Here is a 144,179-nt window from a genome sequence, read left to right as displayed (position 1 = left end):
TGGGGTACACCACTAATAACCTTAGACCATTCAGAGTATGAATTATTTATTACAACTCCCTGGATGCGCAGTTATCTATCCATTTACAGATTGACTTTTCTAAACCTATCGACCCTAACTTGCATATTAACCGTCTGTGGGGTACAGTGTCAAATGCTTTTGCAATGTCCAAGTAAACTATAAAAAATGCTACTCCACTGTCTACCTGTTAACTTTCTTCCTCATAAAAAGAGTAAATTTGTTTGACAACTTCAATCTTTCCTGAATCCATTCTAACTATCATTTAATATAATATTTTCTAGCAGAAACTCCTCTATGTGGTTCTTTATCAAACTCTCTAGGACCTTTCCAACCATGGAAGGTAAACTTACCGGTCTGTAGTTACTTGGTAATGACTTTGCTCCCTTTTTGAAGATAGAAACCTCATTGGCCTTACACCAAGCCATTGGTACCATGGCTTTTTAATGGCTTTGAAATAACTGAGCTCAGCTCACATGGATGTAATCCATCAGGTCCTGGTGCTTTGTCAACCTTGATTTTGTCTAACTGCTTCTCAATCTTATAAATTTTGAGCCGTTGTGGCTCATGTAAAGCAGTGGCATTGCTATTAGCAACTTGGACCTCTTTGTGTACACAGAGCTAAAAAAAAAGCATTTAATAAATCTGGCTTTACCAATTACCAACTGGAGACATCCTTTGTTTTTTTTAATTTTGCACATTTTATCACTTTTTATCTTCTTTATAGTTTTCAAATCCTTCATTTTTATATTTTTGGGATTCCCTTTTTTTACTCTTTATGGCTTTTCTAACATTAGCTGTGAGCCACATAGGATTTAATTTTAGCCTCCTAAACTTATTACCCATTGGAATATATTTTTTGGCATGTTTGTGTAAAACAGATTTGAAACATTCAAATTTCTGCTCTGTGTTCTTTGAGGAAAATGTTCTCTCCCAGTCCAAGTCACAGAGAGCCACCCTAATAATGGTAAGTCTGCTCTCCTAAAATTGAATTCCTGTTTACAGCTTACATGAAATTAAATCATAATATGATCACTGCTACCCAGATTCTCTTGTATATGCACATTTGTTATAAGCTCTGCAATTTTAGAAAAAACTAGGTCGAACAGAGTATCATTTCTAGTTGGGGCTTCTATAAACTGTACCATAAAATTATTTTGTATTAAATTTATAAATTTCCTCCCTTTTGATTTATCTGTAGTGCCATTACTCCAGTCAATGTCAGGATAGGTAAAATCTCCCATTACCTCAACATTTTCAGATATTGCAGCCTTTTCTATATGTGCTAGAAGTTGATTCTCCATTTCTTCCTTAGCACTGGGGGGCCTGGAGCAGACTCCAATAATTACTGTGTATTAGGCATCCCATGTTCCACTCCACCCATAATGTCTCAACCTCATCACTTGCTCCATCAACATTTTCTTCTTTCACGTTCACTTTCAGATCACCTGTCACATACAAACCGATACCACCACCTTTTCATTTGACTTCTGTCCTTGCGAAAGAGAGTATAACCAGGAATGTTGGCAGCCCTGTCACGTGAAGGACAAAGCCAGGATTGAGCAATACTAACTATCATAATAGTCATATTTCTTTTCATTCATTAAGGCTTTCAACACCCCTGTTTTGTTTGCCATATTTCTAGCATTGGTGAACAGACACTTTAAACCATTGCTGTATGTACCAGCACTGTTTGCCAAATCATTTTGTTTTGCAGTACAGTTAGTACTGCACAGTCCAATGTCTGTGTGTAACATATATTTATCCATACCCTCCTCCCAACTATCCCCAATCCACCCTCCACTAGTGACTTACCCCGTCTGACCTTACTGACACCTTAATTAACTGTCCCACCCCCTCTGTCCTAATGTAAATATCCCTCCACCATTCCCCTAAATCTTTCCCCCAACCTAGCAGACCCCTTTCCATTTAGGTTCAAAACATCTCTGGCATAAAGGTTGTTCCCCAATGAAAATTCAGCCCACTGCACTAAGAACCCAAATTTTTCCGTTTTACAACAGGACTTAAGTCATGCGTTTAGCTGTCTAAGGTCCCGCTGCCTTTGCTGTGTGCGCATGGTACAGGCATTATTCCAGAGAACATAACCTTGGAAGTCCTTACCTTCAACTTGAAAACTAGTTCTTTAAACTGATTTTTAATGATCCTCCATATTCTATATATCATGGCATTGGTTTCAACATAGACCAAGACAGCTGGGTCGTGCCCAGCCCCTCCCAGTAATTTGTCTACTCGGTCCACCACATGCCGAACCCTGGCACCAGGGAGACAGCAAACCATTCGGTTGAATGAATCCGGGCGACAAACTATTCTACCAGTCCTCCTAATCATAGAATCACCTATGACACCCAATTGTCTATGCCTTCCTGCATTGTCTTCCCCACCCTTACTAGATGTGCTGCTCTCGCAGCTGTTACGGGTAAAAGTAACAACTAGGGCTGCCACCGCTGGGTCTGCCACCTGCGCATCTTCACATAACTGCAAATTTGTTAGGGTGCTCAAACTCAGGGCTGGCCTTCCTTTTCTGGGTGCCCCTACCATTCCCTCTAACTACAGTTACCCAGCTCCATACATTTTCATCCTGATTAACCTCTCCACACCCATGCCATTAACTACCTGCTCAGTGAGCAGGACATCCCTCTCAAGGTGGTCAGAAAGGAAGGGGGAAAAAAAGTTATTTAAAGGCTAGTATCTAGAGGCTAATAGAGACAGAGATTATTAAACGCAAGATTACCAGTCACCCAACAGTCAAATATCTAAAAAACAAAACTTCCAAAAACACAACTGTGTTTTCTAACTCCTCTTTTAACCAGCCACTGGTTTCACCAGCCAAATGTTCTCATGCAACCCTCCATTTTTGCAAACAGTGGCCCCTTCTTTTTGCTGTGCATATTTTCTCCTTTAGCTCCCCGTCTCTTTTTTTGTTTTGGTCCATTTAGCTGCTGTTATTTCTTTCCAAAAATCAGAAAAAAACTCTACAAATTTTCCCGATTGACTTTGTGTTCAGAATCCTGATCAAAGCAGAAGAGCCCTTGAACTCATGAAAAATACAGCACCAGGTATCAAACTATATCCACCTACAGTAGGTCTGCAGGACTGTACAATACTTTGTCAGCTAAATAAGTGGTGAATAAATAGCAAATATCTTCAAAATGTGTAGCAAAAAGTAAGATAAATATGCCCTTTTTTCTGTTGTAATTGACAGAAAACTGCAGGAATCAACAAATGCTAGACTCTTTAGATCTTCCCTACTTATAATATTCTGAATCATTGTCCTGCCGTAGGTGCACTCATCAATTGTTAAAATATTTGTAGGAAAACACTTTTATTGTCTAAAAGGAAAAGTGCAAAGACACCTTACGTAATACTTTTTTTTCAAGTGGAGTTTACTTTATTACTGGACATACTGTATTTATAACTCCCACAAAAATAAGTACATTGGTGACTACGTTTATCAGGTATTTGACAGCATTTGGTTTATATTAGTTTTAATCTCACAAGTCTGCAGAGAGGGAGAAAGTTGACATCTAAAATACTGAAAGAAAAAACTTGAAATATCCCATGTCACGTGTGATGAATGTGTGCAGCAATTGGTGTTCATGATCGGGTCCTAAAGATCACCATAAGAATCAATAATGAATTATGGTAAAATCAATGGTTCACTGTTTAAAATGGCAAATGTTTAAAATTGATGATTGGTGCCTATGAATGTAACAGTGTCCCTGTTATAAATACAGTAGTTTTTTTATTGTAGAAAAGGGAATCCATAGGTTGGACAATTGATCTGAAAACATTGGAAATGTGCAATATACAAATTCTATAAGCAATGCAAAACTGATACTTTCATAGATTATTCATTTGCTTATCAAATGACTTGCATGTGGAACAAAATGCAGAAAAAGTAGGAAAGATAAAAATGTTGATTTTATTTTTAGAGTAAACTAATTGGCATTGTGGAGGAGCACAGAGAAGAACCATAAAAATAAATGGCTGAATTGGGTAGGGTAGGTCACATGAAATAGGCAAAAACATCTAGTCACTCGCACAATTCGATACAGTCCAATCATAAAACTGTTCTGAAGAGTCATTTATATAATATTATAGGAATTTCTTTGCTAAGATCTGTCACTAAATGTTGATGGAGTATTTTGTAATCAAAAACATTTGGCTTGATAAAGTTGATATTTGTAGTAGGGAAAAACAAAACATATCAAATCAAGTTCAGAATGGAAGTACTATACATAATACCCTTTTGGAAATGGTTTTAATGTAGAACAAAAAAGCTATTAGATCTGGTTAATTCAAATAAACTTAACATTTAAAGCAGAACTAAACCAGCAATACTCACCTGTTCCCATTCTGACGCAAGGTGCTGCCATCTTCGTTTTTCCTATTTCTGAAACGAACATATTGATTGGCCAGGCTTGGGATTGCCTGATTGCCATTTTTGTAGAGTGGGACTTTAGTAAACTTTATTATAAAGTGAAGGTGGAGAACAATTGTAAAGTTGAAGCTTTACATTATGAACGGCATATTAAACCTACTAATGGGGCTCAACGCTTGACTGGATATATATTAGGGTAACATTATATGATGTTAATACCTCTTATATTTTAATATTGGGTTATACAGAAAGCATTGGGTTTTTAGTAAGGTTTTTTAGTGGGTTATAGTAAGGTAGGTCCCCATCCTGCATATTATTCCATTTAAAATGACACCACACTGGTTTATTTATTTTTTAGAAAGCTTTGAGATTTATGTTGAAAGCAAGCCATTGGGGAGGTATTATGAAAAAAAGTGACCTATGGTGTTGTATCAGTAGATTGTAAACCTTCCTTTTAGTAGTAATCCTCTACATTGGTGGAACACAGTATAAGGTGACCCACAAACTTGCAATATCTGCTGTAAAACTTGTCATTTTCATGCCTCAGGTGTGCAAAGATTAAATGTTTTGCCTGCAGGAATGAAAAATTGGCACAAATATCAAACCAACCCTCCTCTACAACACTTTCTCAAGCCCCCACTAATCTTCCCTGTTTTATGTGAAAGCTTCCAGAGGAATTTAAATGATAAAGCAGCCTTTACATCTATTGTAGAATGTCTTGTATAGCTGGGGGCATTTTATCAGTTGCAATTAACATTTATTTATAAGGAACTGACATTTTCTACAACACGTCGGAGGTATGATATATAACAAAAAACATGCTTGGTAATGGCATGGATTTTGGGCAGTAAAACAACAAAGTTATTACATGAATAATGGTGATCCTTTGCCTATGTAATGGCTAAAATGCAGTTTTAAGGCACGCCAGGTTCATTAAATGTCCTCCAGGATGCTTTTCAACATACCATAAAAAACATTGATGGATAGCTTTGTCTTTAGTGTTCGTTTACCAAGAATTAAAGATTTTTTTTTATTATTTAAAATATTTATTACATTTTAATAATTTTGGATTTTATTCCAGATGTTTTATTTATTATATTGTTTGTCTTTTATTGGTATACCTTTTCATACAGTATATTAAAATGATTTTATAATTTAGCTATTTATCTCCTATTTTGCAGATAAATAATAAATACCAAATGATTCCCAGGGTACTATGGGTTAGCTAAAGTGAATGCACTTCCGTCACTGTCTACATACTTTACTTTGAGGCTTGATTTGACTATTTCAAAGTTTGGATAAGGATGATCAATGCTGATGAGTTATCTAATTCTGTATGTCAACATCAGCTAGAGCTATTGAACCTGTAAACCAAAGGCCTTTTTTTCAACAGACCTTAATCAGATAAAGATACATGTGTGAAATGTGAAGGACTCACAACATATAAATGCCCATTAATGAGTGGCGAGTTTATATATTTAGACCTCAATACCTTGTATGTTTTTTGTTAGAGCAAGTCAAAAAATGGATCTTAAAATGCATGCCAGCCCTCCTTTAAAAAAATGTATAGGCAACATGAAAAAGGCAGGTGTACAGAAATTGTGAATCCACAACTGCATGCCCTCTTCTTTTAATAATTTACACATATCATAAAAATATATGAATATATTATATAAAATTATAATATTATTTATTATATGACTGTAAACAAGCAAAGGGTTACCTAAGTGTATGTGTAGTATGTGGTATCTGATATATAATGGATAATTGCAAACCTAATTTGTTGTCCGGCAGAAAAATTAAGCCCCCCCCCCCACATATTTCACAAAGGCAGTTCCCATTTCTTCTTGTACAGATATGTAATGTTATGGTTTACCTTATTTTTACTGCAAGTTTAAATAAAAATGAAACTTCAGCAGTTAACAAGCAGCCCTGAACAACGCTTTGTATGCGTAATACACCTCAACTCTTGTATCGCAGCAAATAGATTTATTGACCCAACGTTTCTGCATGAGCACCTATCTTCATCAGGCCTGCATGCACCCACTGAGAATCAATAAATCCCTTGCTTGAATTCATTACTTTGATGCGTCTGTTTCTCAATGTACATCATGTATGCTTTGTGCTCAATAAACAAAGAGTTTGGGGTTTGCTCTTTTCTTGTCTCACCCCATTTCAGTTATAGATGATGAATGTTATATAAAGCATACTTACAGTATATAAGTATGTGTATATGTAGCAGATGTGGGCTTCTAATGCAGCTCTGTCTGTAAGGAGAGTGATGCATTTGGTAATCATGCTGTTAGAAGCAAAGAACACTGGGGTGATCCCTGTGTCGTCTCTTCTAGTATCTGTATTTGTGTGTGCCATAGGCAAAAAAATCAGGCTAAGCTCCATAGAGATGACACGCTGTGCAAATTCTTTACTTGTCAAAGAATACACACTATTTTATTGTGCACTGTTTTTCTGTTCCTGAGTAATTTATTGTAATGACTTATCTTCTGCATTGAAATCTATACAGATACATAATCACAGCCTCATAGAATCTTAAAGTTTAGAAAATTTGCAAAGCCTAAAAATTAACCTTTACTAATTACACCCCTTTAATATATGGTATATACCAAAGCAAACTTCTGCATGCATTGAAGTACACTGGACAATGGCATAGATGGACTCAGAAGATAAAAATCCAAATTATAGATGATCTCTAGGGCTGGGTTTATATTAGTGGTATTTTACCACGTTTTCACTACCCCTAGGAATCTATTCTCAAGTATTAGGCACTGAAGAGAGAAACTGATTTTGCTGCTTCCTATACCAGCCTTGCTATACAGAAATGTAAAATTATATCAGGTGTTTCCCTAGGGGTCAGCTTTAAGGCTCGTTCCATGAGTAAAGTATATTAACACAAGCATTTCGCATACACATGCAGCAATGCACTTCATTAACTGGCACCCCGAATACAACTGTTCACCACACTACAGAGTAACATCTGTGTGTGATTTGCTGCATTGGGCAGTGCCAATTTAAATCCACTAGCTGCCAAACACATGGCATAGCATTTGGTTTGATCTAGCAAAATATACCCCAAACCTTTGGTTTCAAAAAGCCCTAAAGAGTGTATCTGCACTTTCTATAATGTAACCTGCCAGATTCCTTTTACATCTTAAATGCATTTTTCACATGTGGAAATGTTGAATTGCAGTCAGAAACAGGTTCAAAATAATTTCCACGCATTGGCTTTTTTCTTGGGGGAGGAAACACGAATCCAGGACACACTTAGTATATCCTCACTGCTTTAATGACTGATCTAAATTGGAACTTGGAGATAAAAAGAAGTTCTTTAGTGATGCCTCAGTGGCTGTTGATTGCTACGAGCAATTTTGAAGCTATTCATGAGAAAGAATAGCTAGAAGAAGCTGTAGAAAGGGCAGCAGGGGTGGTAAGAGTGGTACAGGATTATGAGAGACACCACCTGAGATAATAGCAGAAAGGAGCATGCTACCTATGACAGTCATAATAAAGGCTCAGGCAACAGGGGAGAAAATCTCAATACCCAGGAATGAGTTGACTTGCAAATGAGATGTGGATTATTTTAAGAGTAACTGTTTAAGTCTGTGGGAGGCAGCATTTCCATTGAACTCAGTGCTTGCTGACCAGTGCAGATTAACCTCTTTTGCTGGCAGAAGAATCCTATCAGTGGAAAGTGACACAGCGTTGCTGCTCTGCCTGTAAATCATTCTACTTCTGCCAGTGTTGAATTGATCAGTTTTACTTTGACTTACGTAAGCTAGTTTGTTCACGAGCCTGATGTTTGTAAATCGATTTATGTCTTATACAAACATATTAAAAAATACATAAAAAAATAATATATATATATATATATATATATATATATATATATATATAATGTTTTTTTGTGTAGTGAAACATTTATATAATCTATGGAGGCTGACCATGATTCAAACAGTGCCAAACAAATGTGATATAATGAACAAAAGACACAACAAAGTGATGTTGTGTATATATTCTCATAATCTAAATGAACACAAATGCAGATTTTTCATTTTATAAAATAAGTACACTCCTACATTTACCACCACTTTAAATTCTGATTAAGTGCCAATAATATTAGCCTTTCCCATTAGGAATGCTGGTGGAACCTGTTTTACACAAACCTTGGATATCAAGGATGTTTTTTGTTATTTATGTCTGTAGGGTCATCTGGCCAAAATCAGAAGAGCTCTCAAAAGGCAACAAATTTGAAGGTTGTGGATGCCTATATCTAGCTAAAGATGAATTGAGGGGAGGTATGATAGGAAAAAGCCCTGGGTGTCAAAAATGAGCATTAGAACAATAATACTGTATGCCATGGAACATCTATGCAAAGACCAGGCCTTTTGGAACAATGCCCTTTGGTCTGATCCATATAGAGCTGTCCATCCAGGGTAACAGTAGATATATAAGGGTCAAATCAAAGACTGCGTTTCAGGAGAAGAACCGACAACCAAATATGAAACCAGGTTCTTTTTTCCTTGCTTCTATAGGGTCTTGCAGTCATAGAGTAATTCAAGAAATGTGCATTATATCAAAGTGTGCTTGATGTAAATGTAAAGCCATCTGTTCAAAAGTTAAAATTTAAACAAACTTTATCTTGTAGCACAATATTGACCCAAAAAACACTAGCAAAAAATAACAAAGAATGTTTCAGATAGAAGAAATTGAGCATTATGAACTGGCCTAGTTGAAGCCCTGAGTGGACTTACAATGAAATGTTGTAGAGGATTGAAATTAGCAGTTCATGGAAGGAAGCCCATTAACATAATATAACTGAAGAACTTTGTGCAAGGTGGCCACGCCAGCTTACAGGGTCCATGTTAATCCTATTCATTCCAGAGTGAATTTATTCACTCCAGAGTTCATTCTGCCTTGCATTATGCCATGTACAGCTTTGAAGTGGGGAAAATAGAGAACCATGCCCTGGTGTCTTTGGAGATTCATATTGTTAGCTGGGAAATGGATCTTTTTAGACTAGCCTGCTGCAAAAAACATTTGGGTTCTGCTACTTTTGAATAATTCAACCCCTTCATGCTCTGAAAGCCATAGTATGTAGCCAAACCTATTCATGCCTGGGACTCCGATGTCTCACAAGCCAAAAATATTTATTTTTTCATTTTTTTCAACAACTTCTATAAATAGAAAAAGGAAGGATACCAGCTATCATGTAACAAAATGGGTATAACTATTTCCCTGTATGGTTCCGCCATTTTGCTTCCAGGTTTATGTGCAGGGAAGAGAGTAGAAAATATAATTCTTATACGGCAGTTCTGCAGGAGCCCTGCAGTGTTTAATGATAGTCATATGCCGAGGACTCTGTGGTCGGCAGGTGACTGTCATTATACACTACAAGACTGTCACATAACAGCTGCCGTTTATTGATCATGTCCTATTCTACCCATGTTTGCACACTTGGTTGTCCTGAAGAATATTCTTCTTTTGTGGTTTGCATCTGAAAACATAGATTGGTGATTCAAAATAATCAGATGCATTTTGACACGGTCTATGGGTTATCAACAAGAAAACGGTATTTAGATAAATTACTTTATTGAGGAAATTACTTTATTTCATGTTAAATAATAATAAACTTAACAAATTGTTTGTTATAAATAACGTCATATTGTTGTAGGAGCTGAAGGACAGTTGGACCTGAACATAAATGCATCAATAAATGTACTTTTTAAATGCAAGTGCTGTGCATAAGCATATGGGGGGGGGGGGCACTAACCAAGTCAGTTGTGCTACATTGCTAACAAGGACATGCTGAAGAAAGAACAGAATGAGTGAGCGATGAGCTCATAATTTTGCTTCTTCTCCTTGCTACTGACCATTCATTGCCTGAGAGATGGGCAACACCTATAGGTGTAAATTCATTTTAGCAGCAAAAAATCTGGTTTCCTGTCCTGCCAGGGAGGGTTGTACTGTGTAAAGCACAGAAATGATTGACAAAACTACAAATCCGTTGGCAGTTAACAATTCCTATACATGTGTATAAATTCTGTACTTAGCTTTAAAGAAGAATGTTGTGGCAACAGTGATGTGGGAACAAGGATTGCAGAGGCTGCAATTGCAACCGAGCCCTATGTTTAGGAAAGCCCAAAAGGACACTTCTCGTGGCCCATCAGTGAGTCATCTGTCCCAGACCGTTCCATCTAAACCAGCGGTCACCAACCAGTGGCCCACGATTTTGGTGGTCCGCGGCTCTGGCCGGTGCTTCCCCAGCAGAATGAGGAGAAGGACCCCACTGTGGGTGCACCGGCTGGAGCCGCGGATTATGTCCCCCGTATAGACACAACCCAACCACTCTTCCATCACAGGCTCAGGGCAGTGGGTGGGTTGTGTCTCTCCCATCTCAGGTCTGAGCCTGCGATAGGAAAGTGGGCAGGTTCCGGCATCATGACGTCACTCTGGGGGAAGTTTCTTCACCTTTTGAGTGACACATGGCTCCCTGAAGTGCGTGGATTTAGTGGTCCGTGAGGTCAAAAAGGTTGACGACCACTGATCTAAACTAACCCACCACCCATAATCCTGACCTTCTTTACACACACACAATCTATTTGTCCCAAATTGGGAGGGGAGGACAGAACCATTACATTTTAAATGGGAGCCTAATGTCTTGAATGAGAAAGGGTGCACAGTTTCTAAATGGGGGTACACATCTTTAATTTTCCAAAATGGTGAAATAATTTAGAGAGCACAAAGCCTTAATGTACCAAATGAGGGAAACACACAACCCTAATGTCCTTAATAGGGGCCATACAGACTTAAAGGGAGGGAGGACACATCCTTATATTTTAGGTGGGAAAAAAAAACATACAGTGTTTCTTTACAGTTTTAAAATATCTACAAAATAGGTTTTGGTGAAATATTTTCACAGCTGTCATAATATTGCAGCAATAGAGGAAATTTTGTCAAGAGCAAGTTTATAAATAGACAAAACTGTGAGAATCAATATTTTCTCATAAAAGCACGTGGAAATATCAGTTTCAGCCTTTTATAAATAGTCCCCTATGGAATAACATAATATGTGTACTAAAGGTTTTAGGTTATCCAAAACATCATTTTCTGCAATCTGGGTTTGGAAATATTTTTTTTTCTGATTGGTTGATATCAGCACTGTTTCTGTTGTACATTTTATATGCATTGGCCCCTAAAGGCTCATTAAAGCTACAACAAGTTTCATGCATTTTAATGCATTGAAGTGCATTACCACAGACTGTGTTAGGAAGCCCGTTTAAAATATATGAACATACTGCAGATTTAACTTGATGCAATGTTTGCAATGCACATTGTATATTGTAGTGTGCTGTGTTGTGTTTTGCTGTGGATACACAGTAAAAGTGCATTGTGGTATTATTTAAAATAAATAGCACTGCAATGCACCAACACAGGTATGCGTTTTTACAGCCTAATGTGAACAAGCCATGTATGTCATATGTATTATTTCTTGCAATAATGTGTATTGTATAAGAACAGTCCCATTATTAAAAAAAGCAAAAAAAAAAAAAAACATAAATAGATTAGGACAGAGTGGGGTCTAAAGCAAAGGAAGCTTTACTCCCTACCTCTTGGATTGCCTTTAATAAAGGAGAACACCTATATTTTTTACATTTATTTTGCAACTTTTTACAGGAAAAAAGAAACAAAAGGCCAATCACAGGAAAATATAGGGTTCTCTGTCTCTCTATAGTGTTGTCAAACTCCACCCCATAAATAACGTTAAACATGTAAATGATCAAGAAAGACAAGGGTTTGAGGCTCAATATGTTTAAAACTTAATTATGTATTGATAAGATAATTCATACATAATTACATGCAATTATCTCATATATCACCTATCACATTGTTTAATCACGGAATTGGAATATTAACGCTATACATTGGATATCTAACACATTTGTAAACTATGACAGTTGCAGTCCAGTTTCCTACGTGTTTCGCCTGACAAGGCTTTCTCAGGGGCTTGCTGGGATTTGTACGGTTTTTATGTAGGTTAGGTTGGTTGTAGATTCAGACCATGAAAGCTTATCTCTACATGTGCAGAATAAATATAGGGTCTGAAATAATACTAGGAGGTTCCCAGGGGGCGTTTTAAGCTGTCCGATATACTTTTGGTGTAGTACTCCACCATAGAAAATGTAGAAGCAGAGATATATATTGGATATCCAGGAATGGTAGTCTATATCCAGGAATAATGTTCCAATCTGCATTAATTGCTCCAATCTGCATTAATAATAATTTTACTCATTCCTAAATGTGAGATATGTAGAGAGAGTATGCTATTCATGAGAAGAAGGCATCTTAATGCTTTCCATTGACATAAGATCTGAAACAAACAAGTCTTCTTGAGTGTAGGGGAAAAATTCAAGAATATCCTACATCTAAACTTGGGCCCCATGTCATATCAGCTGTTATGGCCAATGTCCTCCCACTAGCACTATTATTATTTAAAAAGAGTTAACATAAAAACTTGAAATCAAAATAAGTTAGTATTTTAGAACAGATGGAAGAGATGTATAAAAGTGAATTTTGAAACCTATTTATAACACCTCTAAAGAAATTTGGCAATTTGCCACACACCTAAAATATTTGTACATGAACCTTCTAATCTTTGAACCTTGGAATATTTAAAACAACTTTATAGAAATATTAGGAATTTTTAAACAACATTTTTTTAATTCTTGTATAGAGCAGGGAATGAGGTAAAACCCCTAAAAACTTGTATCCCACCTACAACCTAAAATATTAGGTTTCCCCCAACCTTCTGTCTTATAATGTGATAATGGTCATCTGGACAAAACAAGCAGATGAATCTTCTCAGGTCACGATAAGAACGTCACATAAAGTCTTACCCCTCCACTAATATATTTTTTTCACCTTTCAATACACTTTGTACATCCCTATTGGCCATAATAAATATAGGGGTATATTAACCATGTGATAATCTGTGTGCACATGATAGTGTCACTCATGATGTGACATTATACTCATACTAAGCTTTGTCAGTGTCACACCATCCATTTTAAACATATTCATGCACTTAAGTGTTCTATTTTTATATTCAATCTTTCTGGTGATCAATTCATCTTTATGTGTCATAGTGGTATGCTCCCAACACGTGTTTATTACAGGCAGCATTAGTCACCCTGTAAATGCTGTAGTTTATTTTTCTGTGGATGTAAAAATGTTTTTGTGACAAGCGGGCAGATAAAAGCAGGAAATGTACAAGGAGAAGAGAGATACCTGTTATTGGCTAAATAAAGCAATAATTGGAACTGCAAACTTTCAAGACAACTTAAGTCCCCTTGGCACGAAAGATAAATTGGCCTAAGCTGTTCTAAACTCTTGTAAATCCAATATCATCAGGTAGCCAATAAATGAATCACATCAGCTCTACTTTTTCTGCTTGTGATTTATTGATTTTGAGATAGATAGATAGATAGATAGATAGATAGATAGATATATATATATATATATATATATATATATATATATATATAACCAATTTATGCTATCAATGTAATCAACAAATCTGTTTTTTTACTTGTTTTTTCACTTGCAAATATGTACATTGATACAGACTCATAGAAAATTATCTAGTCCAGCACTTCCAGGCTTCTCAGCTCATTGACGCCTTTATTTAGTCATGGTTTTCTATTTTAAATATGGTATAGAATAATAAATATTACAGTGAATAATAAATTATGACATGTAACTGATAAATGTATGATTTCAAACATTTTCTAAAAAAAGCAATTTGATTTTTTTTGTACCACTTCCATTGCTATGGGTAAGGGAAGAATGTTCTTGGTGTCCAACAAAGTTTGAGTTGAGTAGGTACATTAAGTACAGGAAGTGAATAGATATAGAATGTTTTCTAATTTTGATGACGTGGTTAGGATGGAAAGTCACAGACACACAGACAATGCTCAGTATGATATTAAGTAAGGACTTTACCAACAATCTGCTCATAGAAACAATGCTAGGCTTCTTTCACTGATGGCTGACCAATAAATCCTGGGTAACACTATCTTACCTCAATCCTCACTTGATCTTTCATCATTTATTGACTATCTATTGACTTTTAATCACCCACCCATCGAACGCTTCAATATTAACCCAACCCTTATTATATACTTGAGTTTTAATTTTAAAACAGGAAATGTAACATTCCCCCAAACATTTTTTAGCAGTAATCAATAAATGCCATTGAAACACAAGAACCTAGAAGATTCCATAAATTATGTATATGTATATAGATGTATATAAATTATGTATTATGTATATAGTTCTCTTGTATTCTATAGCATATTACATTTTTGTCTTTGGGTTTCAATATACTTTAACCTTACCCTATATCCAGTATTAGAGAAAACATTTTGGCTGTAATACCTTTTCATCCCAAGTTCCCAACTGTGTGAAGATTTATACCGTAAATGGCTGTAAGGCCTAGACTTCAGGAATACTTTATCCTTCATGAATTTATGGTCATGGTATTATTCAATAAGCTTATGCAATTTCACATCATATATTTCCATCCAGAGCTGCATTTGTTTTTCAGCAAGATCTTATATTGATGATGGGAGAGTCAGACCACTGAGTAAAGTATTCCCCAGGACATTCCAAAGATTCTCATTGAAGTTTGGGTAGAGACTCTGTGGAGTCCCATCCCTATGTAAAAATGATGTCCCATTCCCCCTGAACCACTCTTTCACAATTTGAGTGGATGAATCCTGGCATTGCCATCTTGGAATATGCCTGTGCCACACACTGTCCCATACAAACAAAAGAAATTAATTTTTTAATTAATTTGAATATATTTTCTATTTAATTACACATTTTTCATTTAAATTTGAAGTTGATATGAATGTTTATACACACTTCAATTATTTAATTCGGCAACAAAGAGAAGTAATTAAATCCATTATCAATTAACTTTCATTGTCCTGACCACACTAAACTATAGGAAAGGTGAATGATGATTAGTGCCTATTGTTTAGCAGACAAGGTTAGCCATTACTGCTTTGTGTATTTTTATAAAATAACAATAAAGATGAACACAAAAAGATTGCAAGAATGTCAACTGCATGCTGACAAAAGGGATTCTGCTATTCAATTATTCTTCGTGAACGGGGTAATGACAAGCCCTGGAACTAAGAAATAATTATATTATATTTACTAATCATTAAATTCAAGAAAACAAAAAATAAAAACATAGTAGTGCAGGAGCTTGATTATCGAATTACCCTTCTAATCTATATTGAATTGGGAGTAATGTTTTGTGGGAAAAAGTTACAATCATTTTTTGTTTGAATAATTTCTTCTTTTTGTCCCCACATTTTAACAAATGTAAAAAAAAAATTAAAAAATAAATAATGTCAAGATATTTCCTTATGTTGGAAGGGGTAGGCTAGAACCCCAGTCAGATCTTATTGCTATGAGTGTGGCTGTTGGGGGGGTAAGAGGGCAGAATGTGGTGGGAGATATGAATGTGTGTGGGTATACAAGAAGTTGAGCAGAAATATCCTAATGGCGGCAACTGTTTTGGAAATCTAACAGGAGCTTTTCCCTCCTTGTGCAACTTTTGAGCCAAGGATAGGAACTATGAATATTTTTTAATAACTCCCCAACAGAACAAAGACAGCAATAAAACCTGAAAGGAGGTTTTATTATTCCCTACCCAATAATTGAAGTGACCCGTTCATGCTTTAGCATTTTTTATAGAATAAAAGTCTTTGATTTCTACCTGTCTTACTTCTCGTGCTGCTGATCTTTTCTGTACTTATAAGACATGGCTAAAGATCTTGGACATCCAACGCTTCCAGAAGTGTCAGATGTCTGTTTTTTCTTTGTGCACTTTGTCTTCTTACTTCTGAATTCTTTGCCATTACAGGACACTTAGTAATGATCTAGGAACCAGAAGAAGAAACCAACGTGAACAGAGGTCTGGAAGTGTCAAGGCTCCATTTACTCAAAGTGAAAGTTTTACGGAACAAGTTCCTTTCAGACATCAGCTGCATTTTTTGCTACTTGACAATAAATTGTGGATTCACAAATTATTTTGACTTATTGACAACTTCTTGTTTGAACAAACACCAAACAATGAGAGTATGACATATCTCGATCACATGTCAAGTTGCTGAACATCCAGTACTTGCTGCTCTTCTACATCGCTAACAGATGTACTCCATGTTGATTGGGTCACATGAACAGCCAAAACTGACTCATTCATTGATTTGCTAACAATTGGAAATGTCTCTGTAGGTGGTAACCAGCAATTGAGATGATTTAGCATATGTATTATTACTCTCTAGGGAAGACCTACATCCCCCAATTTCTTAACAACTTTCCAACATCTCATCTTTCATGATGCTTGACTCATGATGTATTGCCAGTAGATGTATTGCCAGTATTGATGTATTGCTCAGGCATATTCAGTCTATAGAAGATTTAGGGTTACTTCCCCAAGTGTTATAAAGCTTCTTTACAATTGACCTTTCTTTCACTCCTGATCTCTTTGTTTCTTCTATCCAAATAACAACAGAAGGTATGTATTGATCAAACTCTGAAGAGCACTAGTTTCTTTATACATCAAACAGTAAAACCATTTTCTGAGCTTTTGTTAGTGGTGCTACCAATTCAAGATACCATTTCGATATATTATTTCAATGTAAAGCCAATAGAATTTGTAATCCCATATCCAGGCAAATATTAAAAATTTAGTTTTTGATAAAAAGTGTAAGAATTAGAAAACCCTATAGTACACTGGAGAAATTCACCCCCATTGTTGTTCTTTCAAGCAGAAAGCAAAGGGAATTTCAAATGTATATGCAATCACAGGAAGAGGGAATATTTTTTTTAAAAAAGATCCGTTCTGGTAACAACTTTTTATGAAGATATAGACCTTGATCTGAGACAAGAGGCCTTGTTCCTGTATTTCTGGGACAGGTAGAAAGTACATTTTCCTTATAGGACAGAGACTGCCAAAATATCTGGTAAGGGTTGAACTTTAACTTTACCTTCAGTCTTCCACAGTCGTACAGGGATTTCTCTTGTACTGAGAATGCTTAGTTTGGTTTCACTGTACACTGTGACCCTCTTACAATATGCATTAGAGGTTGCAGCAATTCAGATAAAGACTTCCTGACTCATTGACATCCAACATCATCTAACCTTACAGTTCCTGACCCACTTATTTTCCTTTTTTAGTTTTCACACATGGGGGCTCAGCATTACATAGGACTTTACCAAAGCTTCCTGTTTTTAAGAAACTTTGCACAGAACCCTTCTAGCCCCAAACAGCTTAGATCTGCCTGCACTGAACAAAGACCCAATGATCATGTCACATGGCCATATTACTAATATCTATAAAGTATGAAAGAAGGATAAAAAAAAGAAGTCCTATCTCTTGTATGAAATAACATGTTTAAAAAAAAACACTTATTTCAATTATTCTTTAACTTTATGCAGTTTTTAAGAAATACATCTCTGATCATATTATCAATAATCTTTTAGCATTGCCATAAAGCATTAAATCAAATAACCTCACATAACCAAAGTTAACAGAAAATTCTGCCAAGCTGGTTGGTCTTTCTAATTCAATTTGCTCTTTTTGCTGTAGCATTGTGGAATTTATTCTTAGATATTGAAGCCTAACCAGTCATGCATGGCTATACTGATGTGCTGCGTTTGCACATGGTCCTAATAGGGTCACAAATGGTACATTGGAAGGAAAAGAACCACAGAAAGGTACATTTCCTATAGCTGAGTATTCAGTAATAGGCTCATTTCTACTTTCACAATAAATGTACTAATGCAATAATATATACCAATGTTTCCAAATAAATGCCATTGACCGCTTCAAGTTAATCGACTTAGAAATGTCTGGTTCGGACTGCGCATGGATTATAAGGGGACCCATTACCACTGCAGAACACACCAAAAATTGTTTTTACAAACCAAATCTGTATGATTTTCAAGTTTATTTTCATGAATCAGGGAAAAAGACAGAATTATGAAAAGAAAAACATGTTGTCACTTTAAGAAAAAATATCTACAGAAATATAGTAATTAAGACTTTTGTCCCTAATCTTCATTTCTTTTATTTCTTCCTGTGCCATCACTCTAAGTGTTTAGATGATATACACAGTGGCCCCATGCTGTTTTATAATTGCTGGTTTATAATATACCATTTCTTGATAATCATATTGGTGTCTTTGCTAGTTGGATACTGATTGGTGTATAGTACTAAAACAATAAAACACAAAAAGTACTTATAGCACATTAAATCAGATGGTGGGAAATCTTTGATGGATCCCTTATTACATTCAGGTAAATACATAAAAATGATGGTGCTACGGTGGCAACAGACTTTTTTAAAAAAAATGATAGATACAGATACAGTTAATGTGTGCATGAATATTTTGTGATTTTTCACAATCATTTAGTTGTTGTGCTGTGAATGTTTGTATTTGCTGCATGATATATGTAATACAATAAAACTAGGAGACAGAAAGTGTGCCAGACTAAAGCTGCATACACACTTCCAATAATCATCGTTGGAAACGAACGACCAATCGGCCGAAAATCATTCTCAAAAAAGGTGACCGACGACGCCGACGAACGAGGATTGTCGTTGGAAATGAACGACCGCCACAGCAGATCTGATTAGCTGACGATCGTTCACTATCTATCGCGTGTACAATCGTTCAGTGATCGCGCATGTTTCTGCAATACACTTTCTCCTTTACATGTCACTCCCTGCATCGTTCATATGATTGTATCTAGCGTGTGTACACTATTGGTGGATTATATTTGAATGATCGTATTGTTAAAGCATGTACAGAATTGTGCACAATACGATCGTTCAAGTATATTCATGCATAATCGTTGATCGGTCGTAATCGTTTTCTAAGATAATTATTGGAAGTGTGTACCTAGCTTTAGGTGATGCCCTGAGATGAGAAGAAATGCCTCTTTTTGCAGTGCAAACAAACTAGAAGACTGTATTGACAGCAAAAACAAAATGATTTGTTTCCCATGGTTATAGCACTACCTGACCCAGGAACCCACATTTTTGGGGTTAAATTGTCCCCAGTTCCAAGCACTGTTATTTTTAGGTTTGTTGCAACACATTTTTGCAACTGTATCATGGTAAGGTAAATGTTTCTACATTGGGAAGGTAATGCTAGTTTATAAAATAAATTTTTACACCCAATTACGTATAAAGGCAATTAATAAAGATTTTTCATGTACATGATTAGGTTTTTAAATGGAATATGTATTTACTGTGCTAAAATTTGCTATCCTAAGTAAAAAAATTGCTACTACTTTATTAAATGAACCCTATTCAATGATAGTTCTGTGGCACAAAACGGCTAAAGTTGACTTTGCTTCTCCTAAGTACATAAAACGTGAAATACATCTTTGGTTGGGCTGAGATAGGGAAGTTTTACATATTTATTTGTAAATGTTGCCAGTTGCACTCTCCTATAAAATAACTTGTATTTTTGGTTTTAGGGCCCTTTAATGTACAATGTAAAAACCCGCAGTAAAGGAGCTGGATTAATGGGCACTGACATTTTAAATGCCTGCAGCTGAGCATCACCCGCACAGATTGAATGATACTTATAAAGGTTTCTATAACCCCAATGTATTCCAACACCTATGTCCTCTTTCTGCCACAGGAGGAGGTAGATAAGGTTGTGCGGTTCAATCAGACTCTGCCTATCTAGGTATCTATCTCTAGAAGAGACCAGAAAAAAAAATGAAATTCTCCTTCATCTGCCATAAAAAGCCAAAAGCAGATTATCTCGCCTGCAGTGGGAAATTTAATGTAGCTAAAACACTAGGATATAGTCAATAAAAAGTGAATTTCCCATTAAATGTGTTCTTGTGTAATTTGTTGAAGGAGGCACAGCTTTATAGTGAGAAGAAAGTGATGTACTCAGCAAAAAATATATAAACAAAAAGATAAAAGATGTAAGAGGAAATTACTAGGTCATCAAAAAGATAATGAAGTTGGGAAGAAATGGGAAATATACGATGCAGCACACAGGCTGCTGGTCTTCAGTGAAGCAAGGGGAAGGATGGCTTGCAATGGATTGTGGCATAGTAAGAAAGGAGAATTGCAGTGTTCAATGGCACATAGCTGGCTAAATTGCTTGTGTGACAACATAACAGATGATCCTTCAGTATGTTCAGCAAAGGCTCTGAGATTATATATAAACAAAGTGCAAGGGAGCACATGTCCATTAACCTATTGCTACCAAACAGATGTCTTCTTTGTTTCACTTGTATTGAGCAGATCAAAGCACACATACATCGCAATGGGATAATGGACAATTAAACTATCCACGCTTGGTGGCCTCTGATTTTTTATGAATGGATCCATGAAGGATCCTCTTGGTATTTGACATGCAAATGTACTGTTTAGAGCATACCATCAACAATTCAGAAACAGTAAAATTACACTTGAACAGTGATTCAGCAATATTAATTGTGTAAATACAAGAAGGTGGTGTATTTTTAGGGTCAACCTAGAATGAAACCTGGGGCATTCAGTGAAAATGATTATAGATCAATCTAAGACTTTTATTTTTGATGTGCCAGATCAAACCTAGTGATTAGTGATTTGGTGCTTCTGTTGAGTGCCAATTCAGTGGCCTTGCCTGCATGGACTAGAAGTTTGGAATTTTACAATCAATTCTTTTGACAGTAGGGTTTAATCTGACCCTGGGTATACCCTGGGTCTAGAATTCCAAGGGTTCCTAAAGGCCCAACAGAATATGATTTCAAGTCTAAAAGAAATCATTGAAAGCACAACACTGCTGTTATCATGCAAACATATTGGGTCAAGTCCTGCTGATGGTAATGCTCCTTGGGTATAACACCCTGCCCCTGATCAGGGATATAGCTTTAGCTCTCTTCTCTGGGCATCATGGCCCATCAGGGGACCACTTTCCTGATTGATCCTAGCACTGGGCTGCTTAGCATTGAGCCCCCTGCAGCTTCAGTCTGCAATGCCTCCTGTGACCCCATCTGTTCCACCATCTTTGGTGTTTCCTTACACTCAAAGTATGGACACTCAAACATTTTTTTGTCAAGCTTGCTCCGCAAACCCTCCCAGAACTCCTGCTCTTTTTTTCATTCGAGTTTGGAAGACTGGGAGATTTCAAAGTTACTGCTACAAGGGAAGTAAGTTAAGAAGGGGGATAAAATGCAGCAGATGACATAAGAACGAGGTTATCTTTGTGCTGATTCTCTTTTTACTATCCATTCACAGGCTGGGTCAAGTGCCAGACAGCCTGGTCTTATAGCAAGCAGGGTAAATGTTGAAGGAAAAACACGGCACCACTAGCAGTCCTGAGGGATGGGGGCAAAACCAAGGATCCAATGCTTTGTAAAAGTACAGCTCCATGCCATGATAATAGGGATATTGCCAATGAACATTTACCATAAACAAAAGCAATAACAACATAGCCATAATGGCAGTTGCAAATACTAAGAAGAAATATTCATAATACTAATATTTCAAGTAATATTATTATTATAACATTATTTTTATATAATAAATATTTGGGGACCAATATACAATCCAGAAATATTATAAAAAGGTTGAGTTAAAGAGTTTTGGCTCCTCTATTCCAACTCTTATACTGCTCAGATCTAGTTTTAGCTGGGGTTGCGCTTTAAAGGCCAGGCTAAAAATTGAGATATAGACTAACTTCTTCTAGGTTTGGCTGTCTTGTAGATATCACTCTGATAAACTAGTAATGCTTAGTAAACAAGTAATGTATTCATTAACATTGCAAGGAAGAATATTAGGATTAATGTACAGGACTAAATAGAACTAAAACATTCCAATGTTTAAGATGACTTTATTTATGCAGCTCCCTATGAGTCTATTTGGTAGTAAGACCCATGTGTTTGCCTTGATAAAATTGAAAATCCAACATTTCATTTTTTTTATAAAAATGCTTGATTCAACAATGCCTTATCTATGGTTTTCATGCTCTGCATTTCCTTTTCTGTCATACTTTATTCATAGGTAATCGTTTTTAATATACCATTTGATAGCAGGGAGAATGTTATAATATTCACAAAATGGGTGACCTAATGGCCCAGCAGTACAAGCGTCCCTGGTTACTTGTCACTAAATAAATTAAGTTGTAGATATAAAGCTTTTTAGCTGTTCTGCACCAGATTTGGGTATCAGATCAAATACCAACATAACAGGAGACTAGCAAAAATATATATTTTTAGAGTCCTGGACGGTCGTGATAAAACTGCTAGACTATCTCCATGTTGCATATAAAAAGCTGATTATGTTTTGTCCACATAATCAGCATTCACCTTTTGTCCTGCTACATTGAGGAATACTTTAAAGCAAATGTGTGGTGTGATTGAGCACTAAAAATATGACAGCTAGACTTTATAACACTTGCATGCAGGTACCTACATAATAAGTTCTCTTTGTGGCTGCCAAAATCTCAGGTGCTCTACATGCAAATGGTGACTTTGTACTAGAAAGCTGATTGCTTGGCATGCTCCCTCCCACCTTCTGTCCCTCTGATGTGGGCAACCAGCTCATTATATGCATAATAAAACCCCCAGTGTGCCAAAACCGGTGCCCAAAGCAGCAAGTTTAGTAGTTAACACAAAGCCTTAAAGTGAAACTCCAGCCAAAAATAAAAATGGCTCTGTACATAGTTCGGAGCAATTAAAAACCATTCATGTTATGCAAATGTTTTAGGTCATTTGCTAATACTTTGCACATACTTGCTAATCCTGCCAGTTCTCAGTTCAGCAAATTAGTTCCAGTGTGTGGCTGCTGATGCTATCATGCCGCCATTAAATTAAGAATGCCTAAATGTTGTCAAAGGCCCACCAGCTTTCTCTTCTCATTCATTCATTCAATTATTATGATACATTATGCTCTCAGAAAGCCCTTTCCACTGCTCACTAATAAAAGGACAGAGTGGAGAACAAAAAGATTCCTCCATGGCGTCGAGTCATACCCTCTGGAAGTCACTGCCCAATGCTCACAAGGACCACTCATAAAACCTGAAAAATTTAGGTATTTAATATTTTTTTTCAGTTTCATAAGAATTATGCCAAAACATTTCTTTAAATGCCACAAAACAATTAATTGTATTGTGCTTGGGATGTTGAGATGAAAAAAGAAGGCCAACTATAGTTCATAAAACATAAGATTAGTTCTCCTTTTTTTGAGGGATCAGACAGTTAAACTTATCTGTCAAAAGAAAGTATGACATCATTTCTATAAAATTTAAACTAAAAAAAAAGTTAAACTAAGTTATGTGTTTCTCAGTCTGTACTAACCGTGCCATCTGAAATTTGGCACCAATTCATTCTACTTACAGCTAATATATAAAAACAACTGCTGCACCTTCACACGATGGGCAAATACCCAAATATCCAATATTATATGAGCTTCTTTACATAAAAAATTTTGAAAGTATTCACCTATTTTTTTTAAATAACAAATTTGGTATGGTCGTTTTTTTTAGAGCAGACACACATTTTCTATTTATAAATATTGAGAACCTCTCTACTCTGCTCCATTCATAACTTCTCTGGATCTGTTTTATATTCTTCAGTGAAAAAAATGTGTGATTAAAAAGTAGATCTTGATGGATCCATGGAGGGTGTCTTCTGTAGGGCTTACTAGAGTTTTGAATAGCAGCTCGCCAGATGGACGTCTATTGAGGTTGCTTACCCTGGGGATTTTGGAACGCAAAGGAACGATCAATAGATGCCCAAATACAGTGGGTATAGAAAAGAATCACTCCCTTCAACTGGCCTAGCCAGGATGATGTAACTGCAACGCAAGCACATGGGAGTTCATTCGGCATTCAGGCCAGGATGTGCTGAGTATGCAACATGCAACTTTTACAACATAGGACTACAAAGGGGCAAGTAAGAATAGCCTTTGCAGAAGGGCCATTGCCTGTCCCTTTCTACAATAAAGCCCTGCCCTATCACAATTTTTAAAAATATTTTTTCCAGCTGTATTTGCTCAATATAACATGCAAGAAGAAGATGTACTAGCAGCAGTTCAGAAAATAAAAAAAAAACATTACTATTGAGATGGATAAAGGATCACCCCCCTTTGTGTGGGTACTTTGTGGAACCACCATTTGCTTTAATTACAGCCTTGAGTCTGCTGGAATACTTCTCTACCAATTTTGCATATCTACACTGTGCAATATTAAACACGTTAAATGAAATTCTATTCAAGACCTCATAATAAAATTGTTAGATATAAAGGACTTTATTGGAGATAGAATAGATGTTCCTATAATTAAGTAAATACAAAGGGAACAATCTAGAAAGCAGATTTATATTTATATAGATAATTTTGAAGAAATGAGAAACAAATAGAAGAAGACAGATACAGAGCACCAGCATTCGAAAAGAATTAGCACTTAGCTAGGAATGCAAATGCAACCAGCAATACGGAACCTAATATATTGATTTTGCAATTGATTTAGTGTGAGTGATGGATGTCTTTTCTGTTTTCCAATGAATGACATATATACAGAAGTCTTTAATGCCTGGCACTACACTACTCAAGGTACCAAATGCTCCTGATTTGATTAAATGTTTTGTAGGCTGAGGAAAACCTGTAGATGGATTACATTTATTCTTAACATTAAAAAAGACTTAATAGCAATTCATGATATGCAGGGGTGACAAAAAGTTAAATTTAAAAGACTTTTAAAACTTGCATTTTAGTTACAAGTTCTTCATAAGGAACATCTGAGCCATTTCCCATATTTTCAAACCAAACAACAATTATAAACACTTAAAACCTAATACTTCAGCTTTGGACAGATGCCAGTCGGTTGCATTCTCTCAGGTGGCTCTCAGTAGCAGTTGAGTCTTTATTCCTCCTCCCTAATAATAATAAGACTTAAGAGTCCTTTGTTTTCATGCTTACGTTCTGCTGGCATACGATAGTATAAAATATATAATATCTTATATAAATTTTAAGTAAAATATATTAGTATAAAATATATAATATAAAATCTAATATAATATATTATAAAATAAATAATATATAGCAGGGGCACATGTCAGACATATTTTAATTATGTGTTCATTACAGGCTCAGTCGTTCCTAAGGCTGGTCCCTATTGATGGTGGTCCTCAAACAATCAAACCAGATAAGTAGGGATCAGATATAGAAATGAGCAAAGAAGTGCAAACAGTGCAGTCCTGGGAATGGCCACACAGTGAACAGGAAATTATTTCAAGCCAGTCTTAAGGCTCCTGAGTTACCTTCTACCCTACACTCTTCCACATAGCACTGCCATCCATCATGCAGAGAGTAGTGCTGACTTGATGACATTCGTGTTACTCTTTCCTCCATTACACTGTGGGTGCAGGGCATGGTATTGGTGCCCCCATTAGTGATTGGGTCCATAAAGACTTGGTTCCTAAAAGACTGAGGACATCAAGTAATGAAAAAAGAATTGGGGGAGGCAGCATAAGAAAGAAGCTGAGTATTGTAGCCAAAAATGCTGTGGGACTATAAACATAAAAAAAAAAAACAAATGAGTTGGGTTTAATCTGTGTGGTTCATACTATGGAAGAACGTTTAAGAAGAAGTACAGTAAATGTGAAGATATCTTTTAACCTGTAGAGCCAGTAGGTGTTTCCAGATAAGATATACAAACAAAAAAACACACTACCACTAAAATTATGACTGTTCTTATTTTCCTGTCCCTAGCCAAGAGGAAGGAAGAAGACACAAATCAATTACAAAATGTTTCATTAATTTCTTCTATACAATATTTTATAAATAATACTAATATTATTAATAAGAATAAAAAAAATATAAAAAAAGGGCAATGCTTTAAGATTAACTTTAGCAAACAGCTAAACAATACACAAGACGCATTATTGTCTGATGTCGTAAATAACAAAAAGATTTATATACAACTGCAACTGGCTTTATGATCCAAACATCCCTACCACACAGCATATGCATACAGGTGGTTGAGAACATGCCCACAACCTAGATAACAGAGACTGTTGATCCAGGGAAGATCCGATTGACTCATGCAATCTTTTCCCCTGTTGGAGCAAATTGTAACAAGGTTTTTTTTTTTGCCTTAATCTGGATTAACTATATATAGGGTTCTTATTACCTGGGATATGTTTATTTCCCTAGTGTTTGAACTTGATGGACCTATGTTTGTTTTCAACCTAACTATGTAACTATATAACCTTCTGATTGGACAATAAAGCAGTGGAAACACTCCTTTTGCTGGACATATAGAGGAAAAGGACAAAAGAAAGAGGTTTCAGCTCCAGATTATTAGTAAAAAAATTAATTATGTATTAGTACATTATTGGTTTCATACATACTTATGGTACATAGATCATTACACATATATCCAGTCTGGTTCAATATTCACCAGACTGGAGTATATTTACTAGACACGGTAGTTCTAGCCATTTCAAACAAGTAACCGTAGGACTCTTTATGCAACCCCAACGCATTTCGCCTCACTAGGCTTCCTCACGGCACAGCAGAACCCTGTCTGAACACGCGGCTAAAAATTCCTATCAAAATCCACATGCAAGCATTATACAACACGCTCATCTGAAAGAGACACAGGTGCTTTTAGCATTCAAAATATTCACCACCACAGTTTCTCCACTAAAAGGATTTTATCCCTACCAATAACGCACAAAGATTAAGTGGTGCTCTCTTTTTTTCTATGTGTCAATATTCATAAAAAAAACATCTACTGGCATCTCATCATTGCGGTGATTTACTTCATCTACACCTAAAACATAGGTGACCATTCATTTGTACAACCAACCATATGAATATAGTACAGTCCTTAAGCCCATACTCCCCTGAGGAAGCCTAGTGAGGCGAAACACGTCGGGGTCGCATAAAGACTCATACGGTTACTTTTCAAATAGCTAGAACTACCGTGTCTAGTAAATATACTCCAGTCTGGTAAATATTGAACTAGACTGGATATATGTGTAATGATCTATGTACCATAAATATGTATAAAATTAATATTGTACTAATACATAATTCATTTTTTTACTAATAATCTGGAGCTGAAACCTCTTTTTTTTGTCTTTTGCTCTATATTTCGAATATTTAAAGCGCTAGCTCTGACCCACAACTGAAGGTAAAATAACTTTTTAATCCAACATTTATCCTTTTGCTGGTTCTTCACTTATAATGTGCTGTATATGCTAATCTGCACAGGATTACACATGGTTGATTTCACAATAGATTCTGCTGCTCACTATGAAACTAGTAGGCTGTTTATTTAGTATTAATATTTTAGTTAATATACTGTATACATTTGTGTTGTCTTTATATTTGCCTGTAGTTCTTCCTTAAGACATTCTAAATGGTTAGCTGTCTCTACTATGTGTTCCCCATCCTACAAAACAACATGTAGCTCACTTATACTTCTGTTGCGGAACAAACATTCGTAAATATCTGTGTAGGGAATATTGACTTCTCTCCGTCTCTGTCATTTGATCACTGATTAAATCCGTGTCACAGCAGCAGCATCTGTCAAAGAACTGTCTGCCTTATAAACAGTCTTCTAGCTGATTACATATGGATGTAAATGAACATTCCAATGGAGGAGTTAACCTGGTGGATAGAACTTTGAATTTTCAAAGTTTCATTTTTGAACTAAGCAATATTTTAATGCTTTAAAAAAAATATTCTCACTTCCAGCACAGAATGTCAGTACTTTATATAAGAAGAAAAAGTATTAAATCAACTATGACAGGCAGGTAGTATTGTTTTTCATCAACACCAAAAACAAAAATACAACCAGTCTATCTTTTACCCAAAGAAAAAGCAATGAAGTCCTCTATTCAGGACACAATGGAATTCTTGAACTGACTGACATTTTTATTTGTGAACTATTGATGACAACATTTCCTAAACCCTGATATTACATGCAGCATTGAAGTCACCCATGAAGTCATTGCATTATCTTACACCCCATTTTACTATCAAGAGTTCTCTATTAAATTGCAACTTAGTGCTGTTTTTCTACAGAATGAAAATTGTGATTTATCACCAGCTAAATGTTCTATAAAATGTTGGATTCCCCAACTCATGTCTGGGATTAAAATTAGGTCGTCTTCAATCATTTTACAACATTTTTATTTAGAAATCTGTATTTTGAACTACAACAATGTATAATTAGTTTATTTTGTTTATATTTGTGCTTTAGTTTTTCACTGTATTGCACCAATATTTGTTTTTGCACTATTTATAATTCTTTTTTTTTTTTTGAGGATGTCACCTTTGGCCCCCTGTAAATCCCCAAGACAACATCAAATAAATGCTCATTTTGCTTTTAAATCATTTTTTCCTTCGTGTGTTTGATATTGCCCTAAATATCTGTTCCACTATCTTGATTGGTGGCACAAGCCACTTCATCGCTTGTTTAGCACAGTCCCAGACTCTTTGCAAAGTGTCTCCTGCATACTGGAGCTAATGTCAATTCCACTTAAGTGCCATGTTGACATTCATCGAGTAAAAATTGGGGGTTAGGGCCATATAATATGTCTGGACTTCTTGAATACTTAGATATTACACCACTTCTCTATGGTGGCATTTAACCTTCCGTGTACAGTATATTTCTCTTGCTTTTTCTATGAACTACAGTACAAGGATTTAGTTTAAATCCCTCTTATACTCAAGGTACATGGGCACTCCGGAGTATATATGGTGTTATGAGTGAAACTGCCCAAGATTGGTGTAGGGTGGGTGTTTTGAATTACTAATAGGATCTTTAAAACCTAAACTTGGCATCAAACTTTACTGAAGTCTATGAAAAACAAATCTTGTAGTAAGTTTGGGCTATTTTAGCTATTGCTGTAAAAAAAATACATAAGAGGAATACATATACCAAAAAAAAGAATATAGTGGAAGATGATATTTTCATGAGGTTTAGAGGGAGCTAGTTGATGTTCTGAAGCTGTATGTGTTTTATTCCCATTGATTTACTAAAATAAAATCATAGGGGTCTTCCTTAAGCTTCAGGCAGGACCTCAGAAAAGCTTGTGTTAGAACAAGTTTACACTGACATCACAGTGATGACAGACACTAAAAAGAAGTTGAAACCTAATACAGTTACCAGTTGAACAGCCAAACAAAATGATTGTAACGCCTTCTTTGGAATCCTCAGCTGGTATTCTTCTGAGTGGGCTGGCATTGATTTCTGCCTCTCAGTTCTAAGCAGTTTTGCAGGGTTAAAAAGCTATAAATTGATGTCTTAAGGTCAAGCCACATTTTTTTAATCTTCCTTTTGGATTGAAGTGTGGGATGGTTGGAAGTCTTCTCAGGTTTTATTGCAGTCTGGGGCTTTGTTGGAGAGATGTCCTCATGCCTTCAGTCCTGCTAATGTGTTTTTTAGATAGGAAGTGAGGGGTGCTGTCCAACAACACAGGTGGAAGTGAAAACTTTGATTTAATAGTTGTTTCAAATATCATGTGTTATTGATGTTAATTATTGTGATGTTTATCATGAGTTTTTTTTTAATTATATCTTTATTCCTTATTTTTTATGTAGTTTATATGTTCTGTGTGTTTGTCATATGTATTGTTTGCTAGTTACAATGTTCTTTTTTCATCTTTTCATTGTTTTGTATTTTTTTTTAAACCACCTTCTTGAAGTGTATTGCAGACAGTATGCATTTTAAGTGCTACCCTTTATTGGCTAACTGGAGTTTTTAAAAATGCAAGCATTCAGGATTTGCCAAGATCTTGTATTCAGGCTTTACATCTTCTGAAATTGTTCTGAAAATCCACATATTAAAATATAGAGTAAAAAAGGAGGAGCCATGAAATATGTGGGTTTTCAGAACCATTTCTCTCACTTTCTCTTTGGTGAAATAATTGCCAATGCAAAAGGAAGTTAGATTTCTGATTGACTTTGCCAATTGTAAATCCCTTTTTTGAACGTGTTACCAAAACACATAGATTTAAAGTGTAGCAGCAAATACATAGGAATAGCTAGCTTCCATTTTTTTTTCCAAACACAAAAGTAATTTGGTATAATTTAAACGCAGTTCTCAAAATGTGAAGACAATTTGAATTCAGTTGCAAACTTATAGCAAATTGACATGTAGTTGTGTGTCAAAACATCAGATAAACTATCTGTAATGTGCTTAAATGACATTCTTCTAACATATTCATGTTATTTTCCTAACCAACAACTGCCAATGTTTAACAGCTGGAGGAAAGGGAAAAAATGTGTGGTTTAAAGAGTCGTGTAATCACTAATCAAATTCATTTTGCCTTTTATTTAGTAACAGTGCAAAGAACTGCAACATGCAGTAGGTTTTTGTATTTTACATTTTTGTTATTTGTATAAGGTAGCCACAGTAAACTGAGTAAATAAAAATACCTCTAAGTGATATCTGACTTTTGTACACATGTTTATGAATATGAAGAATATTGGTAAAAGCCATTATCATTTGTAAAATGTATTTTATTGATGGACCATTATTGGCAAGTCCTTTTAAATTATTATATCAGTTCTAATTTTCCAACATGTTCTTTATTTCCTTTTTAGACTGAAGTAGTAGGACTCCATTTGCCCGCACTGTTTCTGAGCTTCTCTGTAGGTTCTTATGACATTTATCACTAGAGAAAAAACACCAGCATTTCCTCTGGTACCTGGTGGGATAGAGTGGTGGGATTGGAAAGAGTCTAAAACAGATATTAGATGTTAAAGAACCTCAATAGATGTGATTGGTGGGTTTGGGGCAACTTTTCTATGCGGGGAAGATGTTGAAAAAGAAATAGAGAAGCCTGTGATCTGCATGGAATATAGATATGTGAGAAAGAGAAATCCAATATATGTTAAGCTGGAGGACTATATGTAGTGACTAAATGTAATCAACTGTGTGTTTCAAATAGATTAAATACATGACAAGAAAGAAAACCAGGTAATGCCCTTCAAGTTATAAAAACACATGGAGTGATGGATAGTGTGGTCAGTACTTGAGATATGGTTGCAGCCTTTACTATAGCTCTTGTTTAGCAGGTATTGAAGATATTTTGCATATTGATAACTAGTGTTGGTCGAATATCTCACTATTCAATTCAACAGCTATTTGATTGAATAGTGAGATATTGTTCGGGTGATCTAATTTACTGTTGTATGTTAGAAAAAAATACAAATGTGTGTGGATCCCAGTTCATGAGGACTAAAGACACCCCTGAAAAAGCAACCGAGCAACGTATGATGGTTGGAAAGACGTCAAGCTTTGCAAACACCTGATGCTAATAGGTGGGCTAATTTTGTTCTCTGAAAATACTTTTATAATCCATTACTGATATTTGTAAAATAAAATAAAAAAGATATTTTGCCACAAGTACAATGGTGATAGTGAAATGATGCAGTAGACATTTAGAGGTGAATAAAAATACAGATCTTGATTGCTTTGAAGTGCCGACTATAAGTTCTCCGTCATCATCACCTACTATTTCTGATTGTACTAGAAAATTGCAAACTAGACACTGCTATTACCATCAACTATCACTGACAGGATCACTAACGGAGGGTAAAAATACATAACAACATATACAATTTCTGAAGTTTGAACATTTCAACTGTCTAAAAAAGGACTTTTATAGTTTTTTTACTATTTCTTACTGTTCTTTTCATACCTGCAATAAAGTGGTGAGATCATCATATATAACATAAGGTATTATACACCTGAAAAATTAATTAGTAAATTTTGCCATAGGTATTTAGAGCAAGAACACATGATGGCAAATAGTTTGGGTTGGGCGCTGGCATGGGTTTGATGCAAAACCAGTACATTTATAGTTCAGGGGACATGCCAAATGTATGTGATTATTCTTTAGGTTAGACTACTATCTAGCCCAAAACTTAGGTCAACAGGTTCAAAAAGACTTAAAATGGGGGTTTAATTGTCCATCAGCTCACTCAATATATAAAGCTGGATTTCCAGCAGTTTTCACCCAATATTTACCCAACATTTATACAAAATTGATATATTTTACATTAGATTCAACTAAAATTGTGTAAATCTATTTATAATTCTGTTGTTTAATGCCTCTTACCAAAAAAAGGTTGGGGTGAGGGATTATGACCCCAACCTATAATGCAACACTTCTATCCAAGAAATTTCCATGGCATAAGACAGCTTTTCAATTAAGGGGGGAAGACAAACTTATTTTTCACAGGTAACACTCGCTATCTGTCTTTATTTCATATGCATACTTGTGAATAAAAGAAAATAAGCTTGTACAGTATAGGTCCACTTTAATGATTCAGAGACATATTTCTTTTGTATTCATTTGTAGCTGCTAAGGTAATTTGTAACAAGCAATCCAGACTATTTTTTCCACTGTATGCGCTGTAAATCATTCCGATGTTATCTATGCATTGTTTATTGAAGTATGAAAAGATTCAAACTATTGTTGTTCTTGTATTGGCTGAGTACTACCTTGAAACTTTTTTCTGCTTTACAGAAATGTTCTTGACATGAAATGAATTTTTTTAAATGCTCTTTTTTGTTACGTTACAATGTCTCATTTTGGTCTCATTTTTTAATTCTAACATTTATGGTTACAGTAAGTACACCTTTATAACAGGTAAATACTTTTACCACCATGGGATTATCTTACATCCAGGATCGGTGTCTCTGTCCCACCAGCCTTGACTGGGTGACTACAAACTTAAGTACACAAACACAGCCCATGACCTAGAAGTGAGCACCAGGGGATGTAATTTAAATAGATACAATGCAGCAGCAATTTTCAGTTCCAGTTCTCAGCTCCAGTTGATGGACTTTTTTTTCAATGAATGACTCATTGATTGCAATGCTGGAATAAGGTAAGCTAATAGTAGAGAGTGTCCCATTTGTATTAAAATGCTGGTTGTAAGGGAAACATTCCCAGTGTACCACCCAAACAACTATCAGCCAATGGTTACAATGTCCCCTATTTACAATAAAAATTTGGCTCCTCTTCCTCTGGTACTGCATTCTCATTAGACAAAGGTTGTTTGAGTGATACCATCCAAGCTGACTGTCTAGACAGACTGTCTAGGACTTGCCCATGCGGTTTGGTTGTCAGGCTGTGGGTCAAGAAGATGTTGAATGCAGCATGGCCATCGAACACTACATGCAACGTCTGCTTGACCCATTATTTTAGTATTTTACTAACATTCACTAACCATTTTTCTGGCATAGCAAATTTAAGAAAAATGTCTGGTTTTAGTGTTTATGTGACCCTAGCTTAAATGAGAACTTTACCTAAACAGACACAATCAACATGTAAGTTTTAGGGCAAAGTGACAGTGTGTTCATGGAGTGGTTAGGGGTAGACTTTGGAGTCACCATTCTAGCGCTTTCCTGGAGCTTCTTACTTCAATAGAACCACCACCAACCTACCTGTCATCAGCTAGCTTCAGAGTTCAGAAGTAGCAAGGATGTCAATGCACCCTAAAATCCAGGAAATTTCCCTAGTTTTTTAACCCCTATCACCCTGCAGGCTGTTTATATCACTCTGAATTCCTCTTTTTCATCCAAGGCCTGACTTGGCTCTCTTTCCTGCATAGTTGTCTGGTGTACCATATTTTGCAAGGCAGTGCTGATATACCTTCTAGTTAGTTTTTGTATGAGCATTGCTCAGTAGCACTTGTACTGTATGCTGAATGTAACCCATTGGGCTTGACTTGACTTAATAACGTTCTCCAAGACTGGAGAAGGTAGACTAGGAGAACCTACGTGATCCAGCCAACCTGGAATGGATTTCTACACTAAACACTTTTTTACCAAAGGAAAATGGCAGAGCTAAAGACCACATTCCTAATAGCAATGTCACTGCCTTAAATTAGCCACAATGGCTCAAAATTGATATGAATGAGAAACAGTTGGGCAAAATTAAGGTTGACAAAGCACCATGACTTGATAGATTACATCCACGTTGCCACACTTACCTCCTCCCCACTAAAGCGCAGACGCCTCTTTCCTGTGCATGCAGGCAGTTCTGGCTCTGAGTGTGCCTATGCTACAAAGCCTTATCAGTTTCGCACAACCCATTGGCCAGTCAGAATATAGCCTCTTAATCATCCCTATTTAGCTATTTAGCTAGCTCATATACAGCACTCAGCGTTCATGCAATGTGTCTCCACTAAGACCGAGCCCCCAGCTTTGCTAGCAAGTTCCTGTATACCTGTTGGTCAATTCAGTGTTTCCTCTGTCCTGCTCCTGCGTTAACCCCTTATTGCCTAGTTTGTTGTTTCCAAACAATTCTCTTGTGCTGTACCAGTGTTCCTCTCTGTATGTGAATTCCTGTGTCACGTGTTCCTCCTGTTGCTTCTAGTGTCTCCTGTGTTCCCTGTGTCTGCAGTGGCCCCTGTGTCACTGGTATCTGTTTCCTGGATCCCTGGTATTTGACTCCTGGCTTGTGACCTGACTTCTTTTGCTTGCTGTCATCCTTGACCCAAGCCTTCCTTGACTATTCTTCTGCCTAGTGATTTGGTACCGTGTATCTTCCTGCCCACCCTGGTGTGCCTAAGGACCGTAACCTGGCAGTAACCAGCAGCGCACATCCTCACTAGAGGATCTGAAGTAGACCTGGTCACTGCTTAGACTCTGCGCCTTGGCCCTTCTCTGTCTCCCCAAGCATGACAGTTTGCACGAACCATGAATACACCCTCCTAGAGCTCAGCAAACCCAACCAAGTCCAGGTGCTCTGCCAGCTTCTTTCTCTCACTGCTCGCCTGGATCAGCTGCTGGCCTCCTCCAGTGCACCTGCTGGCCTCCTCCAGTGCACCTGCTGAATCACCAGCCAACACTATCCCGGTGGCCTCTGCACCCCACCTGCCACACCCACAGCGGTTTTCAGGGAACCCCAAGACCTGCCGTGGCTTCATTAACCAGTGCGGTATCCATTATGAGCTTCAACCACAAAGATTCCTCACTGACCAGGCCAAAGTGGTTTATTTAATCTCCCTACTAATTGGAGAAGCCCTGACTTGGGGGGACCCCCACTCTGGGAAAGAAAGGATCCGGTTACGGGTAATATTGAAACTTTCATAAACCTCTTTAGGAGGGTTTTTGATGAACCTGCTTGCACCTCATCAGTGGCCAGCACGCTTTTACATCTCTGTCAAGGGTCACTTACTGTGGGTCAATTCGCAGTTAGGTTTCGTACTTTGGCAGCCAAGCTCACCTGGAACAATGAGGCACTCCGTGCTACCTTCTGACAAAGCCTCTCTGACCGCATCAAAGATTAGTTGGCTGGTCGGGAGATTCCCCCCTCTCTGGATGGCCTGTTCTCTTTGGCCATCCAGATGGACATTAGCTTTCAAGAGCGTTTCCAGGAGAAGTCTCGTTCACGCAAACTCTTTGTACCACAACTAGCACCATCCTTTCAGCGACCTCTGGAAAAGCTGGCCTCTACTGTTCCTCCAGTCTCAGAAGAACCTATGCAGCTGAGCCATTCACAGCTATCTCCAGAGGAAAGGGCCTGGCGCCTGTCTAAGGACTCTACCTTTACTGCAAACAGAAAGGATACTTTATTAAATCTTGCCCAACGAGGTTGGGAAACTTCAGTGCCTAGTATGCTCTGAGGAGAGCCCCTTCACTCAACGTCCCTCCATAACCATCCAGGTTCGCCACAACAACTCCCTGCTTTCCCTTGGGGCCTTCATCAACTCTGGAGTGGCTGGAAATTTCTTCTCAGTTTCCCTTGTCAAGCAATGTACTTTGCCTATGGAGCCTTTTTCTCAACCTTTGTGCATCTATGCAGTTGATGGTACTCTTCTGTCATGTGGACTTATCTGCTTCCAGACTAGACCTATTGAAAAATCGTTGGTGTGCTACATCACAAAATCATGGCTTCAACTACACTCCTCAATGCTGGACTGGTCTACTCCCGAGGTATTGGCTTGGGGTCCCTTGTGTCATTCCAAATGCCTGACCAAGCTCACACCTATCAGGCCTCTTGCTCTCTCTACTTCTGAGGTTGCACCATCTATTCCCAGTCAATATATGGATTTCAAGGATGTCTTTTCTAAGCGCAAAGCTGAAAAACTACCTCCCCACCGGTCCTATGACTGCACAATAGACCTCACTCCTAACTCTACACCTCCAAGAGGTTGAGTATACCCCCTCGGTCTCCTCAGGCAATGAGTGAGTATAACTAAAAAAAATCTGCAGAGGAGATTTATACGTAAGGCCTCTACCCCTGCTGAGGCAGGGTTTTTCTTTGTGAAAAAAATATGGGACTCTGGCTTTGTATTGACTACAGCGGTCTAAATGCCATCACCATAAAGAACCGCTACCCTCTGCCGCTCATTCCTGAGCTCTTTGACCGTCTCCGTGGTGCACAGATCTTTACCCAGCTAGACCTCCGAGGTACATACAATCTAATTCAGATCAAAGAGGGGGATGAATGGAAAACAGCATTTAACACCAGAGATGGGCATTCTGAATACTTTGTGATGCCCTTCAGTCTCTGTAATGCCTAGCTGTTTTCCAACACTTTGTTAATGAGGTTTTTCGAGATCTATTATATAGCTACGTTGTTGTCTATTTGGACGACATTCTGATTTTTTTCTCTAGACTTGCCTATTCACAGACAACATGTTTGTTTGGTCCTACAATGGTTGAGAGACAATGGTCTCTACACAAAGGCTGAGAAGTGCCTGTTCGTACTCCCTCAGGTTCCCTTCCTGGGTTACATAGGTTCTAAAGAAGGCCTCTTCATGGATCCTGAAAAGGTTGCTGCTATCTCCAACTGCTCTGCGGTCTTAAGGCTACTCAGTGCTTTCTGGGATTTACAAACTATTGCCAACAGTTTATCAGGAATTACTCCACGCTGGTCGCTCCCATGACGGCACTGACCCAGAAGGATGCTGACGCTAAGAACTGGCCCTCTGAGACTATTGAAGCTTTTCATATCCTAAAACAGGCCATTCTTTGTGACCCAGCACTGGGTAGCTCTAATGTCACTAAGCCCTTCTCTATTGAGGTTTACGCCTCCTCCGTCGGAGTGGGAGCTATCTTTCTCCAGACCCCCACAGGAGCTTGACACCCCTGTGCATATTTCTCATGGAAATTCTTGCCATCAGAAAGGAATTACTCAATTGGGAACAGAAAGCTCACAAGGTACCTCTTGGAGGGTTTGCCTCACAAGGTTACTATTTTTACTGACCATAAGAACCTCCAGTACCTACAATCTGCTCGCCGCCCTCGGCAGGCCCATTGGTCTTTATTCTTTTCTCTGTTTGACTTTATCGTTACCTTCAAACCTGGTTCCACTAACTCCCAAGCTGATGCTCTTTCTCGCTGCTTTGACCTACAGGATTCTGAGACTGCTGCAGAACCAGGGTTTATCATCCCTCCACCCCGCATCCTAGTCTTGACCTCAATCCAGGAATCTGCTATTCTACCAGGTAAAACCTTAGTGCTACCTACCTTAGTGCTACCTCAACTTCGCACCAGAATGTTACGATGGGCACATGATTCCAAACTTTCTAGTCATCCAGGACCATTCACATTTCTCTCCCATCAGTACTGGTGGCCGAACCTTTAGAAGCATGTGTTGGACTTGCAAGGCCTGTGCTGTCTGCACTCAGACAAAGTCATCTACCTGTGCCCAAGCGGGTCTGCTCCTTTCTTTGCCCATTCCCAAGGTGCCTTGGTGTCACCTTTCTATTGATTTCATTACAGATCTTTCACCTTATGATGGCTGTACTGTTATTTGGGTGGTTGTGGATCGCTTTTCCAGGTGGCCCACTTTGTACCCATTCGAGCTTTCCCATTGGCAGCTGCACTGGTGCCAATCTTTATCCCACACACATTGTATCTGACCGTAGGGTTCAGTTTACCTCCTGCTTTTGGAAAGGCTTCTGTAAATCCTTGGACATTTCTGCTGAGCCTCTTTTCTCTTCAGCCCTTTGACCCACAGACTAATGGGCAGATGGAAAGAGTCAACCAGGCCTTGTATCTTGTATCTGCCCACTATGACGACTGGGTAACTCTGCTACCATGGGTGGATTTTATCCGCAATAACCATGTCAGCACCAGAACTCAAGAGTCCTCTTTCTTCATTGTCTACGGCAAACACAATCATCTCCCGTCCCCTATACCCTGCTCTGCGAAAGTACCTGCACTCAGTGCCCTGCAAAGGAACTTTAATAGTATCTAGTCTTTTATCTGTGAGCATTAGAAAACACACAGCTCTCAGAGATACGAAGTTTGCGGATCAGCATTGCCGTAAGGTACTTCCTCTCTTACCTGTGGTCCTTATGTTATTTCTGCTCAGGTCAACCCAGTCTGTTATAAACTATGCCTGCCTCCACATCTCAAGTTACACAACTCTTTTCATGTGTCTCTGCTTAAGCCAGTGCTGAATCACTTTTCTCGTCCCTCTCTGCTGGCTACTCCTGCACCTGATTCTTCTCAGGAATATGAAGTCAATCAAATTTTGGATTTTCTAGATTTCCTGCAAGAAACCAATGTACTTGATTGACTGGAAAGGTTTCCTGAGGAGAGATTGTGGGTTCCAGCTACAGATGTGTCTGCACCTCTTCTTGCCAAATAGTTTCACTTTGCTTCCACCTGAAACCTGGACCTCAGCGGGTGGGGAGGCCCCGTGAAAAAGGGGGGGTAATGTCACACTAACCTCTTCCTCACTAAAGCGCTAATGCCTCACTCCTGTGCATGCGGGCAGTTCTGACTCTTGTCCTGCCTTGCTGCAAAGCTTTATCAGTTTCGCTGGCCAATCAGAAAATAGCCTCTAATCATTCCTGGCTATTCAGCTAGCTCGGACACAGCACTCAGCCCTCCTGCATTGACCCCTTGTTGCCTAGTCTGTTGTTTCCAGCTCATTCCCTTGTGCTGTACCAGTGTTCCTCTCAGTATATGGATATTCCTGTGTCACCTGTTTCTCCTGTTGCTTTCAGTGTCTTCTGTGTCTGCAGTGGCCCCTGTGTCACTGGTATCTGTTTCCTGGATCCCTGGTAATTGACTCCTGGCTTGTGACCTGACCTCTCTTACTTGCTGCCTGCCTTGACCACGGCCTTCCTTGACAATTCTTCTGCTTAGTGATTTGGTACCGTGTATCTTCCAGCCCATCCTGGTGTGCCTAAGGACCACAACCTGGCAGAAACCACCAGTGCACCTCCTGGCTCTGGAGAAAACCTGGTTACTGCTTAGACTCTGCGCCTTGGCACTTCTCAGGGCTCAAAACCATTCCGTGCAAGCCATAGCGCCCCCTTGTGACCCTGTCTCCCCAAGCGTGACACACGTGTCCTCAACGAGCTGAGCTCAGTTTTTTCAAAGCCATTGTTTCTAATTTTGACTCTTTAATCACTGGCTTGGTACCAATGGATTAGCATAAAGCCAGTGTGGTTTCTACCAGTGTGGTATAGCAAGTTTAACATCCATAGTTGGAAAGGTCCTAGAGACCTTGATCAAAAAGCACAGGGAGTAGTTTCTGCTAGAAAATATTCTTATAAGTAATAGTCAGCATGGATTCAAGAAAGTTGTCAAACAAATTCACTCACAGTACCCCACAGACGGTTAACCTCCTTGGCGGTTCATTTCTGTCTGGATTTATATGTCTAAAAGCGGTACATTGCCTTTCATGAAAATTTATTTTACAGTATAATATAATAGTATGAGTATAATAAAGTTTGAAATCAACACAAAATCATGTCAAAATAATAAATAAATATTTAAAAACAAATTGATAAAAAATGTATTAATAAACTTTGACATGATTTTGTGTTTTAAACTTTGTTATACTCATACTATTATATATAATACTGTAAAAGAATTTTTCATGAAAGACAATGTACTGCTTTTAGTCATATAAATTCAATGTATTGCATTCAATACAGTTATTTAGTTTTGAATGCAATACAAAATATTTTAAAATTCCCGCTAAACCCCCAGCGACGGCTGTATGCAGCAACGTCACCGTAACTTCCGGGGGACAGATTGAGGAAGAGGACGTGGCCAGAGGATGGCAGGACGCTGGAGGACGCGATGGTACCAGGTAAGTGTTTATTTTTTACTTTTTTAACTACCCTGAGTGTGGCTTGGGCTTACCGCTTTCAGCAGGATTTTTTTACTCACACTCAGGATTACCGCTGGGGAGGTTAGTATGTAAGTTAGGGTCATCAGGCTTAGAAAAGCCAATCTGTAAAGGGATAGAGGGCTATTTAAAGACCACATTCAGAGAGTTGTAATTATTGATTCATACTCTGAATGGTCTAAGGTTATTAGTGGTGTACCCCAGGGTTCAGTGTTGGGACCATTACTGTTTAACATCTTTATAAATGATATAGAGTTTGGGATTTAAAGTACCATTTCTATGTTTGCAGATGACATCAAACTATGTAATGGAATTAAGTCCATAAAGGATGTTTATAATCTACAAGCAGACTTGGATGTACTGTTTGATTGGGCAGCCAAGTGGCAAATAATATTTATTATAAATAAATGTAAAGTTATGCACTTGGGGGCTAACAACATGGAAAAGGATCTGGGGTTCTGGTAGATCATAGACTTAATAACAGCATACAATGCCAAGCTGCAATATCTAAAGCTAGTAAAGTACTTTCTTGTTGAGACATAATCCTGCCCCTGTACAAACCATTGGTCAGACCACATCTGGAATATGCTGTCCAGTTTTGTGCACCAGTTCACAAAAAAGACATTGTGAAATTGGGGAGAGTGCAGAGAAGGGCAACTAAACTAATAAAAGGAATGGGGAAGTTCAGCTATGAGGGGAGATTAGCTGAACTGAATCTATTCTCCCTTGGGAAGAGACATTGAAGGGGGGATATGATCACTCTGTATAAATATATAAATGGTCCATATAGAGAACTCTCTTCCCAAATATTGACTTTGGGATCATTACAAAGAACAAGAGAGCACTCTGTGCATCTAGAGGAAAAGAAGTTTAAACTCGGGATAAGGAAAGGATTCTTCACTGTAAGGTTTCAGCAACTACTATAGATTGCTTTAAGAAAATGCTGGATGTTTTTCTAGAAGCACAGAATATAACTGGGTATTAAGGATTTAAAGTATGGGTATTTAGTAAGTAAAGAAAACTGAGATTGTTGATCCAGGGAACATCTGATTGCCTCATGGAATCAGGAAGGATTTTTTTCCCCTGTTGAAGCAAATTGTACCGGGATTTTCTTTTACCTTCCCCTGGACCAACTATGTCCATGAGGTTTTATATCTGGGATATGTTTTTCCCTAGTGGTTGAATTTGATGGTCTTTTTTCAACCTGGCTTACTATGTCAAATATCTACAATGTGAGTAAGATTTCCCACACCTATTTCCCAAGCATAACAACTAATGCAGTTTTACAAACATCTGCATCCACTGTCTGCTGTTAATAAACCTATTCATAGTTCACTGCATGACTATCACATTAAAAAATCCCATTCTGTGCAACCATTTGCACTACCTGTGCACACAATTACACTATTCCCCATGGTAAAATTTATACTGTTGGGGGTCGTTTTATAAAGCAGTGAATCTGACATTCACTGAAACATTTTCTGATAGAGAATCTTCCAGGTCCATGTGTTTCAATTATATTTAATGGTTCTCTATAAGGAAATGTTTCAGTGAATGCCAGATTCACTGCTTTGTAAATAGACCCCTTGGTTCAGCAATCAATTCCTAGATAACCATTTTTAATCCAGTTTTCTTCCAATCTTCTTCTAAATAAGCCCTGATGAATGAGAAATTGGTATGGGTATACCATGTTGGTTATTATTTACGCTATCATGGTGAATAAAACCTGAACTGACAAAGAAAGTGAAAGGTAATCCAAAGTTTTAGAACAAGAGGTATCTTCCAATAATTATACCTTTGCCGGAGACAACTTTCCAAGACAATGGGACACCCTTACTCTCAATTTGTGAGAATTCCTTTAAAATCCTATTATTTTACTGTATTATTGGGGATTTTTTTTCTGTTATGTTTTCTCTTCTCTATCCAAGGAGAGAATGGAAACACAATGTTGAGTGGTCATAAAAATCCAAAGTCAAAGATGAACCAAGTAACCAGACAAACCCTTTTGACCTGTATGCTTGTAGGAGAGAACGAAGCCATGGTTGTACTAGTGTTAGGTCGTCATACAAACCAGGCCATTGTCTGTATAAGACAACCAAGTCAAAGTTAAACCAAGCTTAGGTGGTAATTAACTTTGTAGGGGAGAACATAGTCACAGTTTCACCAATTGTGGATGGTCACACAAACCTTTTTGGTTTGGTTTAAACGTTAGTAGGAATCCTGTGTAAAATGGGCTTGGCATCTGACTGCTCAACATCCATCCACCAAATCCCTAATCATACAAAAGCAGTAAAGGGAGCTATCATTCCTAGTAACCAACACTGAAAGGAAACCTTCTACAGCACTGTTCCAGGTAATGGTGACTTCTAGACCTCTGCTACCCCTTAAAAGAGAAAGGAGGAGAACAAACAATACAAACACCAGACCCCAGCTGTTCTCATTTAAAAACAGGCTAGGGGTCATGCATACTGAAAATGGAAGAGATGAAAAGAGTAAAGGGTTCCCTCCACCCTAAAAGCAGTGAAGAACAAGTGCTCTCAAAAGGGGTCCAGGATACAGATACGGAGATCCTGGTATTTTTCTGTGTTTTAGATTAATGTGTATTTTGCCACAAGTATGCCATCGGTCATTAATTACATTTGTTTGCAAAACACTGTATTAAAAAAAAAGGACAATGGTTTATCAAACATTTTTTTTCTGTGATTTTTCTGTATGATTCGTTGGGTCTTGTGATGATGACAAAATTAGAAAATACTATAATACCAGGTTAATGGTTTTAGTGATTGGGTATTCATTAATAGGAAATAGCTTTCTGTTCAATCAACAGCAACAAAATAAAAGTTGAGGTATAAGTTCATTGTTTTCCATGGCTCAATTTAAAGTTTATCTGTACTTAAAAAAAAGTACAGTGGGTTAGATTAGGTCAGAATAAGAAAGGTGGGTAGTGTTAAGAAAAACATACACCTATTCTAATTTCAAATCTACTTTAAAACCTAAATCTTGTTTTGAGGAAGGAGGACCAAGGCTCTTCTCCCCTACCCTCATTTCCCTTTAATCCTTTGACATTATCCCTGTTCCATTATCTGCAAGACTTTTTCTTACTGCTCTTTTCTCTCTGTCTCCTTGTTTCTGTTTTGCTGTTTTCCTAATAAAAACACATATTTGGTTGCTATTTGGCTATGTTTGTTTGTTTTTAGACAGTTTTAAAATAATGTTTTATTGATTGCACTGCTCATTGTTCTATTGGGGTTCATCATTGATTGTTTTCGTGTTGTATTATAGTCTGCCCCATATATGAAAATATGTTTTCTCTTTTTTATTTTTTTACTTTTGTACAATGGTCCTGCTCTTTTATATTTTAGCAACATTTGTTCTATCTTTTGATTGTAAATGTGTAAATGTTTGGCTTATTGGTTGACAATAAAAAAAGTAAAAAACTTACAGCCAGAAATAGAAAAAAAAATCCTGCTTTTTGCATTCTCTATAGGTTAACCCCATGGTCACCCTTACTTTTTTTTTAATGGTTACAGTTAATTACAAGTAGCAAATATTACTATATATCTCCCTTTGTGCTATACACTGTCTCAGTCTATTGAAATAGGCTTCTTTAAATATCAACAATACCACAAATTCTATTACAGATTTGCCTCGATTCACTAATAGAGCAACCTGCTGTTATCTGAATGACATCTGACTTTGGCTGCCAGAAGAAATAACGAGAACAGGTGCCACTACTTTATGATATACATCAGCATCACATTATAAAGGACAAATACGTCAACGCCAAGCAAGAGGTAAAAAACTCCCTCTGTTCCTCCCAGGGTTTCCTTCTATTGGCTGTGCTGTGGAACGACACAATGCCTGCCCCTTTTATCCTGATTGGACCTGTTCTAAATAGCAGAATGCATCCCTTAGTTCCCTTTAGACATGTTCCTGCCATGTCTAAAGCTGTTCACATACCTCCCAAATCTTTCCTGAGAAAGCTTACAATATATACATAACAATTACAACAAAAATTAGTTTAGATTAATGGTTTTTGCAATTGGGTTTAACCGGTTTTACCTTCTGAATCACTGACCCCGATTGGGGATGCATTTACCTGGATGCTTGTCCTAGATGTGTGAATGAGACCATTGAAAGCAAAAGATCAGCGTTATATCCAGGTAATTAGAATTCTTTTGCACAAGTTCAGCATTGGCAGTTTACATTATCCCTGTGGTAGGTCTGCACTAAAAATGTTTCAACTACAATACCCTAGTTAGGTATTTCTCAATCCAGCTTTCGTGTAATTCTGGGGTTCCTGCAGAGGTTGCTTGGGGTCAGTTTAATGGATAACATTGATCTTTTTTGGATATCTGTAAGGGTGGCATTCTTCCCACTGGCCAGTAATGTAAGAGGTATACTCCCCATTGACCGCCATGCTAATGTACTGTGAGATGTGAATGTAGTAACTATATCAGGGGTTCCCCAAAGACCTGAAAGTTATTTGAAGGAGTTCCCCTATGGTAAAAAGGTCAAGAAACACTTTCCTAGTGCATGGGGGTCTTTGTTGTAAATCGCATGGTCATAGGTGGGAGAGAACTGAGGCACCTTGGAGGAGAACCACAAGACTAAAGCTTTTAGGGAATAGGAAGCTGCTGCACAATGATGTCATGGCTCATGGGGTGGCTTGTGTTATGTTAACCAGCCATGCCAGTTCTGCATAACCACTGGCCACCACATCCCTGTTACCTAATGACTGCTTGCAGATGAGCACAGAATAACGACCATGGCTGTAGAGGCTGCTCTTCCAGATCCTGAGGTGATGTGTAAAAAAAATCACAGATCATAGTATTCTATTTGCACAAGATATTCAGTAACAAGTATCTTTGTAGACCAAGCAGGTACTTTCATGTACCATTTTTTTTCAAGGACCATTATACCAAGGACTTGCTAATTGTTCAGTCGTTTCATGACGCATTTTGTGAAGTGGAGCCTGCTTCCCCAGACTCTGAGATTCGAAATAGTCTGTCCTGCTTTGTTGATATGGATAAATCCACTTGTTACATTGGTACAACATTATAACATGGACAACAAGAAAGAGTATAAAAGCAGTATAAAAGCAAACCATGTATATACAGTGTGTGTGTGTGTGTGTGTGTGTGTATGTGTATGTGTGGGTGTATATATATATATATATATATATATATATACCTTTTCCATGAGTTTATAGAGACTAGAGTATAAAGAAATGTGTATTAGGTTTTTTAGAATTATTGCAAGAGCGTTAGCATTAGTGCAAGAGCGTAATATAAAACATAATTATGGTTATTATTATTATTGATGCTACAACAATAACTTTCCTTGATTTGGGCATACTTTATGTTAGGATCAGAGACACATATTGTCAATTTTGCTATGGGGCCTCGTGATTCACTGTTATGCCCCTGAACTAGACTAAATTCCATCATGACTGCAGCATAAACGAGGCCATATTCTATCATGACTACCACATAAACTAGGCAATATTCTATCATGACCGCAGCATAAGCAAGACAATATTCTATCATGACAGCAATATAAATAAGACCATATTTTATTATGACAGCAATATAAACAAGATAATATTCTATCTCAATGGCAATAAATGTAATACAATATTCTAGCATGACTGTGATTTCCCTTATTGTGAGTGTTAATTTTATTGCACAAATAACCTTTTAACTGCTGTACATTCTACCACTGTTTATTGGCATGAGACCTATAACCCTCATATGTCTGTAATGCCACCATTCATGTAATCAGTGCTATGAATTGATATACTAATGAATAATGCCATATATGATAGAAAAATGTCATGTGCTGTAACACTTCTCACATGATAAGAAGATGCCACACATGATTAGGATAGACATTCTGGAAAATGCCTTATATATTACATAGTATATGGCACAAATCACAAAAGCACAATTTTTACATGGAGTAATTATAAGTATTCCAGTATGACTAATTTTATGGCCATACCTGCAGCTTTGATGTGTGGAGGGTTTAATTGACAGCTTGATTTCACTGCTGTGTTTCATTTAACAGGTGTGTTTATTGATACACTGGACCAATTTTAGGTGAAACCTCTATTTTTGAAGAAATGATGGAGAAGGGGGAACCCACCCAATTATCTGTGTTTTGAAACTTCATTTCCATCTTCATGTAGTAGTGCAGCCTAAAAGGGATTTTACCTACAACTAATGGTACATTAGCATGTTCAATGCATTGGGCCTGATTTACTAAAGCTCTACAAAACTGGAAAAGATAGATTATGATGGGAGAACTTGGAATGGAGTTCTTAAAAAGCATTTGATAATATTTGGCAAATATTTTCATTCATGGACCAGATGCATTCCAACCCATCCATTTCCTGGGTGATCCAACAAACCTGGAATGGATCAAATCATTTTAAGAAATCAATTTCAGATTTCCTTATCACCCAGGAATCCTTTCCTGTCCTGAAAAGCTTTAAAAAAATCAGACCCATTGAAGAAAATTGTAAATAAAAGAATAAGTAAGCTGGCATACCTGGATTTTTGACAACCTGTACAGATAATTTTGTAACCCCCTACAAAAATGATTTTCTGTAATAATCTATGATAAGAATGAATTATAAGGTGGTGTGATGTAGTATCCTCTAACAATACAGTGGTCAGTGTAGACGTGACCCCTTACATGAAATTGCTCCTTTGCACTGGTGATCAGTGTAGGTAGGAGATCAATCCACCATTGCCTAAAGCTCAAGGAACCCCTAACAACCTGAAGAGGAACCCTGGTAGAGAAAAACACTTTAGTAATGTATAGCAAGAACATAAAGATGGGAGAATTGCTTGTAGTTTTTGATTGCAAACAGCTTTGCAGTCTGATTTTATATTCTTTAGCTGCTAGAAAACCATAAAGAGCAATTTGCAGACCTATTGCCTCACCAAAGATGAGTGTACACCTAATTCTAGATTCAATACTAAATATAAAAGACATAAGTGCATACAGTGCACGAAAGATGTCCTATATAAACACACCAGGAGGGATAACAGTGCACGCAACTGACTATAATTTTTTCCATTTAATGCTTTTCTAATGTTTTCTGTGCATTAGTTACACAAAGCTTCTTGTTTCCAAAGCAACGGCCTGATTATATTGTATATTTCTTGTTAAGCTTACAACATACAGTTTTTGTTGAGACAGGCTATGGGATTTGCTGTCATATATGATATTTATTTGAATTAGATGAGCAATATGGCTTTGTGGTGTTGGGTTATGGATCAGTTAACAGCAAGAATTACCTGAATACAGTTTTATCAGTTCTTTGTTATCATTCTAAAATTGAAAAAAATGAAGAAATCAACTAAAGGCTATAAAAGTATTATTAGTGAATATTATTATTAAACAGGATTTATATAGCGCCAACATACTACACAGTGCTGTACATTAAATAGGGGTTGCAAATGACAGACGAATACAGACAGTGACACAGGAGGATAGGACCCTGTCCTGAAGAGCTTACAATCTAGTAGTGATATTAATAATAGCTAGTAAACATGTAATAGCTAGTAAACATTCAATCAATATGAACTCCATTAAAAACATTTTTTTTTTTTGTTACAGTGTGCCCAGATACCATTACATCCAGCTGGTGGCCTAGAGCTTAAAAAAAATAATGGACATGCCATCCCCCTATGCTGAAATAGGCATATCCATCTAATTCACAATCACTTCTTTTAGGGCCTGTTCCCACTATAGCAAGGAGTAACATTTTTGAATGCACTGGTATGCATAGGGCAGCACGGTGGCTCAGTCCTAGGTTTGAATCCCAGCCAGGACAATATCTGCATGGAGTCCTCCCAGTGTTTGCGTGGGGGTTCCTCCAGGTACTCCGATTTCCTTCCACATTCCAAAAACATGCAGTTAGGTAAATTACCCTCCCTTTGATCTTAGACTGTATTAAAGTGCAGGGACATTAGATTGTGAGCCACTTGAAGGTCATCTAGTGGCACGACTATGGACTTCGTAAATAGCTGCGTAATATGTCAGCACTATATAAATTCTGTGAAATAAAATCACATCAGGACATTACTGCATTCAATTGCTGCAGCTTAAAAAGTCCAAAATCGAGCATACTGGCGCGCTAATAAAGATGAATGGCAATGCAGCACGTGTGTTATACTCGCGTTTCCAGGCTCTTAGGATGGCTATTCATGTTAAATATATAGTCAAAACCAAAAGTAAAACTATCTTCTTTTTTTTTTAAAAAAATCAAGTGGTGTTGAAGCCATTTAGTCTTTACAGGTGGCAAACTCCCCACTTTTCAGCAGCATCATTCATGGGTAGCGTATATTGCTATATGAAGCTTATTTGATATAAAATAACTCCCAGACTGTGAAATAGGCATTGAGCCTGCACATCCAGAAGTATGCAGTGGATGCCTGTAATTCCTGTGCCTGCTATCACTATTTTGCAGCTCTCCATGGGAAATCCCACCTCTTGTGGTTGCGTAGGGTTGGGCTGTCCATTGTTGCTAAGACTACATTCATCATCGCAAGGCCTAGCTGCGGCATGGAGCTATAGACATCAAGTACATGAGTCCCAATTCTATGCAGTAGTACAGATGCATACACACAATACATGTATTCTGCAAATATATATATATATATTATTTTCCTAGTGCATTACTCTACTTGAATCTATTTATATATTCCCTTCCGTTTTATATCTCAATATTTAAAGAAATAGTCAAGTCAGAATTTTACATTTTTAATGTAGTTTATTATATATGTATTATGATATTGCCATGGATAGTAATTTAGAGCTATGACTAATTGTGAAGTCAACCCCTCCTCTGGGACATAATACCAGGCTGCATTTTATTTGTTTACAGCCTATAAGGACCTGCAACATTAATAATTGATGCATTGCATAATTGTTTGCTGCTTTCATGGTCTCTATGACCCATGTGGCTAGAAAATATTTACTGCTGTTTGTTATAAAGTCTCTGTTGGATGCATGGTTACACTTTCACCTGTGAAACGAAGCTCTTAGTGCACAATTATGTTAACAAAGTTAAGTGATTGTTGGATAGTGAATAGGGGGGGGTGCAGGTTACTAGAAAAATTTTGTATTTAGCATTTGTCATTTTATTTATACCTCTATACCCATAATAGCCACCAGCTAATGTGTGATGTTAGGAAATGACTCCTGGAAACGGGTGAAGGTGCGTTATGGAGGACAAGTGGGTGCAACTAAGCTGTGTGGGAGTGGGTGCAGGGGAGCTATAGATAGAGGGATGCAAGGGACCTTTGAGCAAGCGGTGTAGAGTGTTCATGTTAGCTGTGGACAAGGGGTGCAGATGTGCTGTGGACAAGGGGTGCAGAGTATGCATGTTAGCTACAGACAAGGGGTGCATAGGCTGCAGATGAGCTGTGGGCAAGGGGTGCCTAGGGTGCAAATGAGTTGTGGGAAAGGGGTGGATAGGGTGACGATGAGCTGTGGGCAAGGGGTGCATAGGGTGCAGACGAACTGTGGGCAAGGGGTGCAGAGTTGGCATGTTAGCTATGGGCAAGGGGTCCATAGGGTGCAGATGAGCAGTGGGCCAGGGGTGAATAGGTTGCAAATGAGCTGTGGGCAAGGGCTGCATAGGGTACAGATGAGCTGTGGGCAAGGGGTGCATAGGACGCACATGACATTTACCTCTTAATATCACTTGCCAGTAAGCACTCGGGAGTAATATTAGGTGTAAGGATTTTCAAGCAATTTAAAAAAGTTTTGAAGCTGCCTGTACATGTGTTTTGCAAAAGCTTTGAAAAGCAGTTCAAATTCAAGACTATGGAGGTAAATGAGGTAGACATTTCCCCTGGACATTGCATGCATGTAGTGCCTAACACACATGTGCCAATGCTGCCACAGGGAAAAAAAAAAGGAGGGAGGTGAATTAGCCCTAAGTGTCACTTATCAGATCTACATTATGCAAAATAAATAAACAAACCATGGTGAGTTAAACAAGATTTATATAAATAAAAAAATCAACCATGATGAGTTAAACAACATTATGAAAAGATTTATTTACCAAAAACAAAATAATAAAAATAAATAAATAAACATTGGTGAGTTAAATAAGATTTATTTACAAAATAAATAACTAAATAAAATGAATTGGTAGGAGCAGGTGGAAAGGAGGGGGGAATTCCAATTTTTGCCTTTAATAAAGTCCTGTTTATATATGCTCTATCACATTATCCATAATTAAGGCAGTGATTTTCCCATTCCCTAAAACAATATATCTGTATCGCCTCTATCCCGCTCCCCTTCCCCATCATCTGGCCAGAATTTACTTCTATGACCATTTAGTAAAATCTCATCAGCAATCATTGCTGCGCTAAGCTTTTATAATTGATTTTTGCACTAATATACTGAAATAACATTTCAATAGATTCTATTTTTTTCTCAATTCCTTTGTGTATAAACAATTGTAAGCAACATTTTTTTTATGCAAAAATGTATTAATAAGTTGCATTTCAAGCTGCTAAAGGCATACAAATGCCTAACAAAAGCTTGGATTTCTTTGCATCATGTTAAAGTATTCAGACAGCTGGTGGTTAACCAGCTTTCAATTAATAATGTGTACATTTTTTTCCCAGCCAGTGCTGTCAGAGGGCCCATCTGGCATGTAACATGTTAAATGATCATAGTGCAGGGGATAGCAGAGCAGCACTGAGCCTGTGTTACTCTGGCTGACCTATATAGGTAAGGTGTAGGATGCTGGGCTAGGGATGTGCTACAGCATCCTTAATATACAGACACTTCAGACCCCAGCCAGCAGAGGACAGAAGGCTGTGGAAATGAAAGCAGCAGCCACAAGAGATCCAGTGTGAGCAGCAGGCAGGGGGATTATTAGGAAACAAAAGAGAGAGGAGGAGGAGGAGGAGAGAAGCAAGGAAACAAGTCAGAGGCTGCAATCAGCACTGCTCCTCTCTCACACACATACACATCTTGCTGTAGCTCCTTTTGCTTTCCTCCTCAACCCTTCTTCATCCCCTTCCTCCACACACCCCTTCCCTCCCCATCACTCTGCACCCTCCTCCCTTTTCTGTCTTCAGCCATCTTCAGCCATCCTGCTTTATTTTCTCTCTGCTTCCCTCCCTCCTTTATATTTCTCTCATTCCCCCAATCCTTCTGTATCACCCCCTTCTTCTTCTCCCTGCACACTCTCTTCTTGCCACCCCCACCATTCTGCACTCCTCCCCTCTTTTCTCTCCTTCTCTCTCTCTCTCTCTCTCTCCCTCTCTCTCTCTCTCTCTCTCTCTCTCTCTCTCTCTCTCTCCATCCCTTTCCTCCCCCCTCCTGGCTTCTCTTTTATTTATTTATTTTTTGCCTGCTCTTCTGTGTCTGTTTCCCTTCTTCCTTGTATAGCTGTGTCTGTATTTTTGGAGGTGCACCAGGGGGCTCCCCTTTGCAGTGCTTGCAGTGCAGGTAGTGGGGTCCCCCCTCACTCCCTTCCTGCCCCAGCCTGTACCCCTTCCTTAGAGTCCCCCTGTGCCTACTGCAGCCTACCAACATGATGGCGGCAGCACCCATCCAGCAAAACGGGACCCATAGTGGGGTACCCATAGACTTGGACCCCCCAGACTCAAGGAAGAGACCCCTAGAAGCACCCCCGGAGGCTGGCAGCACGAAGAGGACCAATACTGGAGGTGAGTGCACTGCCTGCTATTATATCCATGTATGCTGGCCCCTGGCACTATAGTACTCGGGGCTTTATTTTCATTGTAATCTATGGCCAATATGGCGCCTTCTGTTATTTATATGGCTCTGATCACAATATTCTGATTTATTCTGCACCTGTCCTTTATGTGTATTCTCATTATTACCATTTCTATGCATTGTGTGATTGCTGATGGCTTGCATTGGAAGGGGATGCAGAGATTAGCATCACTTGCAGCTGTCCAGGAAGGAACAGGTTAATTCCCAGTGCTGGAAGATGCATGGAGGAGGCAGGGACCAGACCAGTCAGCTGCACATCACTGACTGCACCTCTCGGTCCTTTCTCATTGTTTCTGGGCATCCTTTTATTTAACAAGACAAACCTTCCCTTTCCTGAGTGCCCGGATTTTTGGAGTAATACTGTGTGCTCCTTTTTTTTTTTTTATCCCCCAATCATTAATTGTGAGCTTGGGGGAGGGGGGGAGTAAGAGAAGCTCAGCTCACACTAGCTGGGGGTTGCTTCTTCTGCATCCTGGTGATGTGATCCTAGCATCTTCACGTTCATTCCTATTGGAGGCATAACAATGCAACGATGCAGAGGTGAATGCATTTGCTGAGGAATTGAAGGAAGATCATTTTTTTTTCCTTGGCTTGGATATATGCTCCCAGCACAGGAATCACACATGGACCTGCACTTTTATCATAAACTGTACAGGGATATATATTTACTGGAACATGTTGAGGTTATGCAAAGTCAGTGACTTGTTTTATATTAAAAAACAAACAAACAAATGAACAAACATGCAACATTTTCAATCATCCCATTAAGCGGGGGCATTTCTATCCCAGATTTTACATTTTCCATTTTTCTATTCTCATTTTTGCTTGGTAAATGCATCTCTATCCGGTGACCTGTGCGTATTTAAGTTAACTGTGATTTAAGCTTTAGATCAGTTTGAAATAAGGGGAGAAATCTTCTTAAACTACTTTAATTAATAAGCTTATAGGAGGATCATGAGAGATTGAAAGACGCTAAAGAAATACATTGGGATTAGCGTGGAAGTCATTCCACATTACGTTGATTTTTTTTTTCTTGGCAACTACCTAATGCTTACAAATTAAACATGCTGCTCAGAGGTGAGATTTTGTATGGGTTTATTGAGATGTTTCATCCATGCACATTATTCATATTTCATTGCTTTGTATTATTTTATTTTCTTATTTGTACATATAGTATAGATTATGTCATTCTTTTGTATTTTTTTTTTTTTTGTAAATGATTATAGGCTGAACATTGCTTTTAAAAGAAAAAAAAATCAATTTAATGTTTTATTTGTATCTTTGCCCACAAGCGGTGTTATAGGGTCTTATGTACGCGTTTAAAGTAAACTGCGACATTGATAAAATACTTTTGAAAAAAAAAATTTTAATTTCTCTTGTAAATTTTTGCTGTATGTTAACTGTTGATTTTCTTTCCTTTTTTTTTTTCCCTTTGACAGAAGACGGCCAATTCTTCCTGAAGGTCCTCATTCCTAGTTATGCAGCAGGATCTATCATAGGAAAGGGTGGGCAGACCATCGTCCAACTACAGAAAGAGACAGGGGCTACAATCAAGCTGTCCAAATCCAAAGACTTCTATCCAGGTAAAAATCAGACTGGTGCCAGCATGTAACAAGTCTGCTGCTGAGTGGGATATAAATGCTACAAAAAATGACTGCGGTTGGGAAGATAAGAATGGAATGTGCAGTTATGTTTGCAGCATGATATTTTTCCCTTGTTTATTCCTCATTTTTATTAGCTGGTAATAGGTGATCAACCTTGCTTAGGTTTGCTGAGCATTGTATGAGCTTAGAGCTAGTGGCACCCTTACTGGTAGCTTGTTACTATAGTTTTTTTTTTCATTTGGTATATGGGGAGGGTAAAGGGGCAGAAAATTTGCTGCCTGTCTATGACACACTTGCTATGTAGGAGGATTCAGATTGGAGTCACGCAATCTTAGTGACATTTTAGTTTTGTGAATGTGAATGGATACCATGGCAGATGTCGTGGCATATTCCTGTATGCAGTTCACGGCATAAATAAACAGAAGTCGGCACACACTGAACATACCCAGATCAAATGTATTACATTTTTTTTAGTATAAGCCCTAATTCTACCTAGGAGAATCCATAGCAATTGCGGCTTGCTGATTGCAATCTAAATATGTCGCTGTATTTTTAATAGACAGCCCAAGAGTATCTGAAAGGCACATATGGCAGTGAGATTAACAAGCTGCATGTTCATATACAAGGACAGTTATTGCAATGAGCTGCTAAGGCAGTGGTGTCACCCTGTAAGAATATAGTGTGAAAGGTCAGTAAGTTAATTAGATGTTCTCACTTTAGAAGCTGCCATTCATAGACCACAAAAGAAGACTGCAATAAGGTACTAGGCCGAAAGTCACTCATCAAATACATAGACCTACGATCCAAACCATTTGGAATCACATCAGCCCCTTACTATACAATTAGTAGCCATTGTTTCATGTCACCGTTTGATTTGGGAAATTCTATTTAATATAATTTTCTGGGAAAAATATTGCAAATGAAAAGTGTGTTGGGCGTCTGTTTTCAGTAATTTTACTGCACTGTTTGCAAATAAAAAATCTGAAAGATATATGCAAATGTTCATCTTCCAGACAAAACATTGTTTTAAGCAAGCCACCATCAGTGCGCTGCACATAGCATTTCTTTAATGAGCTAATGTTGCTTTATTATGCCTTAATGGCGGAAGATGTTGGATGGCTTGTTTGGAATATATGCAATCCTAGGGTATGCATGACTTTCTTGTTGGAATTGGTAAATAAAATGTAAGCTGAGTGTTTGTGGATCATATTCTGGTTAGCACTGTAAATTTACCTTCTTATTCGAATACATACTGTAAGCATCACCTGTAATGGAGAAGTAAATTACGGCTGCAGATACATCAGAAAGGGGTTGGTTAGGTAAACGTGGATGCAGCTTTTGTCTGATGGTCTGTCTTGGTAATCCAGGTAGCTGCAACCTGAAATATATATATAATTCCATTTCAATGGGACTGAATAAAGACACCACATCTCCTTGCCTAATGCATATACCTATCCACTGCACCATGCAATCACTATCTATGTAGTCACAAACCCAGCCCTAGAATTGACGGCTTATATGCACACACGATTAGATTAATTATTTCAGAAATAAAGATTAGCAAAGATCACAGTTTACTGCATAGTCAGATAAAAATAACATGGGGTGGGGGGGGGGCTTATGCTCAAATTTAATAAGGTAATATATCTGGCAGACAACCGTTCAGCCAAATTGAATTTGCTGTTTAACAGCTGAAAATGAAATAGCATTTCTTGCATTATACATGAGTTTGTATTAGATGTGCTGAGATATTATAGGAAAGCGGTGTTTAAAAAAGATAGCCCGACTCACAAATTAAAAGTGGGCTTGCTTTGCCAATTAGATCATACCAATTCAATTGGTTTCAGTCTTGCAGTCATGGGCCACAGGACTGTATATATATGTTCCTGCTATTCATGCTGTACTCTTATTGGATACTTTGTTATTTTTTTTCGATGCTAATGCTTTGTTGGGTTTCTAGTTGCAAACCAGCATCTTTTTTTTATAATATATTATATATATTACCATACATGCAATATTTTTTAATATGCATACTATATTTCTGTGCATGTTTGTCCAAGCTAGGAGGATTGCGACTATTTCTAAAAAGGCCATAGACCAATAAAAAACACATCATATAAAAAATACCAAAAAAATCACAATATGATATAGGCAGCAAGGTAGCATAATTATATAATAAAGTGATATGTTACTAGATTACCATCTTTTAATAAATTATATTTTAGCAATAAGGCTTTTAGGCCTGAAAAAAAAATAATTGCAAAGCAATCATTGGCTATAATTATTAATATAGCCAACAAACCAACAAAATGATGAGTACATAATAATATACACCTGTTTGTATAGGTTTGTGTGCATGTAGATATATAGAACCTGTTGATATATTGATTAAATATATAGCAAAGGAATACTGAGGGGATCCCAAGTGCAGCATTTAAACAATTGAGTATGATTTGTTCAGTTCCATTTTTTTTTTATTATTTGCTGTGCTTTAAGAAAGTTTTCACCTGTATATGATTCAGAAGATCTAATATAATTGACATTCACTTAGATGTGTTTCTTTTGCTTTAGATTTAAGTTCTGTGCTTCTGATTAGGTTGTGATTAAAGTTTACAATACAGGATTTTTTTATTCTGGTCAGATTATGTACTATCAAAATATCTGTCTTTCCAATGTTTTTTGGGGAAAGATCAGCAGTATTTGTCCCTGTTCTTTTACATTGTCTAGGGATGAAAGTTCTTTTATAGGTAACATAGTAGTTCAAATAAAGCATAGAACAAAAGGAAACCGCCAACAGTTTGGTACATACACCCAATTTGGATGTCTACATGTACAACTATGTTTTTTTACATGAATGTCTTGTTGCATTATATCACTTAGCCCATGAGGAATGAAATGATGTCACTATATGGGGCTCTTCAGTGTGACAGCTGGTGGTGGGGTTTCCATTTTAACCCTATTGTCCCTGGGCATTTGTATGACTTCTCTTGTCTAGTATTACCAGACGGCTTGTTTTTTTTTTTCTTTTCTTTTTTTCATACTGATGAAGAAAACCTGGCTGTGTTTTGCCCGTGTGTACATATACACTTATCATTTTGCATAGCTTATGGTAATACATGTCAATCTGTCTCACACATTATCCAAAGTAATAGTCAAGTGGTGTACTATTGTCATGCTAAGGCAATCCAATATCCTGCAGCCATGGCTTCTGCCTAAAGGAGTGAAATGATATTTAGGAATTTATTAGTACAGTATGGTGCTATTTGAGCACTACATTTCTCATTCTCTTAACGGAAAACCATTTACAATTTTTGATATTTGGTTTATTTGAAGTGCTTTTTTGACAGTTCCTTGAAAAGTACCTGAACAATGGATTGATAAACTCGTAGATAGGATTTCATTGAAATCTTTCTACCATGACTTTAAAACTCATGAAACCACACTTCCAATACCACCCATACAAATCACCATGCGTTATTCCTATACATTAATACTGGATCTTTCTCTAAGTATATCCACCCATGCCCATGTTTTTTCCATGTTATTATATTATAACAATTTTTATACAAAATCATTTTTACATAGATTTTTTACCAGGTTTCACAGGTTCCTAAAGGCTACCCAAAATCTAGCATTCAACATTTAGCTATTCAGTTTTCATTCTAAGCTTCTACAATTGCTGTCTGTAACACTCAAAACTCTTCTAAATGGGATAGTTATGGAAAATTGTATTTGGAACAAACCAAAGTAAATGTCTGCAACTCTTTTCTTTAAATGCATTTTTGTTTTTTTTTTAGAAAGCAAAAACTGTTTTATAGTGAATATGACCAGTTTAGTGGAAAGGATTTCATGGAACATGCCTAGGTATAATCTTTATAGTAAAAATTCCGCAGGTGGCAGTGCTGGAGCATCAAGTCTGCATCTTACCAACCGCTGTGCGTCGTCATTGCAGATAACTATCAGCTTCATAGCTCTGTGATGTTCATAAACATCCCACTTATATTCCCCAACTACATCATTTTTTGGTATAAAAAAATAATATACTATTGTGCAAAAATGACCAAGTATAAAGTTGACATTGACCATTGGTTTTGTTTTGTAACTCTACGATCGTAGAGAAAAAGCAGAAAAAAATGAACAAAAGTATATTAAATGACCGACTATATTGATACCACATTTATGTTTGCTCCGTTTTTGTAAAAAATGTAAACTATGAGAGCAAATGGTAATAAGACTGGAATCCTTTGATCTTCGGGAAAGCCGAAAGCTAAAGGAAATTTGAATTTTCAGTGAAAGATTTTGAGTCATAGTTGATGAATGAACAGCAGACCACATTATTGCAAATGAATTCTTGACCAAAGTTTTTCCAGTAGAACCATTTGGCCTATATATACACAGGTTCTAGATCACACAAACATGTGAAATGTTATTATATCTAACATATAATATCTTCCTATAGACCATAGTAACTCCGATATTCCCGTACTTTTTCTAAATGTGTTTAAATTTTCCCAATATTCATACAAGGCAAATTGGATGAAGAATATAGAAAAGCTTTGGCCACCTTGCCTTATTCTAATTTTAGTTGTAGTTGTATACTGTGCTTTATGGTCTGAACTGACCAGCCATTATTTAGACAAAAAGGGATATCCAGAGATGTAAGAAAAGATTTACTGAAGCGTGTCACACAATTATTTTGCTCCCAAAATGTGTTACAAGCAGTTATTGGCCAAGATAAGCAAAGTGGTAAAAAGGGCTAATTTTGGTCCTCTACAGATTCACACTACAGGATTCTCATTGTGACAGCTTTCACCAATGACAAAAAAGCTACTTTTTCAATCCTTGCAGTTACCTGAGGTTGATGATTGGTTGCAGATTTTAATGCCATGTCACACATAAAAAAAAAACATTTCTAGTGGGACCAGCATGCCAATTTGATGCTCTGTAATAAAGTCACCTGTGTCCTGATTCTACATTAACTGATTGGAAATATAGAAAATGTCTGTTTCAACCGCAGTTATTTATTTGTGTCCTGATCTGACTATATGAATGTCTCTGGGTTTCAGCCAGCAGTAAACAGAGAATGAGAGAGCTCTGCCACGGACAGGGTGATAAAGCAAGAGTAGCTGTCAGGACTGACTTCCATTCAGGGCTATGACAGAGCAGCGGTGCATATTTCAATGCCCACAAGTGGATGCATCAGCTTTACTTATCTCTATCTCGAGTAGTATAAAGGATTTCTATCAGTAATGTTAATGTTTAAAGCCAAAACACATTTGTTTGTTACGGTCACCAAACACATCTGTCTCGTCCTCCTCAAATGCTGCATAGTGATGTGTCATCAGATTGCGTTTTTTTTCCTAGTGTCGGTCTCGCTAAATATTTGGCTCCAAAATAACATAGACTTTTACTCAGCCTCACATTAAAAATTAAATGTTTCACTACTGTTTCTGTGGGTGAAGCAGACAATAAAGCCATCGTTCGTCTCCCAAGCAGTTTATGGCAGGATGCCGAACCATCAAACTGTAACTGTGTCCAAAAACTGTAACAAGTATGTGCTGCTGTAGGGCGCTCAGCACTTTGAAACCATTTCATAGGATAAAATTAAACAATTCTCACCTGTGCTTGTTTTTGGGACCTCATATAAATCATTCCCTGGGGGTATGCACATGTTTTGTACACTTTGCAATCTGATGATGTCATCTGAAAGTAGAGGAACCGAAATAAAACCACAACCAAGTACGCTTTTACAGGGCCTTGCTACTTAATCAGTATTTTAATATGGATAAGCCCTTTTCCCTTAAGCATGGGTAACTTCCTTAAAATCAGCTCCTACACAAGAATAACATTTATTTTTTACATTTTACATATAATTAAATTAAACAAGCATGGAGGTCCCACATTTTTTGCAAAGAATGGTAGAATAAATTGGTTTAGTACACAAATTGTTTCTCTATGTGTAATAAAATACATAAATGGGAAGATCATATTAGGTTTTCCATTCAGCATGACAATGCAGTGACAATTATTGCGGTTTTCAATTATTATTAGGTTTCAGAACAAACTTTGGGTGGCTTTTTGTTCATTGAACCAAATGCAAAAAAAACATCACATATTTGACCTAAACGCAATAACAACAGAAATCCAAAGTAGAAAAATATATGTAATTCTCCTAAATAAATACAGCGAATTACATGGACTCCTGAACATGTATTAGACTACTCATGTCATAATTATATACATTTTAACAGGCCCGTTACATCTGAGCAAACGAATGTCATTTTATCGAGTTTATCATTTTTAACGAGTGTTTTAAACCATTGACATCTTTTCGGCAAGTTACCTGCAGATTTATTATAATCATATCGGTAAATGATAATATATTATAAAGTGTAGAAAAAAAGTAATAGGGAATGATGGTTCATTTTCTCAGAAGTATTTAGTGTAAATCTGCACCAGTTAATACCTTTTGCTCCATGGACAGTAAAATTTCGTAACCCACAGTAACAAACCAATAAATGGCTTTCATCAAGTGAGCTTCATTAAAGCAAAAACACATATATAAAAGTAATCTTCTTCTACTTTGTAGCAATCTACCCTATGTGTATTATAATAAAATTAGCAACTGATCCCAGCTTTTCCTAGACTGGACCTAGCATTCCTATTCATATTTGCTTATTAGCTCTCCTTATAATTAGGTTAGGAGAAAATGCTTGGCTCCTATGTCCACCTTTTTGTAGTTTTGGAAAATACAGATCTTAATAATGGAAAATATAGAGCACCACAGTAAATAAAATTTTTGCCACGGTCTTCAAATTTTTGCCAAACTGGTAATTTTATTTTAAGGTCCACAGCATACATTCTATTTCTCTACATTTCATGATGGACACTTTTATTAGAACGTTTACTGTATATAAATAATTATTGCACTATAATTTACTAGCCAAGAAATTAGGCAAAAAAATGGTCCCCGCAGTTGTACATGAGCACATTGAGTAAGGACACAACATATTTTGTTTGACAGAATTACAAGTGCATGTGTCACTTTTGTGCACAGAATTGTAGAAGAACTGTGGATTGTGAACTATCACTCATCAAGATTCCATATTTCAGGCTCTGGCTAGCTGAACTTTTCCAGCCAGTCTCTAGTAGAAACTAAGCACATGTGTTTAATGAATTGTGGGAGTGGTGCTCCGCATTAACCCTTTCTATACAGTTATGTACAGTAACCAAGCCTTCTTAATTCTGCTTGGGCTAAGAAGAGAGGTTCGATATATGTGTCAGTAGAAAGCAGGTAATTGGGGGCCCAGCTGGTAGGAACTCAACCACAGCAGTGTCTTGTTTCACTGCAGCTGCTGTTGGGCTTAATTACCCTGACCTATGGGGCAGGAGGAGAAACTCTGTCCAACAGATACGTGGACGGCAAGCTCCTATTGGCTCCCTATGTGCCATTCTTACTACCCCCCTTCTATTCAACTGAAATGATATGACATGAAAAAAGCACTTCATACATAAACAGACAGTGTAGCTGGGATTTCTGTTTTGGCAGAACTATTTGGCAAAATACACAAAAAAAAACATAGACCACTGCTGATTTACAAAAATGGATAGTTGGTGTGCTGTCCTTGGCTACCAATCGGGAGTTGAGATCTCTCTTCGAACCTCCTCCAGACAATGACAACATAAAACTGACTGGCTACAGTATAATGAAACTGAAGCTCAATATGAAATGCTAGCTTTGATATGGTGTGTCTGTCATTTAATACTGGGTTAGATTTTCTGGTCGTACAAGGTTGAATTTTAGATAAGTCAAAATCGTATTAAATAGGCAATAACATCTCAAGATCTTACAGCTTCCTTGCTTCAAAATCTCATAAACGTTTCTTCAATTTAAAGAAAATGGCTAACCTAATTTGCTTTTGCCGTACGTTTATTTTTTGTGATTTAAAAATATTGCATTGAAAGCGTTTTGTGAGATATTACACTTGGCACATTGAATGAGTCATAAGTCGTTATTAAAGGGCTGGCAGCAAAATGCTGTGCGTAACAAATCTTCTGCAGAAAAGTTTGCATACATACACTGTCTGTATTCCTATGTACCCTTGGCTGAGAAGAGTAAGATTGTCTCATTTAGAAGTTTGGAGCTAAGCCAAGTTTTAGGGCACATCAACTCCCCCCATCCTGGAAGTGAGGATATTCCTGTAATCTCGCCACCCTCAGTCTGCTGAAGGGACAGTTATGTCCTAAGCATATATTCAGTCACCTGCCAACCAGGGGGGACATTCTGTGGACATTCCCTTCATGTCTCAACCCTGTCACTGCTATGACCCTAAGCAAAAACTTTTAGTCAAAAGCTTACCTGGTATATTAAAGGGTGGCAAAAAAAAAAAAAAAACTGGTACTCCATATCCTGATTAGATTATCAAAATCTAATCAAGACTTAGATTGCAATATATTGTTCTCCCCAGAAAATGTTTTTTTAGGGACCAAAGAAAATGTTATTCTTATAAATTATGGTTGCCAAGCCTATATGTGGTAAACATCAAGAAAAGATGGCTTTTTGTGGCAAATGTAATCAAAATCAACAACATATATCATTCTGGGCTAAACAAAGCCAGACTAAGCTCAGTATTGTCATAAAGGAATATTGTAATATGATGAGCTTGATACAGTCACTATGCAGTGGCCTAAACTAATTGACAAAGTATACTTTGTCAATTAGTTTAAATCTCTCTGAATCCCCTAAAAAAGCCAAATGGCGAAACGCATCGGACTAAAAGAGATAATTGTCATGAGTTGTGAGACCATTCGATTTGACAACTGCATAGTGACTGTATCAAGCTGATCATATTACATTATTCCTTTATGACAATACTGAGCTTAGTTGGGCTTTGTTTAGTCGAGAATGATATGATATGTTGTTGATTACATTTACCACCAAAAAGCCGTCTTTCTCTCTGTCTTTTTTTATGGTATGTAAAGTAGCTCAGTAGTAGTGGTGGAAGAAGAGAAATGGGTAAGGGCCAAGGGCATTGGACCACTGTCTATAACAAATAAAACAAGGGATGGTGCACTAAGGTATGCACACAGGCTTTATGGTGTACAGTAGTAGTAGTAGTAGTAGTTCAGAGCAGGTAATACAGATTATGGCTATGTCCAGAGTGCCTCCTTTTGTTGGTAAGGAATGTAGCACCCTCCTACATTGGTAGGTATTGGAAAGAGGCTCCTTTACACTGAAAGTCGATGGTGAAGTGCCAGTATAAGGGGTCACCTTTCTACCTAATGGCCATTTGTATGGACTATTAATTTAAATAGCTTACTCTGCCAGGCTGAGTCATTTAGGCTCAGCAGCAGGCTTCAACTGATTCTTGGCACTTAACTCTTACAGCTTCCAGGAATGAGCTTCTCTAGGCCTAAGCATCAAACGGGAGCAATAATTATTTTTATACACCCTGACAACCCTAAAGCCACTTCTGTATGCACACCACTCTTTTGGCTTAGCGGGTGTCAGTAGGCAAGAAGAGGAAAGTAATAGCCAGAGCAGTCATCAAGGTATGGCTAATAACTATTCTGCCATTCTATAGGTTGCTGGAGCCAAACATGTAGCTTACAAATGATTAGGTTTTTTTGGGCTAGATGCCGTTCCTGGATGGTTGGGCACCCTGGGCCATGACCTATGTAGCCTATTGAAAAATTCAGCCCTGGCTGTCAGCTAACAACTGGTGACAGCCTGGTGCCTGCAAAAATACTTCGGGCATTTCGCCCAGCTAAAGTGGCCTGGGGACAACACTGCAAAATATTGGCTCTATGAAATTATACACTTATTTTCATTTTACATTAGATAAGGTTCATATCAAACAATAAATCACTGATAAAATGCTGGAACCTCAAGAAACAAGGTGACCCTCAAGGCAGTGCGGGATGTGCTAAAGAATTTTACAAGGTACCTTTACATTACATAGAATCTTTAAACATTCATACCATGACACCTTTCTATGATAAAAAAAAAAAAGGGACACCCTTCGATGGTTACCATGAAAATATGGTTCAAATATTTTTTTAAAGACAGATTATTAACCCATAAATTAGCTATAACAGTGATATTCCTGAATTATTTCCCTATGTATTGGTATCTTCTTCTAATGCAAATATTTGGGGCTACATGGTAAATTATTTTTGTAGTGTCCTAGCTCCAGCCATATTTTTTTCGTTTTGTCAAAGTCATTCACAATTATACTACCCAATTTCATTTCTGCCTTGGACAGAAACTTTTTAACCTTTCTTGACTCAGTAGCTTGGTGGATTCTGTGCAACAATACAGCACCTGTTAAAATGCATTGATTTTGCATAAATCCTGTACTGATTATACTTTATTTCCTATCTCTGCACCACCATTGTTGATGGTTTTGAACAGAATACATAGAAAAATTACATCAGTCCTTGAGAGGATCTTACAACATTGTAGTGCATTTACTGACTCCACAGGCCAGGAAACACTGCCGCATGGGGAGTCTCCCTTTGATAGCCCCCATGTGGAATGACTAGGGTCTCTAGTAAGGGGTACCAGTATCGCTCACTGATGCCAGCTGGCAAATGTGCAGTTGCTGGTTCTTTTTGAACCAGCGCTTCTGTGTCCTGTGAGTCTTCGAGTGGCTGGAAATGTGCCAGCCGAGGGGAGCCACACAAAATGGAGCAATCAAGCGGCAGGTGTGTGTTTTTTGAGAGGGAGAACATAGGAACATTTTTTGCAGATGGGACCCATACAGTCTCCCTGATATATATACATTTATGAAAAGAAAATCATAGACCAGGTTTTGCAAGAATTCTTAGCCAAAGTTCCATGGAAGTCAAGCAATTTGTGCCTCTCAGGCTAGTTACCACTGACACCAATAACTTTTTAGCTATCTGTAAGGATGACATTCTTCCTAATAGCCAGCAATGTAAGAGGAATTTACACTATTGACCATCACACTGCTGTAATATAAACTGTGGATAATAGTATTTATAGCAGGGGTTCCCTAGGACCTGAAAAGTATTTCAAGGGTTCCTGCTATACAGTAAGGATATTTGGATTTAACACAAATATACATGGGAACATTAGGTGTACCGACATTCCGAGCTGATCATTAATTGTCACATAGCATGCATAGAAATTCCCACAATTTTATAAACCTCTTTTTTTAGCGTGGTCATAAGCCTTCAATTACACAAAATTTATGTTTGCTTTTATCACGCCATTTCATTAAAATACAACACTGACATTACAGAAAATGGATTTCAGGTATAGCAGAAGGATTCTGCCCAGTAACAGATTTTTAATCTGGATTGATGCCAGAAGGCATTGGTAATCTTGTTACATTCCACCTCTTAAGCTAGGTATACACTTCCAATAATTATTGTTAGAAAACAAACGATTATGACCGATCAACATTTATGCATGAATATACTTGAACAATCGTATTGTGCACAATTCTGTACATGCTGTAACGATACGATCGTTCAAATATACTCCACCAATAGTGTACACACGGTGGATACAATCGTTTGAACGATGCAGGTAGTGACATGTAAAGGAGAAAGTATATTGCAGAAACATGCACGATCACTGACTGACCGTACACACAGTAGATAGTGAACGATCGTCGGACAATCAGATCCGCCGTGCCGGTTGTTCATTTCCAATGACGATCCTCGTTCGTCCGCGTCATTGGTCACTTTTTCTTAGAACGATTTTTGGCCAATCAGTCGTTCGTCGGTCCTTTTCAACGATAATTATTAGACGTGTGTACGCAGCTTAAGTTCTCTTGTCAGTGACATAAAAAAAAAGACATATGTTACAAGGACCCAAGAAGCACTTAGATCCATAGCTGTTAACCAAGCACACAGTTGTTTTACAGACTTTCTTTTTCTTTTTCTTGGTAACCTACAAACAGCTGATGCTTTATATTGTATTTAGACAACACTGGCACCTTGTATTTTGGATTGTAGTGCCAGATTTGTATTGAACCCTGACTTTTTTTATTATCAAAAACACATTGTACCCCCAAGATTTTGCAATGCTGTAGAATTGGAGAAGCTGAAGAACATTTATTACTCTTCGAGATCTTTCTTTGGTTATTTAGTAGGCTTCTTCTATGCTACTGGTTGACAACTGCAGTGTTTCCATGGCAACCACTCCATTAACTGAACAGTCCATGCTTCTTCCATTCATCATGGATACATGGTGAATATGAGGAGGCTGTGAACAAATTGATATATACCAAATCCTTAAGTTATATGTAAAGGTAACATTTTTTCATTTTGTTTTGGGTACAGTAGGGAAGAATTGGGGCTTATGTCAAATATTTATTGCTGTCTGTGTCCCTGCTAGAGAGATTCACCCCCTCTTTCTGTCCTGGTAAACATTGTCATTACTACAGAAAGTGAGTGAAACCTAACATTCATCACATCAATACATGAAGGGAAAGTCTCACACCTGTTTCAGGGATATAAATTGTGTTTACCTTGGAAAGATTTCCTCCTAGTTCCTGGAAGTGAAGGGAAATCTCCCTAGCAGTGTGAAGACAGCCAAAAATAACCTAATCTTAAAAAAAAAAAAAAAAAAAAAAATTGGCTGCACATACACTTTATTTTTGTATAATGACTCATGTGCTAAAGAGGGCTACTATTAGTACTGTATGCTGTATCACCAGAATTTTTAATATAACCCTTACCTATCTCCTCCTGCCACCTTCTTCTACGCAGCAACGTTCTTTGACCATCCTGATTGACCGTGCCGGGGTGATGTAACGTGGGATTTTATCCATCTTCGGCAAACGCAAGGAAAGCTTGGAATGCCGGCCCTAGCATTGCCGACATGCGCAATCTTGCACATGTGTAATAATTCTTCAATAATTCCAGTTACTGTTCGATCTCCATCTTAGCACCACAGAATTGGGACCCTTTTGGCCGCATGTCACTTCTTCTGCAAATCTTTTCACCCCACTCAATAGAAAAGGAACAACCTAGTGACTAACAGTCACACCATCACCCTTAAAGCAGAACTAAACTAAAAGCCAAAAAAATCACACTTACCTTATATCCCGCAGGTCCCCTTGATGGCTCTGGTTCTTCCCTCAATCTGGTCCCGCGTCGTCCTGGCATTCCTCTTTGTCCCGGCACTGAGAAAGTGTCGGGCGCCGCCATCTTCGTTCTTCACTTCTGTCTTCTTCTGTCTTCTTTCTTCGTCATCCCATCTCTCACTGCGCAGGTGTGAGATCGGGTGACGTAGCCACTGTGAAGAGGAAGAAAAAAGAGAGCTGATCTCACTGCGCATGCGTGAGATTGGCATCTCTTTCCCCTAGGAGGAAAATGCCGGAGATATTGGGCATGCACAGAAGGAGCAGCCAGAGCCTCCTGGGATGCTTGACGTAGGTATAAAGGGAGGCTCTGCACTCCCATTAAGTCTTGGTTTTATTATTACTGTGTCCCCGTACTGAAGATTGACCTGTCCTGGTGAATAGGAATTTTAAGAACATCACTATTTATCATTCCAAAGAAGTCAAAGAAGGTGCAAAGAAACACCTGTCCATTTGCTTTTTTTTTTTTTTTTTATTGTTTTACCATCCTGCACTGGTGTTACCTATTCGTCTTTATTTTATGTCCTGGTATTTCCAGTACAGAAAGTGAGAAGTCCTTTCCTCTCCTGGAGGCATCCCAGCAGTGGAAGGGTTACATTTGTGAGGTCTAACTTCCTCAGGAAGCCTGGAGATGGGTGGGCCTCACAACATGTGTATCTGAGCATGGAAGGTGTGGGTTCCCTGTTTGGCTGTGAGAATAACATTTTTTCTACTCCTATGAAGGATGATAAAGGGAGGAGCAGGGGAATTCATGGGGCCAGTGAACAGCTGAAGTGACACTGAGCGCCAGCTGGGGGATCTAAAATCAAAATAAGCTGTGTGTGAGTTGTATTAACGTGCAATTATAATGCACAATAGAGATTGTGCGGATCAAGGTCAGATTGCACTGGAAAAAACAGCACAACAGAGCTTTTTTCTGTCTTTGCTTTCCCAACCCTGAAATCAGTATGGAAAGTCATATTTTCCTGCAAACAGATTGAACATTCTTTGTCTGTATGCTCAGCACTTTGTTCACGCAATGTTATTTAACAATTTGGCGCTCATACTAAAAGTATGCACAGGTTTTAGAAAAGGTGGCATTAACTGTGTTCTGATACATATATGTGACCTAATGATTCTCACTGGTATTTATTTCTGCTCAAGCCTATTCTGTTGATATACCAGTATCATTTTCATAAAGGTCAGGTTGATCACTCCTGTGGGTTTGAGATGCACAGCTCAAACAAATCTTTGTGCAAATGTGTAAAAGATAATTTTTAGTTTTACGCTTCATATTCTCTAAACTATGGTCATTGGCCATATGGTCAAGGCCAATATGTAGGGTTTTTGAATTAGCCAGCAAGCTCTTCTACCTATGAATGGAAGGGTATAGGGTAGTCAAAATATCAAGAGTGTTAGCTGCTGTAGGTAAAGGATAGGAAAAGCTGAAAAACCGCATAGGTAGATGTTAGAAACTATTGTGCTGCAAGGAAATTGCCCTTCATCCTGATTACTAGTTCTTTAATAATTAAGATACTGCAGGAAAACGTACTTGATTCTGATTTCTAAATTGTTAGGCTATCAACTTCTTTATTAGCAACTTTTTCTGGAAGCTAGATATTTTTGTGGTTGATTTGAGGTCTTCAGTCACTTTTGACTTTCCTGTCTATTGCAAATTGTTTTTCTAAAAAATAGATTTTTGTATCAGTAAAGTTATTTTGATGTTTTCCCTTATTTTGCATATGTGTTTTTATTTTATTTTTATAGGGCCTTTTTTCAAGGTTCAGGGTAAAGAGAATTATTCACTTGCTATTGACCATCTGTTGGTTAGGTTGCCTTTTGTTTTGCAGCATTCCTCTGCATTGTTTGAAAAGTGAAAAACCTAGTTCAAGAACAATGTGCACCTAAACCACATCACATTATATCACAAAAGTTAGGCATACACCAATTACTGTCTGATTAATACTGTTCTGCTGGTCAATCTTAGATTGTTGTATCCCCTGTAGAATTTTAATCTTTAGGAAACTACCCACTATGTTTTGTGCCTATAGTAAATTTGGGCCTAGCCTTGCTGGTTAAAATTGTCTTGTTACTGGTCAGTTTTACATTACTGTGTCATCTGCAGTCTCTTTTATTAAAACACATTTTTTCTATGTACTGATTTTCTCATTAATACATTTAATCTAGTTCTCCTACCAAAAAATATCCTGTTGCTGGCCAATGTTACATTGCCGTATTATCTATGGTCTCTTAAGTGTTAATGAGAGCTTGATAGAAAGTGGCCTGCAGCAGAAAGGTTTTGCATTAGTGAGTTAAACTGTGCCTATTACCTTTTAAATAAAAAACATGTATCACTTGTAAACCTACTCGAAAAAAAAAGCCTCATTTCAAACTGAAATGCTTGGAATTTGGGTTCCCCTGCTAATTGTCAAAGAAAAAAATACCAATTTTGCAGCCTTTGCAGTATACGATGTTGGTTACACTGTTCTACATAATCACATATAACTTGAAGAGATTCCCACAGGATGGTATTTAAAAGATTTGTAAAGTTTTAAAGTTGCCCTTGAAATGGCATGAAAAGTCCCCTCTCCACTATGGTAGTTTTTAAAATTTTCCCATCATTGAAAGGTGGGATTGTGATGAGACTTTTTCTATGTATCTATTTATTTGTGTCACAAATAAATTTAAAAAAATCAGGAATACATTTCAGAATAACATTTGCTGATTTTTAAATGAAGGCACAGCTGCCTTCCTGTCCAGGTATCTTATAGATGAACACTCACCGTTGTTATCCTTTAATCTCTTTTAGCCTAAAATAGCTGTTACCGGAGAACAACATGTGCCACTATGAATACAGTTACGTAATTTTTTTTTAAATCTCACCAGTGAATTGTTCACATTATTAGAAAGGCGAAATGTTACAGTTTGTCTGCAAAACCATTTAGATATTTAGCAAATTAAACCTCAAAATAGACCAATTAGGCCAGAGATCTCGATAAATTAATCCAACATTTAATTACAAAAAAGATAAAACAGCACATATTGTTTGTTCACTACTACTTTATTGTACAAGAAGAAAACATAGGAGTACAGGCATATCTGTGAAAGCCTCAACGTAATTCACATGGGCGTATGGGTGACGTGGCACTCTTGAGTGAAACGCCTCAGCTCCTTTACATGGATGCTTTTACCCTATGCATGTGCAAGTGAGGTGCAGTAACTGTTTTGTTGGTATTAATATTTTGACTTTGCTGGGACTTTTTGAAGCCTGTCAATCCTTGAAGAAAAGAAAAGATATGTCAAAATGCAAAGCTACAAAAATGTTAAAAAATCCACAAACTATAGTAAGTGTAAAAAGGAAAGAAAAATGTGAAGAACTTGAGACATATTTTCACTAAACAAACTAAAGAACACATTTTTGTTTCAAAGAAAAAAAACTGCAAACAGACAAGAGTGTTGAGAAAAGACAAAGAGACAGCTGTAAAAAGATTTATAAATAAATGCGATAGAAATATCTAACATTTTACATAAACAAATATATAACATTTTGTTCAAAAAGGAACAGGGCATTTCTCATAGCAACAACTTTGGCTGAAGGGAAATTCTAGCTCTTCTGGTTATCATACAGTGGCAGAATGCCAATTTTCTGCCTCTGTCTTCCATGGTGACTAAACACAACACTGGCTAGTGAGCTTATTCAGTGAAGCAGTGCAAAGACCACTGTGCAGTAATGGCCGATCCAGCTTCAGTCTATATTAATCAAGCATTTTTTTAAACATTTTCTTTTTTACTAATTTTGTATTTTCAGAACAAAAACAACCAGGACAAACAATAAGCATAGTAATACAATCAATCAAATTTAGGAAAAGACTGATTCTGGTTGGTTGTTTGAGCTTTACACGTTCTTACATTTACCAATCCTTTGTATAATACAGCTCTGTGTTTATATATGTAGCTGCTTTAAAGCTATTTCTCTTTTCTGTTAGTAATATTTTATGTTCTATAATAAATCACACTGTCAGTAATATATATTGATATGCTTTAGATTAAGTTACGTTATTATGTACACTGGCATGATTAATGCTAACAAACCCTTGGACTATCAGATATTCTGGCAATTCTTTCCATCCTGTCCGCAGTGACTCTTGCCTTTTATCTCCCTGGGGAATCCTCCTGACTATTGTTTTGTTGTCTGTAAAATTCAGGAATAGGCTGACGTGTACTCTCCTGGGAAGTTTTATGTTTTTGTGTTGCTGTAATAAATTCTGCATGCTTAAATCCTAAACTGAGTTTCAATGTGTCAAACCAGAGGCTCTTCAGTTTTAGAGAAGAAATCACTTTTGGTGGGTTTTGCAAATAATATGCAAGTTGTTTAAATGCCAGAATAAAATAACCTACATGCTTTTGCCATTAAGCAGGCCAAGAAGAACAGATCTAGTCTTTAAAATGTCCCTGATTAGCTACATGAAAAGGTGACCAGGGCCTACAAACCTGGAAATATTACACTGTGATAGAGGTCTAAAAAGACTGCTGATGCCTAAATCATACACAGCTGTAACACGGCCCATTGTTCAGTATCTTATTAGTAATTGGTTTGGAAAGTAGGACTGATCTTACTTTATTAAACATCACATTAATATATTAGGAGGATGCAGGTGTGGCTATTCCTACTTGGTGGTGTAATAGATGGCCAAGACCACATGTCTTCATTTTTTAATGCAATAATAGGGTTCCCATCATCATGTGGAGAGGGCACATACTAGTGTAGATAGTAATTGTAATACACATTGTGAAACATTTGTAATGACGTATTGTTTGGTAGCCATATTGGATAAAGCCAGAGCACTTTAATAATGATAATCCCGCTATTTATTGCACCGATTTGCAAAATATATAAGGACGTACAAAAGCAAGAGAAAAGAGTAACAAATGTGTTTTGTGCAATAAAAAATTCCATTACAGTATTTGCCTATAATTGAAACCTGTTGTCCCAACTATAATGCTGGGATATATTTTGTCTGTTCAGCACATCATCTTCTCATTTAGCCATTGCTGTAATACACCAGTTCATCCATTTCCCCTTCGTTGGATCTTGTGATCTGAGAACCCCTGCTTGGTATACAGAAACGCTATATTTAAACACAACCACTGCATGTTCTGGGCTGTTTCTCACATACAGGAAGCCTTGGAAAAAATGTGGATAGTAAAAAGTTTCAAAGCACCACCACCAATATTCAACATATCTTGTAAGAAATTGGCCATATAGTAAGCCAAGAACGGAAGTTGTGTAGGAAGAAACTATTCAAAGGAAGGGCATTGCACTACACAGGATTCAGAAAGTATATTTCCACTGACCTTATTACATACATCTCATTTTTGGGTAACCTAAATGGACTTTTTGTTTTTTATACAGATCCAGTAATTGTTAGCTAACATTAACTCACTTAAATAACTTTTAAAATTGATGTTTCATACTTGCTAATATTATACTTTTAGTATAAAATAAAAAGCTTCAAAATGCTTAATTTTAAGCCATTCAAGGTTGTTCCAGCCAAACCTGGAGAAGCAAACTGAGAAGACTTGATCTGTGCAGTTTATATGCAGTTGGCTTTTAATCTTCTATAATTGTTATTCATCTACAAAGCACTAAGAAAGACTTTGCTGGGTGTTTATTTTTTTGCTGATTGCTCCAGAATCTTTTCTCATCTCCTTTCGCAGTTTTTATTTTAACAGAGTCATTCTCTGATCTGTAAACATGCTGGTCTGTGCAAATTGAATGAGGAGAGGCACATCTAGCGAAAGGGGCAGTGGAGAAGTAAGGCAATGTCTGCAAATGAAGCTGATTTGGAGCAGAGAACAAGAATTGTGGTATATAACTAATGAGGCAAGCCTTGTGTAGAAGCAGGAAGGGAGGTAGCTCATCTGTCAGGGTGCAGTACAATACATTACTGGCTATCATTTACAGCAGCGGTCCCCAACCTTTTTGGCCCCAGGGACCGGTTTCACGGAAGGAAATTTCTCTGAGGACCGCACCGCTGCGGACCACTTCCGGTCCGCGGATGGTGGTTGGGTGCCGCTTCGTTTTCAATAATGGATCATGTACTCGCGGCCCACTGAAAACACCGCCGCGGACCGGTAGTGGGCCGCGGCCCGGTGGTTGGGGACCGCTGATCTACAGGGACCAGCTACCATACACTGATCTTAGCAAGAGCCAGGCCAGCAGGTTTTTTTGTTTTGTTTTTTAAACCTGTCATCCAGTCCATGTCTGCTCACATCAATAAAACCGACAGGGCTGCTTGACATATATAGTCTTGGTTTAGCATTTTTGTTGACATATTAGAAAAAATATAAAAAAACCCAGAAAAATATAAGAACGTTATTATAGGGCATGCCTCTATGGCTAGAACTTTGTTTTGTTTATTGCTGAACCCAAAATAATAACCTGTAATAGCATTGTTGGTTGCTCTAAAAACTTTAAAAAGTTTATCACCTTAGATTCAGGTGTTGTATTTATGGAGTGGAAACTTTAGCAGCTCTCTTTGTATATTTATTACTGCTTCTCCATGCTTGGTATACATAAGTCCAAAATAAACTAGACACTTATACTGGAACAATATCCATATAACTGAATGATAAAGTTATACTCAGTATAGGCGATTAAAAGAATTGGCATTGGCATGCATGGGTAGTATGTGTCCTTTTTGCTATAGCTAAGTAATCCTACAGATCTTGTGGCCTTAAAACTGACCAAGAAGGGACTTGATCATTTAGAGTGGCATTTCTCAACTTTTTTAATATGAGGGAACCCTTGAAATTACGTGCATTTCACATTGCTGGCAAGTAAGAAGTATGTCACCCTTATTAGTTTATTGGTGTAGATAGTAACTGATTGGGGACACACAGATTGCTCAGTGCTCAAGGAACCTCTAACATCTTCTAGAGGAACCCTATGGTTCTACCAAGCCCTGGTTGAGAAACACTGATTTAGAGAATACGTAACATTCATTGAGTAGTGGATATGCATAGCAGGTGAACATGGGATCCTCTCCCAGCTTTAATGTTGGAATTCCAATCCTCCAACATAACCAAACTATGTGATACAGCATAACGACTACAACTAAACTATACTTATCTGTATTGTATTGGTATAGATAATTAGCAAATAAACAAGGTACCATCCAGTGATGGGAGACCATGTGGCTGTGGCCAAAACTGACAAAGAAGAGGCTCGATTGTTTGGAAATTGGACATATAAGGTCCCATGCTCACCTAGAATGTATATCCACTTCAATGCATATTAGGTAATCCCCAATCTTCCCATGGATCCAACAATATGGTGCAGCATTATAATTACTTATCTGTTCTTTATCATCAAAGATAACTAGCAAATAATCAAGGTTCCAATCCATTAGATATTTGATACCAATGCCAGGTTTCTGCACTCCTTATGTTCTTGTATTTATGTACTTGTTTAGTGATGGTAACTTTGGGTTTGTGGTAAAAGGGAGGATATGTGTTGGAAATGAGAACCACCAATCTTACTAAACAAGGAACAAGAATATCTGACAGTTAAATAACACAATTGCTTAGCATCCAGCCAAACAGGCCCTTCTTTTACTAGAAAGTATGGGCTTTGCATTACTTTAGTCACTTTATTTACAAGTTACATGAAATGGTTTAGCCAAAAGAGAAAATATGGAGCAATCTCATGGCCTGCCTTGGTTTATGTAGGAGTGAATTTCATATATTTTACATTATAATCAATGCATTATGGTGGGTAGCTAAGGAGCTTTAGAACTCTGAAAGTGTTAACCAGTTTGGTTGAGAATAATTTTCCTTGTCCTGGAAAATGTGGCACAATGCATGACAATGACTGTGGCGTAGACAAGCCCTAACAGAGTTGCCAGCTGATTGTAGAGTAAACAAGCCCTTACAGGCTTGCCAGTCTTCTATCAGCATAAAGAGATGATATTTAATATAAATAGATAAGCAGATTGAGCTGTCCCTCAGCTTCAGATGGCAGCTGTGCAGGCCAAGAGCATATCAAAGTTCAGCAAAGTCCATCTCTCTTCATTACTATAGAGATCCCACCTTTCCACCTGATATTATTAGGCAACTTGGCAACCCAAAGAGGCCGTGCTGAATGGTGGCATATTCTGCCTTCAATGCTGCAAGGCTAGTGTAAGCATATACTTCTCCTTGGAGGGGCATTGTCAACAAGCTGCAGGACTGATTTCAATATATCAGATTAACTAAAAGAAGTCTGAAAGACATTTTAGGTCTAGGATAAATTGGGTAATAGATAAAACTGTTTTTGACCAGTACAGAATGTGATCAGAAAGGCAATTTTTTTTAGGTGTCCCCAACATGGGGGTAAAATCCTCCATTGACACCTGCTCCTGTGATAATTATATAGGAGGCCTCTTACTTACTAATATATTTTAGGATTGTCATGAAATTTGTCAAACATATATTTGAGTAGACATATAGACTTCTGATCTTATGTTCATCTCTTGTTGGTTTGAACATTTACATGGAGGTGGAATCCTGAATTCTCAGGACAATCAACCCGTTTATTGTTTCACTTGTGGAACAAGACAGAAAACTGACATTAGGCAAATCACTCTCTTTGTGCTTTGGATACAAAAAGCATCAGTTAAAAGAGTTAGAAGAGAGAATAATAAAGCCAGGAGTTATTATATTATCCAGCTAACATGGATTTTGTGAAGGAGGTCACCAATGGCAGCCCATGATTTTGTCTTCTGATAGGTGAACCTTAAAATGCCCCACTGATCACCCTCACATCTTCAATTACCAACCACTGACCATTACCAACAGTATTATCTCAGAGATGATTGATTAATTGGTTCTAGTTCTGCAATCTGGATCTCCTAAAATCCAGTAACAGAAGCTGAATTTTAAGTTACAGCAAATACCATCACATTTTTTTACAGAATTACCCTTTTATATGGTGGTCCTATTAGACAAACACAAGTAGACCTAACAAAGCTCATTTAATTGAGTGCTGTGTCATATAATTTAAGGAAGTCGTGCTTACAGAATACATTCAACAAAAGAAAGTAATTGATTTGTCTAATACATTTTTTGATAGCATTCTCTCGAGGGACATAGATAAATGCACTGTTGAAATATATATCATAGGTTGTGATTCATGTACCACTATTAAGGTTCATTCCCAATTGTTTGTGCTAAACTACTAAAACTCACCCCCCTACGCCACTATTCTTAATGCCACTGAGACTAAAAATTCTGTATTTGCATGATCACAACCATGAGTGTTACACATTTCTTTAGGCACATTTCTGTTAAATACTTCAGGGACAGAGGTCAAAAGGAAATCGGTGCAGGCTGACCATTTAATTTGCTTGTTTTAAGGCAAACTAAAAGCAGTAATTTAATGATTTTTTTACATTAGGTTGATTTTCTTTTCTGTGTAAACTGTATGTTTAATGCATTCATGAGTGCCTCTGTTTAAGTGCATCAAAGCTCATAGCCCCCTGGGGAGTCTTATTCACCCAGCATTAGAAAAAATGTGCTGTTGTTGCACTGGGGTTATAGAACTTGTGTGTCTTGTAGATTAGTAATCAATATATCCTTTTATTTTTAGTACTGTGCAATATAGCACAGCAAAGTGGAGCTATTTTTGTAGGCCAAGCTCTGATTTATCCATGGATAGGATTTTACAGGAAAGCTGATGTAAATTTGTGCACCATGTAGATATTCAAAAGAATAGATTGTTAAAGCCTTATTAAAAAAATTAACAAGTATTATAAAATACATGGGCTATGTGTATTTTTACATTGCTTTTTATGTCCTTTGCGTGTATCACCTTATCTGTGCTGTAATCCAATAGGAAAAAAACTTTTCTGTAGTTCAGACCAGTTATTATTGCTCTCTCTTTGTGCAGGGTGATTGGTCTTGTATCCACCCCCTCTAGTTCTTAGTGTCCTATAGTAGTGGACCTGCTGTGTCCCACCCACTTTTCTTTTGGCTGCACAGGTAGTGTTTGGTCAAGTGATCAAATGACCGTTACTTTTACAAATTAATTTTGGATTTGCTTCATGCAAAGTAGTTTATATCTTGTGGCTATTGGTGCATACCTTGTGGCTATGGGTGCATACATTTAAATTACATTTTTTGTGTTCTGAGTTTTAATATATTTGATTAGAATTAAATACTGGAATAAGTATTAGAATTTGTCTAGAATTCAGCCTAATTCCTTGCATGTCAGAATTGGGGAGGAAGGACCAGTACTGAAAACCAACTAGGCTCTGCTACATGACCAAATCATTCTGTCTCTGCCACAATCCAGGTCAAGGACCAGTTTATATTCAACTCTGCCCCAGACCCAGCTGCACAGCACAATTACAATATTTTAGCTGCCAAAACTAGCAGTTATTTTTTAGATTTTAACTGTTTATGTATGTTTCCGAAAATCAGCATTATATACCAGGAAAATGTAATTTTCCTGAAACCAAACTAATAAAACAAAAATTCTAAAACTAACATTTGTTTCTTGTATTTTTAATAAGTTAACTCTGTCTACCACAATCTGGTCTGTTACTGTGAAGCACTGCCAGGTGTAAAATGGTTAATATACCACTAAAATCCATATTCGAATTAGGAAAGGTTGTGGCCACAGAATTGGCTGGTAAGCCCCATTGTTGATGGTGTGGTATCTGTGGGCCATCTTGATTATAGGGTTTCTGTGGAGTTTTGGCTGCCTGGGATTTCCTAGCTTAACAAATACAGACTATTATCGTGTTATCCAACACCCTTTTACATACAGCCAAACACACGACAACAAGCACGGCCCCGGTCTGCTCTCGAATTCCCTGGCTGGGATGCGTGCGACTGATAAGACTGTCAACATGAATGACATATTTAAAACAATTTCAAATGCTGATGCTGGGCTGTCTTCACAGTTTCGGCATTTAGTGTCTCCATCTCGTCTTTTGGTCTCTGGCACTGCAGTCTGGCACAGTGCGCAGGGCTTGTTAATTTAAGATTGTTGCCGACGTTTTAGTAATTGCTCAATTAGCGCAAAGTTTATTTTTTTCTTTGGCTCATTGGAGAGAAAGAAAAAAAAAAACCTTTCACATACTGTCATTAATTAGCGGTGTGTGAAACTCAAAGCTAATTTTCCTAAGGGGTTGAAATTGTGGTCTGTAATGGTGACTCCCATCAGCAAACCCCCATACGGAACTGTCTGGCTCGCATTCCTTTTTAATTTAGTTCTGTTTCTGCTTCTCTGCATTATAAATTCCATTAAAAGGTGTGTGACCTGTACTTTCCCTATTCCCAATGAATTTTTATTCCAGGCCACGCTGACAGCTGCTTTCCGTATAGTGCAAACATAATAACGGAGCAGAGATTTCATCTTTCTTTCATACCTCTGCTTTTTCCGGGGCTTAAATTCCATCTGCTGTGTGACGAATCAAATGTTTGCTTTTGACACAATAATTAATAAATACACACAAACCCACAGCCCTGCCAGCAATTACAGCTTCATCAGATTCTGTGTCGGGTGATTACAGCCATTTCGCTTGCTAATTAACAAACACAATTAAAGCAGAGCTTTATATTCTGTGAAAAAAATACCATCTTATAGATTGACTCTGCATCGAATCATCCATTGTACCTGATTGTGCTGTTATATGTGCACCTGGTATAGCAAATAGTGTAGATTTTCAATTGTATGACAGGCAGGCTGATGGTCAAGGCTTATACACCCTAAAATGGACCTTTTTGAAAAGGTGTACAATGAAATTTAAAGCTGCGCTCCAGGCATATGTGTCTAAAGAGCTGCATTTATTTGTATCTTGTGCATTATTACATTTATTTTATACAAATGCATCTACATTTGACTTGAAATCAGCCTCTTGTAGTTCTAGAGCTTGGCTAGGATTGGGAGGGGAAGTACAGGGAGTCAAAAAATGCTTCAGTGTTCACATTCTAATACGGTGCATTAGATAAGTGGAAACATGCCTCACTCAACTTTCTGAGCCAATAATGCTAATTTTAGATGTTCAGCAATCCACAGAGATTCACAACCCACAGTGGTTAAGTGAGAGTGGTTAGGAACCATTTTGGTAACGCATTGTGTTTGCATTACAGTGGTTTGCTGCAAGGTTCTTGAACATGACATGTAGCTTCTTGCCATCCTTGAGCAGCCATTCTTCTCCCAATTAATGCCTTTTATGACATGTTCAAAATGCAGTTGTGTTGTGGGTTTTGATAGAGGATTGGAGATAGCTCATAATCTTTTGTGGTGCAGGGATCTGCATTTGACTGCATGACAAAGTTTGTGTCCGTTCTGTGGATGACTCTATGAAGTGCCCCTGGGTGCCTATAGGGGCACCCAGGGACAGCTAAACGCGTTTTAGATGGCAAGCCTGAAAAAGACCAGAGGTAAGCACCTCTTACAAAGTATGTAGGCAAAGGGCATTTCCCTGGCATGATCCCCCATCCTCATCCCCTCTTTTAAATGAATTTTAAAGAAATAATTCACAAAAGTTATTGGTTGAACAAACAAGCACAGGACATAAATTCTGTAAAAGCTAACATCTCTTACCATTCTACTTTTTGTTTGCCCTACAGGTGGCTCATTGTGTAAATGATGATTCTTAGATTATTCTGCCTATACTTTGCACTCACTTTTGTGTTTACAGACTGCACACAGATGTTTTATTGTAATATACACGTCTGCTGATAAATCGGCCCCCATTTTATGCTGGAATTTAAGTTGAATGGATGGAGGGTGAAGAGTGCAATGAGAAAGTCAACAAAGCATCATCACCTGTTCATCGCAATGGAATGCTGACTTTTTTTTTTACGTGTAACTTTCCTGGCTGCAGCTGGTAGAAATGTAGGCAAAACAAAACATCTAACAATCAAAAATAAATCATTCAATTTTAAAAAGAAGACAAAGCCTTGATCTTAGAAAATCAAAAGGATGTGAAATTGATCAAAAAAGTCAAGCAACACAAAGTTAAAACACATTTCTAGTAGAAACTTAGAATTACAACTTCTGTACACTTCTTACATCTGCTGTATGTGTGGGAGGTTCATATCTTCTGAGCTACATTTTCCCACCATTTCTGATAGTATAATGAAAAAGCGCTGCACTGGAAACGCTGTCTTACAGTCTACAACTATGTGGTTAGCCTTTAAAAGGCAAACTGCTGCTTTGTGTCCAGGAACAACTAACACACTACAGGTTGGTAAGTCTGCAAACCATTAGAAAATGGTGCTGGTAAAATTAATATAGCAGAGACAGATAGCGATTTGAAATTAAACACCTTTTGTAGGTTTTCTATAAACTGTTCAAATGGCCAAAGTCAAGTAAAATCGAAAAAAACAGCAAGAAAAAAGTGTTTAAATATTACTCAGCCAGCTCCCGCAGCTAAGGACCACTGCTCCCTGCATAAAAGCAACCCAACATGTCCTCCCTCCAGCCTTGTCACAAATGTTAGTTTAGAGCAAGGGTGTCAAACTAAAATGAACAGAGGGCCAAAATTAAAAACTTAGACAAAGTTGCAGACCAACCTTGAAATTTATTGAAAAAATTGAGGACATTTTTCCTTCTCATTAGATATAAACCCTTTTCATAGGGAAACAAAGAGGTTTTGCTTCACATTCAATCTGGAACAAGCTTATGATAGAGAAAGAGGCATAACATTTTTTTTCTATTTTATTTAAGAAAAAATCTTATGCCTTTTTCTCTATTTGTAGCCTCCTGAGTTAAATTTCCATGGTAACCTTTTTGCACAGGCTAACAATAATAATAACAATATTCTTCTATGAAAATCCAACCATTCAAGTCCATGCCTTGGAGTAACAAGGAAAAATACAGCTGAGGAGGAGTGCTGGAAATGCCAGATCTGGTCAATGCAGAGCTAAATCTTATGAGTGGCCCGCCTCTGAAATTCCCTCTTCATTGAAATAGCGCCCCGCTACTAAAATTCCCAGCATTTTTTGCATCTATAAAACAGTCCATGGTGGGGCCACGCATAGGGAGAGAGCCTGCTGGTCTATAGACGCAAGTGATGCCGGGAATTGTAGTAACGACGCTATTTCAATGCAACGGTGGGCCAGCTGCAGTTCATATTTAGGATTCCTTTGGGGGCCAAAAAAAGGACGTTTGGGGGCCAGAGTTTGACACCCCTGGTATAGAGCCTCGGTCAGCCATCAGTCCTCTGCAGCCTCCTGCCACAGATAGATTGTAAGCTTTGTAAGTTTGTAAATTAGTAGGAACCAGGAAACCACGTATAGGACTTCATCACATGTTCTTGGTGACCACCTATGAGAAATTGCCCATGGTAATGAAAGACAATCAGTGACAAATCAGTTTACTATTGAAGAAACTCCAACCAATGTTGGGGTGGGGGGGATTCAAAACAGATCTTTTAAGACTTTTTCGTTATTGCTGAGGATATTGCCACCACCAAGAATGTCTTCCTTAATTGTAGGGAGAGTGGGTGATGGTTGGATCTGCCAAGTCTGTAGTCTTTAAATGAATATGTTAAGGAAAATGAAAAAGTCACCTGTTAAATGTACAACAGAAACTAAACTACATGAAGACAAAAATGCTCCATGCCATTCTATTCTTGGATGCCGATGACTCAGTATGGCCACACCCAAAGTGAATTTTATGGTACTGAGTAACCGTAACGCAGGCATGAGCGACTCGGTGAAACACGCTGCTAATAAGTAATGTTTCATGTCCAAGCGACATTTTCTTGGTGACAGACTAATTTATGCTGTCTTTGTAACATGTCACGGTGACATTGCAGAACTCATATACTTATAGGATGATATACTAAAGGGATTATGTTTTTCTCTAATCCACAAAGCCTTTTGCAATGCTCAGTATTGCCCTCCATTTGCTTGATTTTTTACCATTTTATTCTGCATGTAATAATATGCTGGATATGTTATGTTATTTCTGACATCTTTGTAGAAATGGTAGTCATCTGGCTGGTATGTTTTAGTGATTTTTGAGTCTCTAATATTGCTAGGGGTATAGGGAAAGTTAGATTAAGATTAGCATTTGGGTTACAGGCAGGTTAAGTGTGAGTTGATTTTTAAAACCCAACTTCCTCTAATATGCAATAGGTACCCCACAGCCTCCTCTCTAAGGTGCTCAGTTTTGTGGTTACAGGTAATATCATCCCCTACAATGCAGAACCAGTAGCCTTGTACTGTAAATGATAATGTCAAGGGTTTTAGAGCTACTGCAATGGAGAGAGCAAGGGGATAGGTCATGCTTAATATGTCCTGCTAGACAATTAGTAAAAACTTGTATTTTGCTTTTTCAGTGCTATGGTTGTTTTTTATTTTTTAAGTTTGGCTGTCTAGCTTACCTAAATGTTTCTCAATGACAATCTAAACAAGATTAATAAATTAAAGACAAATAACTTCCTTTACCTTTAATGAGCCACTCCTCACTTGAGTCTCACATGCTCCACCTCCCAGAAACTGCAGCATAGTGGGAGGGTTTTCTTTCAATCAGTTTTATTAGTTTTTTAACATCATAAGAACATACAAAATAATACAATACCAAAGCCCAAGATAAAGGGAACATACAATAGGGGTAACCTCCCCATCTTCTGTAAAAAGATACAAAACCCAAATATCAACTGTCAAATATAAAACATCGTCAATAGGGAGGTGGGGTATGTATAGGAATATCTAGTGAAGATAAGGGGGAAATATGGAATGGAAGGGGGGTAAAACTAAGGCTAAGCTTCCCTACCGGGGGGGGGGATAGGCCGTAAACATCAGGGGTTAAGAATAACAAACCAACCGGTCATTGTCTCAGGAAATATTACAGAAATAAAAGCATTTAAACCTTGAAATTTCGTTGTCATTCTTTCTATCTGATACCTGCCTGGCCCAAGAAACCCCCGCTCGCCAAAAATACAGTGTTAGTTGAAACTACATTCAAGCTCATTGGTATCTTAGGCCGTCTATATATATTTATAGCCAAAGGGATTCAAATTGGGTTGATTCTTTGAACCAGTCCCGTGTGGAAGTGGGAGGGTTTTAGCAGTGAGCAGTTTGTGGGACTACATGTGGCCAGCTAGTGATTGACAAATTACAAGTCTTTCAATTCGTAGTCACAATGCTGATATCCATACCCCTTGTAACATCTTCTCATCCCACTGAGTGCAGGCAGGCACTGCCTACATGAGAGTGGCAACTCTGATTGTATTTAAGGAGCAGTGCAGCATTGTTGCCACCCAATCGCAGGGAGCTGCAGACAGATGTTAGTGAGAATATGTATAAGGATACTCTTACTTTAGGGTAGGAACCACTGGACACAATGAAAGCAACTTACAAAAAAAATATTCAAGGTTTGAATTTGTTTGACCTTATGGAGGTCTGATTGTCATTGGCTGGACATAATGACCTTGATACCCATAATGGTCTGATGACATTTTTAAGCTCATCCTTTGCTCTCATCAATTAGTCTTCCAATAGTGTCACATGGATAAGCATATGCCATAAATATTGCTCCCAATGTATCTTTTGGGATAGTTATGATTTAAATCAATTGTTCTGGGGAAAACACCAGGGTCACCATTTCTGACCTCCTAAAATGCTTGGATATATATTTCATTTACATTCTATAGTACTATATAGAGATGTCTGGTCCCATGATTTTTTGCTATAATACTACACATTGAATAAAATGTTATATATATATCTTACATAGTGCAATGCTTTTTCTGTGTTTAAGAAACTAAACAACCTGCCGTGTATCAGGTAGTTGTCTGTGAAGTATTTTTAAATACATAAATTAATTATGAGCAGGGTAGTTTTTTGATAAATTGTCCTTTGAGCGCTGACAGGCTGACAAAATGCAGGGAATTTACTTTCTATCTCTGGCAATAACTCACTACACAATTATGCTGCTTTAATTTCATTTATTTGCTGCAGAACCCTTCCAAGGACATCTTTTTGATTAAATTGATCAAACCACATGAATATTTATAAGTATTTTCGTAAAAGTTGTGTCATCCTAGAGACCTCCTGCGTGGGCTTTGTGTGTCATTTTAGCTCGTCTAGAAGGAGGACAAAAAAAAGCATTACACAAAATAAATGTTTTCCAGGTCATTTGTAATGCAATTCTGTATTTGATGTGGGATCTACTCATTTATTACAAGGCTTTTATTACTGTAAATGTCATACATATGTATTATTGTTCCCTGGCAATATGCTGTTAGTTAGTGAGTATTGCATGGCATTAAAAGGCTCTACCAGTTTTGGAGTCTATTTTTTTCTACCATAGAACCCATGCTTCATTTTTAATGGGTAGAGATATCGGGGAGTGGGCCTCACCACCCGCAGTGCAGTTGGAACCTAAGACAATCCCATGGTGATTACCCTATGATCTACTATGGGTAGTTTGGTGTTTTGAGCCTATTGTAAAAGCCAATTTTGCCTAATTTTTAAAAAATCTTTTGAATTTATAATTTTAATAAACTGTGTTGTTGTTTCCCAGTTTTTTATAAAAGGAGCTCATTATGGGGAAAAGTCATACCAACAAAATAAAAGTACCTTTGATGTCAAAAAAGTCTCCAGGACACATGAAGTAGGGACTAAAATACTTTGGCCTATTTAACCTCTTTTCCATTTTGGTTAGTGTTCCAAAGATGTTCATGTCCTGAAGATACATGAAAGCAATGATTTTCCTCTAACTGTGCTAGGTACAGCCAGATTGACTTGATCAACTGTACTACAACGTGTGGATAGAAACATGAAAGGTTTGCTTTGTGATTCACAATATTTTTTTGTTAATCTCCAAATGTTGTTGTTGACTCTCAGGTAAACAAACTCTGTACTCTACTAAATTGGCAACTAATTGGCAAGGAGCGTTCACATCGAGATTCTCCAATAGAGGGGTTCATGACCCCGGCCTAATTTTAATATAAACAGATGTTTTTTATAAGCCATTATTTACCGCTATCTATTGGAGAAATAATACAAAATCAGTGCCAATCCTGGCCCTCAAGGACTGGAGTTATGGGCCCCTTGCCCCTGGCCTGTTAATAAACTGGTAAAAGCAACAATGTGCCATAACCTATTGCCAGAAAATCCAATTTCATCTTGACTTGAAAAATGTAGGATGGTTACCATGGTGTGTTTTCTTCTGTTTTCACATATTACATAAAAAACTCAAACATTCATGTAGGAGAAGAATCTATGTAGCATTAAAATGTTAATATTTCACCTTTATTACTTCTGCATTGCTTTCGGATTGATTATAGAGTTGCTATGGAAGTTTCTCACAGCTAAACAAACATCTGAATATGTTCCTTTATAATATTACACATCCTGTTATCAATTTAAATGCCAGACATTTTAAAAATATTTTTTGACCCTAAATGATTTCTTTGTGATCCTCTGGGCATGTGTTCTTGTTTGCTAGAAAAATCAAATTTCATCATGTATCATTTCATCATGTATCTTTGTTACAATATATGTAAATCACAAAAAAAGGTTGACATATGGGTTCGTTTTAATTCTTTATAGTGAGGAGAGGGTATTGTCTGTGCTGTACACTAAAGTGGTTATGCAAACCAAAATGTAAAGTCATTTTTTGGCTGCGTTAAAGACATACCGAAGCTTGATAGATAGTTATGTATGATAAAATATCCATTTAACTGGAAAGCTTTCCAACATGCTGATGGTCCTAGAATATTTGATTTAATATAATTAGATTTCCATCCAATGTCATGTTTTTTGCTTTTGTTAAGAGTAGCCATTAGTAGTGATTCTGGCCTTTACAGCACTGGGTCCCAGATTGAATCTCGGCCATGACACTTTCTGAGTGGAGTTTGCAGATTCTCCCCGTGTTTGCTTGGTTTTCATCTGGACATGCTGGTTTCCTCCCACATTCCAAAAACATGCAGTTACGTTAATTGGCTTTCCCCCAAAATTGACCTTGGACTGTAATAAAGAAATATGACTATGGTAGGGACATTAGATTATGAGCCCCTTTGTGGGACAGATAGCGACATGACTATGGACTTTGTACAGCGCTGCATATTATGATGTCGCTATATAACTACTGTGTAATAATAATAATAATAATTACCAACCCCATTTGACACTCAATATGATGCCCTGACTGGGTTTGCTGGTCTTTCTTCCGAACATAAAAAAAGTAAAAACAGCTTTAGGCTGAGGCCATAGGTTTTATAAACAGTGGGCAGATTTATCCAACTCGTCTGTAGTTAGTTTAAATCTGGAGATCAATTGACATATTCAACAGGAGGCAAAGAGGAGGAGTGTTGTATGGGATGCTTGTTAAAAGACAATGTGGAAATATAAAAGCAGCCAAACCCCCTAACTTTGGTCTGCAGTCTGCAGAATGTTAGACTGTGAGAGCTGTGGGTAGAAGTAGTCTTGTGTAGATTAATGTTTTATGGTTTTAATTTTTACCTTTGTGTGAAAAAGGGGATAATCTGCAGAAAAGGAAGCATTATATCAATGTGTACCAAAGGTTCAATAAATATAGCAAATAGCTTGGTAAAGATGCCCAAGTGTTGTTCTCAAACTAAAAAATAAAAATATTTTTTCAGAATCTCTGATCATAACAAATTATAATAAAATCTTTAGGAAACTTATTTCCATTTGTGTTTCGAGCACCCTTGTCTTTATATTGTGATCCATTTCCCTTGTATTGCCCTTGTTAGCTAAAAATGTTTAAATAATCTTTTAACTAGCAAATATGGCACTACAATAACATAAATCTGGTAAATTTAAAAATAGATTTTTTTTATACATGAGGTCACTTTTCAAGAAAAACAATAATTTGAAAATGTATTGTGTACAAAATAAAAAAAAACAAGAAAAACAGGGTTCTGTGATCCGATTATACATTCCTTTGAATAGACCTCAGCTGGGCATTATAATAATAATAATAATAATACAAATACTTCAACTAATGTCTTCAAATGATGTTATACCTAGCATATTGCCAGCAACTCTCATATTAAATGTCATTTCAAATGTTTAGGAACATACAATACAGCTAGCTTGCCATTGACTGTCCCTGTATTCCGAAGTAATATTTCTTGCTTTGATGTCAGGTTTCTTTATTTTTCATTATAGAACTGAGACCTTTTGTTTTAAAAATCAAGTAAATATTTTTTTGGTTAGGACTGAAAGAGACGTGGCACACCACTTCTTGCCAATATCAAACAACGTGCTTCCAGCATCTTTGGCTGTGGTTGCATTTTAATACATCCTTTTATTTGTTTTACTTTTTTACTGAAATATGATATTTATATTATGTTTTGGGATCTCCATTGTGTGATTTTGCTTCATTAGTAATGTGCTACATGGTGATTATACATGTAAGTGATGACTTGTTACAGTGTTTATTTAAACTGACACTGCTTTCTATCTGTTTGTATTTTTATATACTTTATGTAGCCAAATTGGTAATTCTGAGATAAAGATCCTACATCTATGCTCAAGAGAATGGTTGATCCTCCAAACGGAAAAAACTTTCACTCAGGAACAAATGTATTTTGGATGGTTTGTTATTCCTTTACTTAATGAAGAGGCTACACTGTCTCAAAACACTTTGATTTCGATACTGTCAAGAGTTTATATTTCATAAAGATTTTTACTGGTATCATCTCCTGCCAGCAAAGAAGTATTGTATTTGGTTCCAGTGTATTGTTTGTTCTGTGATTCTTTATAGTAAATCACAATCTATCACATAACAGCTACACCCATTGGTGAGAATTCCCAATGCATTAAGTTTTTGTTCCTTAGACATTTTGCTAGGTTTACTAAATATTTATAAACTATATAACAACTAGAGACAACTTATGGTTGAGTGTGATCATCATATTTTTAAAATATAGGAATGGTAAAGACCATAATCTTAATTGTGTATAGGAAAAATGTGCTTTTTGTTGCTAATATTTAGCTTTTACAGTGTTATCTGTAATCTATAATAATCATTTTAGGGACTTTTGAATATTTTTATGACTGGGACACAAAAAAAAAAAAAAACAAGGTCAAATTTTCAAGAAACCAGTAAGTTATTTGATCCAATTATACCTGAATTATCAGTTTGCAGTGGACAGTGACCGTCGTATAATGGTGGGTATTCTCATTCATTGTGAGTTTAAATGCCTTCTTTTACATGAAGTAGCCTTTTTGGAGGCCTGAATGCCCCATGCAAAATTAGGATTTTCCATTAGGGCCATGGGCTTTGCTAATTGGAACGTTGTGAGCCAGCAGAGGACAAATCAATCCTAGTGTAGAAGCAATGTTTTCTCTAGAGAGGTCCAAGGTTTCTTCTCTGCAACATGATGGTAGGAAACAGGCTTTTATACTTATTCTGTAGCTGTTTTCTGCAAGACTGGAACAACCGTGTTCTGATACTTTTGGAATGTAATTTGCTACTTTATTCTAAAAGTTTAATTTATATTTAAAATAATGGAAAATAAGTGAAAGTCATTCTTTCCAGTGGAGCTGTAGACAGCAATATAATTTGAAAAAGGCCTCTACTTTTTACTCCAGGAGATCATAAAGTAGAGTGGAAGTTAGGCCAGTTGCCTGCTTTTGCCATACTATTATAGAGGTATTGCTATAGTATGGTATTTAGATATCTAACAATACAGAGAGGAGGTAGCACCATCTGTCTGTGTCAGTCTGCAGCATAAGTGCTGAACATTATACTTACGTCACCCTGTGTTAGTGAAACAATGGTTGGTATCACATGGATTTAAGTTGGGTGGCTTTCTGTGTGAAACTGGCATAATTCCAAAAAAGCCCACCACTCCCAAATCTCTTTTACAAAATGAAAGCAACAACTGCTTTACGTGGCACATGGCATTCCCTCTGCACTTTGGGCTTCATGTGTATGAAGGAACGGAATGTCACTGTTATAGTTTAGTGCAGATGAGTAAAAACAATAGGTTGGAGCTCCATTGTGTAATTGTGTTGCTACTGACATAAAAAAACTGTGTCCTCCATGTTTAACATGATATCTGTTAAAGTTACAGAAGGATAAGGTGACAGCAGCAAACTGTCATTGAACAGCACATGTAAACCTGATTTTATTGCTAGTTAAAAGGAGTAGAGCTCAAATTTCTACTCCACACATTGAGGTCAACAAGGGTGACTAACAGGGCAGATCATCAGGGACTACTTAACAATTCATGCTCCTACAAGATCCATGAATACTTTGGTTATTTTATCAACCTGTGAGATGTACTGCTTGGTTTCCACCCTGGTATTGATAATATGGGGCATGTATATAAGGTAATCATTTATATATTGTAAATATAACTTTTTATGGTTTTGTATTCTTTTGCATTCTTACTTTTTATAGTAAAGCCTAAAGTTTTCAATGCTTTTTAGGTGTAATAAGCCTTGGGTTGGACAGACCCATCATTTTAAAGGTGCACATGCACAATGTTTTAAGTTGATTAGGTGGTAGATTTGATAAAAAAAAAATATATTAAGAACTTTGGCATTCCTCAAATTCATTGAAATATTCCAACATTGATCGGGAATGCCAGTTCTTTACCTAGTCAAGCAGCAAAAACTCTGCCCAATGGGCACCCTTCTTTTTATGTACTAGGCTCTGCCCTCACCAGGAATTCTATCAACGGCTGTTTATTGATAGGGAGCACTCCCCACTGATTTACATTAGCCTTTCTGAGTGGGGAGGGCTGAGCTTGTGGTGCTCAATCACACTATTCAGTGGGTGCATTGCAGTTTTTCTTGGTAAATAATCAATATCCAGAAAATATCAATAATTCCCCAGTGTGTGGCTGAAATACTCACCCAGAAAACATATCTTTATCCACCAGTACTAGTTTTTAGGTTTTATAATGCAGCAACAAAAAAAGTGCTATTAAAATCAAATTTGATAATTGTGTTTCTATAGCAACTGCAGTCTGTCAGCTTTAAATACAAATGTAAGGAATTCACATTCGAAAGAATCGACATAGATTTTGAGTTTGAGAGTTTGGTCTGTATGCATAGCTTAAAAGTTTGCTTTTAAAGAGCTCTAGGCAGGCAAACCAGTATTTTCTGGAGTCACTGCAAGAGAAACCTTTTCCTTCCAGGTAATGGCTAGGTATGACTACTAGGTAAGATTTTGGTTGTATTTTGGAAGGTTGGCCAAACAGGCATCTCTGAGCTTCCAGAACCCCACTATAACTCCGGTCACCAAATAGATATACCAGCACTATATTTGATATTGAATCAATAGTTAGGGAGTGTCATTATTCTAATCAATTATATTTAAGAGAAGTGGGTGCACAGAAGGAAAAATCCAATAGCAGGAAATAACAAGTCTACATTATATTTTAGTACTGTACAGTACAGTAAAATCTACATTATATTTTACTACCTATATGCAATAAATCCCACAGGTATCAGGAATTCAAAGGGTTCCTCTTTATCAAGGCTTGGTACTGTAGAATAAGCCATGTACTGGTCTGAAAAAAATGGGGGATGTTAAGGGCTAATTAGAAGACATATTCACATGCTAATTAGGCACAGCTGGTTAAGTCTTAACTAGCATTTGTATCCATCATTTAACTAATTATTCCTCTGTCCAGTACACACTTTGTTCATTAGTATAACCTTAGTATTGTATCCTTGCTCTTTTCCTGTTCAGACTACTATCTTTAGATGATATTTTATCCAAAGGGTCCTAAACTCTGCTTGATTCACTGCCCCTCCACATCCTTCCCAAAAGACTAGTTAAGTATGGGAATCAAGGATAAAGTAATCCCAGCACATCCATTTAAAGCTGGTATGCAGAAAAAAAAAATTCCCTATTTTTTTCCTTCTGTTTGTATTGCTGTTAGAAAGCTTTTTTGTCTCCTGCCTGGTAAAACTTTTGTCCCCAGGGTAGTGATCAGGGGAAATCTCCTTAATGGAGATCAGGTAGAAACTTTTATACCTCCCCAACTTATCCAAAACTAAAAACAAAGTTTTGGTTTTAGATACACTACAGGATGAATTGTTAGCCATAAAAATGTAATACCCTGTATTTTTTTTAAGGTTGACTGTTGGTTAAAACAAGCAAACAGGTTTGGGGTGTGACATGAAATGCACCTGTTAGTCAAGCTATGAACTATGGATGGATTTGGTTATTTCAACCCATAGTTTAAATTTTGATGATTGACTGAAAGATGTATTAGAATTTTACCCATGATTTTGGGTAAGTCCAACTAATTATGCTTTCCTCATACCTTAATATCTCATTATACAATTCTTCTTATAGTTGAACTTTGTGCAAACAGATAATCAAAAATCAAATACAAATATGAGAACTGTTTTTCTAGACAAATGCAAGTTTTGGAACAAAAATATTACTGTTGTGCCAGATTGTTGACCTCTTCTTAGCAAAGTTTGGTTCAGAACAACTTCTCACAAACCACCACCCTTTACAACACTCCCACTGCTCAGTTTACGTTCACATCCTGTCCACACTCGTACTCCAGCAGAGGTTATCCTTCCCATTCTAAAGGGGATTAAAGAGGGCTGATACATAAAAAAAATATACATACTTACAGTAGCTGCTTTTAATGATTTTTATTGAGAAGTATTACATTTACATCATCACCACCCGGCACTTTTCGGCGACCACTCGGCTCACCTACAATTTCTTACCACCCAGCTTAAAAATATTTCTGTGTTGAACACAGAAATAAAAGTAGAATATAATTCATAACCAAAAATTAGAACTGTAAAATTTGCCACTAGACAGTAATACTAATGTCACAGCAATCTAGGGGAAGAAAGTCAAGAGAGAGGAACACAATAGTCAGTTTCCCTGCGCATTTCGCTGTTATAGGCTTCCTCAGGGGAGGTACAGAGGTGCAGTATACACTAAATTGCAAAACAATAGCAATAGCTATGATGATTTTTATTAAACATACATCATCAGAATGTATTTTTAAAATATCTACCTTATGTTTAGCTTTTATTCGATTATTCAGTATGACTTAATTGCGTGGAATCATTAGGGGAAAGATCATGTATGCAGAACAATGTCACAGGAGCTTCCAAAATTATTTGGTCAAAGATTATTGTGCACTTGCATGTCTAGTATTGTAAATAAATATTAAATAATTATTTAAAAGAAGGCATTGAAATAATATGATATCCAATCACTTCTAAGATTGGATTAGTAAATGGAGATGCAATAAATAGAAGTTATGCCTTTTCTCTTTATGGCTATGTTTGATTGGGTTCCAATGCTACAAGTTATTGTAAAGAGTGTTATGCTGAAAATTGAGAGTACCTTGTTTGATGTGAGTGGACTATGTGAAGTGGCTCTACTTGTTGATGGCAGGTGCATGCTGAGTATGCTGTGACCTCTCGCTCATTGGCCGTGGGAGTCTCTAAAGAGTGCTCTCCCCTCTGAGCTGAGGGCCCTGTAAGCTGCAGACGCTCTTATCCAGCAGATCGGGCTGAGCAGCGATGAAAGAAAACAATCAGTGTTAATGCAGAACATGCAGATGTTTGTGCTATTACATAAGACTGGGCAGATGTGTGTCATTGTTGGAATATTGTAACCCCTTCATGGCATTGTCCAAAACGTTACACAATGGTTGCATTTATGAAGTAAAATTGTGAATAAAAAGGCAAAAACAAAAACTCCTGCAAAAATAAAAAGTGATGGATTGTTTAACAAAAACGTGAATACAATATGTACTGTATATAATATATATAAAAAAATTAAATTAGCCCTCTCACCACTTCTCTATCCTAATCTATCTCTCTCTTTTCCTGGTCAAAAAACCCTACAGGAGTTCTTTATACTTTCCCAAAATAAAAAAAATCTACCTATATTATTGATCTTGCCAACAAATACTCTCTAGAGTACACTGCTGCAATTTGTCATTACTACCCCCATTCTTCTATGTATTAGCAGCAATTGTCATCCTCTGATGATCTGTGTAATGTGTTTCCTCTAAGACTGTAAACACATAGGTAAGGGCCTCTTCTTCCCCTGCTTATGTCTTTGTACATGTCTTCTTGTGGATGCTGTTAATTAGCGGTCGCCAAGAAAACTTTGGTGGTCCGTGGCTCTGGCTGGTGCGCCCCCAGAGCCGCGGACCATGTCTCCCGTATGGACACAAGCTGCCCACTCTCCGAGCATCGCAGGCCCATACCAGTGGGCGGGTTCTGTCATTATGACGTCACTCTTGGGGAAGTTTCCCTTTAAATGACACACTGCTCTCGGCGCATGTGCGGTCCGGATTCCATGCATTTAGTGGTTCGTAGGTCCGAAAAGGTTGGCGACCACTGCTGTAAATTATTTCTTTTTACTATTGTAAGTTGTGTGTGGTATGATTGCTGTTCCATAAAGCACACTGGACAAAAAAGGGAGCCATTTTCTTAGCTCAGCATTGACAGTAGCCACATACAGAATCAGACATTCTGCATGTGTAATGAATGGGAAGAAGACTGGGGTACCATGAAAACACATTTGCATAGAACTGCTCAGGTAACGTTACCAAAAGTAATATTCTCTATTTTGTAAAAGAGGGTGGTTTAGAACCTCCTGTAGGTTTTTAACGATGGCTGTGTCCCAATAGACGGGACCTAAAATAAAATCACCCAGAAAACCTGACTCCTTTCCACTCTAATGAAAGTTTACTAAAATATGTTTCTGTAGCTCAAGTATAGCAAAGCTTCTGGTGGAAAGACATTGCTGAGCATGTAAACTTTTTCCCCAATTCAGGTCAAGACAAGGTAGTCTAATGCCCTGCCCAGTTGTATAGCGCAGTATGGCCTTACACACCCAGATCAAACATAACACAAATACACATTTCCCTTTATATGCTAAATTCACTGCCTTATGTCATAATGAATTAAATAGGCATGTGTTTGAATATATAAAGGCATACACAATTACAAACAGGCACATCCCTATGCATCGTATCCTCGCTGTGTAAACTCATGACAACATCCTTCTGGCTGGTTTGCTCCCTTACAATTCAAGCAGGGAGTGTCTCGAGTCTTGTTTCATGAGTGTTAGCAAAGATTTCTGCTTTACTTGGCTCTGACTACATAGTTTTCCAGGCCTCTTTCCCTGATCCGACCTTCTCTGCTCACAAAGACCAAAAGCACAGGCTTTGACCCCTTCGTATTATCCCACCTCATCTGGACTCCCTTTTCTTTTCAATCTCTCACTTTCTTTCACTGTCACTTTATCCTTTGTCTTGTGTTCTATTGTCTACTTCCTTTCACTATTTATTGCTTTCTGTTTTCACTTAGTCTGTATCCCTCATTAACATCACCATGGCTGCACTGAATGAATTTCCTTGCTGTGCATTCCATCCCGGGCTCTGAAAAATATCCTTGCTTATTCCTGCGTTCAAGTATTAGTTTACCTCCGTATTGTATTTATTCTTAGAACTGTGCCTGAAAATATGATTTGAGGGATCAAGAGGTGATAAAATATTCCAACGGGGTCACGTAAGGCTATTGTGGTAAAGATTTAGGGAAGGTTTGGGAATAGCTGTACGCTTGCATCTGCTGATGTGTCAGGTAGGTAGGTTTTCACTTCTGAAGCCTGCCTGGAAACCTGATGAAGCATAGGCCATAATGGCACCAGCCTTGTGGAAGAAAGTGAGAAGTAGCTGAGAAGGAAGAACAAACTGAAAGGTCATTGTGAGCTGAGAAATTTCTTTAAATGAATAGCTAACACTGCACATTCAGTTCACATCAGAAGGAACTTCAAACTTAACTCTGAATTCTCTATACAAAGAATGTCACAGACTTCCAGTTCACACCAGGAATAACATTTCTCTTTAAAAAAAAAAAAGAAAGAAAAACAATTGTTACAATTAAAAACAGTTGTAATGCATTTTTTACTCTTGGCCCTTACCCAACCCCATGTACAAAGAAACTTCAGTAATAGTTAACTAGCATGTTCAGTAAAGGCAATTTTATTTCACTTTCCTGATCCAAACTAGCCAAAGTATGTAATATGTTGTTATCTGAAAACATTTCCAAATTATTTTGAATGCCGCAGTTCGAGTTTACTACATAGTAGGGAGTGGCGAGAAAATATGCTTTAGGGAGAATTAGCAATGGGGGTGATTTGTTAAAGGAAAAAGGGCTGTGTTCATCTACCAAGTGAATGGAAATGATTAAAGAAAAAATGTGTTCAATTTAAATACAAAATCATTTGCCACCAAAAATCATGTTTTTATTTTTAAACATGAAAGTTACCACACTTCAACTCCTCACTTCGTTTTATAACACGGCAGAGAAAAAGTTAAGGGTGGGTTTGTTTTGTACCTCCAGAGTATAGTATCTTGGCCACAACTTATCCAAACGTCTGGCTAAACTGTATCCTTTTTTTTTCCACGTCTTCCTCCTTATCTGTGTCAGAGCTGTATGTCCAATACCCAGCATTCTCCATTCTCTTGGGTACACAGTTCTGACATCATGCTGAAAATATGTCCAAGAATAATGTTCTGTTCAAACCATAACAGAAAAACATCCTAATAGTGCAGAACGCCCATTCTCAGTCAGCAACAATAAAGACACGGCTAAAGGAGCAGCTAGCTTAAAGCAGACCTGGCTCCTACACACTGCATTGCATTAAATGTATTTATTTGAATAGACAACCATATAATAAACACATGCAATTAGTTGGGTATTATCTACAGGACCTGCTCTGTAAAGAATGTAAAGTTGCCATTGTCTAGACCAAAAAAAAAAAACATTTTCAGACCATATAAACCTGATATGATTTTGATTATGGTAAAAAAATTACCTTAACTTAATGACCAATAATTAGTAATGTAGAAGAAAAGCCAATGACAAACTCCAGGCAGAATAAAATCTGTTATCAATGCAGGTATGTATTCACTATGGGTAGGTAAAATAGGTAAAAACATTTATTTTTGCATCTAGTCAATGTTAGTGCTTGAATTTGGCTTGCCTTACCTACAAAGCAAGTCAAGAGGCAGTAGCCAGCCAGGTAAGTTTGATGCACATATCTGGGCAAAGAAGATACTGACAACTTTGAGTATTATTTATAATATTATTAACCCATATTTAAATAGTACTCAGCACTGCAGGGAGTTGAAGTAGAGGGGTAAACTACTGCTTTGTAATCACTGGCATAAGGACAGAATGCAAATATATTCAGATAAAGCATCCTTAATGTATGAATTGGAGACTGCAACTACAGTGGGGGATCAGGTATTGACAACCCTTTTTTGACAACATTTTAATTATATGTTCCCCTGTCCTCCAGTCTTTAATTTTGACCTAGCATTGAAGGTTTAGTTAATAATGAAGGTCAATCCCCGATCCATTTTAGAGTCGTGTCACCCCAAGTTTTCCAATCCCACTGTTTGCTGGTATTCCAATTTGTTTTAATATAGTGACTAGCAAAAAAAGAAATAAGAGAAGAATAAGAGCTTGTTCACACTTGCAGTGCAGCACCGTGCAGGATTGCACACATTAGCAGACTGTTAAATGCAATGCACTTGCTATTTTACACATGGTAATGTGTAATCTTGTGGTGTAATTCATTGTCAGTGGAACCTGAACACATTAACCCAACACCCATCTACGCCGCTCACCACAATTCATTGTTATACAGTACTGTGCATTGGGGTGCACTGTGGGAAAATATGGGTCTTGTCTGATTTTCTTGTCCTGATTTGAGTATTTGATTTTACGCAACACACATAATTGTATGACGTAATGCACATTTGGTACCAGGCTGACAGATGTAAATTGACCTGTGAAAACAGAACAATAAATTATGGCTCCCACCAAACTCCACTTGCAACCGATAGATGGGTGAACCCTTTAGTCATATTTTTATTACATTCAGTTTTGGCTGACACCAATGATAATATAGCAACCATAATAAATTATTACAAAAATACCATTAGGGACCACAGTAATTTTGAGAAAGATGCCAAAGCTAACCTTGAACAAAATGTTTTACAAAAATTGTTACATTCTACAAGGCTGTAAGAGAAATGACAAATGTAAGAGTGCATGCTAAACAATTCTAGAAAATGAATGTGTAGAGTAGTAATATTGGAAGTACCTGCCAAAATAAATCCCTGACACATCAGAATTAGATGTCAAATGCCTTTGTCTGAGCCATGTAACATATCTGAGAAATGTGCAGTACAGATAAGTTATTCATTTTTACATTTTTTTTTATTTAAATCCTACAATTTCAGATGGGATTTAGTTTGTGAGTAGGCCCTATAGGGTTGAACATATTTTTTCATAAATCTGGTACTTCCAATGATGGTCATAAATTTGTTTGCTGTGCTTAGTAGCCTGTTGTATTTATTACCAGATATATTATAGATATATTTATATATCTATTATTATATTATTATTATTATTATATTTATATCTCTTTATTTTTTTTTTGCATTCAATCAAATGATCTGGTCAATTTTCTGATCATTGTTCAGAAGCCCCAACACACTGTACAAATGTTTGTTTTTTTGTATCTATGCTTTATTTGAACCCCAATCTAACTATTTTATCCACTCCTTGTAAATATTCCAAGCATATTCCTGAAAAATATACTTTGCTAATCTTAACAAATTCCAGGGAAACTCTGCGGCAACTCATCCAAAAGTGAAGTTCAACAGGAGGCTGAATGTTCTGCAATACAGAAATATATCACCCATCAGTATGTTTCTGGATCCTTGCCTTTTCATCAGTACAGAGGCCAAAATAAAAGTGAATCATGTAATACTTTTAAGAAAACTCATTCCTATGGACTAGTACTGGTAAAAATGACTGAGCCCATCATGTACAAAGCCTCCGATTGATCAATTACTGATTAAGAAAATTAATTTATTTAAACAGTTGTAAAATCAGCAACACATTTATTAGTTCGAATCAGCCTTTAGGTTGGGTTCACATCTTTGTGCACTTGCACTAACATGTGTCATTAAGTGAATGTGAACAAAAAATATTTAATGGACTTTTTGTGCACTGCCATGTTGAAGGTGGGCAATTCAAGTGATCCCACCATGTGGTACACACAATATAACAGACATCTATGAAGTTGGTTTGGTAGGGATATGTTGTTTGCCTACTTGCTTTTTACTGAACAACATTTCTCTTTTTTTGACTCAGAAAGCTGGAAAGTATGAGTGGACAGTAAAACCAATTACACACCAGCAATACCAGAAAAAAAAGGAAGGTTTCAGTGAGTTGATAAATCTGAAAATAATTGCCTGGAGAGAATGTAAACTGCTCTGTGTTATTTCAGAAACTATTCTGATTGTGTTTACTTCCAAAGCAGGACATTTTTAAATCTATTTATTTTGTCCTATATAGGAATTATTTTAGAATGAACCCTTTATGTTCAAATTTGCCTTTACAATCTGCCAGAAGATTTTAAACCTACCCTTGCAGCTACAATTCAGAGCACTGCTGCATGCTCGAAAATCATGGAAACCGACCAAAAAGTTATTTATAGTTCTCCCCACCGCCTGGGGACCAGGCCAATTTAGACTCTCTGTGACAATAGTGTTTTTTTTTCTCTTTCCCTCTCAAATCTCCCCGCATTTCCCTGGGTATATAGAATATGTAGGCCAGAGGCAGGACATTGTTCTAATTACATAGTATGGTTGTTCTCCTTTATTCTCCTCCTGTACTTGACATACTCTATACTGGGTATCACAGGGTTATACTGTTATTCTTGCACAACAATATAAATAGTCCTCTAATATTTCTATAGTGCAGATCAGAGAAAAAAAAAATATTGGTGTACTGGTACTTAACTACAGATTGTGATCCTTCTGGATTACATGGACTACCCATTTTATGGCCTGAATAATATCGCTGTGTATTGTTTGTGTCACACAAACCTGTCAACCATGATAAATAATAAAAATATCATTGGGTCAGAAATACCTAATGGATGGGGTACATGCAACACTATAATTGGGTAGAGTCAAGAAAACGTAATACATCTAACCCACCTCCCTTCACTACCTGTAAGCTAAAATCCAACCCAAGCAAACATTCCCTGCTCTTTTTTTTAAATTTATTCCCCCTCAGTACAACTGTAATTTTCCCCACTAAGCCAAAAATTATTTCCAGCACTAACTATTAAGCTGCAAATTGCAGAGGAAGCCAGCGCGGGACACAGCAAAGGGGCCCAAATTGCCCCCCCCATTAACTATAGACCAAGAATGTTTGACTTTGACCTCCAAACCAGGGGCACCCAGTGTTTGACAAACAGACAGTTTTACGTAGCACTAATGGACATTAGCAACTACAAGAGGTAAAGCTGGCAACATCTGAACAAATATGGAGCTGTCAGCCAACTGAGGCGTTCTATTGACCAGCATTTCTCATTTTCTAAACTGTGTCTAGATGAACCTTTGCAAGGCATTTTACAGACAGTGGCTGCATTTAGACTTTGCATCTTGGATAAAATTGCTTACTGGAGTGAGGAGCGTATAAATAATAAAAATAACAAATTTGCTTTTCTGCAGTGCACTAGATACATTATAAATTACAGGGTTGAAAAGTACACACCATACTGTAGACTAAATATATAATGAAAAACCCTACCTAAGGCATAGTGAAGAGATCCAAATATGAAAACTCACAGATAAAAAAAGAGCTGAACAATGTAATTTACCCCTGCTGAACAATATGGCGATTATGGCATGCACGTCTTCCAACAGTTATAGCAGTGGGTCCTTGCTGATTGTCGTTGAAAGGACATTTCTATCATTCATTAACCTTCCTGGTGTTTTTCTTTTAATGCCATTTTGGAAGTTTTTAGAGCTTGTACACCATATTTGATTTAGTCCCAGTTTCCATTGGCTTCATGCTTTGTAGGCATGAAGCATGCATCAGCTTTGCTTTGCTTTGCTTTAGTTTCAGAAAACATAGAAAAACACAATGTTACACATTTTTGAAGCAGGACAAAGCAACTTGCTGTGTTGAAAATGCAGCAAAGTTGAAGAATCCGTGGAGGCTGTCCAATTGTGTTTAATGGAAAGCTTTGACGGTGTGTCTAAGACACTTCAAAAAACATGTTTGAAGCACAGGTGTTTGAGGAATGCCAAAAGCTGTGCGGACTAGCTCTTTTACAATGTACATGAACTGATGGGCTCACTAGACCTGGTATATATTTGAAGAATAAGGGATAGATGTGAGTCAAGTATATTTACACACAAAGGTTGGATATGGGGGTCACTTGGCATGTTTACTTGAAAAATAGATAATAAAATAAACTACATGCACTTTGCAGATGTCCTCATTTAATAAGTTTTACACATCATTAATCTCTATGAGGTCTGTAAAAATCTGAATGCACTAATCATGTAGTTATATAGGTCAGAAAGAGCTGGTCTACCCAAAGGACTCATATTTACTAACTGCTTGTAATCATGTTGCTCAAGGGTCCCTTATCATTGCTATAAAAATAATTTTAATCTTTTTTTCTCTGAGCACAGGGCATCAGACCTATCACTGGCCTCATCAACCAAGTCTTACAAAACAAAAACTGATTTTACTAGTGTATTCAGACAATATGCAAGTTGTGTTGATGTGACTTTAGAAAACCAGAATTAGGTTGGTTGCTGCTGGTTACATTGCAGATAATTTGTAATGTTTATACATTATACTGCTTTTTGCAATAAACCTGAAAAAATCCTAATGACATGATCTTGTTATCTTTGTCTATCCGAAAAGCTCATTCAAAATGAATTGCTGGTCTTAACACAACTCAAATTAATGTGCACTATAAAGCACCCTAATACACGTGTTAAGACACCACAGAAATGTAAAAATTGCTATTTAATGTATACTAATAAATAAATCAGGAGCTATTGTGCCTTGTGGCTACTAAACAATATTGGAATATTGTGATCTTTTTGATATCTGCTTTTTACCCATTGTCAGTCATTTAACTTCAAATGAACCTTTCGTATGCATTTTACTATTAGAGGGAGTAAAATCAGATCTCCAAATCCTCTGCTGTATCCCATGTGCTGCTGGGAAGTAGGGCAGAATGTAGGGCATCGTCTAATCTTAGAGGAAACACTCGCAGAGAATAGCTGAGAGCCAAAGAGAAAGCAGATGGAAGCATGGGAGGCCTAAAAAGATCATCTGCTTGTGAGGCTGCCGTCATCAAAAATAAACTTTCACTCATCCACTGAGTGCAGTTCAAGGTGGCCATTAGATATTAGCAGTTAGCTTTGTGTGGTATGTTTGCTTTGTATGTTCTCTGAGCAATAGCATACAGGCAGATTTATGCACTGTAATTTTTTGAATTACATTAGGTCTGCATGTTTTTTATTCTATGGAATTTGTCCTATTTATGTCACACAAGACAAGCCTTTTTTCCAGAAAATACTGCATAATATACTGAACACATTACTGGTTGACCATGTTCTTTAAAAAGAATCAGAGAAAAATATGTTGTATATTTGACAAAAATGGCCAAAAATACAAGTATTTTACTATTTAGTAAACAGGCTCAAAGCCTTATTAGGAGTATAGCTATTATCTAACACCTGCCTCACCCAACACTAAACTAAGCTAGCCATAATAAATACCTTTTAGAAGCTTTCGGCTTTTGGCTGAAACAAGGTCAGGGGTGAAATGTAGATACAGGCAAAAGCACTGAATATATAACTTTTCTTAGCAAAGTAGTTTTACTTTTTATGGTTCAGTTGCTTTCACTGAAGTTTCTAAAAAGCATGTCTTGTCCAAATATGAACGCCATATATATGGCGTTCATATTTGGACAAGACATGCTTTTTATATATATATATATATATATATATATATATATATATATATATATACACTCACAAAAAGCGGAGTTGGAAATTTTCCACCCCCAATATACAGTATTGTCTATGACCTATTGGAAAAATATCTCCATACTTCCTTTACCAGATAAACAAGTCAGAGGATATAAGTAGTTCCACTGGATAGTTGTCACTGAAACAAGAACCCCAATAGAAAGTTCTCCCTCCTGGCTTACTTTTCTATTAACAAAGTTTTAGATCTTTTATCTCCTATTCTTTTTGTCACCAGGCCAAAAAAAGAAGAATTATTGAACCAGAGGACCTGTATACTCTTCATTTGATGATGTATTTTTAATAGAGATCATAGTTATCAAGAATCATATATACCAATGCATAATCCAGTATATAATGAAGGACATAGAAGGCATTCACCCTTTAGTGTATTCTTTCTGGAAGTAAATGAATAATGCAGTGAATAACTTTGGCTGAAAAGCAGAGCTCATGTTTTCACCTCCATGATCAGAGTCAGTGTGACTTTACCTGCAAAGTAAAGACCATTTAATAAATTAAACCATGCAAAGCAACTTCCCATATTCAGGGATCCATGCATAAATATTTGCAGTAGCTTCATTACTTTTATTATGTTAAAAAATGTAATATATATGCCCTGATGTGGGTATATTCCTTTTAGTGTTAAAATCACACTACTAGCTCTGCACACTTGGACAATTGTCAAGACGATTGCCTGCAAAAGCAGGACAGAAACCTCCTGCAGTTGTGTACATTGTCTAAGTGCTTTCAGGCAGCATGGGACCGATGGTGATGAAATCCCCTTCTGTTGTAAGGACACAGAATACAGTTTCATCCTGGCTTCAGTTCAACTGAAGGGACACAAGGGATAAAAAGGGAGAGAATATGATGGCTCCTATATCTATCTTGCAGTTACAACAATAATTTCCCTACAGCACAGTCACTCAATTAAATTCTGACAACTGTTCTTTAAATGGCGATAAAAATAGTACAGATATAATAGGTCTTGTTGCTTTAAAGGTCACACACGATAGTTGTATAATGATGCGGCTAAGATAGGTCTGAATCCAACATGTGGATGTGTGAACTTTGGCTGCACTGTCTTGCCAGGGAGCCTGCTGCCATCAGTACTCAATCAAGTCAAAAGACCTCCAGTTCCCTCTTCTGGATGGTAGGGATAACATTAATTTCACATAAAAGCCATTTTGGAGGGGCTGGGAATTATAAGTATTTCATTGGAAAACTACTGTTCGTTGAGAGATAAGCTTAAAAAAACTGTCCATGTAATATCATCTATATCAGTGGTTGCCAACCCTTCCGACCTCAGGGACCACTAAATTCACTGAACTCGGACCGCCCATGCGCAGGGAGCTGTGTGTCACTCAAAGTAGAAGAAACTTCCCCCAGAGTGCCTTCATGATGCCACAACCCACCCACTCTCCCATCGCAGCCTCAGACCTGCTTCCTAAATATCCTGGGGGGACAGTAGCGCAGGATGTTTAGCAAGCAGGTCTGAGCCTGCGATAGGAGTGTGGCTGGGTTGTGCCCATACAGGGAACAGAGCCACAGACCTCCAAAATTTTCTAGCGGACCACCTGTTGGCGTAAAACCCGTAAAAAAGTAAATAAACATACAAAGCAATTGACTAAGTACAAAGTAGGTAATTTTTTAGTGTATTTATTATTAAGACTTGTAAATAGTCTGGTGCAAAGAAATCAGCTGAATACCAGCTGATTCCCTCTTTATACTACTAAGCAGTGCCAGCTAGGTCCTATTAGTAATATCAGTAATATCACACAGTGCCTGTGTATGCTAACTGTAGAAGATGTATTGCATAAACTGATGAATGTACATTTTAGGGTAGATCAACATCTGGTCCTCTACCCTACTGTAGAATTTGTATTTAAGATAATTCTTATAATAGCAACATTGGCCTCTCATGGGTTAAATGCAAGAGTTGGTTTGATTGTCATGTTTTATTACTAGAGTATCTCGGGCGCTCCAAGCTTTTGTGTTTTATTAATTGAAAAATTGATCCAGTAAAACCCATGGGACTGATTCAAGCACTTACCCACAAACTGCTGTGCTCAACCACTGTACTAGGCTTAACCTTTTATTCTGCACCTTCTAGTCCTTTGGCTGCACACTATTCAGGGACAGAAAAGTACAAAAGTGATGGGGGTTAATAACCCATACTTGTTCCCATGCTTTAGAAATGATCTCATAACTTTCCCTAGGACTGGTTTCATTACTTTACACATGTATGGATTCCATTGCAGTAGGTCAAGCGAGTGCTTGGTTCCTCTGTAGTGTATATCATCACTTTATTATTGGGGCACATAAACAAAGAGCTTGTCTGGTGAAAAAAAAATGACCTTTTTAGCAATAAACCTTAAGGTGTTTGTAAAACACCAAATATGTGAAGTTTAAAGTATACCTTAAATTTCCAGTAGGTGCCTACACAGGTCCATTTAAAACAAGGTTAGTGAAATTTTTTTTCTTAAATCTTGCATGCAAATAATTTGCTTTTCAGGCAATTCATACCAAAAGGTTATAGAAAATCCCAAGAGCATATTATTCTGTACTTGTTGGGTCATATTGTAGGGACTAGGTCTTGGGTGCATTCCAATGCATTTGCACAATCTATCCAACAGACTATATCAGGATAATGAACCTTTATGTGGCTGTAATATATTTTTATTCAAAATGAGCAAGTATACTAAAAAAAAATTATTTCAAGCTTCATCAAGGAAGTGATAGTAGCTTAAAAGTCATTCTTTTCACAACAAGGTCCAAATCAATAGACAAAGCATGGTACTATGCTACTATTACTTCTCATGGTACTATATGTGTACAATGCACAATTTTTTATGCATGACTAAGGATACAGTAAGAGAGGAGTAGAAATTTAACAGGAGAACAACTTTATCAAAATTAAACTAATAAACTTTTTTTTTTGAACATTATGTTGTATATTAGGATAGAAGGTAACCAAAACTTGATGACCCAGAACTATCTTGAGATACAACCTAATGTACTTTAAGGTTTTGTGGGAAATGATGAAACAGATGTTCATGGTCTACAGATCAACATTTGTTTATAGTAAATGTATACAATAAATCCAACACCTTCTAGGTGAGAGGTGTCAGGAGATATCTATTTGTCATACTTTATGCCAGCTGGTATAAATATTGCGATTCTACCTTGGAAGAGTTGAAGCATTTCAACTTCATTCTGTCACCAGGAAACATAGCTGAGCTATGAATTAATAGGATTAATTAATGCTGAAATCATATTGTGCCAATCCAGGAACTGTGTCTCTCTATGTTTGTTAAAACAGGTAGGGGTGAAGGAATCAGAGGTCGTCCATAAGGCAGATGGACTGGGAAAATGTGAACAGGAGGATAAGGAGAGTGTCATGGAGATAAGGAACAACCCTTCATTTTAATAGCTGTGATGATTGCTTAGAAAAGAACAGCTGTCTCCTCTATTTCTGCAGCTTAAACTAAGGCAATGGAACTCCCTTATGGTTTTACATTCCACAGCAGGCTACAGAACCCACAAATATAGGACAGTTTGGCCAGAACAACGAGAGGGTCTTTAACTTCTCTCTAAAGAACACCATGGCACTGGCTGTCATTTTACAGCGATTGAATTTCTTCATAAGTGTACTTATATTTATAAATATAAGTGGGTCTAAACCCACCCAGAAACAAATATATTGACATTCACTAATCCACATCTTTAATATTATACTTACACATTGGAATTTACTTGTATAATTAACTGTATTTAGGTTGAAGTTTCCCCCCCAAAAAATCATAAATCTGCTATCACTTCTAATGGAATTCTTTGCATTCTCTCAGTAGTTATATAAAATGGAATAAACCACATTTTATGTCCAATTACAACTGAACTAAATGTAATCATCTAAACTAAAATAAATAGTTACCAACAGATTTCATATGAGCCCAAGAACATTCTGAAACTTTGAGATAGGATGACATTTTGCTCATACATGAAATATAATTCTCTCATTGTTTCATTGTGTATTCACAATCTTTATATCAAAGGACTACAGCCTATATCACCTTGTTGGGCCAATTTAATTTATTAAAATTAAAATAAATTGGTAAAACAATCTATCTTTCCAATGAATGAAATATTTGCTGAAAAGCTGCCTCCAGCAACATTTAGAATCTACTGCAAGCCACATATAGCTCACTAAGCAATTATTGTAAATCCCTGACCACTAAATTGTAAAATAAAATGCACAGAGCATTTATATGTATGCTATTTGTTAAATAATTATTTTCGGTGTATTCCTAATACATCATGTTCATATAGCACTATCCTACAGGGTTTACCCCCTGGCTATCATTAGGCTAGGCTGGTGTTCCTGACAGTCAATGTAGGCTGCTCATGATCACTTGTTCCTAAATTCCCCCCTTAGGTGGTAAAGTTTGCATACACAAGACCCCCATACCACTATTAAAGTAAACCCAGTAGATGTTAATAATTGCTTCATCATGCTTGGCTAAGTTTGGACAGATATGCAAATGCACGCTATATTTGCCAGTGTTGATTTGTACTTCCAGACTGAGATTCTGCTATTAGTTGTATGCATGAGCTTTTTAATAATAAGTACTATTATTATAAAGTTATTGTTATTACATTGTGTATAATACTCAATATACCCTTTGGACAAATGTATAAAACCATAAAAATGATAAATTTAAGTCTGAGTTTATCACATTGTGATAGACACTCTGTTATGAATATTTTAATAATTAATTACTGTGGCAATCACATATGACAATAAACAAAAGCTGGTCTGAAATGCTTGATGCTTGCACTGCACTTTGTGTCCAGACTTTATTAGAATTACCTGTTGGGTATGTACAGTACAACCTGCTGTTAATGTTATAGCTGTTTAAGGACTGCTTTGTCACAAATCAAAAACTGTGTAATATTTTATGAAGAATAAAATCTCAGGGCTATTAGTTTTTTAGTGCAGAACTCCCTGGATCCTGTTGTTTAGAGAAGTGTTTCTAAGCTATTATGTGTCCTCCACACTACCTGCTAACACTTTACCACCTGTAACCTACCATTCTACAATCCCCCTCCCAAACGTGACAGGTAAATCCCATGCAAAAACTTGACCTTCAAACTAAACCCTAATGAACCCCCTATTCCTTGATGCTAAGCCTATCCCAGCCCAGTCTTTCTCAACCTTTTTAACATGGAATACCTTTCATGTCTTCAGAGAACCCCTGCTATTACTTTATCCACAGCTCACAATACATTGATGTAGTGGGCAGTGAGTTAAATGCCAGACTTACATATTGTCAAAATGATTATTTGTGTCAGTTAAACTTGCCAGCGGGGAACCCATAGCAAATTCTTGAGGAAGCCTGATCGGGAAATAATTACCCATCCTAACTGGTAATCTAAACCCCAACATCTCTCTCCTTTGTTCTGTATATTGACCCATTTCATTGGGGTGACTATGGGTAAAAAAACTTTCATAACTAACTATACATCTATGTGGGGGTCTATAAACTCATTCTCCTTGGTAGGAGGTGAGAGTTTATATGTATGTCCCAAGCTTCTATGGATTGTCTTTATGACTTCTGCATGTTACTGGCTGACTAATTATTCATAGTCTCAGTTACAATAAATGTTTAATGAAAGTTTTTTCAAGCAATACAAGAACAACATGTCAGACTAAATCCCAAGGCAAAGTTACAAGTTGAGCTGCACATCTGACATCCTTTCCTTTAGAGTGAAAGTGCATGCATCTGTTGTATTGGCTGATTGGGAGTATTATGGTCCTCCAGAATGAAACCTCAGACTCACCCATTGATAAAGAACCAGATTTTCCTTCCAGGTGGTCAAGCTTGGTGAAATTTAAAACAGAATGAAGCCTTTTATATGCACAGCAAACAAGGGTGTGGATTAATACAAAAGACCACACAAAGCCAAGACAGAAGAGAGAGTCAAGATGGGGGAAGCACCCGATGCTGCATTTCCTTTAGTATGTAGATTTTCAACTGAGGGCAATTAATGTCACTGGGGAGTTTGTACTTTATCCATCTATAGTTCACAGGTAGAATCCCATTTATCAACATCCAGGCCAAGCAATACTAGCCAATAGCAAAACTGAGGGATGGGATTTTTCCAAGCTTTAGCAAGTATGAGTAGAACATGTGAGTAGAAAGCAGCTCCATCAGAAGGATATGTGGCATTGTGCAGAGTGTTGCTCACCATTGGATCAGACCCTTTTCCCATGCTCCAGTCCTGTCATTCTCAACTAGGTTTCTGTGGAACCCTAGGGTTCTTCTTGAGCCTTGGCTGATTGTCCTCCCATGTGATGGTGACCTCAATATCTTTATGGACAAAGAGTCAGAAACATGACAACAAAGCTCTTTTTAAGTGATCATTGGGCATTCTTTCCACTGACCACCAATGTAAGTTGTATTTTTTCTATTGACCCCCTACAGTTTTAGCAGGGTTCCCCAAGACCTGAAAGTTATTTCAGGATTTTTTTAGGGGTTAAAAGGTTGAGAAAGACTGCTGTAGCCCAGATAAAGTTTACTTTTCATCCATAAAAATAACACTTTTTCAGAACAATAATTTGGAGAAATACTGAACTTTTGCTTTAATACCTTTTGCTTTAGAATAGACTTTTTAGTGGTATGTCATCTCACTCGCTCAGGACGTGAGTTAAAAGATGCTAGGCAGCATTTAACCTGGAAAATCAGTAGTGTAGGGGAGGGGGGCTACATTTATATTTGTGATAATTGCTTGTCTATTACATTTTTAAAATAGCCTTTAATGGGGTTTTGTAGCAGTGGGTAGCAGGACTAGTGAGTTATACTTCCCATCCAAACCAGTCCAAACTGGGGTTGAGCACCCTTGTACAAGGAAATAGCTTTTTTATTTTATACATGCGACTTTAATGGAACACCACAGTTTAATAAATGGTTTGTGGCCCCGCAGTTTAATACAGTGCCTTCTTTGTTGGCCATCATCACAATCGTGTCATGAATAAACATTTCCTTAAAACCTCCTCTGTAATGTGTGATCTGGAACAAACAATGATTGTTCATCACATCACACAAATTTGTAAAAGTTTAATTTTGTTGATGGAATAAAGTGTTGGTATATGTGTTGTTTTACTTTATTGTAGTATCATGAATTATTTAGCTTTGTTAAACAGCAATATTATTTTCTACTTTGTGAACATAGCATTTGCCTTGCATTGGGATTCTGTCACAAATGTGCTGTAATTGCAGTGACAGAAGAGATGGCATGGAAAAACTGTGATAAAGCCCATAGCAACCCCTTACACATATTTTATTTTTTATTTATTTAGGGCATTTTCTGCATCTGTTCTTGTTAAGACCTGATAGCTGCTGCTCATCCACCAATTAGTTTCAGGATTGCCAAAGAATAAATCTGGTGCTTGTGGGGAAGGAACTAAATTCTTACCAAGAACAATTTGATATCTAACTTTATAGCTAGCTCACACCTTTGCCTTTTATTAGAATATTTAGCAATTTGTCTATTATTGCACATTAAGCAGACGCATTAATAATAATTGTAATACTACACAAAGCTGAATGTAGCATGCATTTATGTATTTTAGCACAATTGCACCTCTGGAAATCACTGTTTTTGAATAACTTCCTCCTTTTTCCAAGCTGCACATCACAAAAATCAATTAAAGTAACCGGGAACATGCGTTATATATGTGTAGGTGCGTAGGTGTTAACTTGTACAGTACCTTACAGTTTTCATTTCACCTGCTGTTAATGATTAAATATATATATATATATATATATATATATATTTATTTATTTGTAAGCTAATAGTCTTTATTCATTTGGCCACTCTTCTAATAATTTTATTAAAGCACAGACATGAGTTCCCAAAAATAATTTTAAAAACAGTATGTCATTCCACTTTTTTTTTTATTTTTTTCAGTTATTTTTACAGACTCCATTGCATTTCTTAAGCTCAGTTTGATGGATAAATATACTAAATGTGTTCTGCCACCCTCTAGTGGAAAAAGACAGAAATGCTGCACATTTTCTTCATATCTACTGATAATATATCCAAAGATTAACATAATGTTTTGTTCTTTTATATATATATGCATTGTGTGTACATTGTAAAAAAATATTAAATGAATAAATAAAATGTAGCAATACAGAATAGTTAAAATCACACAAAGACATTTTCTGTCTAATTATTTATTTATATTATCCAAAAACTAGACATAAAGGGGGTCTAATGTGTCCTGGATCCAGTCTGCAGAGAATCTAGATACATAATGTACTAGTTCAATTATCCCTTCTACAGTGTCAATATTAATCAAAATTTGTTTAGATCTCAGATTTAGGATCTTAAAATAAATTAGGAAAATAAAACCATGAGTATTCTTTTCTGTTGCTGGAAATACTAATCTGATCCAATTAAGCTCCTCTTTATCAACGTCCATCTGTGTCATTTAATAAACAAGTGTTACCTCCACCATATTTGTACATCATAACATACAACGAACACACATATTCAAAGATATCCTTCCCTCCCACCGTTTGATGTGTATTGAACACAACTCTCAGGAAGGGAATTCATTTGTTCCTTGCCTGCAAAACAAGAAATGATCTTTTATAAGTTATTAACATGTATCCTGGTGCCATCTCCTTAATCTGTGTACCAGCATTCAAGGGTGGCATATGCTTAATCCCACAAAAAAATAATACTCGCCCTGAGATCTGGGATTATCAAGGCATTTGGCAGATTATACCAGCAGGAATCAAAGTATGGAAAGGGGTTTAAACCAGTAGGGTTTAATGCTTTGCATCTGTACTATGACACTTTAACCCCTGCATTTCTAGCATGTAAGGTACTGAAAAGTATTTGCAGATGCGGTTTGGGTTTTGGCTATAGGTACAATCGAAGGAGTCTTTTCCCAGTGAACTAAATTAAAAAATTCTATAAACGATTCTATTTATTGCAAAACCAATCAAGACATGCAATATGCTTGAAGATAGGAATGCATTCGATTTGTTTGCTTTGCATGTTCATTGCCATTGCAAAATAGAAAATGTAATCCAAAATATTGCTGCGAGTATCTCGACCACTCTTCCTTGCCTGCAGTTTTTTTTAATATATTTAAAAGGATTTATGTTATTGTGAATGCTAGATTTTGAATGCTATTCTTGTTCAAAAGGAAAGGTAATAAAAAATTTGAGGGAAGGAAATATGTTGGATCCTTCATAGGAAAACAAAGTAAGCTGATTAGAAAATTATCAGCTGAAATGTAATTGATTATGGCAATTATTTTTCAAATTTGATGGCATTTCAATATCATATGCTCAGTGTAAGCTACAGATATACTAATGTATATGTGTGTGCTTAAAGGTCATCTTTGCATAGAAAGTGTTAAATTATTTTATTGTGGTTGTTAGATTACAGGATCTCAAGGGAAGGAGTTTATCATTTGCCCTGAAAATCTCTCCTTGTGCGGTGAGTGGTGTCTGGTGGTTGGGGGTGCAAGATAAATACAGTTTTCACCCATTGACAGTCACACACTAGCAATTAGCCTCTCTGAACAATTAGCACATTTCATTTGCCTGCTAATTATTACAATTAGCCCTCAGTCTTTAAGTGATTGGGGCAACACATTAAGATTTCATTATATTTGTCTTTAAACATTAAGAAACAGTATTGGCACCCATGTGCACAGTGCAGCTAAAGGCAGCCCGCATTGGTACTAAGGCAGCCGCTTGTCTCTCCGGGCTCACATGGGGAGTTCATGCAGCAGAATAGAACAAAAACATGTACTTAAAGTCCTTTTCTTTAGGCAATAAATAGGGTGCTACCAGCTCTTTGCAGGTTATAAAAAGTTATGTTTGTCCAAGCTTAGTGGAAAGTTGCTTTCCAAACCACAGAACAACTTGAATTAGCTGCTTTACCAATTTCCCGTCTGCCAATACATTTCCGGGCTGTAGTTAATTCACAGTCCTAATATAAATTCAAGATAATGAGCTTAATATATAATAAACTAACCTTTATCTCCTATTCATTCTGACAGTTTATTACTTTGTTGTACTCTATGCCAACTATCCTGGATTCCCACTGTTTTCATTTTTGGGGTTATCTGTGTTCTCTTTTGTGAATGTAATCTGTCCTAAACCAAGTTACTGACAAATCAGATGTGTTTTTTTATCTTCTTTTTTAGGATTCTTTTGTCATTAGACTTCAGGACAATAATTAACTTTAAGGCATACTTCCGGACAAATGGCTTATTGGCACCTGCACGACCTCTTTGTTAGCAAAATGTAATGCACATTGAGCATTCTTTTATCAAGGCATCTGTGATTAAATTGATACTCTATATTAAAATTGTAGGCTGAGGCAAACACGTCACAAGGTATTCACTATCTACTCTTTAAGATTGTTTTTTATTATGACAATTGTCAGTTAAATCATGCATGGAGACAGACGTGGTTTTCACCAGTGTTGTAAAAACTACCAACGTCGGGCAAGCATGAAGGATATCTGCCCAAGGATACAATAGTGTAGGGTCTGTTGGACTCTCGGGTTTTGGTTCTTTGTAACCCCTTCCTACCACATGAATTAATTAGCTTTCCAATGCATGTTGACATGATGATAGGAAATACTATCTTTAGAAGGATCTCCTTTATACTGCTGGAAAGCCTTAATGGAGCACCAATATTTTTTGTTGCCGTTCATTCTCCTGTCCACCTTAGCAAAGATGAAACAAAGGATTCATGCTCTCAACACTTGATATTGTAGAATATTATGTAGAATATAAAAAAGACGGAGCATGTCCTATTAGTAAATTGCTACTTACAGCTCTTGTCCCTCATTCAATGCAGCTGAACATCCATGAAAAGCAGTGATTACTGTAGCAGGATTGTAAGGTAGAACTAAATAAAATGGCATTGACATTTCCTATCTAATTCACTCACTATTCTGAAGATTTAGTTTAAGGTTTAAAGCAAAAATCATATTTATCCATGGTTTGAAATACATTGGTAATAGGTGCCTCAAAGGTCCTCATAGAAAACGGCAACTGAAAATAAAGTATTTCTGCCGTGTTTCCATACCAACAAATCAAATTCTAGCTGTCATTGACATTGTATAAATACAAGTACGAATGCAAGCATTAAATTAAGAGCAGCATCTCCACTGTATATATATACAGCGTAGTAAACAAAGCCCAGTGACCTTCCTCCCCTATTTTATTCTGGATAAAGTGGTAACCAAGGTGAGTCAGTGTCTATTGAATGAATAAAGTGCATCTTCACAAAGAACAAGGCTCTTCCCTATTGAAGCCTCTTCAGATTTTAATAATCTGTTCGGTTTACATTAATATTTTTTTATTCTGAAAGTTTTTTGGTGGGACTTTAAGCCTTTACCTTTCTTCTGTTGAGTTATTCCAGTGATTACTTTATTACAATTTTTTTGATCTTGGCATTGGAGAGAAGAGCAAGGGTTATGTATCTGCTAGAAAATGTTGTGCCTTTGCCTGATTTATACTGTGGTCCGGGAAGCACTTATCAGGGCTATTTTTTTCTCTTGCTTTATATGAGCACTTCTCAGCAGCATTATAATACAGTGCTGTGTCCTGTCAGCTCGGTGACGATGATGAAGGACCCTGCTGTTCCTTTTAGACACTAATGAAGTCTGAAAGCTTTTAAACATGACAAAATTTTCCTCGAGTTTGCTGATTTATGGTTTTTATTTTTATTACTGGTGGTAACCACAGCTCTGCCAGTGTGGAGGGTGTGCGGATCACCGCTGTGAATTGCTGTGCCACTTTATGGCAACAAAAAGGCACTAAACAATGGGAAGATAATTCTTCTTCTATTTGCTGAATATTTTCTAGCAAAAGACATTGATTGTTTTTGTCAACCTAGAAATAAGGAGGCTTTCATATATCTATAATACACATTTAACAGGTACTGGGAGGATTTTTGAAAATGTTTTTGTAGACGAGATATAATAAACGGACATTTTTATGTTGCAGTTGCAATAGATAATGGAACTTTTGTATATTTATTTCTGCCCTCTTCTTACTCCAAAACTTAGCCATATAATGAAGCGGAACTGTTTTTTGTTGCTGCACAGAAAGGAGTTAGACACAAAAGTAGAAATCATGATCCATGATATTCAAAATTGATTGCCCTGTTAGCCCCCTGATAGGATGCCTAGACTTACAAAATATTTTATGTATATGTATACCCAAAAACTGAGATTTCAGTTGGAAGGTTGAATCCCATGGATGTTCCAAGTAGTGTGCTCATCTTGACAATGTCATACAATTTCATAAATCATGTAATTGGAAAAGTCTCTTCTTGATTCTTCTTGCTCACTAGTATAGCGAAAAACTCTAAAAATAAAACCCACAGGTGAGCATAACAAGGAACTAGGACAAAATCTTACCTTTCTTATGTTTTTTCCCTAGAGGAACTCTTTATTATATTTCAAGGTTTCGGAGAACCCTTGCTAAAATCAATTTACAACGTATCAGTAGGATAAATACCCAATACATTAGTGGTGAGCTGGAAGAATGTTCTCCTTGCAGTGGTGGTGAAAAGTGGTGTTGGCTTAAAAAGTTTGCAGGCATCAGCATGGGCGGTCAAAAATCTCAGTTTAAGGAACCCCAAGCAACTTCTAGAGTAACTATAGGGTTTCACAGAACACTGGTTGAGAATGGCTAATGAATATACGCAGTTACTGTATGTTTGAATGAAACCCTTACTTTTTGATGATCTTTATCTGAGGTGTATGTAACCTATTCTTACACTTAGTAGTTTCTGTGCTGGGTGGGGCTGAGCTTCTTGTTCTATGTTTCTGCATGCTGCAACTTTTTCTCTGTATATAAAAAACAGAAAAAAGCTTTCCAGTAGGCAGGATTGAGAACACTTAACATGCATTTTTACATGCTTGAGCAATGGGGGTTCCCAGAACTCGAAATTTTTCGGCATCAAGGTAATTTTAAACAGCGGGGTGTTCTGGTGAAAGACAGCTATGCCTGAATGAAAATAAAAGCTGAAACTACAGCCAATAGGCAGAATGGGCAGATGGCCAAAGGATTGTTCTCTGCTGTCAAATCCAATGCTTTAATATCCACATTGTTTACAGCAATTAACATTTGCTAGCAGCATCAATAGTCACAAATCACAGTAAATGGCACTTTTCTGTGTCGTTCCATAGGTAACACAGACACAATGAAGTGTCATTCTGGATATCAGAAGCAGTGTTTTGCAGAAACCCTGCTGGTATGTGCTTGAGTTAAGATAAACCTCACCTGATGTTCTTCCACTTAAATCTAGTTCCTATGGGTTACAGCTCATCACGGTTGCTCTTGTCCGTGGTAAATAATCTCTGTTATTTCAATGGCTGAATTTTATTGAAAGGTAAAGGCAGATGGATATAGTCTTTTATTATAATAGCTGTATATGTAAGGTAGCTTCGGCTTTCATGGGCAAATGATGGCTGGGTTATGCGGTACAGTACCCGTATTGCCAAAATCCTTGCCTATAGGGAGTTACCAATATTTTAAACTTCAGACAGGGTGCAAAATATTCAGAATGCCCTAGAGGGATATAAAATGTCCTTTACTATCTATCATTTTAAGTGAATAATAAATATTTCAACACAACCTCTTTAAAAATAGATCAAACTATTTTGTCTTTCAATATGTGCATTTATATTATCATTAATTATCTGCAAAATAAAATGCAGAAATTGAACATAATATTTTAAAGCTGGACTGGGTAAATGGGTACAATTATATCTTCAAGTCTTGTTGGCAAAAAAAACAAAACAAAAAAAAAAACTTGATCTGAATCGATCTAATACCTATACATGCTGCATATGGAGTCCATGAAACCGGGGTTTGCATTATAGGATATCAAACAGCCTTTTCCAATAGTACTACCCACATTTATATTTTAATGATTTAAATGTTTAATTTCAACTCAGATTTGTGGGATTTTCAACTTTGCTTTAGGGACACTTATGGTTATGGTTAAAAAAAAAGAAAATCTGATTTTTTTTTTAGGTAATTGTTCTACCCTTGCAGCATTCCTTTTGCTCCACCTTTCATAGATCAACCTTCCTGCTGTATCAAATCCAAATGTTAATTTATTATGATGCACTATATCATATTGAATGAACATAAAGAATATATTTTTACAGCATGTGTCTTTTTATCTCTTTAGGTACCACAGAGAGGGTCTGTCTGATCCAGGGCACAGTCGAAGCTCTCAATGCCGTCCATGGGTTCATTGCAGAGAAGATACGGGAAATGCCACAAAATGTGGCCAAGACCGAACCAGTTAGCATACTGCAGCCACAAACAACCGTCAACCCCGACCGTATCAAACAAGTATGTGTTCTGGCCCCATAATTCCACACTAGAATATAGTTCCTTGTTCTCGGTAACAAACCTAACGCAGGAATGGAGTAAATCATCAACAAATAATGTCCCATGTTGGCTTCCAAATTTCTCCCGTCCTGAGTTATCACGATTAATTAGTTAAAGAGCAAGTCAACTCAAAACTAATATTTCAGTTTTTGGCAAATGATGGAGAATTACATTGTGGGTTCCTATATTCCTGGGAATTTCCTGGTGAGATCTCCAAATGTGAGGCCCTGGCACATCTACTGTAATTATTAGGGGCTCCCATATCCCTGTTGGGTTTCAATTTAATTATGTTATGGACAACGCAACAGGAAATGCTGGAATATGCATAAGGTGGATGGAAACGACCAAAGCTTCCAGGCAAACTGGAACACATAAAAAAAAAAACTCTGTTAATCGACAGGCAAAGCCTGTAACTAAAATATCATGTTTTGGTGGACTGGCTCTTAAATAGATTACAAATTTTAAACTTATTGGATGTGGGCATTTGTTCTCCTGTACTCCTTCTGGTTGAGCTGTTGTGTTCTGTTTAAAAACAACCATTGTTAACACACTAGGTCATAAAAAGCCCCGAAATGACTATACTGGGTGGTCAAATAGTAATTTGGGGTGCTATGTTACAAAAACATGAAGAAGCCTTACATTGCATTACCCTTGCTGGTTGTATGCCTGAACTGTTCTAAAGGTCAATGACAAAGTTCATTACCATTGTGACATTGTGAAAATGAACAGAAATGCAAAGCTCAGCTGGATAAAACAGTGGGAACCTAATGTTCATGTACAAAAGCTCCTCTTATTCTTTTCAGTCTTCAAGAGACACATGCCATTATTTGTTATTGTTTATTTATCTTTACTGTATTGATGGGAAACCAATTTTTCAGATATGGAGCATGCTTTATACCATACCACTTTTGGAAACCGAAACATATTGAACAGATCTGAATAGGGAAATACCAAATTTATTTTGACATTGTGTTAGATATTTTTAGTTGACGTGCTATACATCACTGTCACAGCCAAATTGAGGTCGCACTGCTGGTTTTGTGGCTTTGGATGTCACAGTGTAAGTTTATCTCCCAGCATTGAGCATGTGCAAACAATTATTCCTACACGGTTCCAACCCTAAAAGTTTGGCATGATCAATTACAGGCTTCTCCACTTTCTCTGCTAAATGGCTGGCTTTCCTAGAAGCTTTATTTTTTTTTAGTAATTCTCAGAGACTCTAACAATATTTGGCTGATATCATACAGAAAAAACTCGCAGCAGCAATATGTAGCAGTTACAAACTACTGTTCTGCTTAAGATTGATTTTTAGTTTCAGTAAAATGTTGAGACAGGTGGCAACAAAATAGATCCACTTTCTAAAAAGCTGTGCTTAAAATTAAATGGTATTATAATTATTACTAATACTAGTTATTGGCTAATTTGGAGCAAAGTAAACAATTTACTTGATAGACAACGCCCCAACTTCTTCTTCCACTGCTGATACTTGCCTTTTCTATGTTTACTCCACCACCTGTTCATGTGCCAGAGTAGTGTGAACTACCTGGAAATTTTCACCATATTGAAGCATGTCACTGTCTCCTCTTCTTTTCATGAATTTTGTACCCTGTAATGTTTGGCAAGGTATTCTCTACATATCGTTGTATTGAGAATATTGAAGGTGAGGTTGGTCTTGTGACTTTGAAGCCTCATTGGAATTAATACATTTTAAAGTCCTGAATAAAATGCAGAGCATGTTTAGCAAACTCTGTGCTGCATGCTTTCTTTAACATTGCTTATATAATGATAATGCAGAGATAAGGCCATGCCACTGCTTCATAAAAGATCCCCTAAGTAAACCCAGAATTGGCCTTTAGGTTACATTGCCTTTCTACCCTAAATCTAAATACCAGCATAAAAAAATGCCCTACCGATTATAAAAACTTTGCAGCTTTTTTCCCTCCTCGTTACAGCAAAGTCTCATTCTTTTCTAAGTTTCCTGTTATGTAAAATAAGATAGAGATAAAAACAAAATTTTGTACAAAAGCGCTAGGATTTAGGAATTCAGCATTGCTCGGGCAGGAACCTCTACAAACAACACTGTAACAAATTGCATTTGCTTGTTATTTATCATGATTCTTAATTTTACTTGGAATGCTATATTTTGTTATATTTTTTGGGATATAACAAAAAGCATGCACTAGGAATATATATTTTCTTACAATTACCATGCAAAAGAAAAACATCCAACTGCAAAGTAATGCTCAAAAGTAGCACCATTATCATTATAAAAAAAAAAAATACTACCATATATTACAGAAGTATTCCAATGATACTACTAATTTCTATACATATTAGGTTCAATCTGTTGAGTTGTTTTCCAATAATTTACATTGCAATAGCAAATTGATGTCTCTTGATCACTGACTGCTTATTTTATTGTCTTAAATAAAGATATTATTATTATGTTTTTGAAAAAGGCTTAATCATTTTGCCATTTTTGTAGAGGAAGTGGGGTGTACTTGTTTAAACACATGTATTGTTAAGTAGTCTTGTGGCTGCCATCTACTAAAACAGTTTATGAAGCAGTTTAAAGAAATATTGATATGTGGCTTGGCTATTTACAGAATGTTAAATGGGTTTCTTGTATTTGTTTTGGAGCACTAAACATGCCAAAACAAAAAAAAGGCCTATTCTACTGATTCTATATTTTTGATTGACACTGATTACATTTACAGTGATTACATACACAGGTTACATTTCCAACCATACGGTAAATCTCTTGCAAATGCCAAGGGTTTCCCTATGGAGCATTTTGTCATTTTATACCAAGAGGAAAAAACCATCACAGAAGTGTTGCTCTGGTAACTTTGGTTTTACAATAGGAATTGTAATGGAGATATCTTACCATGAAGGTCTCTATGAACTAGAAAGAACATGAAAAAGCCAGCAGCTACATAAAGCACTGATTTCAGTTCTGTGTATAGTTAGCCTTAATAGACAAATATCCTAATTCTATACATAGACATTATTACTGATTGATAATTTTACATTTCATAGTCTACATTTACAAAAAAATTATAAGGAACCATTAACATAATTTTGAAGGCCTCATTCATATTAATAATTCTTTGAGAATTGATTATGATTTCTAAAACACAGCCCTCAGGTTTCAGTGAACATTTTTAATGGTCTTAAACTTGTAACTCACTGATATGTAATCATGGAGAATGTGATATATTTAAAGAGTAGCCTTTCTTGCAGCTGCTGTCACAATGCCAATTCTAAAACAAGCAGAATGTCTCCAATGTGTGTCCTATTCTGACCTGGAAATTATGAGCCCCAATGGCTCATGTATGGTTGGGCAAGAACAAGTATCACCCCTACCTCTGCAACTGATCAGTGGTTTTATACCAAATTGCAGTTAAAGTAATTACATGGGCTACAGGAACCCCAAGGTAGCTGCTGACCGTTGCACTGTTTGGCATATGTTAGCAACTATTGCAGGTCTCCGAGACTCGTGAAGTTAGATTAACTGTAGTTAGTTATAAATCCCTGATGAGTAGCATTATGAAGAATGTAGATGATTAGTATGGCTCTTACTGTGTTAAACCCTCTCCTCTCATATAACAATACACCAACTACACCATTATATAACCTCCTGGTTCCTTACATGAAAAAGCAAGAAGCCAATTTGCCTTGAATTGTCAATGTTGCTTATGATGGGATTTCTTTTTTTTTTCCTTTCTTACTTCCCAGTAAAATAGTTTTGTTTTCTGTCACTCTTCCAATGTCATCCATCCTCCTCTCCACCCTTGCTCTTCCTGAGAATGCTTTTTACTTTGTGTTTATATTTCCTCCCTCTTTGGTTGGACTCCTTCAACGCTTGACAGCGCATGCCCCATTGTGGCTGTCCAGCCTGTTGGTGATGAAGGGGTTATTTTATTACTAAAGCTGACTGAATTCTGCTTCTGACCCTGCTTTGTTCTGCAGACATTGTCATCATTACCACCAGCCACCAAGTCCTCTCCATCCGACCCCATGACCATCTCCAGAGCCAGCCAGGTACAGTACCATTCTCCATGTCTCATGTTTTCCACACAGAAAAGTACAACTCCATCCACATGCCAGGGTTCATGATTAGATATCACATTCCAGATTACTAATGAACAGATTATATGAAATTGTGCAATGTACATAGACAATTGTCAAATCAAAAAAAAAAGATGCTGCTCAAAGCAACCAGTACATTCCAGCTTTTTCTCTATGCAGTGCAAGTTGGAAAATGAAAACAAAAAGGGAGCTAGCTCATCATAAGAGTAATGGTTCTAGATTCCATATTCAATATTTTAGAATAATATTTTAAAGTAAAAATTAAGCAAAAGGTCTCTGCGGTACATTTTCCATATTATACCCTCCTTGCAATTTGTTTCACATAAACCAGCCCAGCTTAACTATACAGGAATGGCTTATCATAGTCTGCAGTGGACAATAAACTCACTGATGCACAGCCTTTGATTGTATATGTATGCCATTTTATATAATTTAGTAGAATAAAACTCTTCTTTTAGAAGATCATGCTGGATGCCAAGAAATATTTGTAATCACCGGCAAACAATCAAGTGTCTACCTAGGATTCCAAATTTTTTTTTGCCAGGGCAAATGTGAATCCAGTGATGGGGAAATAATATTGGCTCTTCATATTTGCCCTTTAATAGTCATGGCCAACAACAGGAATAACAATGGACATCATGGATGAAATTGTGTGGAAGAAAATTGCTCCCCATGTTGCTCAAATCACAAAGTAATCATATTTTTTAAGGGCAAATCTGAAATGTAACTTAAGTTAGGTAGTTGCCAAGGGTAATATGGATGGCTGGGTTTGCAATACAACAAAAAAGACAACAACAAAAAAGAAAAAATTAGAAAGAGATAAGGAACATGCATTGCCCCTATCAATAGTCTAATTCCATCACTCACTTTCTTACCTGCACTGGAAATGTAACAGCTGGAATCTCCTTGGTCAGATTTATATTTTCATTAATTGACTTTTATATACTTTAAAGTTCTGTAAAAGAAAAACAGTTCTTTGCACGTAAAAAGCCAGCAGTGAATCCATGCTTAGAGTATTCAGTAAACATACATTTCAATACATTAATGTGGATTTTAAAGGAAGACAATGAACTGCTAGCTTCTAGCAATAATATACATTAGCATCCTATGAATAATCATTTATACCATGGGGCCTATTTATAAAGATCAGCAAAAAAAAAAAAAATACTATACTTAAAAATGCCTTTACTTGGCTTTTCTCCATTGAAAATGGATGATGATATCCTGATTTAAGGTGGTCTAAATCAATAACATTTTTTAAGATTTTATTTTGGAAAAGAAAAGATTTGTGAATTAACAAATCTGATTTATAATTGTTTTTCCTTTGTTTGCCTCAAGAAGCTTTAAAGCCTAACATTGCTAACAAAATGTTAAATTGATCGTTATAAATAGGCCACAATTTTATTTGACAAACACTAAATCTGCCATTTTTCAGATAATCCATTGACTCCATTATTCTCTGCATTGATTTCAGGAAATTTTGCTTTACTGAGTTTTATTTATTTTTCTTTTTAAATACATTAAAATATGTACATTTGCTTTAAATATTGCTATTGCATAACTATAGCATGAGATAAAAATGATTTCATATATACTATCACATTTTATGTTTCTATATGTTAGAAAATGTTTATATAAAATATGAAGTAATAATAAGTTGCTAGAATCCAAGAAGTTAATTATTTAGCATTATGTCCCATATTATTATGTTTATAATAAAATAGCCAAGTAAAACATTCAGTTTGTCCTTGTCAGTTGAACTGAATGGGTACATCTTTCCAGCTAAGTTGTCTTAAAACAGGAAAAAGAGTGGCATACATGGTGTGCTGAATACATGCAATAAACTTGGTGCAACCATTGAGTGTCCCACACAGGGTGATCTCAAATACAGTAGTTGTTATACACAAATATTTTCCAATTTATTGAAAACATTTTATGAGTGGGCATGAGTCCTTCTTTTTCCTAAAGGTAAGAAAAAGCGGTACATTTTAATAGGTCTTAGCGGTATTCCAAGAAAAAAATTAAGTAAAGGTAAATATAAAAATTGATGAAAAAAAACACCTAAAACACATACAAAAAAAATTGAGAACGTTTCCAACACTTTGTAATTCCATTCAAAGTAACAACCAGAATGTTTGGTTGGCGTTCTTCTTAAACCTGTATGGCTCATTACCTATACCTTTAGTAAAGACATCTGCCTGTCTGTAGCCAGCACATGCCAGTTGTTCACAGATGATTCATATGTGATTGATTTAGCTCCCTGTTTCCTAATGCAGCCAATTGCACCATGGAAATATTTTTTTTTACTTGTAACTGTTTTAGATTACACAACTTAGCTGGAAGTGATAAAAAAATTCTAGCACATAATACTATTTCTAATCTTGTATTCTTCCTTCTTGGCTTTCTAAACATTTAACAAAAGAAAATAAATTTCCAGTGCCATATGATAAAATGAGAACTCTCCCTCCATTTTTAGGTTATAAAGTATATGGTGCAGGTTGTCCATACCCAGTTTCTGGGATCTGTATACTTTTTGTATAGTACTTCTGTATAAGACAACATAACATTTAGGTTGTTTTACAAAGTGTTAGAAGATGACTATTTAAATAATACTCATGGCATATATACAGCCCCCAAGGACTAGAATTGGACAGCTCTAATGTAGTAGTCAGGTAGCTTTCTTATATATCAGTCCAGAAGAAATATACTGAAGAATCGGCACCCCATACTGCAGGTCTCTTCAGATACATGCAGGAAAAATGCCACTGTAACACCCATCTTATGCAGTTGGGACAACTGATAGCCAGGCAGAGCTAATTAGATCAATCATTTCATTACAATGTTTCATTACAGTCAATTAAACTCTGCGCTCTTTGGTCCTGCCAGCGTTTTTTAAATTTTTTTGCAATTTACGGGTGTTCTCCTGCCTGTAAGCGTCTGTCAGGAGCTCTTCTCCGTCCTCTGCATCTCACATGGGTGGCACTGAACCTTTAACCCTTTCTAGTAACTTAGATGATTCTGGTTTTGTAATGCTGCACAATCTAAAAATCGCTGACAAGTCCAACATTATGACATGATTTGCAATTCAATGGAGGGCCAAAATATATTATGTTTGAACACAGAAATCCCACACAAATACATTTAGAAAAACATCAGAATATATAATATTATCTAATATAAATATATATATAATCACTTGATAACAAAATATTTACAGCAAGACTGTATTATCTTGCAGTAATAACTTGCAACCATGATCATTTTATTTACAGCTAGATCCTAATATTTCCTATCAGAAACTCTTCTAGTCTGGGTATTCCATTTTAATTTATTTTGTTTCTGTATTCAAGAATGGGAATGCATTGGATAGAAAAACATACATTTCAGTAGGTATATTAAACACTGGGTTTACTATCAAACATATTCACATTAAAAAAATAAATAAAATAAAACATGAAATAAAAAGTAGAGGTGTTGCTTACAAATCATTGGAAAATGGCAGTGGCTATGGTAAATACATTTCCAAGGCTTTAGTGTTGATATATCTTTCTAAAGATTATCAAATGGCACTGGAATAATAGTTTTATACCTAATCATAGTTAAATAATAATGTGTTATTTTTTATGATATGTGTACATTAATGTTATTTTAAAATAACTGCACAAATTTTACTTTTTTGTGTGTGCAAAATTGTAGTGTTGGTTCATTAAGTGAACTCAGCCATTATTAAATAATATAAATAAATTCTAAAACCTATAGTCTAACTAGAGAATAAAATCAAGCGTGCTTTACCACCACTAAATTGTGGTTCTCAAGATTATTGGTTCTTTAGCTGTGGTTATTGACTAAATTAGATCCCTATTATGATTCTGCCATGTAACAATACATTTCACTTAGTTACTGCCTTTCATTATAGACAGACGCCTTTATTTATGCTGCTTTATCTTTCATGTGATTTCCATCTGTCTTTCTCTTTTTCTTTTGGGTTCCTCTTCATGCTTTTTTGACCTTAGGTGAAGATCATCGTTCCAAACAGCACTGCAGGTCTGATCATCGGAAAGGGAGGTGCCACGGTGAAGGCAGTAATGGAACAGTCTGGTGCATGGGTGCAGCTTTCCCAGAAACCAGATGGCATTAATCTGCAGGAACGTGTGGTGACTGTAAGTGGCGAGCCAGAGCAAAACCGCAAGGCAGTAGAGCTGATAGTGCAGAAGATCCAAGAGGACCCACAGAGTGGTAGCTGCCTGAACATCAGCTATGCCAATGTTACAGGACCTGTAGCTAACTCCAATCCCACAGGATCCCCATATGCCAACACTGCTGAAGTTCTACCTACTGCTGCTGCTGCTGCAGGGCTCCTAGGACATGCTAACCTCGCTGGGGTGGCAGCCTTCCCCGCTGTTCTCTCTGGTTTCACTGGCAATGATCTAGTTGCTATTACATCAGCACTCAACACCTTGGCCAGTTATGGTTACAACCTCAATACGTTAGGGTTGGGATTGAGTCAAGCAGCAGCCACAGGAGCTCTAGCAGCTGCTGCTGCAAGCGCCAACCCAGCCGCAGCTGCAGCAGCCAATTTGCTGGCTACGTATGCCAGCGAAGCAACTGCGGGTGGTGGCACTGCAGGAGGAGCGGCTGGGACGTTTGCACTAGGCAGCTTGGCTGCTGCCACCGCAGCTACCAATGGATATTTTGGGGCAGCATCCCCTCTTGCTGCTAGTGCAATTTTGGCGACAGAAAAGTCAACGGACGGCTCCAAGGACGTAGTAGAAATTGCTGTGCCAGAAAATCTTGTAGGTGCCATACTTGGCAAAGGTGGCAAGACATTGGTGGAATATCAGGAGTTGACTGGAGCCAGGATACAGATCTCTAAAAAGGGGGAGTTTGTCCCCGGCACCAGAAACCGGAAGGTAACCATAACAGGCACACCAGCCGCCACACAAGCTGCCCAGTATCTAATAACGCAACGAGTCACTTACGAGCAAGGTGTCCGGGCGGCCAACCCGCAGAAAGTGGGTTAAATGACCTCCCTTCCCTTCCCTTTCCTGGATGTTAACTTAATTGTCCCCCTCCCCAATCCCCTTTCTTCTTTTCATGGATGTACTGTATTTTGCAGGAGCGATTTATATTTTATTTTTTATTTGAATATTTTTTTTTGTTTTATTTTAATTTTTGTTATTGGCAGGGGAAGTGTGTGCGTCGGGTTATTAATATATAATTATGCAAATGAACGCAACAGTGTTGACAAAGCGCATCTGTAAATAATACATGTTCTACGGATGTTTTAGAGAGGGAATTTTTTTAGTGTTTTTTATTTTTTTAAGTTTTTTAATTTTTATTTGAAGGATTTTGACAGGTTATCTCTCTCTCTCTCTTGTTGAGGTTTTATTGTTTACGCGTCAGAAAGTAAAAAAAAAAAACAAAAAAAAAACAAAAAAACTTTTTGAAGCCTGCCATTTTACCAGCATTGTTGTAGTCGAAAATGAACTGAATGTAAACATGAAGTGACACATTAATTTTAATCTCTGTGAGGGCTGATGTGTCCAGTAATGCACTGCAGAGCCACGTGTTGCTGGTCCCTTCAGAATCACAAGGTAATCAGTATTAGTCCTTAGCGACGCTGTAACTGAACTACTGTTTTGCTGGAAAACAGCAGGAGGGTTGGGTGGGTGAGGTACCTATAAAACAAAAAGGGAGTAAAGAAAATCAAAAGCACTGTCCAACTTCACTCACGTGTCCTGCCCTGGGGTGGCAGCATGTGAGGGAACACATGTTTTGGAATAAAAAGAAAAAATAGTTTTAAATTAAAACATTAAAAGAGATATATATATATATATTATCTAAAAGCAATATAGTTGCAAAAAAGCACTGTAAAATATATATTAAAATGGTTAAAACTGTGGAAAAAAATAACCTTTTTTGATAAGTTTACAGATCAGTGTCTTCATAACAACCTGTATGACGGTGAATATTCCGGCTGGCCAGGCTCCATTTCTCTCATTTATGGCTTATGAATCTCATCAGATCTAACTCCTCTGATGGGTGACGTTCAGTTTTTGACAAGACCTGTGTCTGTTTTCTTCCTACATTGGGCTTTCCCCCCTGCCCCTTCATGCTGAAATCCTTTTAAATCCCCAGTCTCTCGCCCCATCTTTTTTTAATTGCTTAATAAATCAGCCTAGCTTTCTTTCCTCCCCTAGATGACCTTGTTTCCAATTCTACTCTGGAGAAACAACACTGTCTCCCGTTTAGTAACATTTTATCACAGCAGTCCGAATTAACCTAATAATTATGATGCGGGGCTGAGGTGGTACATTTGTAAATCAGAAGGCATTCCTTTTTCACGCACAACCTCGAGCTTCAATGTTTGTTCTTCTCCAGGGTAGAATACGATCAAGAATCCTAACTATGTCTTTCAATTCAAGTTAAAGGTTTACATTTGGGGTTCGTAGGACTGGGGTTTTAAGCTGACCCCCTAGTACCTGGCCAGCCATGCACCAGTTGATCCATTAACATCCTCTCCCCTTTTAGATATAGTGCTGTGCTGTGAGCGTATTGGAGTTTTTTCTAAGCCAAATCACGCACACACACAACAGATTAAAGTGCCAACTGTTAGTTGATGAGGTTTCATTATCTGCAACGACTTAGCGAGGGCGTTGCCTTTTAAAAACGCTTCTGATTGTGTATAATTTTAACACTAGCGATCTCTTAGTGTTGTCAATGTAGATTTTACTGTGAACAGTATCTGTGATTTTTAGCTGTTTTTGATCCCTCCGGAGCAAGGCTCAACCAGCCATCGCAGGCGCTCCGATAGTCGTTTACCTGCATGTTCTTTTTCCGTGGGGCATCTTTATGTCGGCTTCAGTCAGTACTTCCCTGCATGCTCGTTTAGCTGAGATAGTGTTCATTTCCGGCGTGTGTCTACCTGTCACAGCACAGGTTCCTTCAAGGGCCATTTTTATTGATTTTTTTTTTCTAGAATAAGCCTTTTTGTTCTCCAACTTGTCACCTCCTCCATGTTTCTGAGTGCCAACTAGCCAGATCATTATGTTAACCTCTGCATTTGGGCCACCTCAAGCCACTGAAAATGTGGCTGTTCATAAACCCAGCATCTTCTCATGCTATGCATGCAGTCGTAAAACAATAAAAAACAAAATCAATGGACAAAGTAATTAAAAATAGTAAATAAAAATAATACTTAAAAAATGAAAAAAAAAGAAAAAAAAAACTAAATGCTGGCTACCTCTGGATCATCAGGCTGAGAAATTCCCAAACAACAGTTTTCCTTCCATCTCAACTTCAATTCATTGATAACGTCCATCATATCCAACTCAGTGACATTTCCGCTGCTCCTCCTGTGCAACCGATAATTGAACAATGATTGTGATGTCCTCTCGTCTGGCTTCTCGTCCAGCATCTATCTTTCTGAACTGTGATCTTTTGTTTCCTTTTTTATGTTTATCTTTTTTTTAACTTTTTATTTATTTTGTTTGTAGTTCATTGAACCTAAAAAATGACCTTCATCACTATTTTGGTTTAATGAGTCAACAGTGTCCCTCAACGGGTACTGGAGACTGGAATATTGATTTAAGACCTCCTTCCTGTCAGTTCCTTTACCCTTAACTTTCCTGCCTTACTCCTGTACAGTTTCTGTTCACTGTTATGAGCCCCCCAAATTTCCAGAGACCTGCGAGTCATACTGGGTGCCCACAACATATGCCACAGGCCTCTAAAGTTTGGGGGAAACCAGCCATTCCAATCTGATGATCAAGTCAATTTCTTCTTACTTTCCTTCCATTTTCACTTTCTCTTTGATTACAGAAAGAAAAAACATTTTCAAGAAGAGAAAACTGATATATATTAAAAAAAAAAGGAATGATATTGCTTGTTTTTAAAAATGGAAAGAGCAAAGCTGTCGTACAAACTGTGTTTTAATTGGTAATGGTTATTTATCGTTAATAGTCTCTGTAGCTCTGTAAGTTTTTATGACAATACAGTGTAACTAGTGGTTAGCCGATGATGCGAATATATTTACTCATATCATTATAAATGTGCTTTGTTCATCATGTACCATCACTGTCTCCCGTCTCATTATTTTCCTTGCATGTCACTAGTTTCAATTCATTTATAATACATTAACAGTGAATAATACCTCTCAGATTTTTTTTCCCCACTGTCCTGGTGTTAGCAGGTGCACCAACACAGATCTGCAGGTCATCAGCTTTTCATGCTCAGATACCCTCCTTAAAATGAACATGCTGCATAGGATGCTACTTTGATTACAGTCGTCATTCTCTCATGACGAGTTGTATGTGGCACTAACAATGCTCTGCTTCTGGTTTACTACTGTGTGGTCAGAGGACAGTGGTAGGGCGCATTTCACAAGGGTCATTTCTTATCTATAGATGGTTAACGTTTATTCTCTACAGAGAAAAGTCTGGGAAATTAGTCCCAAGTTTATAGCACCCATGCATATTGCAGCATATTCATTTTTGCAATGAAGGCAGCAGCAGAGCTATTTTATCATGGAATAGAAAGAGCTGCTTCACAATTTAAAAATATCAAGAAATGTGAGAGGCAGAGAAGTGGCTTCTGAGGGATCTGTTTTATATGAACTTTTGGGGGAAAATGTTTCAAAGCCTTTGTCATATCTTTCTATCCCAACAGTATCTCGGAATCATACATTCCATTCACAGTGTGAGAACCCTGCACCCTCTGGTCCAGACTGTGTATAGTGCGGGAGCTGGGCTTCCTCTCGGCCCATTACAAGGATGTTCCTCTAGCCATCTCTGTTGACATGTTGCAGCCATTTGTGACAATAAGGCACCTTTATAGCTTTAATAACCTTTGGATCCATGTGTTTGGCTATACACATGCTTTCCCAATAAAGAAAACTTGTGAAGCAATGATTTCAAGTAGCATCAACCTTTATCAAAGAACCAGAAATCAGCTTTCACCTGTCAAAGAAATAACACAAGGATTTTGATTGGTTGCTTTAAGAAACTTTGTGTATCTGTTCCTTGCTTCTTCTTTTTTATATATACAGTGATTTTTGTTCTCAACTTGCTCTGGTTGTAATGCAGTCATTACAGCCAAGGCTTCAGTGATTCACTGCCACCTCTATGTAGTTAACAACAGGTGACAGAACATTGCCACATATTACCATGTTTCAGAAATGCTTACACTTCCATAGCCTTTGAGTGCTCTTTAAGTGCCTTCTTGTCACTTTAAGCGTCCTGCAACATATCAATAGCTCTTAAATCTCTGACACAGGAGGGTCTCTAAGGCATTTCATTGTAGTCCCTCTTTGGCACTGAGAGGGTTACGTGTCCATGTCTATGTATAGCTCATGGGTGTATACAATGGATCTATTTCCTTCCTCAGTCTTGAAAACCTGACAGAAGGAACCACAATTATTATAACTTCACCACGAGGGGGGCGGTTCACAAAGAAAAGGTTTCTTTGCCTGTCATTTCGAATCATAACCAGCAGCACGTCTCGAAGCGGAGGACTACACAGGAAGCTGCTTTTGTCTTGTAAAAGAATGCCCGACCCATTCATGTCTTGACAATGTGCTTCTCTACAGCATCACCATTAACTCAGCTTCACTCATAGATTCCTGCACCTAGCACCTCCTGTACAGTCTTACCCTTCCATCCCTCAGCACTTTAGTACAAAAAGAGGTGTACAAAGCAGCACTGTCCTCTTCGCCTATAATGCAAAATGATAAAGAACCTGGCTATTTGCCAGTAGCACATAGCAGTTGCACTTTATGGACATTCATTGGAGCAAGCTAGATTCAGCAAAAATTTCTTTACTAGGAGTTGCTATGCCATTGTTGTGAATAGGCGTTTAATAGTTTGCTCCTATACAATCTTGGGTCAGACCTGGTAAAATAAAAACAAATGGGGAGTTGCCATGTTGTAAGCCATAATTCAACACATAAAGACATTTTGCAGTAGTCTCTGAGTTCCTATTTCTCAGATATTGCCCCACACAGTTCTTTTTTGTTTTTTTCTTTTTATTCTGTAGCTCACAGTTGTGGTGTAAACTAGTCACTCAATTATGCCTTGTCACACTCTAATTCTGTCCAAGCATGAGCTCCCATACATGGACCATTGGGACTGGCTGGGGATTGCCATGGATACAGAGACCCTGCCAAGCCTGCTCAGCTGTACTCTGGAATGCTCAATTCATCCTTTTGCAAAATGGGGGAATTTAAATGCTAATGTTTATTTCAGAACATGATTGACACAGTTTTAATGGATTCAGCAGAACTGACCTCCTATCTGCTAACAGAGGACCTCAGTTACCAGTTCCTGCAGTTTAGAAGGGCCTAGTGTTAGTTTTGCTTTGGCTGTGTTTAGAGTTGTATTGATGTTATATAGTGCTAGCAGTGTTCACAAGGCTACAAATATAATGGATATACACTACATAAAAGGTGACATTATAGTAGTCAGTACAAGAGGTACTGGCAGATGGAGAGTTTGCTCAGTTAAGAAAATTAGGATCGGAATAGAACTCAGACTTTTATAGAAACCAAACACGGAATATTGCATGTGCTCTAACAGGATTAACCACTACAACTTGCATGAGATGTACACTGTGCTTTTATCACATACCAAAATATTGTATGTCCCTACCACTGTGTTTGTTCTACATTGATAAGCAACTAGGGGCCAGTTTAATGGCGTGAGTAAAGAGCATTGATGTTCTGTAATCCTCACCAACTAGCCATTACCAGCAATTAATAAAAGCTGATCTATTCAAGGATTTACAAATAGTCCCAGGGTTTCTAAAAATTGGAAATATTTAGATCAAATCCTAGCTAAGTGTTGGAATTTCTTCTCGACTTAAGTATTACTACCTGAAGGAAACCCATACTGTGAATGTTTGGAGGCTGACTTCTCTTTCTTGAAATGCTAGGTGACTAGTTGGCATGCTGATACAATGCTTTTAGTACTTTCCAAATCACTGGTCCTGAACAAATATACAGATCCAAAGTCCTGAATTCACTTTGACTTTTTTTGGCCGGCAGCTTGTTCTAGGTCAGTGACTTAAAACGCATCAAATGCTTTGAATCAGAATGACCAAACAGCTAGCACTGCAGTGGGAAGCCATCATTTGAGGTTTACTTCTTTCTGTCAGTGGAGGTTTCCTTTAAAAGGTAAGTCCGGTCAGAGGAAAATTTTGCCAATGCCAAAAGGTTGAATTCACCTACTAGCTGGCTATATCTCTGTGGTTGCAGAATCTTCTCTTTTGAGCACCAAACTCTGTATACCTATTACAATCAGGAACTCTCTGTCTACTGCATTGTAAAAAGTTCCCTACTGTAAATCTTCAGAGAAATAAAAAGCTAGTGGGTCATGAATCCTATAGGTAATCTATGTTTAAGCAAATTTGTGTGTAAACTAGAATTTGCTAGCTTCTACTTACTTTGTAAAAAAGCATCTCTAACTGCCTGTACATTCCTGCTGCTGTTCTGTACATCATCGGCTCTAGCCCACCTCCGACCTTTTAACACACTGATGAACCAAGCAAAAACATGACCAACATAGTGACCCCACATACGAGTTGGTTTCCAAAGATCTGAGGTTGTATATAGAATAGCAGAAATTACTGCAGGCCCTTAGAGGTGTCTTCCTTACATTGTAAGCAATGCATACCCCTATAGACATTTCATCGGACAACCTCTTATCAAGTAAATCATTTGTCAAAACATTTATAAGTGGTAGAAATGTCAGTATGATTTTAAAAAAAAGTACTACCTTATTTATGTGTATTACACAGAGGATGGCGATAAAAACTGAACTACTGTGTCCAAAGCTTCCCTGGCCACCAAATTTAAGGAACTAAAACAGTTTTTGTCTATTATACCCAAACGTGTCCCTTCTAAAAAAGGTAACATTTTACAAATAGTAAGAAAGTATTCAAATAGTTACCTCTCCAGTTTTCAGATTATTCATTAATTTGCAGGAGTCCCAAGGTTTTTTGTCATTTTACGTCTTGGTTGGTCCTTGCTAACAGTGTTAGAGAAGGAGAATTCTAATTTGAGGGAGGGGGATACAAAGTAAAGTACATACAAGGAGGGTTAGAGTAGTTTGAAGAACTGGTGTACGTTCTTGGTAAATTGTTATTTGTATATTGCTGTCATCTTGTCTAAAAAGAAGTCTAGTCTACTCTTCAGAGTAATGAAAAAAATAATTTTGGAACAGAGAAACCTGCAGTGAGAAAAATATGGAACTCTGCCATCTCTAACCTCTTTCTTGGTTGTCTGCAGCATCACTACTTCACAGTGTTTTGGTCAGAGACTTAAAAAAGTTAGAACTCTCCACGTTCATTGTTTTAGTCAAGTGACTAATTGAACTCAAGCTTTTGGAACAAATTGACAGGCAGTCAACCAGCATATGAAGAGTTCCATATTAACTTACAACGTACATTGAGATACTAAAGTGTTGATGATGGATGGCAGTCAAAGTTAGGCTTAGTATCAAGAAGAAGATAAAAAAAGCTAAAATTGTCAATGGTTTATTGCTACTAAGAGCTTTCTAATAAAGAAAAAAAAAGCATTACTCCTTTACATGGTCTCCAAAGCTGCAATAACTATAGAGAGGAATGTTAGCCAGTTGTAGTAGTACACAGTACAGTGTGTGCTCTCTCTCAGGGATTATTGTTAGCAAATCATTGCATTGATATGTTCTGCATGTAGCCTCGAGATGCCTCTTTACTTTAAAAAAAAGTTTAATTTAGACCCATGGACAATCTGCTGTGACATTATTGAATAGAAAGGTTCAAAGTGGTTATGAGCAGTATGGACAGCAGCCCTTATATAACTAAATATAAAGGCAAATAAACAAAGCAGAGAAGAATATTATAACCCAGAGTGAGTATGAGACCTCCATCACCTTCAAAGCGTCGCACATTAAAGAATACCCGTAAAACATATCCACTCAGGTGAACATGATGTTGTTATAATAATGATTAGAGATGTTCCTTAGTAAAAAATAGTAATATTTAGGACAAATTAAACAGTGATGGTAGGGACCTAAGAGATGTTTAGAAGGAACTAGGAATATCACAATCATAAAATACTATTTTAACTAGCTGTGTCACTTCTGAGCTTGAAGGGCTCCCTGTCCTAATACTTGGAAGTTACCGAGCTGCACAACAACACATGCCACTATAAGATTCATGACATTACAGTTCCTTTGCTGGTTGAGATGAGTGATTTTTTAGGAATAAGCAGCATTATTACAATTGGGATGGAGGTAAGCTGTAGCTGATACAAGAAGTTCAGCTTACAGTTGCATTATCTCTGTCCTCACCAGCAGTATCTGCTCAGGGACAAAGGCCCAACTCCTGGGAATAATGCACTTAATTTTCATGCTTTGTTGAAGATGGGGGGAGGGAGCTCAGAGGATGAAGAACACCGTGACTCCCGTGCCTCCTTAATGGCTTTCTTTTTCAGGGACACTTTCAATCAATATTTCATTTACTTTGCTGTGATTGAATGGATGCTATGCTGCACAGTTTTTTCCCCCCACATTTGACTGTTTCGTTGCTGGCCATCTAATTGCTATAGAGCCAGAAGACAAAATACCTTATTGTAGACTACACAACACTAAATGAATATCACCCTCTTTATTAATTTAAAACAGATAAAGAAGTTAAAGAAAAGAATAACAAAGTTCAAAATACATTTATGACCATGTGTTTTCATTTTTGCAAGGTTTAGCTTTGAATATAAGATGTATACACATAATAAATAAGTCAAAGTAATTTTCTTAGGTAAAGATCAGTGCCTCATCTCAATTAAAAAAAGGGGTTTGGATAGGAAACAGATTAAGCTGGATTTGGATAGGAAACAAGAAATGATTTACCCTGTGTAACACTGCTATGCTTTTTGTTATCATTATATTAGAACCTAGCTTCGTTGAATTCCATGGGGAAGCAAGGTTTGAATGATGTATATCTTGGAGCAGGTGTGTTAATCAAAGGATTGGCATTCTAGCTGACCTGTGCCCAATTTAGTATGCAAAGACCTATTAGTTAATGGAGTTAGCTTTATGCAATCTGGAGGAATAACGTTGACCAAACCAGTCCCAAAGGTTTTACATGTTAATTCTTTCTCTGGTTGTGGTGAATGGCGAGCAACTTGTTTTTATACCATAACTGAAAGCTACCACCTTAAAGAATAATTAAGGGGCGTATGTAACAGGTGCAAATCCCCTCCATTTTGAAACTATGGTTTGAAGAATATGGTTCTGGGCTCTGCTTCTACCTCAGTCTTAAGCAGGACCCTTCTTGTGCATCATTAATAAAGTGTATATAGCATTTTGAATGACAGGACAGTAGAATTTGATGGAAGATGTAAATGGAAAATAAAGTACAAATAAGCAGTGCTTTAATAATAAAGTGTTTGAAGAATGACAGGTGATTATTAGAGTCATTACACCAATGTGTCAGTCACCATTAAATAACTGTATGAGAATGGTCTCCGAATCCTACACTATCCACTTTCCCTTAGAACTCATTTCACATCACTCTGCTACTACCTCTCCACACCTCCTCTTCTCCTTTCACTACTTTGTCTTTCAGAGATCAGTCCATTTGGAAACACTCCTGATCGCGGTTGGTAAGAAAGCGCTTCCTTTTAAAAACATTTAATTAAAACAAAATGCTGAAAGCCAAACAAAATGCAGGTGTGCAGATTTTTTTTAACCACCCAGCTGTCAACATAGTTCCTAGAATGTTCCATTCATTCACTATTCATGGGGGAGCTGAATTCATATTTTAATGTCAACACATACACATTTTGTCTTTTTTACTTTATTTTGTTTTCTGAAAGGATGTTAGGGTCAGCGGAACCTACCTCAGTAATATGATGTATCTCTGAAGACATGAGGTGAGTTCCAGTGGCCCTACCCCATGAAAAAAAATGGTAACCCATTGAATGTCACAGGGACGTACAACACCTTGTGTTGCATGGATTCATCACAATGAAAGCGTTACAGACCCCTTTTTTTGCTCTTCCCACAAACCTGTCTACCATTACATCTGTGAACACAGTTAATAAATCCTGCCATGCCCAACTCTCCTCAGTGTATTCTAAAATATCTCATCCCATCCCAGTGGCTAACGCAATAGTCACCAAATTATCTTTTTTTTCTCTTTCTCTTTATAAATTTATATATATATATTTAAAATATATGACAATGAATATATTCTGGTCTCGCTTTCTAAGAAAGTGCTCAGGATGTTTACGTTAAGAATGTATCGATATGGTGCTATCGGATAATACGAGCGAAAATCATTGAAGAAAACTAGAAATCCCACTCATTTTCTTTTTGTGTACCACTTTGAATGTATGAGAAATATTTTTCTACTTGAAAACAAAAAATAAACAGTGTGAAAGCATTAAAAATTGGTAAATTTAAGTAATTTGGCTAAGTCTAAGCCCACCTGTGCGATGGACATCATGGAAGGGGTGACCAAAGCTCGAATTCATGCAATGTCTGACTGCTTTACTCTATGTATTCTAGTATCGCTACCTCTGGAAGATGGGGCATTTATGCAGATTGGTGTACATGACTACAAATTAGTGGCCTACTCTATAATTTTCTGAACTTTCCAAGGTGAATCTGATCGGTTTACAGTGAACTATGCACCAGGTTTCATGAATGTCCTAAACATGTATTGTAAAGCATTGCTCTGTGGGGAGTCCAAACAGAGGATTTCCTAATGAAGAGGATCCCATTAATATTTAATGATGTTTTGGAAGGAGAGAATCCCATGGTAAATAAAGATTAGGTTATGCCTGAAGTTATTTCTAGATTAGTGCTTGATACAAGTACATATCAGTTAGCTAATCTTTCCCAATATTTTACAACTGTGTGGTAAATAACTTGATAGTACTCAGTATGAATAGCAAACTGCATACATTTAAATCCTAATTGCCTTAACACTGCTTCTCTATAGGTGTAGTCCTATTTTACAGTACATATTCACACATTATAATAGAATAAAGTAACTCTGTTCTTTGTCAAAAAAAGACATTTTAAACATCACTAAAAGTAGGTATGTTATGGTTCCTTTATTATATTCTTAAAGTTGTTCATTTTTATTGCTGTTCATTCTATTGTATATATTCCCCAAAACATTCTAAATACTTTTTTTTTATTCATTACCTACAGTTGTATGACCACTCAGTTCTCAATCTTCTACCTCCAGCTCTGATGACTTTGACATTTTTGGACAATCCCTACCTACAGCAATGTGTTGGCTTTCTAAGAGCTTGGCAGGGGAACCTGTCAGCAGAAATCCTATTATGGAAAATACAGGTATGCTGGGCGTCAGCTTGGCGTCCTGTATCACCCAAGCAGAAAGTATATGTAGTTACAAAGCACATGACTAGTCTTAAGAAAAATTATCCTCTTTACCTATTTTATTTTTTTATTTTTACAAGATAACATAACATAGGTCACTTCAACAACACTATCTTTGTGGTTTCCAGTTTTTAATGAAGGTAGGTTATCTCTACCTCACTTCACTAATTTCTCAGCTCCTAGGGCCACCTTACTACCTTAATGTCCATAGTCTACAATTTCTCTAGGCTGGACTTGGTGTTGTGATGACCACCTACAAGTGAACTGAGCTGAATAGTAGGTATTGAGGTCCAACAACCTTCGGAATAAGTGGAATTACCTTGTGGAATACAGTGTAGTCAGATCTATAAATGTGTTTGGGCAGCCAAGTGGCAAATGACATTTAATATAGATAAATGTAAAGTTATGCACTTGGGCGCTAACAACATGGATGCTTCATACTGTCTAGGGGGAATACATTTGGGGGAGTCAGAAATGGAAAAGGATCTGGGGGTTCTGGTAGATCATAGACTTAATATTAGCATGCAATGCCAAGCTGCAATATCTAAAGCTAGCAAAGTACGTTCTTGTATTAAAAGAGGAATTGACTGCAGAGATGGATACATTATCCTGCCCCTGTACAAAGCATTGGTCAGACCACATCTGGAATATGCAGTCAAGTTTTGGCCACCAGTTCAAAAAAAGGATATTGTGGAATTGGAGAGCGTGCAGAGAAGGGCAACTAAACAAATAAAAGGAATGGAGGAGCTCAGCTATGAGGAGAGATTAGCTGAACTGAATCTAAGGAAGTAGTTTCAGCAACTTCTATAGATTGCTTTAAGAAAAAAGCTGGATGCTTTTCTAGAGGCACAGAATATAACTGGGTATTAAGGATTTAAAGTAAAGATAACAGAATGTTAATCCAGGGAACATCCGATTGCCTAATAGAATCGGGAAGGATTTTTTTCCCCTGTTGGAGAACATTGTACCAGAGTTTTTTGGGTTTTTTTTTTTTTTTTGCGTTCCTCTGGATCAACTATGTCCATAGGGTTTTATATCTGAGATATGTTTATTTCCCTAGTGGTTGAACTTGACGGACTTATGTCTTTTTTCAACCTGACTTACTATTTAATATATACAACTCTTTGTAAATCAGTGCAACTTGGGATATGGGTGTTTAAATACAAACCTATTTCATTTGTTCTGCTCTTGTTGTTTAACTATTGGTTTCTGGACCAACAATAAACCACAGGAGCATATTGGGCACACCAACTACCATTTTTAGCAATCAGGGTTGGTGTTTACATATAAAAATGCCCCTGCTTTCCTCCAAACACAGGGGAATACACTCAATGGTATGTAAAGAACTTAACGATGATGGTTATTATGAACTTTTTTTTTTTAATCTCTCCACTGGCAAATAGTAAAAAAAAAAAAAAAAAAAACTTCAAATGAACTTTAAATTGTACAACTTTTCTAAAAGGGTTACATTTCATAAGAAGAATGCAATAAAACAACTTCAATAGGGTGGTTGCCATTTGTTTTCACAGTCTCTCCAGGCAAATAGTAAAAAAAAAAAAAAAAAAAACTTCAAATGAACTTTAAATTGTACAACTTTTCTAAAAGGGTTACATTTCATAAGAAGAATGCAATAAAACAACTTCAATAGGGTGGTTGCCATTTGTTTTCACAGTGGGGAAAAAGATCAGTAGTTGTTCTGATGACTTCTGTAGCAAGAAGCCATTTCCACTAGGAAACACACAACGCCTACTTTCAAATATACTGCTGGTCATCCCCACCTGTGGTGACATTGTTCTTCCTAAATCACCACTACGATATAGAACCACCATATAGGCTTGCAACAAAATAATTTATCTTCCTATTGACATTGACAGTTTTTTTTTCTAGGACCTTTTCACATCTCTACAACTTCCTAAATGTGCCTAAAACAGTGTTAAGACTCTATATAAAGTTTTAGGTCAGCCTAATTTTGTAAACTTAACTTTTTTAAGGTCTCTGATATTCTGTAACCTAATGTGGTGAACCAACCAAAAATGGTGGGAAAACTGAACTGGGTCAATTTAAATTAGATATGTTAAAGTGTCAAAGGGCAAAATAAAAGAAAATATTTACAGTACTGCTCAACATTATACACACATCTCACCATATTTTATCCCTAGCAGGAAAATACTAGTTGATCTATTGAGTAGATTTGATGCCATTAGCTATGAATCTCTGAAGGCTAACAAAACATTATATACTTGTGGACTGAGTGGGGTCAGCCCTTCCTAATTTTCTCTTGCCAAACTACTTAGACCTTCAAACCCATCATCCCCATGACATAAAGGGAAATCACTCTGTGTTCCCAAGATAAGAACTGGTAGGCTAATTACTAAGGAAGTGAGACCTGGACACCAGATAACTCTAAACGTATGGGACGACCAATAAGTATTTTTTTGGAACTTACCAGATAAAGCAAAACTCTTTCAACTGTACATTTAGTAGACCACAAGGGATCAAAAATGAATAGCTCCCTGTTAGAATTTACACACACTTTACAAAGATTTCTTTTACCTACACACATGATATTTTTAATTTTGTGTGTGTTTTTTTAGTTTCTAAACATACTCTATCAAGGTTGTTTTGGGCAGAAGTTGCAGCACCATCATTTTTAGCATATGATTTTTTTTTGGTATAAGTCGATCCTACAATATATGGTATGCTGCAGTTCCCCTCCCGAAAAATTCACTTTAACTCCTTAATGTAACTACAAACATATTCTTCAGAGCCTGTTTTTATGATGGTACTGTGGTAGGATGCTAGTTATATTTGTTTTTTCAATACAGTTAATATTAAATGGCAGCCAAATGCAGTTACTTTACTCAACAATTCAAGGCAATGCACATAAATAAAAAAAATAAATAAAAATAGAAAAAGCCAAAAAACAAATAAATGGCCTGCCCTAGAAGCAATGCTTGCCAACATGCAGCATAATGCCTATTAACATGGATTTAATACACTGTAATGCTGCTCCCTAATTAGAATCAAACCATTAATACACATCTGTAGCTGGAGGAAGTTTATAATTTTTTGACTTTATTTATGATCATGGCAATAATAGCAGCTATAATACTTTTATAATAAAATCTATGCTAAAATATTTTGCTCCTATATAAATTGATTCTTTCAAAAAATACTAGATCAATCGTCTAGAAAGGAACTCTGCCTTTTGCTGTCCTATTTTGTCTTTGTTAACCTAAAACTTAATATAATTTTGAATTCAAATATCCATTTGGTTCCACTGCAAGAAGAGTTTTTTTAGTAGCCAAATAGGTTAGTCAGCTGCAGGTAAAACCTCTTTAAATCTGCTTAAAGCCTGGTTAAAAATCACAACAGAACAATGATTCTAAAATTGACTACACTTTTGACTACAAAAGATATTTATAAAGTAAAAATATTCTAGTTAGTTACAGATAGGTAAGATATTTTTAAGGTAAATTAAAGCTGACCTGGAAATAATTTCAGACAGACAGTTGTCAACCATGTAATTAACCATTCCTTGAAGCTTACTTTAAAGCACTATGACCCTGATTTATGAAAGCTCTTCAAGGCTGGGGAGAATACACTTTCATCAGTGAAGCTGGGTGATCCAGCAAACCTGAAATTGATCTGGTCAAGGATTCAAAACATTTGCTAGTAAATAGCAAATGATTTTTAAAAATACATTTCATGTTTTCTGGATCACCCAGTTCACTTCTGAAAGTGTATTCTTTCCAGCCATGGAGAGCTTTCATAAATCAGGGCCTATGTGTCTGGTGGTGTTGCCAGGCATTTGCATGTTTATGCAGTATGTGATTGATAGCAGTTGCATTTTTTCACATTTGTTTTGCCCCGATTTGTAACCCAAATTTGGATATGTGCTCTCCAAACTGCCTGAAAAAGGTGTTTCAACCACTTGCAAAAGCATTTAAATGTGGTACCATTTTAGTCTATAGAAGTGGTTCAGACCTGCAGTGCAACCTGCAGTGCACCACAGGCAACCCCCCTACAAAAAGGGATTTCAGCCCCTCCAATCGATTTAAATTATAATGCAGGTTTAGGGGCAGTTGAGGACTGGTCACACTTGAGAAGGTCTGATATAAAAAAAAATGCCTAAACTTCTCCTTCACCTAATATTAGCAAATATTAAGAAAAAGAAGTAGAAGTAGAAGGAGTGCATTAAGGTAAATGGCAGTGGTGCTTGGATTATCATCAAGGCTCATCCTAAATTGAAACACATGTCTGATACTTATATATTGTGTGTGGCTCCTCATTTCCTTTCTGTGCAACAGCAAAACAAAAAGAGACCAGAAGACATAGTCAACACTAAAGACCCAAAAGAGGTTTTAACTCTAAAGTTAATAAATATATGGCTCCTAGGGAAAGGTGACATCTCCATACTCCTGGCAGGATTTTGGGAAAGATGAGGATTCCAATTTTATTAGAAGCTTCCGGGTCTGTTAGGTATTCTCTCAAAAATTTGCATACTTGGCATTCTTAGGATCATACTGGTAGAATGGTGACATCACGCCCTCTAGCATGAAAGCTGGGGGTAAGTTAAGTATGTTTTGTAACTTTTATTTCACACAGGTTGTTTCTTTTACATTTATATGCATCAATTTAGCATGGTGGTTGAATCCTAATGTAGTTCTTATTCACACTTTGGATAGGCAGTTACCATGTGGTTCATGTGCTTTACAGAAGTGGTCCCAACCTTTTGGAGCTTGCAGACCACTAATCTCACGGACTCCAGACTGTGCATGCTTAGGGAGCCATGTGTCACTCAAAGGGGAAGAAACTTCCCCCAGAGTGACGACATGATGCCTGAACCCGCCCACTCTCCCATCGCAGGTCTGAGCCTCTCATGGGAGAGTGGGCGGTTTGTGTCCAGAGATACAACCTGCCCTCCACCCTGAGCCTACGATGCGTATAGCAGATGTGGTTCACGGCTCTGGCCAGTGCGCCCCCCCAAGTGGGGTCTTTCCCCCAAGCCCGCTGGGGGGTGCACAGGCCAGAGCCGCTGCCCACCTGCCTGACAGACCAGGGTTGGGGACCCCTGATTTACAGAACAACACATGGCCATCTGAGCTGGTATTTGTTGTGATGTTGACCCCACAATAAATGGAGCAACACACATAGATTAACAGAAATGTGACTGTGGCAATGCTTTACCAAAATGTAGTTCGATGCAACATCTGACATTACGAGTTGCTTTAAACTACATACCAAAGTTTATAGTATGCAACATCCAGTTCCAAAAAAAAACACACACACACCTGAAAAGCAATATTTTTCAATAGGTACATTTGACGCCATTATATTGTTGTGCGCTGGGTTAAATTATTGTATGCTGCATACTTTGCAGTGCATTGAAATAATGTGGACCTTACATGCAATGAAAAAATGTTCACTTCCTTGCCAGCCCTCCATTACCATTAAAAACACATGATTAGGTGTATTAAATGTAAAAAAAACAGGAGATAAAGGTATTGTCATTGCTGCAGCTAGGTAACAAAATCCTGGGTTTTCTAGATTTCAGTCACTGGCTGGTGGACCATTCTGCTCTTGACATCCACTAGTCAAAAAGAATTCAGGCTGAAATATCTCTAGCAGCCCCTAGGATTTTGTGGCTTGGTCACAGAAAATTGCACAAAATACCATTTTTAAACAAAAAAACAAAACAAAACTGCATAACAGTATAACTACCTTATTGCAGTTCTTGTAAAAATGTATGCAAATACATTGTGTTCATTGCATATCAATGTACACCTAATGCAACACTCCATATGGGAAGCCACCCTTAACGGGTCCAATAGCTTTTCCATTACATCTTGTATCAGCATTCTGCATTGACAAAGCATACTAATGATCTACTGCAGTCAAAGACTTTACCATTTTTGCTTCATCATCAGAATTTACAAAGCAAGTGAATCATAATGTATTTGTACAGTAGGAAAAGTGGGTCCCATAAAAGACCAGTAATTGCAGTGAAGTAGCTTTCAGTTCTGGCAGTTCAGCTCCCTATCTTATTAGTGGAGAGCTTCTGGAATTCTGAGAGCTAGTACCATTACTTTTAAATTTGGTTCAGCATTCATCTTTCTTTCCTGTACTACCCCAGTGGTGGTCATTTCCTTGTGCAGTACTTGTTTAAAGGCCACAAGGGAGGTTTTGGAACACTTTGCCAAACAGTTTTAATATATACTAGTTTCCTATCTACACTGTATATGAAAAAAAAATACAATAAATTTATTTTTTAATATAACAGCAAATGATGCATACCCATAAAATATCCGAAACATACAAAGCTTTCAAATCCTGATAAGAAATCCATTTCAAACATTAGCTAATATTGTTTAGTAACCAAAAATATCCAAAGGTTGTGAGCATTAAACAGCCATCTGTGCTACACAAAATAGCTGGAAAACAATGCCAAAGACTTTACAAAACCCATACAAATTCAATTATTTCCAGCTAAGCCATATCTCTACTATTCATAGATCCTTGGAATTGGGTAGAAAATCACATCATAAAAGTTTCTTCAAAACTAATAATTTAGCTTTTGATGTGAGCTATGTCCTCTAGAAACTAGTTCAATTAACAGACATTTCTTAGGAAGGTTCTCATCTATAAATTGTCCATTTTTGCCAAGTCATCTTACAGTCAGGCAAGGTATCTCTTCCACTTTTATTCCTTATCATATGAGTCCCAGGAAGCATTTTAATTAATTACTATTCAGGCAAGTCAATATAGCTGTATTAGATTCCAAACCCTCTGGGAAAAAAGATGGCTAAGTAGAAAGGATCCTTTAAAGTACTTGTCTGGCCCTAACTATTCCTTTTTTTAACTATTGGAGTTGGAGCAGCTCTAGAAAAGTCTTGTATTCGTGCGTGTGATGAGGTTATGAGTGAGAAAGTCATTAGTAGGTCATTGGAGGAGCGGAGAGAGCGGCAGGGGGAGTATTTTTTAACCATGTCAGAGATGTAAGTGGGACAATAACTGTGTAGGGATTTGAAGGCAAAGCACAGGAGCTTAAATTTGATTCTAAGGTGAAAAGGAAGCCAATGGAGAGAACTACAAAGAGATGTAGCGGAAGAGAAGCNGAGCGAAGGATGGATGAGTCTGGCTGCAGCATTCATAATAGATTGTAGAGGGGAGAGTCGGGTTAGTGGAATACCAGCGAGAAGGATGTTACAGTAGTCCTGTTCACCAGATTCCTGTGATTGAGAGGCAATAATGCTGCTCTGCCTGGATTCAGAGCAGAGTTGCCACTCTAATGTAGGCTGTGTCTTCT

General features: G+C 37.2%; 1 protein-coding gene across 3 annotated transcripts; it reads left to right on the top strand.

The window, feature by feature from the left end:
- Nucleotides 1-51,492: 51,492 nt before the first annotated feature.
- Nucleotides 51,493-128,555, top strand: NOVA1 (NOVA alternative splicing regulator 1). Of its 3 annotated transcripts, none has more exons than XM_072428922.1 (5): nucleotides 51,493-52,308; nucleotides 53,818-53,961; nucleotides 116,188-116,354; nucleotides 120,366-120,437; nucleotides 124,499-128,555. In XM_072428922.1, the coding sequence occupies exons 1-5, from the start codon at nucleotides 52,173-52,175 to the stop codon at nucleotides 125,504-125,506; spliced, it is 1,527 nt and encodes a 508-aa protein (XP_072285023.1). In that variant the 5' UTR covers nucleotides 51,493-52,172; the 3' UTR covers nucleotides 125,507-128,555. The 3 variants fall into 3 exon arrangements, with proteins under 3 accessions (XP_072285023.1, XP_072285024.1, XP_072285025.1); XM_072428923.1 differs by lacking the exon at nucleotides 51,493-52,308 and adding an exon at nucleotides 52,849-53,071; XM_072428924.1 differs by lacking the exon at nucleotides 51,493-52,308 and adding an exon at nucleotides 53,124-53,455.
- The last annotated feature ends 15,624 nt before the right edge of the window (nucleotides 128,556-144,179 follow it).

This window comes from Pyxicephalus adspersus, chromosome 12 (assembly GCF_032062135.1).
Source record: "Pyxicephalus adspersus chromosome 12, UCB_Pads_2.0, whole genome shotgun sequence".
NCBI lineage: Eukaryota > Metazoa > Chordata > Amphibia > Anura > Pyxicephalidae > Pyxicephalus > Pyxicephalus adspersus.
This window is presented reverse-complemented; position numbering and strand designations above follow the sequence as displayed.

Excerpts from the sequence above, each read along its gene's own strand:
- NOVA1 (XM_072428922.1), top strand. The coding sequence starts at position 52,173 with ATGATGGCGGCAGCACCCATCCAGCAAAACGGGACCCATAGTGGGGTA. Across the intron at positions 53,962-116,187 it reads ATCCAAAGACTTCTATCCAG|GTACCACAGAGAGGGTCTGT; the intron begins GTAAAAATCAGA and ends TTATCTCTTTAG. Across the intron at positions 120,438-124,498 it reads CCATCTCCAGAGCCAGCCAG|GTGAAGATCATCGTTCCAAA; the intron begins GTACAGTACCAT and ends TTTTGACCTTAG.